This window comes from Girardinichthys multiradiatus, chromosome Y (assembly GCF_021462225.1).
Source record: "Girardinichthys multiradiatus isolate DD_20200921_A chromosome Y, DD_fGirMul_XY1, whole genome shotgun sequence".
NCBI classification, from domain to species: Eukaryota; Metazoa; Chordata; class Actinopteri; order Cyprinodontiformes; family Goodeidae; genus Girardinichthys; species Girardinichthys multiradiatus.
In genome coordinates, this window is record NC_061818.1 from 6920880 (window position 1) to 7063729 (window position 142850).

Here is a 142850-nt window from a genome sequence, read left to right on the forward strand (position 1 = left end):
ATCAAATCTCTGGGTTCCAAGGCCAAACCCAAACAACGCAAAGTCCCATCTCATATTTTCCAAAAAACATTTTCTTGATCCCAAAGACCTTTAGAAAAGTATTCTGTGGACTGGAGAGACAAAAGTTTAACTCTTTGGACAGCTGTAACGGACTAAACCATAAATTCTGCTCTCTGCCAGAAAAACCTGATGAAGAATGTCTGCCCATCAGTTTAAGTGGGTTATTGAGCAGGTCAGTGATCTAAAGCACACCAGCAGGTCCACCTCTAAATGGCTCTAAAAACTAACTGAAAGGTGGAATGTCCCAGTCAAAGTTTGTATTGAAGTCTGATTGAGAGGTTGAGGTGACACATTGCGTTCATACTTGAAAACCCTCCGAAGTAGTTGAATTTAAACAATTCTGCAAAGAAGAGTGGGCCAAAATTCTTCCACAGCAAAGTAAAAGACCTATTCATGTTATTGCAAAGCCTGGCACAACCATTTATAATGTTAGGGGGGGCAATTGGTTTCTCATATGGCATCAGTTTGGTTTGGATAGCTTTTTTTGTCATTTCTGAGGTTATCTTTGTCTGATGTTAAAATTTATTTGATGATCTGAAACATTTAACTGCATCTAAAAGGCTAAAATGGAGAACATTTGTAAGGGAGCAGAGAGTTTTAGAGCAAAGCATGGTTGTCCTTGTCTCTGGAGCTCTTCCAGAGTTACCATAAGCTACATTTACAATATATTTTACTAGATTTGGCTATTCTTGGGGGGAAAAACACTATAAACACATACCATATTTAAAATACAAGCTTTAAGTTGTTGGGCTGTTAAATATCTTAGAAGAAGCCTCAGGTATTTGTTCCCTATCTAATTTTTGCCTTCGGTCTGGAGGCGGTTATAGATGACATATTTATGCCTCTTTGTAGGTTTAACACAAAATTAGATCCCACATCTCTCCTTAATTTAATTGTGACAATTACATTTCCCACTTGAGGGATGAATAAAGTCTGATCTTATTTTATCTCATCTTAATTCACATTTGAAAAAGATCTATAACTAAATGAGTAGCTCAGACTATTTGGGTAGAAATCCATCCATGAATACCAATGCAACAGTTTGGCTCTTTGTCTGCTTAGAAATACCCTCAGGATGGGACCCCCACCGTCTCCAGGGTAACAGGACCCAGGCTCAGGCATGTCGTGTGTTAACCTATAGTCTGGATGCCATTAATTAAACCGGTGGAGGAAGCAGTTCAGTAACTAGCTGTTTTACAAGCCCTCTTTGCAATCTTATGTGCACACAGAGACCAAGTGAAACAAATCTAACGCTATGATCTCTGAGTCATACGTCTGATGGGGCAGTGCGTAAAGGCAGCCTTGTTTTTTTTCTGGCACGCAGCCTGGCGGAGGGCGTCAGTCAGCGCGCCTCTACGCGCTCCTTAACGCTGCAGCGTGTTTACCGGGCGAGGAGAGTTTGGGATCCCGACTTCCAGAGCGCATGTGTTCCTTGCGGAGAAGGCAATCAAGATGAAGCGCTTCTGAACTGAAGTTCCTTTATTCCTTTTCCTGAGGTGTAAGATGAGAGTCCTTGCACTGAGGCTGGAGAGCTCGGGAAGATTTGTAAAAGCAACTTTAACCTTTCAGGCAGAGGAAATGTCCACATTTGCGAGTCCGACCATTCCCTCCTCACAGCTGACCTCGGATCAGCTCACAGTGCTCGCTGCGTGCTGTAAGTAAATCATTAAAATTCTCATTAACTATCCAGGTCAATATTTACTTTTAATAACTTAATTACTTCCAAGGACAAGAAAACATCTTGATGTTGCTTCATAGGAAGCATCATCAGATCAGGTATGTTTGTAAACTCAAGTTTTTCCATGTTTCAGATCTTGTTTCAGGTGCTGCCAGTGGGACTTTATTTTTTATATTTTACTATGACACATTGCCATATATCATTGTGTTTAATTGTTATTAAAAACAATTGTTTCAAAAAAGAAAACCTGATCAGATGCACCAATCAAGATTTTCCAGGCCGACACCAATTTCAGTTTGAATTTGAGGTGTAACATTTCTCTATCTAAGGACAACAACATTTAAAGTTTAAAGAAATGTCCTGCAGGCTGTTTGACAAAGACAGTAGTTTTGAATCTGATGTAACATAAAGGAATTACTAGATTATTTTCTTTTATGCATCAAAGCACATGTGATGTTTGGTACTTCTACATAATAAATCTATTCCTATCCAAGGAATTTAGAGGGAAACTATAAACAGAATTGTCCTTAAGGGATTAAAAAAAAGGTTTTTGATTCTGATTTCGCTGCTTTGGTGGACCTGGGAAATTCTTAGAAGTATCTGGTAATATTCTGGTAAGTTTAGGGAAAGTTCTGAGAAATAACTGATGAAGCTTCCGAAAAGTACTAAATAGGTTTTACGAAAGTAATTAGTAGATTCCATTAAACTTTCAGTAAAACTACTACAGGTTTTGGAAAACCACTGGTGAGTTACCAAAAATATCTGGTAGATTCCAGGAAAGATTTAGAAAAATATCTGATAAGTTCCAGAAAGTAGCCTCTAAGTTTCAGGAAATGTAACCACTTAGTTCTGAAGCTTTTAATAAACAGGCAAAGAAAACGTAGGAGTCATTGACCTGCAGATCTCTGATCAGATCCAGCTGACGGAAAATTGGCCAAATCCAATTTATTGCGGATTGTTAGCTGCATCTCTATCTGAAAGTGTTCCAATAGTAAAATTATTTTTATTTTTGTTCTTCATTTTCTGAACTTTAATATCTAGTCCACAACGTGCTTCCATAAACAAGCAATAATTGCTGATTAAAGGCTTTCCTTTCTCTCTTTGGAAACAGTTTCTTCTCTGGTGTTCTTTTTTGTTGTCATCGTGCTGCTTTCCATTATTTACCGCAAAGATCCCCAGTGCTGCAAACATGGCTGCTATCAGGACCCACATGGAGATATGGTGAGTCGTTCAGCGAGGGGAAAAAAAGCAATGAGGTAAAAACTTTCCTTTGTGCTGAGCTTTCTTTTGAAGGTGATCTGCACGTTCAGTTGTGCAGGACACGCTGACAGAGAGAAGTGTGTGTGCACCACCATTAACAAGTGTCAGATTAAGTTTTGCCTGGCTGTGGCGAAAGGACTGAATAAGCTTGATATGATCGTTGTGCAGCAATGGATTCGCCTCAGTTTTGAATTAGCTGCCCTCCAGAAATATCTCAGGGAGTCACAGTGATTCTAATGGAATTGGACAGAATTAGCACTTACCATGCATACTGATGAAACTTCCACACCAATGTAATTAAATCAGAGCAAATCGCATTTTTTGCTCTGACACTGGCACTGCATGTGAAATAACAGAAACTAATCTTTTAGATATATAAAGTGTTTCCATGTGTGTAGATGTGACACTGTCAATGACATTTTAAATAAATTTTACATTTTCCGGGAGTTGTGAAGCAAGTTTAGGATATGAAACAATATCCCAAGCATTCAATATCTCAAGGATCTCTGATAAATCCCTTACCTAAACATGGAAAGATTATGGCACAACTGCAACCCTTCAATAAGAAATGATGGTTGCAGTTTGCCACAAGCCAGGTAGAGGAGACAATAATGTGGAAGAAGGTGCTCTGGTCAGATGAGACCAAAATTGACAAAACACCATAAGTGACAATACAACTAGCACTGCACTTTACCCTGAACAAACAAATCCTACTCTGAAACATATAAGTGGCAACATTATGCTGAGGGGGTGCTTTTCTTCAGCAGAGACAGAGAAACGGGTCAGACTTGGTGTGAAGATGTGTGGAGCTAAATATAGGGGAATTCATTAAGAAACCTGTTAGAGGATGCAAGGTACCTTCCATCAAGACAGTAAACATACAAGCAGAGGTGCAATAGAATGTTATGGATTAAAGTATATTCATGTGTCAGAATGACCCAGTCAATGTCCAAACCTAAATCAAATTGAGAACCTGTGGCAAAGCTGAAATTTGACATTCACTATGGATTCACCTTAATCTGACTGAGCTGGAGCTATTTTACATGAAATAATTTAGAAACATTTCAGTCTCTAGATGTGCAAAGCTGGTAGTGACATACCAGAAGACCTGCAGCTGTAGTTGCAGCGATCGGTGGCCCTACAAAGTAGTCATGGAAGCTCAGATTTTGTTTTTTGTTCATTTTGCATTTTCCTTTCCCTTTAAGTATGGCTGGTTTATCATGTAAAATCTCAAATGAATGCTGAAGATGAAGGATTCTAATGTAAAAATTTATGAAAAATATCAACATGTATGAACTGTTTTACAAGCAGATAACAGCCTTGATCATCTGTGAATATTGGTGCAGGATGAGGTTTATGGGAAGAAATATAAACAGTTTAAAGATGGTAACCCCTTACTGGTTCTCCATTCTCTCTACTTCCCTTTTCCTGACTTGGTTCTCATCTCCATTAGTCCCAGGGGTGAGGTCTGAGTGTTATCTTTGAACTGCAGGAACAAAACCACGTATCTCCCTCCTTCAACTGACAGGAAGTTGTGCTTAGCTGTGGTTTGGGTTGGACCAAATTTCGTCAAACTGGCCTCCAGTTACATTAATACACACAGTGCTACTTATAAAATGAGACAGGCTTCATTTACTTGCTGAAGTGTAGTCAAAAGATAATTAATGTTTATGTTTTTCTTCTAAAAATAATTCCTCTAGTTAAGATCCAGAAACAGACAATGCAGGTATTGTTTGAATTATAACTAAGAAAAAGTTCAGGAAGGTTAGCGAACAAACAGAAGCTCCCTTTCATTGTGTTAGAGAGGGATATTTCACATCTTCAACTTCATTGTCACATACCTTTCCCTGCTTCATTTTGCCCCCATGAATAGGGGACAGACCTCACTGTGGGTGTTGGGAACACAACAGAGACAATGGATTTCCTTTAGTTTGAACCAATGGAAAAAAAAAAAAACACTCAGCTGCTGGGATCCTCCCCCGACTTCAACACCGATTTTACACGGTTGTGCTTTTTCACACTGGCTGAATCAATGGCAGGCGACAAAAAGACAAACCTTCTTTTCTTTTCCTCTTTCCTGAGGACGTTCTTTTTCTTCTTTAAAGTACAAACCGATGGGGGGGAAATGAGACCTCTGCCATCACCTTTTCGAGTGTCCTCTATTTCTTGCCAAAATGCTGCGAGGGGTCGTGGCAAAGGTCGCCGCTGTGATTCACTTTTGAGTGTGAAAAATGTGATAGTTTAATCTGCCCTTAGAAAATGATCAATTTAATTCTATCATACCATACCATAGCATCAAAGTTTCGAGTCAGAAGAATCTTATTGCTCCTAATGTTCAGCTTTGGTCTCATCCAAGCAACAAATATAATTCTGACATAAAGGGTTATAATGTGCACTGGAGTGTGCTTATTAACAGGTACCTCCTGCAGCTAAAAGGAGAACACTGAAAAGACCTCTTGGACACTCGTGACACAGCAGTACATCACATTGTCCTCCTCACAAAGGACACTCATTTAGACGCGAGGCAATTAACTTGGTTTTCTGTCAGCCTTTTTTCTGCATCCCACCACCGCATACAGTGAGACAGTGATGTGTTTTATTGTTTAATAGAGGGGGTGGGAGAAGAAGGAGGTACGGAAATCGGAGGGTGGTCGTGTTGTCGCCTTGTTGATCTAGTAATTTATGGTGCTACTAAACCATTCAGGGCCCACACAGAAGAAAGAAGGCATGAAAATTGGTCAATTGGGCTGAAGTTAGTGGATCTTTGTGTTTTTGTGCTTGCTACATGTGCTCATTCTCAGGTGGTGCTGGAGCTCTCAGGTGTGCTGGGTGACAGGTGCGACTTATTCCACTGATTGCCAGGAGGAGTACTTAAGCAGGAGGCTGCCAGCACTTCAATGTGAGAGTGTTTTGCCACAGTGGTACAAACTCTAGCTACACTCCTAGTTATGCTTTGTACTTCGACCTCGTTTAACTTTGTTTTTTTGCTCCTCTGCAGATTGTGAAAGCCTAAGCTTTGGATCTGTCACTGAGTTTTCTGGATTACGTTTCTGAAAGTTACTCTGGATGATCAAGCCTGTCTTCGTTTTGAGGATTCCTATCCTGTGATCTACCTTCGTTTGGATTCGCATCAAGCTGGCAGCTTCCTGTCCTCTTCGTCTCCTGAGCTAAGCCACAAGCGTACCGTGTCCACCCTCCAACGTAAGCCACCGCACATCGAACTTGTTTACGGTAACCTGAGCAGCACCAAGTGAACTCTCTACGGATATACCTGCTTAAGACCTGGATCCTGAATCTCATTCCCCCTGGCGACCTGACCATCATAACTCAGTAAGCCGATCTCGGTATCAAAATAACTATTTGCTCTTAGTTTCGTTTTTCCCTCCGTTACCCGTATTCATCCATTCTCTTCACTTCTCTCCTTACAGTGAGATATTTCGTCCGTTCCATTCCTGACTATATCTTCAATAAACAATCTTCATTTTACTTCCTCCTCCTGAGTGTTCTCTGTATGTGGGTCCGAGCTATTTCGAACATAATGACACTCTGGCTAATTGCAGATGCGCAAACAACAACATGTATTGTCTGTTAGAATACAGAGCCCCAGAGATTGAGTGATAAACCTGAACAAGGTACAGTTTTGAACAGGTAGAGATTCACATTTTTACTCGTTCTTTGCAAAATAGCTGAATCCGAATGGAGGTGGTGCATCTGTGTACAGCAAATTTCAAGTATTACCACAGATTCTTAATTGGCTTTAATTTTGAATTTTGACTGGGCAAGTGTAACACATGAATATGGTGGATCTAAACCTTTACAATGTAGTGCTGGTTCTATGTTTAGGGTCATGGTCAGGCTGGAAGGTAACTTATCACTGTCTCAATGCTTTTGCAGCCTCTAACAGGTTTCCTAATACAAGGATTGCACTGTATTAGCTCCATTCATCCTCCTTTAAACTCTAATTAGCTTCCCTGTGCATTCTCAAAAAAAGCAACCCCCACAGCATGATGCTGACATAACCATGTTTCATGGTGTGTTCAGAGTGTTCTCTACAAACATATTTTGCATGTAAGCCAAAACGTTTGCATTTTGCTATCATCTGACAAGGGTACTTTTTTTTTTTTTTTTCTCTCACGTTTTATCGTGTTTCTAAACTCAAGTTCTTTAATCGATGCCTTCTCGTCACTTTTCCATACAGGCCAGATTTGTTAAGGGCATGGCTAAAACTGTCCTGTCAACAGATTCACCCTCCTGAACTGTGGTTGTCTACAGCTCCACCAGAGTATTCCTGAGTGTCTTTGTTGCTTTACTACATAATACTTTCCTTGTTCAGTTTGTCAGGTTATGCAAAGGTTGTCATTCTTTACAGAATTAGCCAGGGCAAGACAAGAGAGTTTATTTGTAGAGCACCTTTTCATACAAAGAGCAATTCAACATGTATAGGAAAAATAAAAGAACAGAGATTAAAAAAACATGTGAATCAGAAAGATGAATGAAGTATCATGTAAAAGCAAGAAAACATGCAGCATAATAACATAAAAAAAAAAAAATGTTAAGATGGAAAATCTTTAACATTAGGTGACTTCCAAATTAAGAGGTTAGAATACAAATTCCTGGCACACTATTCAGATATGCATTGGTCTATCACATAAAATCCCACTAAGCAATATTGAAGTTTGTAGTTGTGAAATCACAAAATGTGGAAAGGTTCAAGGGATATGAATACTTGTGAAATGCACTGTATAATCTGCCTTTAAGGATGCATATTAATAACATCTTCTCAACTCACTGCTGTTTGTTTTAGGATGCTCCTCCTCAGTATTACAGCAGCAGACAGACCCTGGTTGGATCTCCCTTTTTGGAGCAGACTCAGATCCCCGATGACAGCAATACCCAGGTCACCCCACTTCTATGCACACATGTATTCTTTATAATTTACACAGAAATTGGCAAGGACGGTGATCCTTTTCTCTAGTCACTGCTTCTGGCAATAACTCAAAATAAAATCATGAATATGTACCAACATGCAGTGTCCTCTGTGTCTCTTAGCTGACAGGTGAGCTGTTCTACGTTGGCCTGCCCTCCAGCTACAGCCTGCCCACCCTGGAGGTCCCCCTGCCGAGGCTCCCCTCCTACGAAAGCGTCCGAAAGAAGGACCGCCAGAGGCAAATCCACATGATGATTGCTGACCGTTTTGGCCTCAATGGACCCATTGTTACTGAGGTAAGGTAAATTAATTTAAGACCTTGTTAACAGCCATTGATACAGTCAGATGCTGTGACAATGAAGACCTTCATCGCTTTCTGTCGATCTGTTTTTGTTTTTTTTTAATGGGATTTGGGGACAGTTATTACTTCTATCAAGCAAACCTGCTTAATATCTGTGGGTTAGCCACACACAAAGATAATTTTAAGTAGGTTTTATCTGTGATTGTTTCACTGGCACACAATTCTGTTGCAAGAGATTAGGCTGCAGTTGGATCGGGATAAACAAGATGCACTATCGGCTCCTCTGAAGCTTGCTGGTGCATTGTGTTGGTGCTTTCAACGTTTTACCTTGTTGATCTTTTGCTGAGCTTAGGGTTCACACACTGCTTGAGCAAACAAGGTAATGAGAAAAAGCCACATCAAACATAATTAGAGGCTTCATCCATGAGTGCAAATAGTGGCCAAGAATGCAGCTCTGTCCTCTTCTCTGACCTTCCGTCGTCTTTCTAAATCAAACACTCCCTAATATGACACACACATGAAAGCACCCTCACACTGGCTGCTTTTTGCCCATCACAGCAATGGTCAATAAATAGCAAGTGTCCCTCCCCCCTTTTTTGGGCTCAATGTGAGAGTGAATTCAGATAGTAATGCCCGCTCATTGTCCCCCATCTGTCCCGCAGCTGGAAGCAGGATAGCATTAAAACACTTGCAGCCTGGTGCATGTGTGTGGTGTGGGTGTAAGACAAGGCACAGGGTGTGGGGTTGCCTGAGGGTCCCCGAGCAATTAAAAGATAAGAGAACTCTGTTAGAAAGCTTGAAGCTGCTTGATTTTTATCAGACAGATAATGAAAGAAGAAGAAAAATGTTCCAACCAGCTGAAGTAGGACCAGATTAATTGGTAATGTAAATACAAACATGTTAATTTTATTCTTTAAAAAAAGAGTTAAAGCCCTGCAGGCTACAGAAGGTTCTGTAAGTAATTAAAAAAAAAAAAAAAACATGAGACACAGAACTTTTTAACATGACTGGGTCCAGCATTGCTTTTATGTTTAAGTTCAGTACAGCTTGATTCTGACAAACCTATGACTGTGATAGAGAAAGCTGTTATTTGTACACAATTTAATCCAAAATCAACCCCAGAGACCACACATAGACATATCAGTTACATAGCAACTCAGATGAGACCTGTGATACAGTGTTTAGTATGAAACACAAATATAGTGGATGGAAGCAGCTGAAAATCCCACTCTACTGACTCAGTTTTTTTAACTTACAAAATCTTAATTGGACTTGACTAAATATAGTCCTGTTCGATGGGCTCAAGTGTAGTAAAAAAAAACAACATATGCACAGCCAAAGCTTACAACATTTGTAATGGAGCTAATTATTTTTGGACACACTAATTATTGAAGGCCAACATTAGCAGTTGCTCTTAGACTGCCTTTAGTGTATATTCTCACTAATCCAGGTCATTACAGCCCCAGTGCATGAGACAAAAACAGTTGGACTTGCTGTCTTTTGTTTTTTTGAACATGTTTAAAAATTTCTTCTTTATTTTTGATTAACAGTTTCAGGAGTATTAACTGTTAATATGCATCCTTAAAGGCTAGTTAGTTTTGATCCACTGATCAATCAGCCAAAAACTGAACTTGATCTGTTTTCTTTTGATTGACTCTGACTGGTGGTCAGTCAGAATCAATCAAAACTCTGACAACCTCAATTCCTACTTTTTCAGGATGTGCTATTAATTTGAGTTTTAAAAAAAAAACTAATAAATGTTGACATATGATACACCTTGACATATAGCTGGACATAAACTTGTAACCCCTTCATTGTCTGATAAATTCAGAACCACTATGTCAAGGAACCTGCACCACAATTTTCTTTTTTGGTCAATGTTTCTCACACACAGATCTTGAAATTAAAACAAACTTACACAAATAAGATACGGGTTTTATAGAACTTTGCCGGAAAAATAGAATTGGCATCTGAACTGAATCAGCAAACAAAACCTGGACCTCAGTAAAAAAGTAAAAGCCTGTTGTAGTCTTTATAATCACGTGAGTTACTGAGCCACTTGCTCATCCTGGTTGTTGTTGTGAATGTTTTTAATTACATGATCTTAACTAGCTCGAACAACATGTGAGATTTTCTAGGTCATGTTTTATGAATGGTTGTGAAACCTCATGGGGAGAAGAATTAAGGCTTTATTGTAGGTGTGAAACCTGAGGATATCCCCTCTGTTGAATGCTGTAATCCATCCGTTTTATGGTGAACTGCTGTTTAGTTTTATTCTTGAGAACCAGTTTGTGTCTGAGGATAAACCGTTTGGTTTTAACCAATTATAATTGACCTGCTATACCCAATTTCTCTGCTTTACTCCGTCCACAACCAGAGCTGAAGAAGTCAATTAAAAAAGAGCTGAAATTTCTTAAAACAAAACTGAAATAGAAGTGCATTTATTTGAAAAGTAACCATTGTTCTGTTCATGGACTCAGAGTATGTTTAGGGTTTTAAAACAAATAAATAAATTTATTGAAAATATTAAGAAAACAAAACTTAAGACAAACACACCTATGAGTGACAGTGTTCACAAATGTGTCATAAATCTGTGTTACTATTGGTGAAGAATGAATCTAAATTTAAGGTCCTGCAAATGAAAATAAGATTTTCTCTTTTTTTCACGTGTCCTGTTGCATATCAGGCAGACCACATGGAGAAGCTGGTTGCCTACATGTGCCAGGGCAGCTTTGCTCTACAGACAGAAGATCTGAATGGTATCCTAATTGTTTGATGTGTTTTATTAAATCAGGGTAGCATCTGGCTCTCACGGTAGACAGGTTTCATTGATATGTGAACCTGTGCTTGTATGCCCTGCAACTTTCTGGATTACTTGTATGGGGGTGTGTGTGTCTGTGTGAGTGTGTGTGCTAGTGTGTCACCTGGAATTGCATAATATGTTACAATAATGAGAGGAGTGGTAACTTCACAGCACTCACACACACAGGCAGTCAGACACGAGGCACCCCACAGCGTCAAGAGCAACATTATGCCTGACATGGAGACAGGTTAGACCGATTGGACAGCGTCAAGGGAGCCCACTGCCTGCATTGAACACCCCCACCCTCCACAACACCACAAGAGCTCTCATGGATTATTAGCTGGATTAGTAGCAAATAAAGGGTGTTTAAAGGACTATAAGTAGCAGGACTGTCATTTTTGTATATATTTCATTGAAATAAATTTCTTACCTCCTTTGTATTGACTGTATGGTCATTGCATTACTGTGTGCCCCTTATGTGACATATACATGTGTCTGTGATAGGTCTAACGTTAGTATGACTACAGGGGTGAATGTCCACAGGGCATTAAAATTAAAAATCTATTGACTAAAAAATGTTATCCTTAAAAACAAGCTCAAGACCTATGTTCTTTGTGATCCATACAGTCTCCTCCATCGTATGAGGAGAGCATTCGTCAGTTTGTGGAGCTGCCGTACAACATCCTGTCATCTAGCCTGGATGTTTCCCCTCCTCAAAGAGATTACACCAACATAAACCCGTGTTACACCACAGATAGCCCTGTTTTATGTCCTGTTTGATGTTGAACATGTCTTGAAGCTCTGCATCAGTTTGCTGCAGAACTTTCTGATCCTGATACCTCAAACTGAGCCAAAACCTATCCAAAGAGGAGCTGCATCCCATCTATGAGAGGCACATCTGATTACTAAAACAAAGACATTTACTTCTCTTATACCAGGCTGGAAAAAAAAATAAGCATTTCATGAGCATAAACTAAGGTGGCGGGACATCTTTCGGAAGAAGGAACGCAACAAGAATGAAACCTGCCAAAAAATAGATGACCCGTATTTACTTTTTGTCGATGGCAGTGGTGTTATTTATGTTCCACTTGTAAATATGTTTTTATTTAGTCCATTTTCAGACTTTTATTATTAGGTAAACACACATCTTATGTTTTAAATTTGTAAATCAGATATTTGTTAGTCAAACAGAGCGAGGGAGAAAAAGGGTGCTAAACATTTCTATTCATGAAGAAAATTGCATACAGTTATTTTGAGTTTTAATTAAGATGAACGTCTGTGATTTGTGTTTTGTTTTCACTTCACTGTGCGTTAATGGCTTGGTTTAATCTTGCATTTGTCCTGTACTGTATTTATTGAAGAACAATCATTTTTTGTCATGTTTCTACTCTGTAGATACACAAGGAATAAACTGTTTTATTATTTTATCGATGGACTAACATAATTTAAATGTTATCTGATTAACAGAAAATAGACAAAACTGTCAGAATGTGCAGTTTTGGAGCTGGACCAAGGTGCAGAATGAAAGCCTGGAGATGAAGGGGAGATGAAGAACTTTAATAAAACATAAAAGGCAAAAAAAAAATCACAACACAGTAAGATATGAGAACATGGAGCGTGAACATACAGGTCCTTCTCAAAATATTAGCATATTGTGATAAAGTTAATTATTTTCCATAATGTCATGATGAAAATTTAACATTCATATATTTTAGATTCATTGCACACTAACTGAAATATTTCAGGTCTTTTATTGTCTTAATACGGATGATTTTGGCATACAGGTCATGAAAACCCAAAATTCCTATCTCACAAAATTAGCATATTTCATCCGACCAATTAATGAAAAGTGTTTTTAATACAAAAAACGTCAACCTTCAAATAATCATGTACAGTTATGCACTCAATACTTGGTCAGGAATCCTTTGGCAGAAATGACTGCTTCCATGCGGCGTGGCATGGAGGCAATCACCCTGTGGCACTGCTGAGGTCTTATGGAGGCCCAGGATGCTTCGATAGCGGCCTTTAGCTCATCCAGAGTGTTGGGTCTTGAGTCTCTCAACGTTCTCTTCACAATATCCCACAGATTCTCTATGGGGTTCAGGTCAGGAGAGTTGCCAGGCCAATTGAGCACAGTGATACCATGGTCAGTAAACCATTTACCAGTGGTTTTGGCAATGTGAGCAGGTGCCAGGTCGTGCTGAAAAATGAAATCTTCATCTCCATAAAGCTTTTCAGCAGATGGAAGCATGAAGTGCTCCAAAATCTCCTGATAGCTAGCTGCATTGACCCTGCCCTTGATAAAACACAGTGGACCAACACCAGCAGCTGACACGGCACCCCAGACCATCGCTGATTGTGGGTACTTGACACTGGACGTCTGGCATTTTGGCATTTCCTTCTCCCCAGTCTTCCTCCAGACTCTGGCACCTTGATTTCCGTACTTTGGACCACTGAGCAACAGTCCAGGCGCTTCTGCCGCTGTTTCTGGTTCAAAAGTAGTTTGACCTGGGGAATGCGGCACCTGTAGCCCATTTCCTGCACACGCCTGTGCACGGTGGCTCTGGATGTTTCTACTCCAGACTCAGTCCACTGCTTCCGCAGGTCCCCCAAGGTCTGGCTTCGGCCCTTCTCCACAATCTTCCTCAGGGTCCGGTCACCTCTTCTCGTTGTGCAGCGTTTTCTGCCACACTTTTTCCTTCCCACAGACTTCCCACTGAGGTGACTTGATACAGCACTCTAGGAACAGCCTATTCGTTCAGAAATTTCTTTCCGTGTCTTACCCTCTTGCTTGAGGGTGTCAATAGTGGCCTTCTGGACAGCAGTCAGGTCGGCAGTCTTACCCATGATTGGGGTTTTGAGTGATGAACCAGGCTGGGAGTTTTAAAGGCCTCAGGAATCTTTTGCAGGTGTTTAGAGTTAACTCGTTGATTCAGATGATTAGGTTCATAGCTCGTTTAGAGACCCTTTTAATGATATGCTAATTTTGTGAGATAGGAATTTTGGGTTTTCATGAGCTGTATGCCAAAATCATCCGTATTAAGACAATAAAAGACCTGAAATATTTCAGTTAGTGTGCAATGAATCTAAAATATATGAATGTTAAATTTTCATCATGACATTATGGAAAATAATGAACTTTATCACAATATGCTAATATTTTGAGAAGGACCAGTAGTTACAGGAGCAACAGACATGGAGACAAGCAAACAGGAGAATACAGTGGAGAACAAAGACCAACAGCAGCTTAAATAGCAGGGCAAACAGGTGAGTGGCATGAGCGTGATGAGCAGGCACAGGTGGGCCGAATGAGCTAGATGAAAAGTCAATAGTAACGGGGAAGCAGACTGACGGATGAAAGCATAGAAGCTGAATAGAGATACAAAGAACCCACAAGGCATGGAGGGAAGACAAACAGAAATCTAAGAGAAATAATTCCAAAAACACAAAAAAGAACAGCTGAAATAAAACGTAAAGGCTAAAGAGAAACAAACTGACAATAATGAGCACATGAAAAATAACATGGCAAGACTAACAGAAAGCAGTGTATAGTTGTTGAAATTATGTATGGTTCTCAAAAATTATTCAAAACAAAAATCTGAAAAGTGAAGCATGCACGAGACCTATATAAAACCCTTGTGCGAACTGATCATATTTAAAGGCCAACTAATAAATAAAACAAGCACTGGTGTGTGTAACTTAATCTAACTGTTCAGTGAAGGCCTGAGAGGTAGGTACAAAACATCAGTGATGATCTAGAAGTGGTAGGACTTTGGCAGCAGACACTCAGCAGACATGGAAGGCCAAAATTGACCTTCTTTGGCCAGAATACCAAATGTTATGTTTGGAAGAAAATCAACAATACATGTTACCCTGAACTCATGTCTATCATGGAACATGGTAGTGGCTTCAGGGATAATTGGGAATAATTTTATTCAATATGGGCAAGATGGTGAGAGGTAATGAGAAGCTAGAAGAGAATTTAAGTGCACCCTTTCATCAAACATTTTGACAGGTGGGCGGGACTTCCGGTGAGGGCGGGACTTCCGGTGGGGGCCATGTGGGCGCCATGTGGTTGCCATGTGGGCAGGAGGTCACGTGGTCAAGCAGGGGGGTGTGTCCAAGGGGGCGTAACAGTGGATGTTGATTGGTTGTCGTCATTAGGGGCGATACCTTAAATGAGTCAATTAAAACACGGGTGTGTTTAAGGGTGTTACGGGGAAGGCCTTAAATGAGCCAATTAAAACACACAGGGGTGTGTTTAAGGGTGTTATTAATAATCTGTATGTTTTTTCAGGCGTTAATACATCTAAAAAAAACAAAAAAAAAAGACATGCATCCTTTTATATTTTAAAGGTATAATCAACTTAATGTTGACCTATCACATTAAATCCTAATAAAGGAACTGTGTAACCTGACAGAATTGTAAGTTAATTTTGCTTTACAGCAGGACCTATTTGTTGAATATATGAGCCAGTCTAAATCTGTTCAAAATAGAAAAGACCTAAAAAAGTAAATAAAAAAATTGTGCTTCACTACATCGATGGAACGAGAAAAACCTTCAGCTTCTGCATCAACATACTGGAAAAGCAGCTGAAATAGGTAATGTCAGGATTGTTAGGGGCGATGTCAGGAAGGGCAGTTACGTCTGTTCATTAGATAACCATATCACCTTTGAACTCAAGAAGGGTTTTGGTCTTAAAAACATAGTCTTTGCAGTTGAGATAACACTGTCATGTTCTGGTATAAATACTGTGTGTAAATGTTGTTCGGGGGCTCTGTTTCATTGGCTAACCTCAGTGTCAGGGTCTTCAAATGCTGAATGTCTTTGAACCATAACACTTGTTACATTGAAAATACCAGTACTGACAAGAAAAAATGTCGGTAAATATTTCAGGAAACCCGGAAATTGTGGCTTCTACTTCTGATAATTCACAAAAGCACAATGACATCTTTAAACGTAAGTAAGTAAGTAAGTATTCATTTTTAAGAAATCATTAAATGCATGTGAATGTCCTCTAATTTTGTTTATATATATTGTTTATATATATATATATATATATATATATATATATATTTGTTTCTTTGTCATAGAACCCACCGCTGATGACCTTGATGATTTCATCTTGACACAATCAGATTATGGTAAGTAAATGTTAAATGCAATAAAATATATATATATATATATATATTATAGTTAACCCTTGACAATGTTTCAATTTATAGATTTGATGAGAGAGGTAAACCCGAATGATCAAGTTGGAGGGTTCAGTGGCTGGAATCGACAGTCAAAATTGAGAAGGCGAATTATTTCCAAACAAGCGAAACCCCCAACAACAACTGAACTTTCTTTTAACACAGAAATTAAAACTGATTCTTTGAATACCCCCCCCCCCCCCCCCCCCGTCAATTATCATCATTTCCCCTGAAGACACACCGGATAAGTTACCAGCACCACCAGAAAGTAAGTACAGGTCCTTCTCAAAAAATTAGCATATTGTGATAAAGTTCATTATTTTCTATAATGTAATGATGAAAATTTAATATTCATATATTTTAGATTCATTGCACACTAACTGAAATATTTCAGGTCTTTTATTGTCTTAATACGGATGATTTTGGCATACAGCTCATGAAAACCCAAAATTCCTATCTCACAAAATTAGCATATTTCGTTCGACCAATAAAAGAAATGTGTTTTTAATACAAAAAACGTCAACCTTCAAATAATCATGTACAGTTATGCACTCAATACTTGGTCAGGAATCCTTTTGCAGAAATTACTGCTTCAGTGTGGCGTGGCATGGAGGCAATCAGCCTGTGGCACTGCTGAGGTCTTATGGAGGCCCAGGATGCTTCGATAGCGGCCTTTAGCTCATCCAGAGTGTTGGGTCTTGAGTCTCTCAACGTTCTCTTCACAATATCCCACAGATTCTCTATGGGTTCAGGTCAGGAGAGTTGGCAGGCCAATTGAGCACAGTGATACCATGGTCAGTAAACCATTTACCAGTGGTTTTGGCACTGTGAGCAGGTGCCAGGTCGTGCTGAAAAATGAAATCTTCATCTCCATAAAGCTTTTCAGCAGATGGAAGCATGAAGTGGTCCAAAATCTCCTGATAGCTAGTTGCATTGACCCTGCCCTTGATAAAACACAGTGGACCAACACCAGCAGCTGACACGGCACCCCAGACCATCACTGACTGTGGGTACTTGACACTGGACTTCTGGCATTTTGGCATTTCCTTCTCCCCAGTCTTCCTCCAGACTCTGGCACCTTGATTTCCGAATGACATGCAGAATTTGCTTTCATCCGAAAAAAGTACTTTGGACCACTGAGCAACAGTCCAGTGCTGCTTCTCTGTAGCCCAGGTCTGGGGAATGCGGCACCTGTAGCCCATTTCCTGCACACGCCTGTGCACGGTGGCTCTGGATGTTTCTACTCCAGACTCAGTCCACTGCTTCCGCAGGTCTCCCAAGGTCTGGAATCGGCCCTTCTCCACAATTTTCCTCAGGGTCCGGTCACCTCTTCTCGTTGTGCAGCGTTTTCTGCCACACTTTTTCCTTCCCACAGACTTCCCACTGAGGTGCCTTGATACAGCACTCTAGGAACAGCCTATTCGTTCAGAAATTTCTTTCTGTGTCTTACCCTCTTGCTTGAGGGTGTCAATAGTGGCCTTCTGGACAGCAGTCAGGTCGGCAGTCTTACCCATGATTGGGGTTTTGAGTGATGAACCAGGCTGGGAGTTTTAAAGGCCTCAGGAATCTTTTGCAGGTGTTTAGAGTTAACTCGTTGATTCAGATGATTAGGTTCATAGCTCATTTAGAGACCCTTTTAATGATATGCTAATTTTGTGAGATAGGAATTTTGGGTTTTCTTGAGCTATATGCCAAAATCATCTGTATTAAGACAATAAAAGACCGGAAATATTTCAGTTAGTGTGCAATGAATCTAAAATATATGAATGTTAAATTTTTATCATGACATTATGGAAAATAATGAACTTTATCACAATATGCTAATTTTTTGAGAAGGACCTGTAAGTCCTAAGAACTATCTATTTTTCTTTGAGAGTGAATGTATTTTAAACCTCAGATAAAAACTGTTTACAGATTCGACTAAGAGCTCTGTGGAAGACACAGTTGTCGAGCAGCAGCAGCAGCAGGGTAGAAAAAATAAATAAAAATTAAATAAAAACAATATATATGTATTTTAAGCATAGTTCAATAAAATGTCATATAAACCTGTTTACAGATACATCCAAAGATGCCACATTGAATCCGCCCACCAGAAGGTCGCTTTTCAAAGATCAAGACAGCTTTCAGCAGAGAGGCACCGTTTCAGTTCAACAAGAAGTGAAATCTGGAGGTTTTACCGCAAAGAATCAGAGTAAGATAAAAAAAAAAAAAAACTTGTGTATTTTAAAAACTATTTTTTCGTTTTATTTATGAACGCTTTGCTGCGCAGCGTAAGATAACTTTTATTGTCTTCTGTTTTTACAGAATATTTAACCCCGGCCAAAAGACAGCGACTCTCTGCGCTACAAAGCAGAGCAACGCTAGTGAGTGGATTAATGAACGGTACGTTTTAATTCATACATACATACTGAATTAATTTGAATTCCTTTGTTTTTTTCCAGCTTTAATGTGATTATTTCAATATATATATATATATATATTTATTTATCTATTTATTTATTTTTTGTTCATTCTCCTTACAGAGGTAACGTTGATGGTAGAACAGATTGGCCACAGAAACGGACAGCGCAGGAAGACAGTCTCTACAGCCTCATGGAATCTTCGTAATAAGGCCTCATCGTTAACGCTTCTGGCAGCATGTCAGATTCTGTTAAAGAAGCATTTTGGTGACATCAAGGTGATTTTAAACTGAACTGATCACTGTGTTTTTTTGTTTTTTTTTTGTTTTTTTTCTGTAGGTTAGTTTTATTTTATTTTGTTTCTTATGTTCATAGAAATGGATAACCGAATCAGACTTGCCCTGGATGAAATAAGAAATTTAGTTAATGAACTTAATGAAATCCCCGTTAATGCAGAAGTAGCAGATAACATCGTTTTAAATGCATCTCCTGCTAACAGTGAAAATGTAATAAATGAACATCAGCACGGTGACGTTTTAAACGTAATCAATCAGGCTCTTTACGATTTAAATAGCGCACCATCTCCACACAGCATTGAGGAAAATGATTCACCTGACAGTCATCAGAATCCTTCTACGTCACACGCCGCAGATCAGCACGGGGGTCATTTCAATACGGACGTAGCAGTTAGTTCTGATCAAATAGGACGAAACCCTCCAGCTGTGGTTGAACGTGAACATTTTAATAACCATGAAATAAGGAGACCTTTTACCATACCGCCGCCCTGTCCAAGTAACGTTCCAGATTTAGCAGCATTCTATACAGACATCATGCGTATTATCATTGAATTAGCCCACGCTGCGAGATCGTTAACCAGACGTAACGACGTTGTGCAGCTGGAAGTAGTGGGTGAAAATCTCAATCGTCACATCACATTTACTGTTACAGATGATGGAAATATGATCCTGCCTGCTTTCGAAAACTTCCTCGACGATTTAGTACAATCGAATGCAAATATACCTGTAGATAATAACATGGAATTTGTTCTTCAGGTTGTTAATGACCCAGCAGGAGGTTCTAAGCGTAAAGCTGCAGGAACGTTAGACTGTGAACTGTTTAATAAGAAAATGCGTCATTTGTATATTATAAACAATACCGGTAATCAGTTATGTTTTGCAATCAGCCTCGCACACGTCTCTGATCCTGAGCTCACGGATCACCGTGCTGTAGAACTGCGGAGGAGATGGCAGGACCAGGCAGACCTCGACGAGCAAACAGCAGTTACTTTTAGTGATATTGGTAAATTTGAAACCATTCTGAAGAGAAAAATTGTAGTGTTTCACAGAACCACGGGCTCTACTGCTCTGTGTAAATTTGAGACCAGTTTCCCTGATCGTTCAAACCCTCTGTTTTTGCTGTTATTTCAAGGTCATTACTATGGGATAAAAAATCTCAAAGGTTTTATGGGGTGCAGATATATTTGTAATTACTGTTACACCAGCTATGATAATGCAAATACACACCATTGTGAAGGTTATTGTCCAGTGTGTCGAACATATACATGTATGCAAGAGATTAGCAATCCTGTAAGCTGTGCAGGCTGTCAAAGAATCTGTCGTAATTCCTCATGTTTCAGTAGACACAGGGAACCGCGCATCAGAAATAGTGCTGAAAGGCCTATGAGTGACTGTGAGTTGGTAAAACTGTGTAAAGTATGCAAACGGATATACGTTATTCCAATCAGTAAACCGAATAAACCACACGTGTGTAATGTAAAATGCAGTATTTGCGGTGAAAATGTACCCCCCAGCCTAGACATTACATGCGATGATCATAAGTGTTACATTCTGCCTTGCAGTGCAATTAATCAGCTTGATGATAAACTGATTTTTTATGATTTTGAATGCCTCGTCAATGAGAGCGGCATGCATACCCCCTTTCTGGTCTGTGCTAAAACGTTGAAAGGTGATGAATGGTACGCTTATGGACTGAATTGCACCCAAAAATTTCTCCTGCATTTCAGGAGGCCGAAGTACAAAGGTTACACCTTAATAGCGCACAATGCGCGGGGGTACGATGGTTACCTGATTCTCACAGCAATGCTGCAGTTAGGCATTAAACCACATATCGTCATGGTAGGAAGTAAAGTTCTCTGTTTAACCGACCCTGATTACAGGTTAAAATACATTGATAGCCTGTCCTTCATGTGCATGAAGCTTAGTGCCATGCCGAAAGCGTTAGGCTTTACCGATCAAAGCAAGGGTTTTTTACCCCACCTATTTTCCTCTGAACAACATCTCCAGTATGTGGGGGCTTTTCCTCCTCCATCCTGCTACGCTGTAGAACGCATGAGTCTTCAAGAACAACAGGTGTTTAACAGCTGGTACAGAGAAGCGAGCAAAGAGGTCTTTGACTTTAAGAAAGAAGCTATTCGTTATTGTAAAAATGACGTTGAAATTCTTTTTCAAGGATGCTTAAAATTCAGAGACGAGTTCTTTAAGGAGACAAGTGTGGATCCGTTTAAAAGTATCACAATAGCATCAGCCTGCATGAAGGTTTTTGTAACCAATTTCCTTCCTCCTCAAACCTTAGCCATTCCATCACCTCTGGACTACAGACGTAGCAGTAAAACGTTCTCTAGCGCGTCCATTCAATGGCTCGGCCGGATTGCAGACAGCAGAGCCATATTTATCGAGCATGCATTAAATAGGGGTGAAAAGAAAATCGGGCCATATTCAGTGGATGGGTATGCAGAGATTAACGGTGTCAAAGTTGCGTTTGAATTTTATGGCTGTTTTTTCCACGGCTGTAAAAAGTGTTACATGCCTCATGACAAGTGTCCGTTGAGAGGGGTCGCATTTGAACAGTTTTACGCAGCCACTGTTGAGAGAAGCAAGGTGTTACAAACTGTGTACGGCCTTCGTCTCGAAGTCATATGGGAGCATGAGTGGATTGAAATGAAAAAATCAGACCCAGGGGTGATCAGCTTTCTTGAGAAAGTTAATGCACCCGAACCGCTATCCCCCCGGGATGCGCTGTATGGTGGACGCACCTGTCCTATGAAGTTGAGGTACACAGCGGAACCGGATGAAACTGTACACTATGTGGATTACACATCTCTGTACCCTTATGTAAACGCCAACTGCGTTTTTCCCCTCGGACACCCCACCATCATTTACAAAGATTTTGATGACCCCAGCAGCTACTTCGGTATAATCAAAGCTGTGGTCTACCCACCACGTAACCTGTTGTTCCCTGTTTTACCTTACAGAACATCCCAAGGTAAACTTGTGTTCACTCTCTGCCACACATGCGCTGAATTAAATTACCAGTCAGGTCCTTGCACGCATAATGATCAAGACAGAGCTCTGACGGGAGTTTGGGCGAGTGTAGAACTCTGTAAAGCGTTGGAGTGTAGTTATCGTCTTGCTAAAATCACAGAGGTGTGGCATTTTGAAAAGAGAAGTGATACAATTTTAAAGGTTACATTCATTGCTTTTTAAAGGGTAAGCAGGAGGCTTCAGGCTATCCGTCTGAAGCAGTGGATCAGGAGATTAAGTCAAAGTATATAAGCGACTACAAACTGCATCAGGGCATCCAATTAGACCCTGAGAAAATCGAGATGAATCCTGCCAAAAGGCAGGTTGCAAAATTGTGTTTAAACAGTTTTTGGGGGAAATTTGCGCAAAGAAGTGATCTGTCTCAGACCACAGTCATCACTAACCCTGAAGACTTTTTCAGCTTCATGTTCTCGAGTAAATACAGGGTTAACTATTTTCATTTTTTCAACCCTGAAATGTGTGTAGTGCAGTGGAACTACAGCAAACGTGTCATATATCCACCAAGTAAGACAAATAATGTGTTTATAGCAGGATTCACCACCGCTTATGCACGTTTAAAACTTCTCAGCAGCATGGAGAAGTTACAGGACAGATTGATTTATATTGACACGGACAGTTTGATTTATGTGACAAAAAGTGGTGAAACTCCTCTGGAATTGGGGAATTATCTGGGTGATCTTACTGACGAGTTAGATGGTGACAGCATTTCGGAGTTTGCATCGACAGGACCCAAGAGTTATGCATACCAAACTAAAAACCGTAAAAAAGTAGTGATACGTGCTAAAGGCATCACTCAGACGCATGAATGCAGCGAGAGGGTCAATTTTGACAGCATCAAAGGGCTGGTCGAGGGCTACTTACAGGGGTCAAGTGAGGGTGTCATTGAAATCCCTCAGCACACGATCAGGAGGGATAAAAAGAGATTCCCTTTGACAAACGCGACATTTCTTAAAAAGTTTCGACTGGTGTATGATAAGAGACGTCTTTTTTCTGACGGGACAACTCTGCCTTTCGGTTATTAGAGTTGAAGAAGAAATAAAATAAAAAGTCACATGGATTTACAGGAGATTGATTTTGATCCTAGATTTAGAGCACCTTTCTCATGTATGATAGTTGGACCCAGCGGCTGCGGGAAAACTTTCTTTGTAAAAAGTATTTTACAAAACTGTAATCATGTCATGGATATTGTTCCAGAAAATATTGTATGGATTTACACATCTTTTCAACCCATGTATGCTGAATTGCAGAAGATGAATAAAAATATTACCTTTGTGGAAGGATTGCCTCATTCTTTTGAAGATGAAAACCTGTTTCCTCCTGATCAAAATCATCTGATTATTCTAGACGATGTTATTGCTCAAGCCTCAGATGATGAAAACGTGATGAAGGTCTTTACCCAGTTTCGTCACCATCGTAATATGAGTGTTATGATGTTGACTCAGAATGTTTTTCATCAGGGAAAGTTCAGTCGCACTATTAGTTTGAACTGTAATTATATGGTGTTGTTTAAGAACTCGAGAGATAAACTCCAGCTGAATATACTGGCCCGCCAAATGTTTCCATCTCAAAAGGGTCTCTTCTTGGAGAGTTTTGAAGACGCAACGAGAGAAGCTCATGGATATTTAATCATCAATTTTACGCCTACCTGCCCAGAACATTTCAGACTGAGAACGGGGATACTTCCTCAGCAGTGGCCTGCTGTGTACGTACCCAGAACAAAGTAAGTCATCATGTCTGCGCGTATAAAAAGGAATTTACCATTATTCAGAGCTTTGTACCAGGCCTGTCCACAGAAACGTAAAGATATTCTCGCACACTGCTCTCCCGACTTTATTCAGGCTCTGTGCGAGATTGCACTGAATATCCTAAAAGGTAACATTAAACTATCACCCTCTCAACACCGACAATTGAAGAAACAAAGAAATATCATCAGATTGTTGGGTGATAAAAGAACCGGGATAAAAACTAAACAGTTGGCTCTCAAAAAGCAACGAGGTGGTTTTATTCTCCCCATCTTAACGGCTCTTGCACCCTTGATCGGTGATCTAGTGGGTGGAATCATCAGGAGATAATGTCTCTCAGAACATCGCAGAAGATGTTTCTCATTTCACCTCATCAATTCAAGCGTCTGACCCAGTCAGACACGTCCATCAGACAGACGGCGGAGGAGAATTTGGATGCTGAAATGAGAGCGATATTAAACGAGCCGGGTTTGACTTCTTATGAAAAAATCAAGAGATACGATGCTCTTCTCCAGAGGTATCTGACTTTACTTAAGCAAGGTGTCAAAGAAGAAAAACAGCGGGTCAGTTTAACGCTGCAGCGTGACACAGAGGTTCCTGAACATGAGCGGTCCCAAGAAAAACAAGGCCCAGGGCAGGACGAGGCCCCTAAGGATCAGGTTCTTACGGAAGTACTGAAAAGCCTTCCTAAACACAATCGTAAAAATGCCGAGTACATTTTGAAGAAATTATCCGAAAGAAGTGAGAGTTGGACTTCGCGAGGTGAATTTGTATTTAACGGAAATGTTATAAAGGGGTCCCACATGATTGATTTGTTGAAAAATCTCATGCTTCCGTTTAAAAAATCTGGAGCATCACAAACCCGAGGATGGTCTGATTTTCTACACTCCATGTCAGAAGTAAACATACCTATATCTTCAGTCATTAACCCTTATGCTCGTGAAGAATATAGACGTTTCAAAACAGAGGGTACATCGATTGAAAATGGGGGTACACCCCCCAGCGTTAAGCAGAGAAGAAAAAGAAGAAGAAGGCAGATAACTCATTCTCCCTACTGGTCGAGATCTGAGCTGGAAGATCCAAAAAATGCTGATGGGAGATCAAAAAGGTCTCTTCGTAAGACGACACTACCACCCCGATGGATTACATTTTCACCATAAACCGTTATAAGAAAATGAAACATGTAGTCTATTTCTTTTATTCAATAAAATATTTATTGATTATATTTTTCAAGTCTAACTTCGTTCTCTACTTCACACACTAACATATGATATCATTACACAAATATTAAATCATAAGAAGAAAAAAAAACAATGAAAAAAAAAAAAAGACATTTTAAATTCCATAACAATCCAGAAACATCTCCAAAGAGCATGTTCCGTGAGTATAAAATGTACAACTTTGATTAATGACACATTTCTGATATTTTTTCACAAAGTTAGATACCATTAAATCATTCTTAATCACATCTCCGGTGTATTTCGACAACACTTGCTGCAGTGATAATCCGCACGCTCTATGACATAGATAAAAAATGCAATGGTGACCGCACACAGTGGACAGAGTGTTTTGAAGCTGATTATTATGATACAATATTTTTGAGGATCTGTCTTCTAAAAATGTTACGATGCTTGACGGGTAGAACTCGAAATCCGGAGAGAATCCATAAGAGTCAAAAAAGCTGGATTGACCATTCTCATCCAATGTCAGAGCTAGCCAGTGTTCCCCCGGCATGTGTGAAGGATGTGTATTCACAATAAAGTAGGCCGGCCCTGGGAATTTGTCAACTAGCAGCGGCAGCTGGTCGCACGGCCACACACCGCAAAACAAATCTCCCAGCAGATGACGCATCAGGCTCTCAATTTCATGATTATTCATGCCTGATTAGATTAATAATAATCCACCAGCACACGCCTCTTTGAATCAATCTCTAAAATAGAATCATAACAAGCGTAGATGATCAGCGTGGTGGTATGAGGCAACGGGTTTCTGAAGCGCATTTCCAATCTTAAATTCCCACTGGAAACTGGAGATAGAGCATCTGTGTCCTCGCCCGGGTTAAGATTAAATGTGAATAGAGAGTATCCTTGATTAAATTCCTGACGTGTTATACTCAGTGGAAGATCTATTAGATGTCGTCCTGTAGCCGTAAACAAGTTGTAATACTCTCTCACTGAATGACCTTGGTTAAAATTTGGCTGGAAGGCTTTAGCAGGAATTTGTCTGCCATCCTTACACAAAGCTAAATATTCCATATCAAAATGATTAAAGTCAAACGGATTGAGATTGCGTGTTCCTGTAAAAGCGTCATGATCCAGTAACGCAATCACCACATACTTGGGAAAGACGCCTAAGAAAAGATTCTCTTGGTTGCATACCCTTGAATTTTCAGGGATGGAATATGTTTTTACATTCACACGTGAAAGTGGATACAGAGCATTTGCTTTCATTAAAGCTGAAGCGTGCCCCAGTCGTACAGCTGGAGAGACAGTAACTTTTTTAATAAAAAGAGATGCTCCTAATATCCTGAGTTTGTAAGTGGAGTCTCTTGCGGCCATGAGACAAAAGGCATCGTTGGCTCTTGTAAGTTTAATTTTAAGGTCAACAGAGTTTAAAAGAAGTCTCTCGCAGAAAAATATGTCTGCATGCAGGGGGCCTAGGAGATGTACCTCCCTGGAATTTGCCGTAAAGCCTGCTCTGCTGTTAAGACCTTGGTTAGGGCCGTTAGTTGTAACAATACAGTTCAGAGCACCTGCAGTGTCTTTATAAAAAAGACCAGAGTTAAACTGGGTTTTTAAAGAATCCTCAGAAAAGTTTAACAATGTCTCAATCATGGCTCTATATGGATGTGTAGCGCTGGATTGTGAAATCATTCGATCTCCGAGAGTGACGTCACACTGACTGAAGATGGTGTTTAACGGGTAGTTGATGAGCCCTACAGGTGCATCATCTGGCAGGTTTGTTCCATTCTCGTTAGTAATTTTCACTCTGAGATGCAACAGCGTATCGTTGAGATCCAGATACTTTTCTCCGTCTCCCGGAATGAAAAACTCGATCGGCCCTCCATCAGTGATTGCTGATAAAGGCTGGATCTCGGTGTAAATTTTATCTTCGATCGATAGCTGTGTCATCAGGGCAGAAAATAAGTCCAACTCTGCCAGCGTGCACTCTGATGATTTGTTATGTAAAAGAGCCATTATTTAAATATATCAAAACTTGCGGATGACTTCCTTCCTCTTTGTTTGTCAGCTGCGACTGATCTCCTTTTTCGCGTTTGTCGTTGTTTTTTAACCGTCCTTAAACGATCACCAGGGGGTCTTGTTCTGGGTCTTTTGGATAAAACCATAATTCCTGAACCTTCTTGACCGTCGGTGTGAGTAGAACCACTAATTTTACTCACGGCTCTACCGATGACATCCGAAGCGATATTTGATGCAGCCGTTTTAAGATGGGGTTTTGCAATTGCAAATCCTTTTTTAACCAGAGGGGATACGAAGCGGAATAATTTTGAAAATAATGATCCAATTCCACGTCCGTACATGACCGGGGCCCCATAAAACGCTGGCAGATTACCGCCTGATTGACTTACATAGTAATTTACAAAGCGATTTGGATCACGTCTCAGACTTAGCTGTGCCATGTTCTCTCTTGCCTGCTTGATGCAGTGTTGAATGACCAGCGTAATATGAATGATAACCAATCAATCTTAGAGGTTATATACATATCTCTGGAATAGTTTATACAAATAAAATTTATCTCAGGCTACGTTGTGATATCACCGGTCTTAAGTGTAGTCTTATGACGGTCTTTCCATAGACGAAATTTACAGGAACGTTTTGGTCCGATTTAATTTCTATATTGATATTTTCAATATGTCTTCTGGAGACTGGAAGGTAGTGGGCGGGGTTAAACGTCTGAGTAATCATATCACTGAATGTGCCTTGTACTTTGACGGTCCGCAGTAAAGGTGCAAAAGTGTCGCCTACTATTTGAGGGCTGACCACGTCGCTGTAACAGTATAGGTGATAGAAACCAGCCTTTATATCCGCCGGAAAAGGAGCCAGTTTTGGTTCAGAAACATGAATCCATTCCCCTGGTTTCACGCCCATCATATAAGCTAGAGTGTTGAAGAAGCGTATTTCATACGGACTGTTTGCTTGAAATGCAAATCTCTTTTGAACTTTGCTGAATTTAATGCGTAAACCCGATTTCAATTTTTTTAAAAACATTTCCATCTCTGTCTCGAGTTGAATAACACTGTTATAGTAGCCACTTCTGATCCTTTGCGTATTGATCTCCACATCACCAACCTTCCTCCATTCAAAGTAGGCATCATAATCCGGTAAATTATGCCATGTATGAGGATATGAAATCTCGGCTAATGCAACCATCCATTGGCCTTCTAAATCAATATGTTGAGCTAAATTTACACGGAAACTTGAACTGGTATTATTTTTAAACACTTCCATGCTAGCATTAGATGGAAGAGTAACGTAAAAGCCATCATCCTCTACCTGACGGTTCATAATGCTGTGTCAACTGTGAGGTTTAGTGCAAACCTTTTTTATACGTTTCGAGGTTCATCAAACTTGATCCAACTGTTGAATTTCTCAGGCCAGTTTTTCCAGCTTACAAAAACCTGTTTGACTCCCTTGACCGTACGTCGTTTTAATATTTTTTCCACTTGATACATCTTGTCGTTAAATATTTTTACTTTTTGAAGTTCCTCAGCGTAAAAGGAACCCTCGATAGGTTCTCCATCCAAATCTTTGAGTTTGTATACAGGAGGAGAACGGGGTATCCGGTCATACACTGTAAACACTTCATCCGTAAAACTCTGTTCGTATTTTTTGTCAAACACTCCACGGACCTTGGATATTCTGACAAGATCCCCTTGTTTAAACGTTGTCACTGAGTCCTTGCAATATCTGTTGGACTTGACATCATACAGATTCTGAAACACTTGAAAGGCATTTTCTGGGGTCACTTCCATAGGGCTCATTTTAATGTTGGAGTGGTAGGAATGGTTGTAGCTTCTAGCTAGGTTTTGCAGTACATCGACGTACTGCCGGGTATTGTTAGCTGTTAAATATCTCCACATCCTTGTTTTTAATGTGCGGTTAAATCTCTCGACCACTGAAGCTTTTGCTTCACTCGCTGTGGCAAAATGTTCAATACCGTGTTTCTCCATTAAAACCTTATATTTCTTGTTAAAAAATTCTTTACCGGCATCAGTCTGAAGTTTTTTGGGGATCTGACTTTCTGTAAAAACTGATTCAAATGCCTTTACCACCTCAGCGGCTGTTTTCCTCTTCAAAACTCGTACATACGCCCTTTTTGAAAAGATGTCAATGACTGTTAATAAATAATTATAACCATCATTTTCCATGGCCAGAGCTTGCATGTCACAGAGATCGGCCTGGAACTGCACTGCCTCAATGGTCTGGTGACAAAAACTCTGTTTCTCGGGAACTTTATTCTTGCAGGTTTATGTAGAGTATAGGTATCTTCTCCTGATAAAAAATCTTTAACTTTTTCAACCGCAACCTTCTTTCCCGTTTCATCTTGCATAACCCTCCTCAGCCTATCTACACCCCCAAAACTTCCCGGATTTGAAGGGCTATAATATACTTTCTTCATCAGCCGTCTTCCTGCCATCTCTGCCTTATGCTCACTCTGCCGATTACTTGTTAAATAATGAGAAAAAACACACAGGAGGGTAGATGTATCCTTATTTTTTTTATTTTATTTTTGTATTTAATATAAACAAAAAACAACCAGAAAACAAAATCAGATAAAATGCAGATGAATTCAAACACTACTAGCTTTTAAACAACACTTTTGGGAAAGGTTACTATGTTCCTACTTTAATTGTATTTAATAGTAAAAAAAAAAGAAGAAAAATCATATAATGCAGATTAACTAAAGTACTGGAATACTAAAAAAAAAATAAAAATGATACAACAAGTCATCAAACATGTGAGATCAGTTTGTCAGTCCATAGCACTCTGAAACAGAGTTAAGTTGTTTGAGATGTTTCTCATCGACCATGCGATCATAAACGTGCGCTATTGCACTGTGGATGCCTTGTACCGATTTCAGTTCATATAAAACCGTCTTGGCAATCGTCTTCACTCTGAAGTCATCCGCTTGTATGCTTCAAAGTACCAGAAGATTCTGAATAGCAGGAATGAGTTTGGGGGTTACGAGTCGTCGTACGATGCGTTGAAAGCTGACTTGGTAATAATCCTCCCCCAGTACCTCCAGGCAATGGTGTTGACGCTGGCTTGGGTGGTTCGTTATACATCCATAGCAGGTTTCTCTGAGATAGTTCAAAGAGGTTATGTTGAATAAATGAAGTATCGCTGTTTTCACCGTATTGATGAGGGTGGTTGAGAACCAACCGTCAATTTCGTCCTCCTGGTTACTCTCATCCTCTGCTGAAGGCTGAGGGTCCTCCATCGGTCCCAGGGTTTGTGTAGGGGCTTCGGTAGAGGGTGAGTAGCCGGTGGCTACCTCCTCCTCCACGACCACCTTCATGTCTTCAGGCAGGACATTCGCGTCTACAGACTCAGCCATGAATAGCGGTGATGGTGAGCAGAGGTCTGGAGAAAGCGGTAGATATTTCATGTTGTATCCTGTAGGTGATGCAGGACTGAAGTGGTTCTCTGAGAATGAGGATGTTGAGGTGGATGGTGAGAAGAGGTCAGGGGAAGGCGGATGATATGGTCCAATGTTGAAGCTTTCATCGTGCTCAGGAGAGAAGTGGATCTCTGCTCGGTGGTTGTAGAGATCCCTGTATGGTGTCGGTCCACTCATTCTCATGATACGATTCTCAGTGTCTGTGAGCTTGCAGTTATCCCCCCGTATATATATCATAGGAAGGGGCGTGTCCTCAGAAGAGGGTTCGTTCTAAACGTAAAACAGGAAACGTCAGCGTTTTTTTCACTGACATGACATCGATCCAACTTCGTGACTTTTGGAAAAGGTCGGAAAGACGATGTCCAATTTCACTCATCTTCTCTGCCCAAGCTTCAAACGGCAGAGCCAGCATTGTCTTGAATACGCCGCAGTCTTGATTGAAAGCCTCCAACACAAACAGATCTGAGGGACTCGTCCGGTTGTTCCTGCGTCTGCTTGCCCGAAAAGACCAGCGGCCATTTGCTGTGGTTTTTGACCTCCACACTGCGCTAAAGAGAGGTTCTCTCTCAGCTATTTCAACATCGGATGGTATATGAAACATTCTCGCCCATTTTACAGGTCGAGGAGACAGTTCATTTTCTTCTTCTTCTTCTTCCTCCCTCTCCTGCCTTGAGACTGTTTCAGGGCTATCATTAAGGTGCAGGATTGCAAGCTTTAACACAGCCCAGTCGCTGTGGGTGAGTGTACACAGAGCCAGTGATCCATTAAATACCTCATCTTGATCCAATTGATACAGGCAAAGCTCTCCTATTTCATACATGAAAATATAACCCCAGCTGCCAACCAGGCCATATGGCTCCAAAGACCATTCTTCCTGCAGAGTGTCGAACGGGGGTCTTTGTACCCTGCAGATGTAGTATGTTGATTTCTTAGGAGCATTCAATTCACGGGATGAATACTGGTAGACGGTCACTGGGGTTTCGCACAGAACTAACATACCTCTTGGCCGAACCGAGGTCTGATTTTCAACCATGGTTGTTGATGTTGATGTTGGATCCTCATCATCGGTAGAGTATGTCACGACGGGAATTCCGATAGGTATCTCCGTTGAGGAAGTATATGATGCAGTTGCTTGTTCATCATCATCATCTTGGCACGCGTTGCGTTTGTCCTCCGCTTGACGATAAACTCTCTTAACTCTAGCCATTGTTGAACGGGTGTTCTTTTTTTCCAACGAATGCTGCATGTAAAGTGCAGAGTTTTATCTCTGTATTTAAAGTAAACACTAAGGCACGCCCTATTGTTTTCATTGGGTTATTCAAGGTTTAACGATGCTTACAAACACACCCCCTCTATTTTTAATTGGTGCTGATGCCAAACAGTTTCCGATAATACCATATTTGTCTTGTTCTATTTATAACAAACACACCCCTGTGTTTTAATTGACTCATTTAAGGTATTGCCCCTAATGACGACAACCAATCAGCATCCACTGTTACGCCCCCTTGGACACACCACCTGCTTGACCACGTGACCTCCTGCCCACATGGCAACCACATGGCGCCCATATGGCGCCCACCGGAAATCCCGCCCTCACCGGAAGTCCCACCCACCTGTCAAAAAGTTTGATGAAAGGGTGTACTTAAATTCTCTGCTAGATGCAGTTAAATACACATACAGCCAGAGCTACAATGGAATAGTTTAGATTAAAGCATATTTATGTGTGTGGCCTAGAATGGCCTAGTCTAGACCAAAATATGACAATCTGCATACAGAAAAGCAGAATGGACACACATTTCAGATCTGCAATACTGGTAGAGAGAGACATTCCCCAGCAGACTTAAACTTCAGCTTTATTTGGAACAAAAAGTGGTTCTGCAAAGTATTTGCTCACAGTTCAAATCAGAGGCTTCATACAAATGCACACCACACCTCTCAGATTTGAATTGGAAAGAAAATTTGAAAACCATGTATCGTTTTCCTTTCACCTTACGCACTAATCAGTGTTGGCCTGTTACATAAAACCCCAATAAAATACATGGATGTTTTTAGCTATTAAAATTTCAAAATGCAGAAAGTGGGTATGAATATTTTTGTAAAGTCATGCTTCTTGATGGTTAATTGTTCACTGTACATTTGAACCTCATTAAATAATAATTTGCACTTGGAACAAACTAAATTATTCATAAAGATGTTGAAGAATAATAACAAAAAGCACTTGTGTTTTTTTCTGTGATGATTAATTATTAACCTCAACACTAATGACTGCAAGAGCAACATGAACATCATGGTCATTTTAATCAGCTGAAGCAGAGTTTGGGAATTCAATAAACAATAAATAAACATCAATTTTTAATTGACTAACAGTGCTTTAAATAACCACCATCAATGTACAGGTTAAGAGGGTTTTCAGCTCCTGCTGCTGAGTGAGCAACAGCGCTTTTACCTCTCCAGTATGACTCAGGCCTGCGCGAATTGACGAGCCGCTTGCGTCACTGCCGGAGAAAGCCGAACTTCCACGAGCAGCCGATTGCCAGTGTGGTATGTAAACAAGGTCAGACTGCAGCACACAGACCAGACTTCTTCACGAACAGACCACTGGTGCTTTTAGCCAGAAGAGACTGAACAAAATCTCTTCAAACTTAAGGTAAACTGCGTGTCAGCGGTGCGTTAAAATTCGCCGTGTTTTTCTGCATGACGCATTGCAGGGGCGAAATTGCGTGACGTTACCGGGAAGGAAAAGCTTTCAATAAGTGTCTCTTTAGCAATAGAAAACATAATAAGTTTGGAGCATGAATGTGGAGTATCGCTGCATCCTTGGTGCAGATCTGTCGCAAAGTCATTTTGCGGCTTTGTCTTTACTTCTTGCGCAGTCATCAGCTGACCTCAAACTGGGTCGGTGCTAGAACTGCGTGGTCATGTTTCTTACAGCATGAATAAGATGATCAGATATTCTGCATTTTTTATAAAAAAAACTATGGCTTCTAAATCCTGGTGAATTTTCTAAAATTAAATACGGAATAGTAGTCAACCATATCAGTTTTCAGGTTTTATGTGCTGCGTCTTAGTTGTGCAAGTTGCTGGATTATGGTGGTTTTCTGACGCACAGTCCGAGCACCTTGTATTGTTCTGCAGTATATAATCGGGGGAAAGTGAGTGTGGCGTAAAAAGAGAAACTGGAAATCAAAAAGAGAGAACCTTACCAAGGACACAGCCAGGGCATGACCAATATATAAGCAAACGTTTTACTGCTCAGGGTTTAATGCTGCTCTCAGGCCCCCAAAGAGAACTTGAATTCGCACAAGACAGATCGACACATTCATTAGTTTTACACATAATTAGAAGAGCTTGAAAGCTTCACGTTAGTCTAATCCAAACTTGACAGATTAATTGACAAACAGTCCAATCTGATCCTAAATATACAAGACAATATAATGCTAGTTGATCAAAAGTTATCTATGTGAGGATCCTCTGCTAATTACATCAAATCATTAACTTTGCAGCCACATGTCCTACAATAAAAAAACACTATGGCAATTAAATATGGAAAAATAAAACCTTTTTACTATGTGATATAACTGATGTAACTGTAAAGTAAAACACATTCTGTCATACAGTCATTTTGTGGGAATGCAGAATGCAAAACTTGTCATGTATGGAAAATATAAAAGCTAAGTCAGTTTCCCTGAGGTTGATGGTGGGCTTTTTTGCAAGTCCTAGTCCTAATTGGCCAAATGACAATTAGATACAACCATGCAGGACCAGACTATATTTTCAGATTCTGCTCTGGTTAATATTCACTTCTGACTTCATTACTTATTTCCAGAAGTAATTCTACTTCCTTAAATTTGCTTACTTTGGAGAGGTGCTCTGAAGCATTGCTGTTATGATGACCCTGGAAATGTATGCTCTCAGAGTAGGAGGGAAAAATTAATGTTTCATGATCTCCATGCTGGTGTACTGGAAGAATTGTGGTATTGATCTTTCCAGGAAGGAGTAGTGTTGCTATGAGGAGAAACACACTAAAATAGTTTATACCTCTTTGAATCTTTAACATGAAATGTGACAGGTTAGCATCCAAAAAGTCTACCTCAGATGGGCCATGCCAATCTGTCTGTAAAGCCAGTTTATCCTTTGTGTTGAGGCAACAGAGGTGGCTTGCAAACAATAAATAAATAAAGGAGGTCATGCTTGTTTATTAGACTCGCCTGGATGTTTTCTTGAAGCAGTATTTATTCGCATCTGTCATTGCAGGACACGGGCACAGACAGCAGCCAAGATGATGCAGTGTTTTCACTTCATAGTTGAGCCGGCCAAAAACCTGACAGCCAAGATTAAGGTCAGCATTGTTTTCTTTCTCCGTGTTTAATGTTTTAACCTTTCTTCAGGTCAGCCTGTTACTGAAGTAAGCAGTTCATATGCAAACTTTATCATGTTCGTCACGACTGCACACCTTAGTTTTACATTGAAGAAAAGAACCAGTGGGGTGTCTCTGCTAAAACCATTAGAACCATGACTTGCATTTTGATCAGGCCAAGGAACCACTTCCTGTTCAGATTGACATTTTTCTTTCTAAAGCACTTCTGGACAAGCACTGATGTCCTCAATATGTCTTTTTGTCTTGAAGCCTCGCTCTCATTACAAAGACTTTTTCACAGAAATTGCTTTGTTTGTGTTTTTCTTCCTGACAGGAGTCAAACAAGAGAGGAAAGAAAGAGAAGAAGGAGCTGCTGGATGAGGATCAGCTGTTTATCGTGGAGCTGGCTAAAGACCTCAGCCGAGTCTGCCAGGTACAGTTTCAACATGAACCAAAGTATGTTTACTCACTGTGCTTTGCAAACATTTTCAGTCCGATTTGGACTTTTTTGCATTTTGTCACATTACAACCATGGAACTTTAAGGTGTTTTATAGTGATTTTATGTAATAGCCATCTCATTGTAGCTCTGGCTGTATGTTTATGGATGTTGTCCAACAGGAAGTTGACACTTTGCAGCCTCTAATCAGTGTCCCTGTCCCTGCAGAAGAAAAGCGTTCCCACTTCATGATGTTGCAACCACCATGCTTTCTGTTGGGGATGGTGTTTTAAAGTATATTAAAGATTTTTTAACACATATATCCTATTGCATGTAAGCCAAAAAGTTCCATTTGGTTCTCATCTGACCAGAGAACCTTCTTCTACCTGCCTTCTGTTCCCCCTACCTGGCTTATAGCAAACTGCAAACCAGCCTTATGCCTATGAACAATGGTCTACATGTTGCCACTCTTTAAAGGCTAGATTCATGGAGTATGTGACTTATAGCTGTCCTGTTAACAGATTCTCCAGCAAGAAGCCAACTGTTTGCTCTGGATTTCATGTAGGGGTATCAAAGTAAGGGGGGCTGAATACATAAGCATGTTTATGACATTTGTTTGTAAAAACATTTAAAAAACATGAACCGTTAACATTTCCCTTTCATTTTATAATGTGCTGCCTTGCTCTGGTCCATCACATTTGTATTTACAGTTGAATACATGTGTGGTTTTAACATGGTTCAAGGAGAGTGAAAACCTTTGCCATACTCTGTAATATTAAAATTACTCTGAACTTCCCGAAACCTCTTTAATTATCTAGGCTGTTTTTTGTGTGCATTTTATTTTTTCCTGTTGGCACTGTCTAACACTTTCTAACCTATTCAGTAACATTAGTCAATATAAAGGCACATTTTAGGAACAATTCATGTTTCTTACCTTATTTTAAAGTACATGGTTAAATGTGCCCATAGTCTTTATGAATTATGAGTCCATAGCTTTCATTATTATAGCCTTCCATTCAAATTATTTAAGGAAGTGTTCCCTCTGATTACCAGCCCCGTTTTAGATATGATTAATTTATCCTTAGTAAATGGATATGTACCACAGGCTTTTAAGGTGGCTGTAATTAAACCTTTACTTAAGAAAACCTTCACTTGATCGAGATGACTTGAAAATTACAGATCTATATCCAATCTTCCATTGTTATCTAAAATTCTTGAGAAAATAGTTGCTAATCAAATGTGTGAGCGTTTACACAGCAATGACCTGTTTGAAGAGTTTCAGTCAGGCTTCAGAGCTCATCATAGCACTGAAACAGCTCTGCTGAAAGTCACTAATGATATTCTTATGGCCTCAGATAATGGACTTATGTCTGTACTTGTCCTCTTAGATCTCAGTGCTGCATTTGATACAGTCGATCACAATATTCTCTTAGAAAGGCTGGAACATGCTGTAAGGATCAGGGGAACAGTGCTAGGCTGATTTAAATCTTATTTGTCTGACAGAATCCAGTTTGTTCAAGTAAATGATAAATCATCTTTAAACTCCAAGTTAATTGTGGAGTACCATAGGGTTCAGTAGTTGGGCCAATTCTCTTTACTATATACTGTATATATGCTTCCAATAGGTAAAATTATCAGGCAGCATAGGATAAATTTTCACTGTTACGCTGATGATACTCAGCTTTACTTATTCATGAATCCTGATGAGCCCAACCAGTTAGATAGACTATAAGCATGTCTTGAAGACATAAAAACTTGGATGACTTAAAATTTTCTGCTTCTAAATTCAGACTAGACAGAAGTTGTCGTCTTTGGATCGGAGTCTTTAAAAAAAGAAACTGCTTAGTCAATCACTTAACCTGGAAGGTATTAAATTGACCTCCGGTCATAAAGTAAAAGACCTTTGTGTTATTTTTGACCAGGACATGACATTTAAATCCCATATTAAACAGGTTTCTAGGATTTCCTTCTTTCACCTCCAGAACATTGCCAAAATTAGAAATATCCTATCCAGGAGTGACGCTGAAAAACTAGTCCATGCATTTGTTTCTTCAAGGTTGGACTATTGTAATTCTTTACTATCAGGATGTCCACAAAATGCAGTTAAAAGCCTTCAGCTGATTCACAATGCTGCAGCATGAGTTCTGATGAAAATTAAAAAGAGAGATCATATTTCTCCTACTTTAGCTTCCCTTCATTGGCTCCCTCTTAAATCCAGAATAGAATTTAAAATTCTCCTCCTCACATCCTTAATGATTTAGCTCCATCATACATCAGAGATCTGATTGTTCCATATGTTCCTAACAGAGCACTTCGCTCTCAGACTGCAAGTTTACTGGTGGTTCCTAGAGTCTCTAGAAGTAGAATGGGAGGCAGATCCTTTAGTTATCAGGCTCCTCTCCTGTGGAACCAGCTCCCAGCTTTAGTCCGTGAGGCAGACACCCTGTCTACTTTTAAGGCTAGGCTTAAAACTTTCCTTTTTGATAAAGCTTATAGTTAGGGTGGCTTAGGTTATCCTGAGCTATCTCTGTAGTTATGCTGCTATAGGCTTAGGCTGCTGGAGGATGTAATGACCACTTTCACCCTCTTCGGTACATTCTCACACTACTCTCCAATTTTGCATTATTTGCAGTTATTTCAGTTTTTAACTTTGTTCTCTCTTTTCTCTTCCTAGAAGCTACACCTGACCTGACTCTGTGTCTACCTGTGACACCTTTCTGGAGAAGGGCATCATCAGAGCTTCTGCAGGCAACAACTTAATCCTCACCTTCTACAGATGATCCATTTGGCCCTGTCTTTCAGTGTTTAACCCTTTCTCTCTCCTAGATATAGCAATTGACTGAGCTTTTACTGTAACTAATTATATGTTCTGTCTTTCAGACTCTAACCTTGAAAACTGGCTCAGAGTTTATCTGTTCTTTCTTTCTAGATGAAACGACTAAAGGAGCTACATCCATTAACATTTACTTTTCCTTCCCATAGAAAGTACTCCTGGATCAGTGCTTCTTTGTTCTCTTTGTGTCTTTGCTCTGTTCTCTCAAACCCCCAGTCGGTCGTGGCAGATGGCCGCTCACACTGAGCCTGGTTCTGCTGGAGGTTTCTTCCTGTTAAAAGGGAGTTTTTCCTCTTCACTGTCGCTACATGCATGCTCAGTATGAGGGATTGCTGCAAAGTCAATGCCAGTGACTGTCCACTGTCTCTACATGCTCATCCAGGAGGAGTGAATGCTGCAAGTCACTGACTTGATGCAATCTGCTGGGTTTCCTTAGATAGAAAAACTTTTTATCCAATATGAATAAATAACTGAATCTGACTGCACTGTTCAATGGTTAGGATTAATTGGAATGTGTGTACCTGACTTTTGTGAAGTGCCTTGAGACAACGTGTTGTGAATTGGCGCTATATAAATAAACTGAACTGAATTTTATTTAATTATTATTATTTTGTCTCTCTTTGCACTTTGTCTCTGTAGAGATCAGAAGTCCTTGAACACATCTGGAATCAAGATGACACTTGGCCGTCTCCTCTCTGCCGTGTTTTCATCCTGCAGTGGGCATCCATGCTGGAGAACAAGGTGCCAGGCCCAGAACAAAAGCATATCACAGATTAGAAGAAAATTATAGGAGTATCAAAGCTAAGTTGTGCTCATTAAGGTAAATTTCTGAGTGCAGAAGAAACTGATGCAGAGTGATGGCTGGCCAGAGATGGATGAGGGCAAGCAGCCTGATCTGATTAACGGACAGGACCTGGAGCAGGCCAAAGCTGTCATCGTTAACTGGATCAAAGACCTGAGGGCTCAGCCTGAGGTGGGAAGTTTAAATATGCAAATAAACCTTTCTGTTATATTGGACTTTCAACATAAAAGCTGTGCTTTCTAAACACATATATATGCAGCAAAGCGTGTGGCCCGGAGAACCAGTGGCCAAAATCCTGGAGGACCTGCAGTCAGCCTGGCGCTGGGGGCGCACGCCCAATCTGCTGGCTGCTATGGAGTTTGTTCTGTGGACTTTAGTGTCACAGCGACCTAATAAGGTAACAGCTTATACAGTAAATTACAGTCTACTGAACATCATCTGGGCCTAAAATTCAACAACAAGCCCCTTTGCTTTTTGCAGGACACCATCCCACAGCAGTGGCTTTTGTGGAAGCAAAGAACCCAGAAGATTGGTTTGTAAATCACTACTGAATTAATTTTGATGCATTTTGTTGCAGCTGTTCACTTCCTCATCACTTTCATCATTTCCTTCTAGGTGCCATATCCTACATTCCCCAGCCAGGTAAATGAAACAAAGTAAATCAATGTACACATTGACATTTGTCCTGCAACTATTTCAAATCTAATAAAACACACAAATCTAAACAGCTTAAATTTACAAATGTAATTTAAAAAATGCTAATTAGTTAATGCAAGCATTTTCCCAGCAACACAGGAGCAGTAGGGATAATGTAGTTTAAAGAAGATAAAACTAAGTTGTTGATACTTTATTTTCTTCCTGAAAATCAGGGGAACCATCTGTGATGTAACCTTACAATGACACTGTCAAATATTGTTACAGCACCCTGTACACTTATTGGCACCCATGATAAAGATGTATGAAAAGCATTAAAACAATTTTATTTTTATTGCAGGAGCATAATCTCACAACAAATAAAATAAATGTTAATTTGAGGACTTCTGGGGAGGAAAGCGAGCCCATGATAGGAAATAATGATTTTAGATAAAGTATCATTTCAAATATCACTGGTGCCACATTTTTTCTCCTTTAAAAATGACAAAAAAAACAGGTAACTGAGACATTTTTTGTTGGCTAAGAATGCCTGAAAGGTGAAATGCTGCAAGCTTTTTCTCATTTTCTACAGAGAAATATTCAATTACACTCTATAAACGATTTTATCTGTTAGAGAAGATCACATCTGCCTTACTTAAAGGGCATGCTCTCTTGTCTTACCTTTTTTGTTGAATGGCCAAGAAAAAATTGCCACTCATGTCATATTTACACATCAAAGAATGTAAACTCCTCAACACTCTTATTCAATTAAGAAAATAAAACAAAATTCAACAAAGTACTTCATTTATAATTATTTTAGAAATAAATGTTAGTGAAATCAGCAACTGTTGCATTAGATTAAAAAAAACAAACAAAAACAAAACACTGATTAAATCTGCTCAAATGAAAGCTTGTATTTTTCTAAAATATTCAGTGTGAGATTATGCCTCTGCAACAAAAGATGAGTTAATTTAAGGCTTTTTACCATGGCTGCCAAAACCATACCTTAAATGTTGTTTCAGGTACTTTTGTATGGGTTATATTCTGAAGCACAAAAGGGTAGAATGAGTTACAACATAGCTTATTTCTGTGCTTTCAAGTTAAACATAGCATGATGGCCCCATTGCTTCGCACTGTATAATAAGGAAGACCAAATACCAGGCTCTTTCTGCATGGTGTTTCCACGTTCTCTCCATGTAGCATGGGTTCTTTCTGGGTATTCCATCTTCCTCCCACAATACAAAAAACATGACTTTTAGGTTAATTGAGTTCTCTAAAAAGGCAGCATGGATGGACGGATGGACGGACAGATGGTGGTAGAGTGCCATTGTGCAAAGGAATCCTTCAGGTCCAACAGGCGGCTGACAGCAAGCCACTCAGATTTTTGTGACCCTCTATGCTGTGCACACAACACAGACCAATAGTGCGCATCCAATATACTATGCAACTTTTGGTGAGAATCTACAATGTAAATAGTCATTAAAATATACACAGTACAGACCAAAAGTTTGGACACACCTTCTCATTCAAAGAGTTGTCTTTATTTTCATGACTATGAATATTGTAGCTTCACACTGAAGGCATCCAAACTATGAATTAACACATGTTGAATTATATACTGAACAAAAAAGTGTGAAACAACTGAAAATATGTCTTATATTCTAGGTTCTTCAAAGTAGCCACCTTTTGCTTTGATTACTGCTCCGCACACTCTTGGCATTCTGTTGATGGCATTCTTCAAGAGGTAGTCACCTGAAATGGTTTTCACTTCACAAGTGTGCCCTGTCAGGTTTAATACGTGGGATTTCAAGCCTTATAAATGGGGTTGGGACCATCAGTTGTGTTGTGCAGGAGGTGGATACAGTACACAGCTGATAATCCTACTGAATAGACTGTCAGAATTTGTATTATGGCAAGAAAAAAGCAGCTAAGTAAAGAAAAATTAGTGGCCATCATTACTTTAAGAAATTAATGTCAATCAGTCCGAACAATTGGGAAAACTTTGAAAGTATCCCCAAGTGCAGTCGCAAAAACCATCAAGCGCTACAAAGAAACTGGCTCACATGAGGACCGCCCCAGGAAAGGAAGACCAATAGTCACCTCTGCTGCGGACGCTAAGTTCTTCCAAGTCACTAGCCTCAGAAATCGCAGGTTAACAGCAGCTCAGATTAGAGAACACGTCAATGCCACACAGAGTTCTAGCAGCAGACACATCTCTAGAACAACCGTTAAGAGGAGACTGTGTGAATCAGGCCTTCATGATAAAATAGCTGCTAGGAAACCACTGCTGAGGACAGGCAACAAGCAGAAGAGACTTGTTTGGGCTAAAGAACACAAGGAATGGACATTAGACCAGTGGAAATCTGTGCTTTGGTCTGATGAGTCCAAGTTTGAGATCTTTGGTTCCAACCACCGTGTCTTTGTGCAGCGCAGAAGAGGTGAACGGATGGACTCTACATGCCTGGTTCCCACCGTGAAGCATGGAGGAGGAGGTGTGATGGTGTGGGGGTGCTTTGCTGGTTACACTGTTGGGGATTTATTCAAAATTGAAGGCATACTGAATCAGCATGGCTACCACAGCATCTTGCAGCGGCATGCTATTCCATCCGGTTTGCGTTTAGTTGGACCATCATTTATTTTTCAACAGGACAATGACCCCAAACACACCTCCAGGCTGTGTAAGGGCTATTTGACCAAGGAGAGTGATGGGGTGCTGCGCCAGATGACCTGGCCTCCACAGTCACTGGACCTGAACCCAATCGAGCTGGACCGCAGAGTGAAGGCAAAAGGTCCAACAGGTGCTAAGCATCTCTGGGAACTCCTTCAAGACTGTTGGAAAACCATTTCAGATGACTACCTCTTGAAGCTCATCAACAGAATGTCAAGAGTGTGCGGAGCAGTAATCAAAGCAAAAGGTGGCTACTTTCAAGAACCTAGAATATAAGACATATTTTCAGTTGTTTCACACTTTTTTGTTCAGTATATAATTCAACATATGTTAATTCATAGTTTTGATGCCTTCAGTGTGAAGCTACAATATTCATAGTCATGAAAATAAAGAAAACTGTTTGAATGAGAAGGTGTGTCCAAACGTTTGGTCTGTACTGTGTATATATATATATACACACAGTACAGACCAAACGTATATATATATGTGATGAGACTTATTTTCTTAATCCTCCCTGGACTTTCAACCACAACAAAAGCACAGAAAACTATGATCTCAAGAGAGCTATTTAGTTTGTTTAAAATAGCTATCTTGTCCATTAGGGCCCTGATACATTTTATTTTGAAGGAGCTAATTCGAAGAATTTTGGTGTATTCATTAATTTTTCCTCACCTACATGGCTTGAGAACAAAAGTTCTGTTTGTGTTATTATTAGTATTAATTATTTTGTTTATTTTGTAGTGTGGGACTGGATTGGAGATGCTGCAGGTACTTGCACACGTTTTCCAGAAGTACTTTGGTGAATTTTATAAGCCATCATGATATTTCAACCTTGTTTCTTTCCCTATAGTGGAGGTAACTCTGGATCTGGACACAGCCAACCCTGATCTGCTCATCTCTGCTGATGAGAAGAAGATGCGCTGTGGCTTTGAGCGAAATGATGTTCCCAACTTCCACCAGCGTTTTGATGGGTGGTGGTGCGCCGTTGGCATGGATGGCCTGGCCTCCGGCCGCCACTACTGGGAGGCAGAGGTTGGTGAGCGTGACTGGCGGCTGGGCGTGGCCAAAGAGTCAGCGCTGAGGAAGGGCTTCAAGTCCCTGAACACTGACACAGGCTACATGACCCTGCGTCTGGAGAGGGGCACTGAGTTTAAGGCCCTTACGGTGCCCTTCACTACCTTGCCACCTGGCCTGATCCCCCGTAAGGTGGGCATCTACCTCGACTATGACAACGGCCAGCTGTCCTTCTATGACGTGGACAAACACTTGCACATTTACACCTACAATGAGACCTTCACCGAGAGGCTCTTCCCATTGTTTGGTACAGTGGAGATCATTAGGGATCTGGTGATCCGGTCTCCAGCACCTAAGACCCACTGTCTCTGCCCTACATCCTGCCTGTGGGTCTAGGTTTTCCCCAGTCAGGATTTCCCATATGAGCCAGTAAACATTTCAATAGAGTTTAGAGAAACCAGAATAGAAGGGCAATCCTAATATAAATGACCATCCATGTGACCACTCTGTATACTGCTTGTGCTTAAATGTGATTGCTGCTACTATTTTCTCAATATAGAGTTAGAGCACCATCCTCTGGTCTTTAGTGTTTCCAAATATTTAAGCAGAAACCTCAATTTTAAATCTTCTGTATTGTGCAATACTAATATAACAAAAATGCACTTCTGTGAATAAAGAATAAACCAAATGCAGTATTACTTGTGCTATTTATTTCTCCTTTAAGCCTTACAAATGCCTTACATAAAAAGGAATCTTTAAATGGGTGAATCTCCTGCTTTACCAAATCCCACAAAGAGATGGACATCATGAGCTATGATACTCAGGTAGGATGTGGTATTTAAATTATGCTCAATTTATTCTAAGGGGTCTAATATTTCCAAACCATTACACTTCCACCACTAGCATGGACCATTGATACAATGAAAGATGGATCGTTGTTTTCATATTTATGACAAATTCTCCTCTGAATGTTGTTGCTTAAATGAGGACTCGTTGAACCAGATGCTGTTTTTTCAACTGGTCTAAGTTAGGTGAGCTTGTGTGGACTGCAGTCTCCTGTTCTCAGCTCACATTAGTGGCACCTGGTGAGATCTTCTTTGGTTGTAGCCCATCTGCCTAAAGGTTCTACATGTTGTCTGTTCAGAGATGGTATTCTGAGTACTTTGGATATACTGTAATGATGAACCATTCTCTTCTGACCGTCTCACATGTTGTAGAAGTCAGCCCTTCAAACAGAACAAAACATGGCGGCTGATTTAACCGAAGATGTGAGTTATTTAGGAAAAAAACGCGCACCATGTTCAAAAAGAATCCAAGTTTATCTATGATTTTACCATTGTTCGATCTCATCAATAATACCAACTTGAAAACTGATGTACTGAGTCACTCTTACAATCGAACACTCTAGAAGAACATGGTAGTGATCTCTTTTTTAGAACATTCTGTGTTTGCCCCAGAGATGGATGTGCATCAACACCTAGTAGATCAGCAGTTTCTGAAATAATCAGACAGGCCCATTTGTTACCAACAACCTTTGTCTTCCCCATTCTAAATGCACTGACTGGTTAAGATTGCTATATTGCTAATTGTGTTAAAAAGCAATTAAACATGTGTACATAATAAAGTGGCTGGTATATGGGCGTGTAAACATTATTTTGGATGACATTTTAGCAATATTTACTTAAACACTTTAATAATTCCAGCCGCTTAATTAGATTAAGACTGCATTGTGGTATTGAAAACTCTTAGGGGTTCCCAGCGCTAGGTGCAGAAAACTCCTTCAGTTGCATCCCCCGTTTACCAAGAAGCTGATATCAATTCTGAGTGTCTTTCCTCCCTCATTTTAAGGCTGAATATATTAACAAATAGTTAAGATACACCAGGATCGTGGTAGGATGGCCAGAAATGCGTCATGAAAACATCTTTTGGGGTCATTGCTGTTTTCATGCAACGGGTCGCTTTGAGCCTGGCACAATCTTGCTGCACCCAAAAAGCAATGGAGGTCCATGAGACTATGGGAGACTGTTACGCGGGCCTTCATTAATAATTTCCATATATAGGATTTTGATTTTCAAGAATTTTAAATTAAATTAATAATCGCATTATTTACTTAAACCAATAAATACGTTCTGATTTCCTGATGGAGATGGCTGACTTCTTTTTTTAAATTAAAGTTGTAGAAAAACATGGAAGTGAATAATTTAATGCTCACAAGAAGAAAAAAGCGCAAGAACAGATAAGTATTAGGCCCTGTCCCAATACTCGCACTTCCACCCTTGTGTCCCTGAATTGCGCGTTCCCGTTTATGGGTTCGAGTGCGTAGTGTCTCCAGAGTGGTCCTTAGCCCCGCCCCGCCCTGCCCCCTTTGTGCCCCCCATCCGCCCTTCGGCGAAGCCCGCATCTAAGCGGACTTCGCCGAAGTATATTACCCACAATTCACTGCTGTAGATGACGTTCTGAGCAAAAACCAATCACAACCGTCAACGTAACCAGCCATCAAATCAGAATAATAAGAACTCCGTAAACTTATAACAAGCCGACAAATATTTTTTTACTGGTTTTCCAGGCTCAACATTGTAAGATACCACTGGGTTCAGAGTGAGTCTGGGCAGTCAGTAGGTCATAACACTGAAGTTACCTTTCAAACAAACACTGGCGTGGCGAGAGGCTGGTGTATAAACCTCCGTCGCTTCCTGCACTTTCTTCTCCTCAAAACAATTACTTGTTGCAGTTTTAAATAGTTTTTTTTTAGCAGCAAGACTGTGAAAACAGCGCTGGTTCCCGCCCTTTTTGATGTTGCAGTTACGGTGCAGAGATGCAAGTCGATGACGTAACCCCTACTGTCCCAATTCTCCAATTTTGCACGCTTGTGACCTGCGCACTTCAACCCCTACATGCACTTGTACAAAGTAAACACTTCATAGAAGGGGGTAGGGTGTAGTATGGGAATTGGGACAGGGCCAAGTTTCGTATTTTTTTTCGCGGACTAATGACGTAATAGGTGTGCGACGGTGAGAGAGTTTGTGTATACACGGACAAAGGATGTCAACAAGTTTAAAACAGGCTTTAAAATCCCACTTTGGATTCGACGGCTTTAGGTCTAAACTTCAGGAAGATGTTGTTAAGGCTGTCATTAGTGGTACGTAACAAACAATCTAGTTATTTTATATTTTCTTCTAATTTTGTGACTTATCTTTACCCTAGTAGCAGAGACGTCAGTACATGTAACATGTGGGACAAACTGCTGAAGGAAGTCAAATTGGTGATTATAGTTGAAAGTGGGACTTTTTTTGTTTTGTTTTAGGTAACACGGACGTGTTTGTGTGCATGCCGACCGGAGCAGGGAAGTCTCTGTGCTATCAGCTGCCTGCAGTGCTGGCTGAGGGTATTACTCTGGTTATATCCCCGTTAATCGCTCTCATTCAGGTCAGACTCTCCCCTCATTCTGCTGCTGCTACTGATCTCAAAAAGTGTTTGTAACTGCTGCTACTGCTACACAAAAAACAATATCACAGATGGTGGTTGCTGATGTACTTTCTGAAATGTTCTGTTTTGATACTGCCACTTAATACAGGGCCTGTCTTGCTGATGACCCTTTTTGAAGAATACTTTATCTACCATATAAGGTCTACTCCAATGTAAAACACCCACCTTTACCCAGTGACAGTGTTAAGGTAGAGATTAATTGTGTTGTTTGTTTAGTCTGGAGTGACTTTGGTAGGTTGATAGTTTTTTCTTTTTATACCTATGGAGTTCTGTTTTCTGGTATTAGATTTTCCATTGCTGCTGCTGGTTTTGTTCAATTTTGGCACAGCTCTTTGGTTCAGTTTTCCTTTGTAAAGGGCTTACATATACATGTACATATGTACATCCCTGTTAAAAGGGCAACGTGTTTAGATGTTGAAAAATATCAGGTCATCATGAATGAATTAGTTTTAAGCCTTTTCAACACCTTTTTGAAACAGTATCACTGTTCAGTTTTCTATAGTAGAAGTCACATTTTTGACTTGACAATACCCAGTCTAGCTGATGGGGTTCTTCAAATTTATCAGACTGTAAGACAATCTCTTGTCCACAGCCCCATTCAGGTAACCACGCAGAGTTTCTTACATTTATTGCTGGACTTTGGCCATTCAAAAATTTTCATTTTCTCCTGGTGAAGACATTTTTTGTTTATCTGGATGCATGCTTGGATCTTGGTTCCACACCTGGTGCTGTTCTGCATTGTTTTGTGCCAGACATACCTTTTGAAATTGTGGCCAAGAGTTTAATTCAATACTATTATTGTCCAACCTTAGTCAGTGTTATGTACAGTTACACCCAGAATTATCCGTACCGGTTGCAGATTTGGGTTTAAACTGATCTTTTAATTTTACCAACATGTTTTCTTTTCTGACTAGAAGTGATATGAATATTTTGAAGTGACCCAACCAGAGTCCCGACATGAATGAAAACTATGACCTTAGCTATAGGTCCAGGTCGTTCTTGTAAATGTTCTTAATAACTTACCTGGTTAAATAAAGGTTTAATTCAAATTTAAAGCTAAAGGATGCAAATGAACAAATTTGAAAGAAAATTGTATTTGAACAGCTGAACTTTATTTCTGTTTTAGATTCATTCTGAATGATGGCAGGTCTGAACCCAAGAAAACAACAAATTATTAGTTTAAGAATATAGAGATTTGTGCAAACTGGTTGTTGCACATTTTTAATTCTCTTTAACAGGTTGGTTTGTTTTTCAGTGAAAATGTTGTGAAAATCTATTAAGTTTGGAATGGTTCTGGATTTTTAACAGCAGTGTGTACACCTTTGAGAGGCACCGTACATTTGATTGACATTAATGATGCAGTGTTGTGTTTTACTTCACACACTCCTGATATTTTATTTGAACTGTACGTGAGTGCAATATCAGCTTATCTGTGAAGTCCTCTAGGACCAAGTGGATCGCCTGAAGGAGCTCAACATCCCCGCCTGCTCCATCAACTCCAAGCTTCCAGTGGGCGAGCGCCGCCTGATCCTGGCTGATCTGGGCAGCAACCAGCCAAAGCTGAAGCTCCTCTACATCACACCAGAGATGGTGGCCTCGGCCTCATTCCAGCCCTGCCTGACGGGTCTGTGTTCCCGCGGCCTGCTGTCCTACCTGGCTGTGGATGAGGCCCACTGTGTCTCCCAGTGGGGCCACGATTTTAGGCCAGACTATCTCAAACTGGGTGAGCTGCGGGCTCGCATACCCGGAGTTCCCTGTTTGGCTTTGACAGCTACAGCTCCCAAGAACGTGCAAGAAGACATTGTTCAGTCTCTAAGGCTGCGCTCGCCGATGTCTTTTGTCACTCCAGTTTTCCGTAGGAACCTTCATTATGATGTGATCTTCAGGGATCTGCTGCCAAACCCTTATGTTCACCTCCATGCCTTTATCAAAAAAGCTCTGGCAATGAGCAGTGGATCTGCTGGACAGGTTTGTAAAATAGACCCTTGAGTGATTGCATGAGCGTACAACACAAACCTGGTGGTATGAATCAGGCTGGAAATGTTTTTGAAGTCCCTTTACAGTCCTTTGGTTCTACTTTGTTCTGATATGTCACTGAGAAAATAGAAATGCTCAGTTTTAAACTCCAAAAGTTTTGATCAGTAAGGGACCAAAAATTCCTTAGAACTCCTTAACTGAAACGGGCAAAATTAATATTTTCCTCCCCCTCACAATGAGAATCTTTAAGCCTTGTCAGTTTTTCTCAGTGTTTCTGATTCATTTGTTACTATTTCAGCAATCGGGAATGAACATTTAGGGCAAACAATAACGTTTATATTCATGTTAAACCAATTAAAATATGAAACATCAAACATAAAGAACACATTGAAAAATTGTTCTGGAAAGAAAGTTGTGACAGCTTCACCCATTCCTCTTAGAAAAGCTTGATCATTTTGCTGCCTTTTTTAATGTTGACAGCTCATTATTTAACATGTTGAATAAAACTTTTAAATCCGTGGCAAATCTTAATTTGGCTCCTCTTTAAGTAGCCTGCTGTATAATTTAAATAGTGTTTAGGATTGTTATGAAAGGTTGTCCATGCAGGTTACTGCAAAGGGATCTGTGTAAATGAGAACTACAAAGAGTTGTTCTCAGTGTTTATGTGTTAGAAGCAGGACAATGGGCAGATTTAGGGATTTGAGTGAGTTTGAGCAAATAGCCAAAACTGCAACAACCTGGTCAGAGCATCTCAGGACTGCAGCTCTTTGGTTTAACTGTTTTTCTTTCCTACACTCGTCCACTAACTCAGCTCCTGCTCAAGTAATTCTTTGCACTTGTGATGTGTTTTCACATACAAAGGACCCGTGTTTTGTGTTAATTCTGTGCTTGCTCTTTGTTTTGTGGGCACGATAGATGACCACAAGTCCTGAGCCTGGTTCTGGCTCGGCTTGATGTCTGTTTCTGTCAAGGAGTTGTTTATTTCTACTGTCAGCACATGCTCGCTTACAGTGTCTTGCAAAAGTATTCACCCCCTTGGCATTTTTCATGTTTTGTTGCGTCACAACCTGCAATTAAACTGGATTGTTTCAGGGTTTGCACCATTTCATTTACAGAGTATGCCTTTAACTTTCAAGATGTATTATTTTTTATTGTGGAGCAAACAACAAATAGGACAAAATAGCAGAACACTTCAGCGTGCACAACTGTCCACCCCCCTAAAGTGAGTACTTTGTAGAGCCTCCTTTTGCAGCAATTACAGCTGCAAGTTGCTTTGAGTCTCTATGAGCTTGCCACACCTAGTCACTGGGATCTGTGCCTATTCCTCAAGGCAAAGCGGCTCCAGCTCCTTCATTTTGGATTGTTTTGGCTTGTGAACAGAGATCTTTAAGTCTAACCACAGATTGCCCGTTGGATTGAGGTCTGGACTTTGACTAGGCCATTCCAAGACATTTAAATGTTTCCCCTTAAACCACTCGAGTGTTGCTTCATGTCCTGCTGGAAGGTGAACCTTCGTCCCAGTCTCAGATCACATGCAGACTGACAGGTTTTGTTAAGAATATCCCTGTATTTAGCACCATCCATCTTTCCCTCGACTTGGAACAGCTTCCCAGTCCCTGCTGCTGAATTACACCCCCACATCATGATGCTGCCACCACGTTTCACTGTGGGGATAAGTGTTCTTGTGGTGATGGGATGTGTTGGGTTTGTAGCAGACATAGAGTTGTCCTTGGTGGCTGAAAAGCTAAATTTTAGTCTCCTTTAACCAGAGCACTTTCCTACATACTTTTGCCCTCATGCCTTTTGCAAACTCAAGACATACATCCTTTTTTTTAAACACAAAGTAATGATTATTTTCTGAGTGGTCGTCTTGCGAAACGCGGGTTGTGGGTTTGATTCCAGCTTCCTCCTGCCACATATCGATGTGCCCCTGGGCAAGGCACTTAACCTCAAATTTCCTGCCAATCTCCGTATCAATGTGTGAATGTGTGCTCATCAGTGAGTGCGTCTGGGTGAATGTGGCTCTAGTGTAAAGCGTTTGAGTGGTCTGTATGACTGGAAAGGCGCTATATAAGGTCAGTCCATTTACCATTTTACCATGTGCTATTCATGGGAAGATAATAAATTTGATGATGCTCCACGTGAACATTAAGGATTTAGATTTTTTTTGTATAACTCCACCCTGTCAACAACTCTGTCCCTGACTTGTTTGGAGAGCTCCTTAATCTTCATTGCGTGATGCTCCTTGCTTAGTGGTGTTGCTGCTTCATGTAACACTTGGATTGCACACAGTTGGACTTTATTTCACTAATTATGTGACTTTTCAAGGTAATTGGTTACACCAGAACATTTTAGGGGCTTCAGAGCAAAATTAAGATTAAAAACATTGAAATTACAGATTGGAATGTAACAAAATAGTTACCCTAAGCCTCAGCTAACCCTACGCAAGGTGCGGAGATGGGGTGGGGTTGAATACTTTTGCAAGGCACTGTACAAGGAGGGATTGCTGCAAAGTCCATGACTGAATTCAGTCAACTGGGCTCCATTACATACATGACCTTTGACCAGTTTGCAATAAGCACATATTACATTTAGAATGCTGCATAAATAAACCAAACTGAGTTGAAGTTAAGGATATGCTGCTAAACCTTTAGGGTTCTAGTGAAGTCCATACAGGTGATCATAATGTTGTCTTATAGGAGTAAACTGAATATAATTCTTCCATACTCTGAAATGGAAATGAGGTCTGGGAGTTGATTCCTTTGTCAACTATTATTTGCAGCAGAACATTTGATAGAATAAAAATACCCTTTATTGTCCCACAGTGGGGAAATTCAGTATGAGGGGTGCCCAAACATTTCCATCCCTAAAAGCTTTATTAATTACATGCACACAGTGTTTTTTTTAGCACCCTCTAATATTTTTACTTTACGATATTAAGATTATTTAGGATATTTCCTTGACAGATAAAGAAGAATCCTCTTGACATTTGATTTGAAATGGGGGCATTTTCTAATATGGAGGATATATCTGAGTCCTTCTCTGAACTAAGGATTATTGAATGTTTAATTTTGTAAATTGTAGAAGAGTTTGAGCCTGAAAATATCTTCAATTTAAATCTCATAGCTAAAGGTGCAGCTTGAAGTCAAGGTATTCCCTGTAATATTACACAGCTTAGAAATAATGCAGACAGTAATTTTTTCTCACATATTCTATATGGTTCTGATACAAATGCATATTAGTCAGTCCATACTCAACAAGGTTTTCTAAACACTCACTATTTGTGATCAGGGCTGTGGGATCGTTTACTGTCGAACCAGAGAAGGCTGTGAAACTGTTGCTTACCAGCTGACCAAGCTCGGAGTCTTAGCTAAGCCTTATCATGCAGGTAGGATGTTTAAATGTGCGTTTGAGATTTTTAAACCCACGTGCATTTTCGAGTTCAAGTGACGAGGTTGAGATTTTTGTAGGTCTGAAGGGAGGAGATCGCACAGAGGTGCAGAATGAGTGGATGCAAGGAAAGGTGCTGGTTATTGTTGCAACCATCAGCTTCGGCATGGGAGTAGACAAAGCCAACGTTAGGTAAGAGACCAAATGTCCAGTTTTTTGTGTTTTCTGTACCCCTAGTTTTATTTTTACACATATGCTGATGTTGTTGCAGATTTGTTGCCCACTGGAATCTTGCAAAGTCTCTGGCCGGTTATTACCAAGAGTCTGGACGAGCAGGTAGAGACGGTCTGCCCTCCTTGTGTCGCACGTACTATAGCCGGAGGGATAAAGAGCAGCTAAACTTCCTGATTCGTCAGGAAATTGACCGAAGAAAGGTCAGATTAACAGCAGAGCAACCTTAGATTGATGAGACATTATCACCAAAAACTTTACATGAAATTTTCTGCAGGCAAAACGAGGCTCTTCAAAGGAGATTGACAAAGCAGCCCTCTCGGACTTTGAAGCCATGGTGTTGTTTTGTGAGCAAGAAGGGTGAGAGAAGTACTCGGTGCACAAATCCTTTGGAAATGACCTCTTTATTGTATAAAAATCAATGCAGTACATTAGGGTACAGTATCAACCTGACATTATTATGTTTGAACTACTTTAATAATTTTAGGTATAAACATAATTCAATTTTTCTCTAAATATCCACTTTTCAATTTCAAAACAGCAGAGGGTGCACTTGCCCCTCTAATTCCCTGCTGTTAAGGAACACTTCAAAGGGCAAAGATATTTTACGGACAAATCTCCTAAAAGTGATGGAAGTATGAAACATAATTAAATTAACAATTGTCCATTTCATTATTTTTCAAAGTAGATAAGTCATTTTAAAATTCATTTTTCTGACACAAAAAGACCATTTGGAGTCCCACCCCTCTAAAACAGAAATGCATAATACCGATTGTTTTTTACTTGAACAAAAAAGGCCTTCCAACAGGAATACATCTGTCAAATGTTGCCAGTTAGCAACACAGAAAAGAATCGAGTGACCATTCTTACTTTCTCCAAATAAACTATACACAGAAAAAGTGGATGAGATATGTGAAAGTAAATAGGTGAGAAGTGCAGATTTCTTGTCATTTCTTGTCACCCACCTGGGACAAAAAGTCCAGATTGTATATCAGGGTTCTAATTTCCCTGCCAACTATCTTATGTGGCATTTACTTTAAGGGACTTTTTTGTTGTTGTGAGAAAATTAACTGTAAACTTACACTTTGAACTACGATTATGTAGCTGCCAATTAAACCATTCTGAGTAAATTGCAAGCCGATTGTTTGTAGAAAAGGGAGACTTTCAGCTGCTTCCGTTCACTGGTGTTATGTTTTACACAACCTTTTCACTGCTCCCTAACTTAAAGCGTTGTTTTGTTGGAAGTAACCGAAGTGATGCACACTAGAGTAACAGCGCTGGTATAAAGTGAAACAATATTTAATTCTACCTGAGTACTGCCAGATTTAACATTTTGGAATTATAGTTTTGCCACACATGTTCCTTTACCACAGAGATCTTATGAATCCCTCTGTAGGGTTCTGGTTTGTTAGGTCTCTAATGTGCTGCCCTCAGACTTCCTCTTCCTCACTGGACAGATCACCACTTAAACCTTCACTCCTTGAACTTAAATTGGAGCAGGAGACTTTGCTATCACTGCTTTCAATCTTCATCAACTTTCGGCTGCTTTCCTGGCTGCCTTGTGCTTCGTTTTTTCTCTCTCGTTTTAATATGTTTCTTAATTTCTGCTCATCTAACACTGTGCGGCTTACTATTTTTAAAGGCACGGAAGCATGTTCAGTTTGGTCTGGGACCGGCCCCATTTCGTCAAGGTAGATGAGCTGTTGTCGCTCTGCAGGTGGCAGGGATGCTCCAGAGGAATGTCGCTTCTCCTGAAAGCCTGGCAGCATTGACAGGTGTTCTTTGTAGCCCAGAACATGATCCCAACAGTTAGCTTAGTTGTTCTGGGGCCCTGCCCTTTTTGTGCACTCTGTATGGTTTATATCCGAAACCCTGGCAGGATTTCTAAACATTGTGCTTTGCAGATCCGCAGGAAAAACCTGTCTGATAGTAAAAACGTTCACTCAAACATTGGGTCCGTCCTGTTTGGGCTTACAACAGGGGCAGCAGCGGCAGCAGCAGCGGTGGCTCACACAGGTGAGCACCGCCATGAGAATGACCGTAACTGTTGGAAACAAAAAAAAATAGTATTTAGAAGCTGCTCTGTTTTGAAGAGAACAATTAATGTGCTTCAAAAAAAGAGGTGTGACTCACAGATGAAGATTAGGAGGATGAAGAAGCCTGCCATCTCCAAAGGGTGGGCGCTGGGCAGACTTTGAAGCTTGAGCCATATTTTGTTCAGGAGGCCCACTGTCTCCTGTCTGGCATCCATCCTGTAGAGGAGACCACAGAGCAGAAAGGTCACGTCTGAGGTTTAGTCTAAACAGAATCACATTAGTGTGTGTTTGCTGTCAAGTGTCTTAACCGGAGGAGGAAAGCCAGGAATTTCACTGCTTGTGTGCATAAAGCTACTAGTAAAATACAGGTCCTTCTCAAAATATTAGCATATTGTGATAAAGTTCATTATTTTCCATAATGTCATGATGAAAATCTAACATTCATATATTTTAGATTCATTGCACACTAACTGAAATACTTCAGGTCTTTCATTGTCTTAATATGGATGATTTTGGCATACAGCTCATGAAAACCCAAAATTCCTATCTCACAAAATTAGCATATCATTAAAAGGGTCTCTAAACGAGCTATGAACCTAATCATCTGAATCAACGAGTTAACTCTAAACACCTGCAAAAGATTCCTGAGGCCTTTAAAACTCCCAGCCTGGTTCATCACTCAAAACCCCAATCATGGGTAAGACTGCCGACCTGACTGCTGTCCAGAAGGCCACTATTGACACCCTCAAGCAAGAGGGTAAGACACAGAAAGACATTTCTGAACGAATAGGCTGTTCCCAGAGTGCTGTATCAAGGCACCTCAGTGGGAAGTCTGTGGGAAGGAAAAAGTGTGGCAGAAAACGCTGCACAACGAGAAGAGGTGACCGGACCCTGAGGAAGATTGTGGAGAAGGGCCGATTCCAGACCTTGGGGGACCTGCGGAAGCAGTGGACTGAGTCTGGAGTAGAAACATCCAGAGCCACCGTGCACAGGCGTGTGCAGGAAATGGGCTACAGGTGCCGCATTCCGCAGGTCAAACTACTTTTGAACCAGAAACAGCAGCAGAAGCGCCTGACCTGGGCTACAGAGAAGCAGCACTGGACTGTTGCTCAGTGGTCCAAAGTACTTTTTTCGGATGAAAGCAAATTCTGCATGTCATTCGGAAATCAAGGTGCCAGAGTCTGGAGGAAGACTGGGGAGAAGGAAATGCCAAAATGCCAGAAGTCCAGTGTCAAGTACCCACAGTCAGTGATGGTCTGGGGTGCCGTGTCAGCTGCTGGTGTTGGTCCACTGTGTTTTATCAAGGGCAGGGTCAATGCAGCTAGCTATCAGGAGATTTTGGAGCACTTCATGCTTCCATCTGCTGAAAAGCTTTATGGAGATGAAGATTTCATTTTTCAGCACGACCTGGCACCTGCTCACAGTGCCAAAACCACTGGTAAATGGTTTACTGACCACGGTATCACTGTGCTCAATTGGCCTGCCAACACTCCTGACCTGAACCCCATAGAGAATCTGTGGGATATTGTGAAGAGAACGTTGAGAGACTCAAGACCCAACCCTCTGGATGAGCTAAAGGCCGCTATCGAAGCATCCTGGGCCTCCATAAGACCTCAGCAGTGTCACAGGCTGATTGCCTCCATGCCACGCCGCATTGAAGCAGTCATTTCTGCAAAAGGATTCCCAACCAAGTATTGAGTACATAACTGTACATGATTATTTGAAGGTTGACGTTTTTTGTATTAAAAACACTTTTCTTTTATTGGTCGGATGAAATATGCTAATTTTGTGAGATAGGAACTTTGGGTTTTCCTGAGCTGTATGCCAAAATTATCCGTATTAAGACAATAAAAGACCTGAAATATTTCAGTTAGTGTGCAATGAATCTAAAATATATGAATGTTAAATTTTCATCATGACATTATGGAAAATAATGAACTTTATCACAATATGCTAATATTTTGAGAAGGACCTGTAATGCTGGGGTTATTTAATCCCATATCTGGCTCTGTTGAAGACATTTTGCAGTGATTTGCAAAACATAATCATACTTCTTAAACTATTTCATGTTTTCTCTGCTTATATCCACAAACTTCAGTGATTTCTTTCTGAATTGTATGTGATAGACCAACACAAACTAGCACGTAATTGTAAATAAGAAGAAGAAGGATAAATGGCTTTCAAATGTTGTTACAAATAAAAACCAGAAGTTTTTGTGCATTTGTTTGTTGCCTGTGCAACCAGTTGCCTTCAGAAGTCACCTAAATAGTAGAGTCCAGCTGTGTGTAGTTTCATCTACCAGCTTTGCACATCAGAGACTGAAGTTTTCGCCCTTTCTTCTTTTCAAAATAGTTCTAGCTCTGTCTGATTGGCTGGGGAGTATCTGGAAATTATACATTCTTAAAAGATTTAGGTCTGGGCTTTAACTGGGCCATTCTAATACATGCACATGCTTTGATCTAAACCACTTCCTTATAGCTTTTCCTGTATGTTTGTTTTGGTGGAAGGTGAACCTCCACCCCATTCTCAAGACTTTTGCAGAATCCAACAGTTTGTTGACAGGATTGCCCTCTATTTGCTTCGTCCATCCTTCGTCAACCTTGACCAGTTTCCTTTTCTTTGGTGAAAGCACCATGATGGAGCCACTATCAAGGGTCACACGGGAAGGCTCTGTACAGCGTGATGCTATAAGGCAATTGCTTGCTTTGGATTTGTTTAGAGTAACACAGATGCATTTCTAACTCTTTTTTTTTTGTGTGTGTGGAACATGTTTCTTTTCCCCTCCCTTTCACAATTGTGCTGTACTTTATGTTGGTGTAAAACACTAATTAGAAAAATACATTCAAGCCTGTGGCTTTAATGTCAGAAAATGGAGATATTCAAGGGCTTTTGATACTTTTGTAAGGTGCTGGAACCACAAGTTTAGCCTCTTCATCTTGTTAATTTCTGCCCCGTAGGCTCACACTGTAATATGCATAATGGGAGGAGGAGCAGTTTTAAGTTGTTTTCTGTTGACGGCGCTGCTGTGTTCTTGCTGAATTGCTCACATGGGTGTGACTCTGACATTTCTGGTTATTAGAACTGGATTATATAACGATACAAAAAGCACATTAAATGACAGAAAACAGAAAGTTTACACATATTAACATGAGCTTCAGCTGATTATTTTCATGGCTAAAGGACACATGATCATTGAAAACCCAGGAAACCTGGTTGCTGAAATGTCTTTAATTACAAACACATGCTCCTCTGAACAGCATGTACTAAGTATAATCAGAAGCAGCTCTGAACAGTTACCCATGTGAGTTTACTGTAAATTTGGTTTTCATACTGTGAGTTATGCTTAGAATAAGAACTAACAAGAGAATATAGAAGGTGGAGGTAGTCAGGTTTGTTCATTTCCCCTGATCTTATATACTGTGAACCTTTTAAACAAATCAGCTTTTTCCTGTTTCAGTGCCTGTCTGTGTTCTGTAGCAATGCTCTGAATTACAGTTCAGTTTATTTTCCTTTTTCCAAGAATAATTGCAGAATGCTTTTATTAATAGGAGAAACATATCGAAGGATCAATCCAATTGTGATGGATTTAATAAACTTAGAAACAACCATTATGTAGAAGATAATGTGGGAAACCAGTTTTTTCATGCAATTTGGTGCATCTCTGTATTATTCTAACTATCCTCTACTACATCTCCATAACAATCTAACATTCTAGCATATGTTTGTGCTTAGATTATCTTTAAGACATTCTTCTCATTCTTTCTCAGCTTTTACTTTTTCTAAGTCATCTTTGCTCTCAGAAACACTGAAGGACACCTACCTGTGAGAGTCTCAGCTGTTTTCCCACACTTAGTCAAGCCCACAGTAAGTGTCAGAAGTTTCCTGTGCCAGCAGAAGAGGAGGAGGACTGGGTGGAGACCATGTAAACACGCTATACTATGTTCCCAGAAGCTGTCTCCTGCAGCGTTTGTTACAGCTAGTTAGTTGGTTTGTTGTTTAGGAGCTGCAGCTCCTAAAGGAAGACAAATAATTGCAATCTGACTGAGACAAAAAAAAAATTAATCTTCTTGTATTTTACTTTTGTCCTTAAGATCTTGCTCTTGTTACCCTGTCCGTCTCAGAGGCTGTAGTTTTTTCTTTTACAGTCCTGTTTGGGAGGGACTGCTGCTTTAGGCTTTGTGCTCCTCTCTGGTTTACTCCTCCTCCGCCTGCTTTACTGAGGCTTCCCTCATTTACACAGCAGAGGATGGCGGTGTTCCCATTTCCAGCATTGTGGTTCGGACTTGGTTGATGGGGCTGATTCTCAAACAGGCTCTATGGCTGCGAGGGCGTGTCAATATTAGCTGTTATATAACAGTGGTTCCAAAATGAGACTTTTTTTTAAAATAAACTTGATAATCTGTATTTTACTGGTAAATTTAGTGAAATAAGGAGATAAACTCTTTTAAAAAAAAATTAAAACAACAAAAACTGCTGACTTATTACAAAAGCATTGAGTCTAATTATAATTAACAGCTGATGGATGGATAAGGCGCTACTGGACTGTTGGATGATACAGTGACATCAGCTGGACCTCTCTCCTATCTTTTATAATCTCACCAGATGTCGCCATGCCATCATCTCCAAGTTTTTCGAGGACAAGACGCCAAACTGCGCGGGCGCCTGCGACTGCTGCAGCAACCCCAAGGCCGTGCGGGCCCAGCTGGAGCAAGCAGCCGCCCTTAGCACCAAGACCGACGAGGGCCACAGCAGCGAGCCCAGAGGGCCGTTCGGGTACCTGCAAGACCAATACGAAGGAGGGAAGAAGGGCTATGGCTTTGAAAGGCAGGTTGAACACTTGTTATGCTTTCTGAAATGTGGTTTGATGTGATTTGGTGTGGAGTAATGAAGGTGCTGTATATCACCTCTGCAGGTATGATGAAGGGGATGAAGGAAGTGCTGAAGAGGAGACCAATAAGAGGAAAAGGGAGTTTTCTGACCTCTTCAAGAAGCAGATGAATCTGCGGAAGGTGATTCCTAATATTAATAATTTTTGATTGTTTGACTGCATATCCTGCTTGCTGGCATTTTTAATATCCCTGATGGTATCTGGCCAGTGCTGCACTTCCAAAAGTATCCGTACCTCATTTTATCAATTTACAGCCACACATTTTAATGTATTTTATGAAACATTTTTGCCTTCAAGCAAAGCTCTACGTGTGGGGTGGAAAACTAACACTACACATCACCCTGAACACGTCCCCCCTATTGTGAAACGCGGTGCTGGCAGCATCATGCTGTGGGGAACATTTTCTTCTACAAAGACAGGGAAGCTGGATGATGTTTATGGATGGAGTTTAATACAGGATATAAACCTGTTAGTGGCTGGAAAAGGGTGGAGACGGGGGACGGAGCTTCACCTCCGAGCAGGGCAACACTAAACATACAGCCAGAGCTACAGTGAAATGATCTAGACCGTCGCACATTTATGTGTTGGAATGGCCCAAAGCTAAATTTAATTGAGACTCTGTGTCAGTACCTGAAAAATTTTACTACAGATGCTCTCTGTTCAGTCTGGCTGATTTATTTTCCATAGAAGAATGAGCAAAAAAATGTCACTCTAAATGTGTGCAAAGCAGGAAGGCACACACCCTAAAGGGCACGCAGCTGTAGAGTTTTATTTATAAAATTTTTGAACACAGTGTAGAATTTTACTTCAGCTTCACAGTTATGCATAACTTTATCAAAATTCTCTGTAGAAATGAAATTTGAGGTTGTAATGTGACAAAGTCAAGCAGTCTATTTGATGGGTTCGAGTGTGTGGATCCTGGGTAGACTAAACTCTGCCTTGATAGGTAGGTAGGGATTGGCAGTTATTGTATTATTTATTGTTGTGAAGAAGAAAATACATCGGGATAAGAATTGTTATTAAATGTAAACTCAAATTTGTGATGTTTGCAAACCCCTAAAACTGATAGCATGGTTGGGATATTTTTACCTCTTTTGTGTTCATGGGAGCAGAAGCAAGATACAGTTTATATGAACATTTGTGCTCCCTAATGTCCGGTATCCAGCTTGGAAGCCAGGAGTAAAGGGAGCTCATTTACTATATAGTCCACTGAGACATCAGCGCTGCGATGCCCCCGTCCTATCAGCCGCGGTGCCTGCTGGGATTTGTAGTAGCGGACTATCCTGGGGTACAAAATGGCCGATGACGCCGGAAGGCATAGTAGCGTCCAGCAACGTACAAATGGTCCAATATTCAGCAAACAAATGGTCCAACATCAAGAAGGCTGTTGAGAACGTTCAAATACTTCATTTATTTATCATTATAACTATAAATACCACAAAATATTGCGCTAACATTTTTACATTTTCTGAAAACTGCAAATCTCTACCTTCAGGCTGTTAACTGTGCTCAGACGGAAATCGCTGAATTAAGCTTGTTTATATTCTTACATTATAATGAAGTATCCTCTGAAACAACTACACTCAGGACTTTCTCTGAAAAATGTTGGATGACCTGAATTTTTTTTTTTCCTCATGTGAAGGTCCGCTTCATTTATTCATCTATCATATCAAATTACCCGTCATGTAAAACATTTAAACAACAAAGGATTTCATTTGAGGTTTTAGTTTTAGTCTAAACAAATTTCCTGAGCATCTGTTGCCTCCATCCACATCTGGGTGCAGCAAAAACTGACCGGGCTGCTGTTTGAGTCAATTTTTGTGAAATCGCTCCCACATGTTGAAAGGAGCTGGCAAAACCTTTGAGTCAAACTGCAGTCCAGCAGCTCCAAGTGGAGGCCAGCCAAACATTTTACAGAACAACAAAGAAACGCAGGAATGTCAAGATAGTGAAAGAAAGTGAACTGAATGAAAACCTATAAATATGTGTTTCTATGCATATTTCACTGTGAAACTTTTCTAGGTGCAATCGTATAGAAAAACAATCATCACAGTATCGCTTTTATAATGTGTGTCTGAAAGACTCTTCAGTGTGAAATTGCTAACTCAAATCGATGCTCGTGTTTCTTTAGGCCTCTGATGGCCCGAGGGAGGACTTTGTTCCACCAGGTAACACCAACACTGGAATAAGACTCTGAGATGAGTCGTAAGGTTCATTCGTGGAGTAACAAGTTCTTCCTGTCGTGCAGATGCTGACTGCCCGCTCAGAGAGGCCAGCAGCCAGAAGATCCCCCGGCTCACTGTGAAGGTACGTGATAAAACTGGAACGGTGAAAACACATTCCTCCTGCATTCGTTAACAGGTGCTCATTAACTCTCATGTGAGTCGTGTGTCATCAGACGTCAGTGTAGCTGTAGTAAAAATCAGTGTGTAGAAAGATTCATTAAAAAGGCTTTACAGGATTGTGCAGCGCAGCATTTTCCTACATCTGTTTACCATTTACTTGCTTTTTTTCTGCTGATACAAGAATGTGATATATAGCATTTTTATTTAGCTGTTACATAGCAACCAGCTTTTATTTCATATGAAGAGATTAAGATATGATGTTTACTTGAGAAAAATAAACGAGGTTCTTGGGCCAAGGAAAGGTCTGGAAACGTTTTGTTTTCCAGGTCCTTCCTTCCTGCTTTCTTTCTTGCTTTATTTCTTTCTTCCTTCCTAGTGAGATCTCTATAGAAATATCTACAGTAAATTAAAGGTAGATTAGTTGTTTTAAAATTTTACAGCCTAAAGACTGAAACATTTCTGGAAACAGAACTTGGGACAATAAAAATGTCAACGTCTCATTTCAGACTAGAGAGCATTGCTTGTACCGCCTGCGAGATGCTCTGTGTGGCCAGCAGGGGGCAGAAGACACATTTAGATATAGGTCAGAGATTTCAGATGTTCTCCATGACTATTCTTCTAAAACCTGATTGAAGGAAATATAACCATCTGGCTTTATTTCCTTTCCATCTCTCTGATGCACCAGCCTGATGTCAGCAGTAGATATAGAGCACGAGGTCTTCAAAGGCAGCAAAACCTCCAACTTGTACAAAGCTGCTATCTTAAAGAAGGTAGATGAAACTGTTTGTGTCATAATCCAAAATAAAACCGGAGATGTTTTATGTTTAACTCATCTGGTGTCCTGAAGGTGTCGGAGATATCAAAATCAACAGGTGGGACAGAAGAGGGCAGCAGCAGTTATTCAAGAGAAGCTGAGGCAAGACTCAAAGCGGATGGAAACTCATCCTCTTTATACCCCGAGGAGCTGCAGGGGTTCACCTCTGCTTCTCAGATCTACTCTGTAAGAGTGTTTGATTACATAAACATCCTTAAAGTTTGAGAGAAGATCGTGTTTTAATTCTCCTCCCTGTTGCTCCAGATGAAGCGAAAACGAGTGGGTGCAGGCCAAAGGGGCTCCTCCAACTGTTTCCTCTCTGCCAAGGATCTCCTGAACCCCTCCACGTCAGACGCAGTTTCTAGCAAAGTGACAGAAAACGGCGGCTTTTTCAGGGACTCCTCAGAGGGGCCGGGCGACAAAAGGATCAGGGTAAAGGAGACGAACACAGAGACTATGTCGGCCTTGACATCATCCATCAGAGCCAGAGCCTCTGCCGTCAGCGCCCACTTAAACAGCCCGACTACAGGAAGCAGAGCCATGAGCAGGAAGCAGCAGAAGCTGGCAGACGCAGCGAAAAGTTCTCGCAACATCTCCCAGTACTTTGTGATAACTAAACCTGTGGAGGAGGAGAGCTGTGAAGAGGCAGAACTCCCCATGGAAGCAGGTGGTTTCCTATCAGAGACTCTCTGTGAGATTCATGAAGAGAACATAAGGCAGGAGCTACATTCTCTGGCTGCTGTGGACGTAACGGCGAGCGACCCTACACTTTTAGAGACTGAGGATCTGGTCCTGATAGAACCTAAAACTGAAGTCATCGTTTTATCGGATGATGAAGAAGCGGACAAAGAAAGAACTTTGACTTTGGTTGAGGACACCCCTCATGAGGATAAGACAACTCTCACAGCGTACTCTAACCTCAGCAAACATTTCTATAAATCTTTACTGGCAAAAGTCTTAACTACATTTTTACCTCTTATACAGACCAGACAGACGTGAAGAAGCAGCAGCAGCTAACCCACCTTTAGTTCAAGAGGTACAGTGTCTCAAAAGTATTTACAACGCTTTAACTATTCCACCCTTTGTGTCATTATAGCCACAGACCTCATTGTGCTTCATTTGACATTGTGTATGGCATTTATCAACACAATTAGTGGTAAGGTGAAAACTTCAGCAACACTTGAAGCACTTGGAACAAACTTTATTAGCAGACCAACGTGTTTCGGCATGTGGCCTTCTTCAGGGTCATCACAAATCACCGCACAAGTTGTATTTATATGAAAAAGCACAATCCAGAAAAAACAACATCCCACACTTACAACAGCACCTCATTCTCAGAGATGCACAGTAAAATTCAAACAAACAAAAGCACCCATAAAAACGCTAAAAATAATAGTTTTATGATAAAGATTTCAACTCGATAACTTGGATGTTATGTCCCCTTTTAAGGCAAAGTGTTTTCAGCCAGAGCCTAATTAGCCACTGGTTTAACCAGTCAGCAAGTACCATCCCCCTGTATGCAGATTGGTCCGTTGGTGTATGTGTGTACATATGATTGGTTTATTTGAATTTTCCAGCATTGTACTTTCTATTTAAATACAACTAGTTTGGTGATTTGTAATGACCCTGAAGAAGGGCAGCAAAACATTTGAGACCGGGACATGAAAATTTGAGAATTTATGAAGGAAAGAACTTCCGTTGTCAAAGGCCAAAAGAATCAAAGCAGAGAAAAGCGATAAAATGTATTGTGAAAAAACAAAAAGCAAAGACAGCAGAGCAGAATTTGATTGAGTTAAATGCATTATTCTGCCCAAACCAATGAGTTTCACTGGAGAAATTAGTTTTAAACCAACACAGACATCTTTTATCTGCAAAAAATCTCCTCAACACCAATGTTTCCGCTCACATTATAGAGATGGGCCAAGCAGAGGCAAACGTTCAGTCTGAACTTTAACTGTACCGCAAAGAAGGATGGGCAAAAATGTCAGTCTCCAGATATGCTGGTAGAGGCATACCCAAAAAGACTTTAACTCCTTTTTGCTGCAATTACAGCAACAGGAGTTTCACTTGTCCTTCTGCTTCTCAGTTATGCACTGCTTTGTGTTGCTCCACCACGCTTTTATATGCAGGCTTTGCATTTGATCCAATTCTTATTGATGGATAATTGTGTCTGTATTTGCAGAATACAGATGAGGTGGAAGCAAAACAAGAGTTGCCTCCTGCAGCAAAGCGCAGCCGGACGTTAGGTGCGAACAAAAGAAGAGTGACCTTCAACCCAGATGTGCAAGCGAGGTCCCTGCCGCTGCCCGGTGAGCTCGTGACGCTGAAGGAAGCAGCCAATATTGTGGTCCATTATCTGGACCCCTTTTATTCTCAGGGAAAGTTTGCCACCAAGGTGAGTAGAAGTTTATGAAAGCAGCTTAAAACGGAATAATATGTTTAATATATGTGTTTAACAGATGAATAAATGCTTTTACAGGCTCTGTTTAAGTCTTTTGCACGGTACTTGTCTCACCTTCTTACAGAGGGTAAAAGTTGTGAAAAAAGCCAAGGTAATTGAACCATTACAGTCATATAACGTCTTGCAGTTGATTCTTCATTAACAATAATCTCTGTGTCTGCAGTTAAAGGGGAAGCTAAAGTTCTCATCAAGAAGTTTTTCGACAGCATACAGCGCTGTGAGAGCGAGGCTGACTGGGAGCACCTTAAGAGACTGCACAACTCTAAAGCCACAGAGAGCAAGGAGTGATGGGACATGTAGTCATTTTTCTTCTATGTCAGTGCCTGTTAGTTCCTCCAGTTGATTTCATTTTTTATGTAAGAAGTTTGAAATTAAGGGCTTTTGTGGGTGCTTGTATGTTGTGTCAATACATAATAAAAAATGCTGACTGCCACAGTCTGGAGTAGCAGAGATGAAATGATCAGTATCATAATGGGCAAGTGCTCTTAATATTTTAGCCCCTTGAGTCAAGCCATTGAATCTGGCTGCAGTAATAAGTCGTCATGTTTGCTTTTCTCTTTGTAGCAAAAAAAGCACTAATGTGAACAGATAAGATCACATGGAACTGTGTTTAATTTACGTTATCTGGCTGAAATGTGAAAATAAAAAAACAAAAGATGAATATGTGGAAAAGCCATTCATACCTCCTGTTAAATATAGTGGAAGATCTGGCATGGTGTGGGCCTGTTTCTCTTCCAGAGGAGCTCGGAACCTTGTTAGGCTGCTTGGTCATTCAAATGCTATAATATTTTAAATAAAAAATTATTTTTTTTGGATAACGATACAAAATATATGGTCAAATCAACACGGAGATGATTCACCAGACCTTCTACTGGGGTTGGACAATGAAACTGAAACAACTGTCATTTTAGTGTGGGAGGTTTCATGGCTAAATTGGACCAGCCTGGTAGCCAGTCTTCATTGATTGCACATTGCACCAGTAAGAGCAGAGTGTGAAGGTTCAATTAGCAGGGTAAGAGCACAGTTTTGCTCCAAATATTGAAATGCACACAACATTATGGGTGGCATACCAGAGTTCAAAAGAGGACAAATTGTTGGTGCACGTCTTGCTGGCGCATCTGTGACCAAGACAGCAAGTCTTTGTGATGTATCAAGTGCCACGGTATCCAGGGTAATGTCAGCATACCACCAAGAAGGACGAACCACATCCAACAGGATTAACTGGGGACGCAAGAGGAAGCTGTCTGAAAGGGATGTTCGGGTGCTAACCCGGATTGTATCCAAAAAACATAAAACCACGGCTGCCCAAATCACGGCAGAATTAAATGTGCACCTCAACTCTCCTGTTTCCACCAGAACTGTCCGTCGGGAGCTCCACAGGGTCAATATACACGGCCGGACTGCTATAGCCAAACCTTTGGTCACTCATGCCAATGCCAAACGTCGGTTTCAATGGTGCAAGGAGCTCAAATCTTGGGCTGTGGACAATGTGAAACATGTATTGTTCTCTGATGAGTCCACCTTTACTGTTTTCCCCACATCCAGGAGAGTTACGGTGTGGAGAAGCCCCAAAGAAGTGTACCACCCAGACTGTTGCATGCCCAGAGTGAAGCATGGGGGTGGATCAGTGATGGTTTGGGCTGCCATATCATGGCATTCCCTTGGTTCAATACTTGTGCTAGATGGGCGCGTCACTGCCAAGGACTACCGAACCATTCTTGAGGACCAATGGTTCAAACATTGTATCTTGAAGGCGGTGCCGTGTATCAGGATGACAATGCACCAATACACACAGCAAGACTGGTGAAAGATTGGTTTGATGAACATGAAAGTGAAGTTGAACATCTCCCATGGCCTGCACAGTCACCAGATCTAAATATTATTGAGCCACGTTGGGGTGTTTTGGAGGAGCGAGTCAGGAAACGTTTTCCTCCACCAGTATCACATAGTGACCTGGCCACTATCCTGCAAGAAGAATGGCTTAAAATCCCTCTGACCACTGTGCAGGACTTGTATATGTCATTCCCAAGACGAATTGACGCTGTATTGGCTTCAAAAGGAGGCCCTACACCATACTAATAAATTATTGTGGTCTAAAACCAGGTGTTTCAGTTTCATTGTCCAACCCCTGTATGTCCATCTCACAAGAGAGGATCCTGGCTCCAACCTTCTGTCCTCTATGAGAAAGGAGGCTGAACAAAATATCAACAGCTGGGTTGCTCACTGTTGGGCTTCAGTAGAATAGTTACACAGTCTACTAACGTGTCAGTTTCTGCTGTGGGAGAAAGATGTCAGCTTGCAAGCATACTTTTAGTTGAGCAGATCTGCTGTTTGACATGCTCACTCTCATCTTCATCATGCATCATATTTGCATTGTAAGGGTTAAAAGTTCTAAGACCAAAGTACCATAGAGCAGCCTGATGGGAAAGCAATTAGGTCCACTGAAGTTGCTATTCAGAGGACCATGTGTTTGGCAAATCACACAGCAGGCTTTAAAATGGACGTGTTTTATTAAAAAGCTTTCAAGTAAAGCCTGTAGAGTTTGTAACATATTTGTATTCCAAACGTCATAAGGGAGCCTGTATATCTGAAGCAGATGGGGATGAAGCCACTGTTTGATTTTAAGGCTCAGTAAAAGCTTCACTTTTCTGTGTTTGGGCTTAAAACACATTTTAGCAGTTGCTTCATGTTGTGGTCTTGCTACTGAAACAACTGAATAAATGTGATTTAATACAACCTATTGTTTCTTTTGTTCTTTAAATTAAACCTTGTTTTACTTTGACCGTTAGCAATGGCAGAATGTATGAAAGAAAATCAAAAAGTTGAACATGGAGATTCTTTAATGTTTATACTAAAGTCTATGCTAAAGATTAAAGCATTGTGGGACTCACAGTGTTAAAACATCTCCTGCTTCCTGATATTTTCATTGAAGCTTGCTTCAATCCAGAAAATGCTGACATTTGGTTCTGTGGTGTGTTCGCATCAGATTTTTATGATTCTTTGTTTAACATTAGACACTCCATAAAATGTCAAATATGGCAGATTTAAAAGGTGTTTTTTAAGCTATAATAAAATGTAGTTATGATCAAAATGTCGTAAACCTGTGAGGACCATTAGAAGATGTTTGTAAACACTTTTTACTTGAATTTGTCAGATTATTTGTTCGACGACGCAGCTCAGTGCAGATTTTGAATGAATAGGGCTAGTTTCAGGAAGTGGTCTGCAGGTTGATGAAGGTGTTCAATGAACTGGAGCTATGTTTAACCCTCCTTCCGCATCATCATACCCCTTCATCTTACTACTCCTCCTCTGTGAAGGTCCAACCTTCCCTCATTTACACCACAGCGAACCAAATGTTTAAGGTGGAGCTTTCTGAACTCCTCTTAAAGCCACACACCCAGCGTTCAGGTCGCCAGAACAGGCTGAAAATTAGGGACATGAGAGCTTTTATTCAGAAATACGTGAAACACTAGTTCTGGGACAACCTTAGCCTGATCGGCATTGAGGTAAGGTAAATGTAAAATTAAACAAAACTAAAAAATTTGTGTTTTTTTACATGTAAGAATAGAATTTTTAAACTTGCTGTTCAATGATTTGTTGTAGAAAGACATATTTGAAGGTAATACACAGACTTTGACGTTTTTACGTTTATCTTACTTGCTGAACCGCTTGGATTTACTGTGGAGAAATATAATATAAAGCCATGTAGTATTTTAAGTAAATAAACCAAGTTTACTTGTAAACCAACATTTTGAAGCAAAAGGTGGAAATTAGGAATAATATTTTGCAGTATTTTGTTCTGTAATTCCAGCATGCTTAGTTCTCTATAGAAAAGTAATTGAGAAGACGTGGTCTCTATAAAGGTAAAGGTTTTTTGGGTTCCCATTTTGAAACTATCAGCAACAAAGAAAGTTATACAGTCCACATCAGGTTAGAAAAGTTGAGTTCAAAGTACAGAGTAGAAAACACACTTCTGCACACTAAACAAGGAATGAGATATATTGAAAAATACCAATCTTATTAGCAGAAGTATGGCTTAGTAGGCATTTATTCCTTTTGCAAAACAAAGCCCACATTAGCTAAATACACAAAATATATAGACATGGTGGAATTAAAAAAGCAAATAAGATGAATCATAAGGGACTGTGCAAAATTATAAATAGGAAAACAATTATAAATAAAAATGCTTATAGAAACTTTACAGATTTCTCATTATCATCAGTCACATTTTCTGATTTGACAAATGTTATTTGTACACAGTCTGTTGAAAAAATTGTTGGAAATTAATAGATGTTAAGACAGAGTAAACTGCTTTATCTTGTTTCCAGCTAAACCTAACCCAAGGTTGGGTTTCATGCAAATAGACCAGGCCAAGGCTGAATTGCTGTTTGATAAAACTGTGTGAGTCTGTTGAGTAAATGAAGAAGAAGTGAAGTCTTTTGAGGAAAACAAGTGTGGGATCCTCTTTTGTGTGCACAGTTTAAGCTCTAAAATAATTAACAGAAAGGCCCAACCAGCTGGTGGCTAGAAGGCCTGCTTTTTCTGTTTACCAAATGTTGTCCCTGAAGACCATAGACATGAATCAATTAAAGAAAACATTAGCTTGCTTCATGTGTGGTTTTTGATGCTGAAGTCAGTATCTGATTTGTAGAATCCGCAGCTCTAAATGAAAGGGCTATTTTATTTTTGAATCCATTTGACCATTTCTAGTTTAAAGTAATACATATTTAAACTGGTCAGACATCAACTGGATTAATCCACACTGAACAGAGATAATTTATAGGTTACATCTGTAAAATCTTTATTTTAGTTTTGAAAACTCACACAACGTCCATATTTAATTGCCATTAATACCAATGTAGATTGAGGTGTGATTAGCAATTTGTTTGGACTGGTCAAACACGGTCCGGCATTCCAGATGCTGTAAACCAGAGTAAAACCTAAACTTCAGATTTTAAGAAAGAGATTCTTTCTTTTTGTTATGTGGGCGGGACCACGGCGCTACTTATTCAAGAACCTCCACTGATTATTGTGCACTGATTTGAACGGAGCTGGTGTTTCCCACGGCTCCTGAATGCAGCAGCAGTCACCGGGCTGCTGTCAGCAGAGCAGGCTGCCAATCTGTGTCTTTAAAGGACGCAGCAGCACAGGCCCCGCTGAAAGAGGCTCCCAGAACAACCAGTCATCCTCCTGCTCCACTTCTCTTGTTTTATCTCTTGGCTGCTGCTCTATGGTGCCTTTAACATCTACTGGTGGTTCAAGAAGAAGCAGGTGCTCTGCCTGGATTGTCAACCTTAAGTTAACTTAACCCACTCTGAGAGGCAGCGTCGCTATTGTTTGTTTGTGTGCTTGCTGTCACTTCCGGACGAGTCTGCTCCTCATCGCCGGAGGAGGAGGAGGAGAATTTCACCGGCATCGATGCTTCGAGCTGGAAGGATGGAGGAGTTTGTAACGGAGGAGGAGGAGCCGTGGTACGACCAGAGGGACCTGGAGCAAGGTGAGGACAGCTGTGTACGTGAAGAGAGAAATATAGTCATGAAGGAGGATCTGGAGATGGGTGGGTTGCAGGGTGTAAAATGAACAAACCTCTCTCTCCTCCTCTGCTAATTATCCCGATTTTGTCAGTGAGACATCCCAGAATAACCCTGCTGTCGGAGTGAGTGAATGCTGCCTCTGTTTCAGCTCCTTCCTACATCCTGGCACATGCAAACTCCATCTACCACATCTATCACACGCTGTATGCTACTGTATATATTATGAAAACAAAGATCTTATTTTAGATTGAGAGACACGTCCTCGGTCCAGACAGGAAATACATTAGATCAGTTTTCCAATAATGTAGAATATGCTGCCAATATATGGTAGGCCACTTTATGATATAATCAGACTACTCTCAAATATCAAATTACCTAGATACTCAAATCAGTTTAAGTCTACTTTCCTGTCCAAATACTAGCACTAATATTGGTTAGAACTGGAGCTGCATGATACTGGGAACACATGACATTAAGGTATTACTGTTGGATATTCTACCAACAGAGTGCCTCCACCAATCTAACTTCGCTTTCTGATATTGGTTGTAAGATCCGCTGTGGGCATAAAGGACAGTAACAGATGATCCAAATTGCCAAATATGCTTTTGGAAATCCTAGTTTTAATGCATGGCACCTGAAATATTACTATAAATATACTACCAAAAATCACATCCAAACAGTCCTGTGCAATTTCAATATTTCACACACTGGATATTGCAATAACAACTGGGACATGATACACGTTGCAGCTCTAGTTAGACTTGAAGATTAAATATATCTAAAGCAACATTGCTCCCCAAGCAAACAGATTAAGATGTTTAAAAATCTATTAAAAGAGAACTTCATATTTTTCATAAACAGCAACACAGGTAGCTAATTATGATTGTTATTTAGGGCGAGATCAAAGTCAGTTTGGAATCGCCTGAACACTCAAGAGTAAGGCTGCATTATGCATTGGATTGTGATATTATTACCTCCAGCTCCCTCCTTGCCTTAAAACAGAGGAATTCCTCCTATCCACTATAAAATGTTAGATATCTAAAATGTCACTTCTTTTTTTTTTTTTTTTTTACATACACGTGTTTGTAAGTTAATAAAGACACTGGTGTTGTAGATCCAGATATCCACAATGTACAGGTCCTTCTCAAAATATTAGCATATTGTGATAAAGTTCATTATTTTCCATAATGTCATGATGAAAATTTAACATTCATATATTTTAGATTCATTGCACACTAACTGAAATATTTCAGGTCTTTTATTGTCTTAATACGGATGATTTTGGCATACAGCTCATGAAAACCCAAAATTCCTATCTCACAAAATTAATAGTGACAAGTAAGCTAGTCACTGTTACAGTTTTGCACTTTTTTGTTTTGTTTGAAAGTTCCAAGGTTTATGCTTTTTTGTGTTTCTGGTTAGTTTAGTTCTACCTTTTTGGTTATAGAAACATGGTTTTGGCGTAGTAAGGCCAGAATAATCATAAAAGACATTGTCTGAAAATAATCCTGAATGTTAATTCTAGATAGGAAAAAAAAGTACTTGATATCTGGAGCTGGGATCTTGATGCCCATGAAAGGTGAAGGTGAACAAGTATGTCCAAGGAAGACTGCATTCAGAGACCTCTGAAATGTTTATTGCTGAAAAGGAAAAAATGCATGATCCTTCAAAGCTGAGCTAATGTGTTTGATGATCTTGTCCAAGTATAATTGGCTCGGCAACTAAGATCAATCCCTCCCTGTAATGACTTAAATGGATTCACTTTAATAGGAGCAGAGCTTCTCAGAGGAGAGATGAAAGCTGTGGTGAATGCGTCCTCCTTTCTGCAACGCTGTCCTCAACATCACCCCGTCTCCTGATCACCTGCTGACCCAGAGAATTAAAGCAGCTTTGCATCTCAGCATTGCATTGCACATCATATTAGAGGAGGAAGGCAGGTGGATTCGACTCTTGTCTGTTTAAATCTGTATTTTAGGTTGGTGTTATTCAGAACTGAGGGTGGAGACATTAAATGTCCCCTGGCTGATCTGATTAGAGCCCCAGACAAAAACCTCCTTAGTCAGGATCAGAGATTTTAGGCTTTGGGGTCAGAGTGGAGGCATACTCATCCTGTTCTGCCTTCATGCACTCAGTGAATTTTACCCCAGAAACGATGCTGTTACACAACATCTGTGCCGCTAGCTCTCCTATTTTAAACCCTGCGTGTGTCAATTATGATCTCACAAACCTCTGAAGTGTGTGCAGATAGCGTTGCATGGTGATGTCATGCTTGTGTTGCAGCAGCTCCAAGAAGGGACTAAGTGTGACTCACGCATCCCAGCAGAGGCACACGAGCAGAAGATGTCTGATGTTTGGCCGTTTTCCTCTTGCTGGTCTCCTCCTTCAGGAGTTGCATAACTCTGCACGTGAGATTGTAGCCCTGCGGTGCATGAGAAGGATGCAGAAGCAGAGATAGGCGCCACATGCATTCAATAACTCTGAAAGGTTTCTGCTGGTTTCAGTAATGATGGTTTCTGATGAGAGTTTCATACCAGAGATCTGTAAGGGTGTTTCTGCCAATGCTCATCATTGTGGTGAGAAAACACCCCCTTCATTACAGCAGTAAATGCCAGTGATTCTTGCTGTCTTTCCTTTCCTGCAGTTCTGTTGTTTTCAGTTCCAGTTTTAATCTTCTAAGGCTGGGAAAATGCTGTCTGTAAGCTGCTGTGGCACTGTCCCCACCAAAGAGAAAACTGTTCTATTTATTTGATATTACTACAGAAGTACAATATGGAACACTCACGAATTATTGGAAATTAATTTTTTTGATTAATCTAAAAAACTGGGCAGCATTTCTCATAAAGATGGAGTGTGTTCATCACCAATCTCTGTTATGTGCGAAACAGTTTCTATTCTGGCTTCGTCTTGAGTCTTTTTAGCCTCTTCTGTTCCTCTGTCTTTGTTTCATGAATGAATGAAAGATTTTCAGCAGGAATAGAGTTCGTTGATCTCCTGGACTCTAATGAACTGCTGTAACATAAGCAGGATATTATTGCCTGTCAAACAGGCAACTTATGTTTGCTTGTATTGTTATAAAACAATGCTATTTTTATTTTTATCTTTAAGTGACACACTTCTTTTCTGAAAATGAGGTTAATTAGTTGAAAAAGACTTGTATCATATAGTCATATTTAATAAAGTAGAATATGTGTTTTATTAAGGCTCCTTTTAAAAACATATTTTTTATCTAGCCCACATTTCTATGTTAAAATGTTTATTGGTCTGATGTAATATTCTAATCTTAAATGTGTTCATTAGCTGTTGGCAGAAAATCATCATAATTCGCAGAAATAAAAACTTAAAAACATCGTCTGTCCATAATAAATCTATATGATGTGTTTTTACTTATAGCATTGAGTTCCTGAAATCAATTAACTTTTCAATAATATTCAAATTTTTTCAGTAGGTTTGTGTATGACTTAATTTTACCTTCCATTAACTAAAATCACTTCTGACCTTCTGTTGCTAAAGTAATCAAGCTCTTCCATCCCATCAGCTGAAAGTCAGCTTATGCATTTATATACAGGTCCTTCTCAAAATATTAGCATATTGTGATAAAGTTCATTATTTTCCATAATGTCATGATGAAAATTTAACATTCATATATTTTAGATTCATTGCACACTAACTGAAATATTTCAGGTCTTTTATTGTCTTAATACGGATGATTTTGGCATACAGCTCATGAAAACCTAAAATTCCTATCTCACAAAATTAGCATATTTCATCTGACCAATAAAAGAAAAGTGTTTTTAATACAAAAAACGTCAACCTTCAAATAATCATGTACATTTATGCACTCAATACTTGGTCGGGAATCCTTTTGCAGAAATGACTGCTTCAATGCGGTGTGGCATGGAGGCAATCAGCCTGTGGCACTGCTGAGGTGTTATGGAGGCCCAGGATGCTTCGATACCTTTAGCTCATCCAGAGTGTTGGGTCTTGAGTCTCTCAACGTTCTCTTCACAATATCCCACAGATTCTCTATGGGGTTCAGGTCAGGAGAGTTGGCAGGCCAATTGAGCACAGTGATACCGTGGTCAGTAAACCATTTACCAGTGGTTTTGGCACTGTGAGCAGGTGCCAGGTCGTGCTGAAAAATGAAATCTTCATCTCCATAAAGCTTTTCAGCAGATGGAAGCATGAAGTGCTCCAAAATCTCCTGATAGCTAGCTGCATTGACCCTGCCCTTGATAAAACACAGTGGACCAACACCAGCAGCTGACACGGCACCCCAGACCATCACTGACTGTGGGTACTTGACACTGGACTTCTGGCATTTTGGCATTTCCTTCTCCCCAGTCGTCCTCCAGACTCTGGCACCTTGATTTCCGAATGACATGCAGAATTTGCTTTCATCCGAAAAAAGTACTTTGGACCACTGAGCAACAGTCCAGTGCTGCTTCTCTGTAGCCCAGGTCTGGGGAATGCGGCACCTGTAGCCCATTTCCTGCACACGCCTGTGCACGGTGGCTCTGGATGTTTCTACTCCAGACTCAGTCCACTGCTTCCGCAGGTCCCCCAAGGTCTGGAATCGGCCCTTCTCCACAATCTTCCTCAGGGTCCGGTCACCTCTTCTTGTTGTGCAGCGTTTTCTGCCACACTTTTTCCTTCCCACAGACTTCCCACTGAGGTGCCTTGATACAGCACTCTGGGAACAGCCTATTCGTTCAGAAATGTCTTTCTGTGTCTTACCCTCTTGCTTGAGGGTGTCAATAGTGGCCTTCTGGACAGCAGTCAGGTCGGCAGTCTTACCCATGATTGGGGTTTTGAGTGATGAACCAGGCTGGGAGTTTTAAAGGCCTCAGGAATCTTTTGCAGGTGTTTAGAGTTAACTCGTTGATTCAGATGATTAGGTTCATAGTTCGTTTAGAGACCCTTTTAATGATATGCTAATTTTGTGAGATAGGAATTTTGGGTTTTCATGAGCTGTATGCCAAAATCATCTGTATTAAGACAATAAAAGACCTGAAATATTTCAGTTAGTGTGCAATGAATCTAAAATATATGAATGTTAAATTTTCATCATTACATTATAGAAAATAATGAACTTTATCACAATATGCTAATTTTTTGAGAAGGACCTGTATAATGTTTTAATAATTATGTCTAGTTTTACCTTCTGTTAACAGATTGTTGTGTTGATACTGGATTGCTGACATGTTCATGTTGAACCAAGAAACTTGCAGGGATCTTCAACCCTATGTTTTTAGCTTCCTGGAAGGCTGCTGTAGTACCCAGTTTATGCCTCAAAGAAACATGATCAGATCTGAGATGTTTCACCAGTTTAATGTTTTCTCCAGTCTTTGTCCTGTTTGTCAGGCAACAAATATTGATCTGTGTCCTTCTGATTAACAATCTGTTGTTTTCCTCCATCTTTAGAGTGTTTGACAGTATTTTGAGGCTTCGCGTTCAGTTCTAACACATTTCACCGAGGTAGATTGTTACTGTTGGCAGCTGCTCTCTGAAAGCTGCAGCATGTTGTTCTTTTCAAAGCACCCGCAGTGTGTTTGTGTTCCTGAGCTCTGCACTCGCCCCTGTGTCTGTCTGCTGTTTATGTCTGTCCTCCTCTCTTGGTTCACGTTTAGATCTGCATTTGGCTGCGGAGCTCGGCAAGACTCTGCTGGAACGCAACAAAGAGCTGGAGGACTCTCTCCAGCAGATGTACATCAACAATGAGGAGCAAGTGCATGAGATAGAGGTACGGTCCAAATATCTCTCTAAGCATTATTGTTTGGTTTTAATTGGTTTGCCCTTTTAACTGTAAAATAAATCAATTCTTAAATCAGTTTCCTTCGTATTTACGTACATTTCTACTTTTTCATATTTAAATTACTGAGAGAAAATATATTTTATAAAATTCTACATGACTAAAGATTTTTATCTCAAACTATCTTTTGTTTTTACTCATTTGCAACAATTATTTTGGTATGATGATTCAAATCCAGTTTGACTTCATATCATTTAGGCTCTATTTATTTTATTTGGACTGAACCAATTCACTTTAATCATTAGGTCAGTTCTAGGTGCAGTTCTGAACCATAATGTGTCACTTAATTTGCATTTAAATATATTATGGTGAATACTTTCCAAACATCCCAATTCCAAATACTTTCCTCTAAAGATTTAAAAGGGACATAAAAACATTAGACGTTGTTTAACAATAGATTAATCCAATATTAGTGTTTTTGTTTTTTTGACAATGAGTAAAATCACTTTATTGTTCTTTAGAATGGACTTGCAAGTTTGCATGTTCTCCTCGTGCATTGTGAGGTTCTCTCCAGGTACTCCAGCGTCCTCCCACAATTCAAAAATATGACTATTGGGTTTTGTGTTTCGATAAATTGTCCTTAGGTATGAAAGTGTGCGTTCATGTTTGCCTTGAGATGGACTGGCAACTTGTCCAGGGTGGACCCGACCTCTTGCCCATTGACGGCTGAAGATAGGTCCCCTAGTGACCCTGCAAGGATCCTGTAAAGACGATGAATGGATGGATTTAACATGTTCTCATGATGAAAATACTAAAATACTGTTCTAAACCTGTGGTACTTATCTATTCTTGAGGGTTTCAGTTATTTATTTACTTATTTAAAGGTGTAGCTCCAGATATGAATTAGCAACACATTGATTTGTGTGGCCAGTAAAATTTGGGGGACAACCAATCAGTAGCCGAGGCTTAACAAGGACATTTTCCTTATTGATTTTTGAAAATTTTCTCTCTGGATGAACATTTCATGTACATTGTTGCCGACCTTCTCTTCATGTTATCAAACATGTTTCACCTCGCAGTACCTGTCCAAGCAGCTGGAAATGCTGAGGGAGATGAATGAGCAGCATGCCAAGGTGTACGAGCAGCTGGACGTGACAGCCCGAGAGCTGGAAATCACTAATGAGAAGCTGGTGCTGGAGAGCAAGGCTTCACAGCAGAAGACAGACAGGTGATCTGTGGCTTCCTAAAGCCCACAATCGGTCACAGAAGTCATTTATTGGCTTATGTTGAGTTTTAACAGGATTTTTGGCAGATATCAGAATGAGGAGAGAATCAGTCTTAGCCTGCCTCTAGCTTTGTGTTCATGTGTTTGTGAAAAAACCTATAGAGATCTGGACAAATTGGGGTTTTATATTATTGGCTGCAGAGAATATTTGCTGTTCTGATCTTTTAATGTTTTGAAGGAGTGTTCATCATTTTTTTCCTACATTCTCTCACCACGAAGTTCAATGTATTTTACCGGAACTTTTTGATAGACTAACACAAAGTAGTACATACTTGTGAAGTGGAAGAAAAATTATACATATTAGTCATTTATTTGTTTTCTTTTTACAAATAAATGTCTAAAAAAAAGTCTGGTAACTCTGGAGGAGCTGTGAAAATGCATAGCTCAGGATCTTCCCAGAGGAAAACTGTTAGTCTACTCGTACTCGTCGTCTCCCGAGGATGGCGTCCAGGAGACATCCAGTATAGATAACCGAGCCACCTTATCTGGCTCCTCTCGATGTGGAGGAGTAGCGGCTCTACTCCGAGCCCATCCTGGATGGCCGAGCTCCTCACCCTATCTCTAAGGGAGTGCCCGGCCACCCTACGGAGGAAGCTCATTTCAGCCGCTTGTATCCGGGATCTCGTTCTTTCGGTCATGACCCAAAGTTCATGGCCATAGGTGAGGGTAGGAACGTAGACCGACCAGTAAATCGAGAGCTTTGCTTTTCGGCTCAGCTCTCTCTTCACCACAACGGACCGGCACAGCGCCCCCATTACTGTGGCAGCCGCACCGATCCGTCTGTTGATCTCCCGCTCCATTCTTCCCTCACTCGTGAACAAGACCCAGAGATACTTGAACTCCTCCACTTGAGGCAGGAACTCCCCTCCAACCAGAAGAGGACAAGCACTCCCCAAATCTAGTCTTTAGGGAAGAGTGGAAAGAGGAAAATAATTATTGTGAAAAATCCATAGGAAGTCCCGTTTGCAGTAAAAATGTGTCCAGAGATGCTCTGGTCAGATAAAAAAAATTGTACCTTTTGGCCAACATGAAAAATGTTATGTTTGGCAAAAACAAAAATAAAAACTGGGGGCACATCACCCCAAACAACTTGATCCCATAAGTAAATCATGGTGTAGGCAGCATCATGCTGTGGGGTGTCTTTTCTTGAGCAGGGACAAGGAAGCTGATGGAAAGAGGGATGGAGCTAAATACAAAATAATATTGAAAGACAACTTGTTAGAGGCTGCAAATGAATTGAGACTGGCATGGAGGTTAACCTTTCATCAGGGCAACTGTAAGCATACATCCAGAGCTACACTAATCAAAACCAGTTCATTATAGAGTGGTCCAGACTTATGTCCAGTTGAGAATCTGTGGCAACATTTGAAAACTGACATTCTGACAATTTCAATAAACCAACTAAGCAGGAGCTATTTTTTTAAAGAAGAATGGGCAGAAATCTTACTCTCTAGATCTGCAAAGCTAGAAGATACATGGCCCTAAAGGCGGCTATAATGTAGAACAGGTAGTTCTACACAGTATTGACTCAGGGGAACTGAATCCAGATAAATGCCACAGTATTCATACTATTATTTGTAAAAACAATTGAAGATACTATTTTTTATTTTTTTTTACATCCACTTCACATTATACACTTCTTTATGACTGGACACCGTACACAATTCTGTGCATAAAACCTGTACAGTATTTACTTTAAAATCATGGAAAAAAGTGGAAACTTGGTTCTCAATGTTGCTGGGATTGAGTAACAAACTATTTGGTTTAGGAAATATTCTAATCTGTTGAAGAAAAACAGGAAACCTAATGAGCAGCCATGATTTCCCTCATGATCATATAACCCTTTAAAGGGATTTCATAGAATAACTGTAAATCTATGCAGGGTTGGTATTTCAGACTTCAGGCAGCTTGTGTTTGTGCTTTTCCTCTTGAGTAACCACACGTAACAGGTTCAGAAATGTCCTTAATCAGAGATTAGATATTTACAAATCATGTTACTGGGGCTGAAGGCTAATTATAACCCTTCAATAGCTAGCTCTGTTGTTTCTAAGCATTTACCTTCACAATGAACAGCGACTTGATTCAGCTGAAGGTCAGTAGACTGAAGTCAGCTCATAAATGACCGAACAAGCAAGATTAATCCAAGTTGTTTGTGCACTCAGGTTGACTGGCACCATGGAGACACTGCAGAGTCAGGTGGACAGTCTCACGGCTCGTGTCGAGGAGTTGCGGACTCTAGAGGAGCTGAAGGTGCACAGAGAGAAGAAGGAGCGACGCAAGACCGTCCACTCATTCCTGTGCCTCAAGGAGCTCTGCACTGCTCCCAGGTCGCAAAATATAACACTCGCTGCAATCTGATGGCAACTCAGATGTTTCAATGGCTTTGTGAAAGGAGGAGATGCAACTAAACACTGAGTCACTAGGCCAGGAGTACTTTCAATTGGAAAGAAAAGCAGTATTTGTTTTCGAAAGTTTCAAGTTTTATTTCTAAAATTGAACTGACATGGGCCTTGGACATTATGTCTAGTCCTCAGTGTCCTGAATTGAAAACAAAAAAGTTAGAGAAAGTAAAATAAAAACATTTATTAACCTTTTGTAAGAGAAAACTACATGAACATCTAAATCTACAGATGATGATGAACATAAACAGGGTTCAAATTTTGTCAGATGCAGAACCAGACTGAGAATGCACTACAGTATGAGCTGGTGGATACGAAATGTGGCTCATAACTGTTATACATTCTTATTTAGAGCCTTTCCATAGGGAATGCTATTCAAGGTGCTTATTAACACTACTATCTATGAAGAAACCTGATTGTGGAGTTAAGATGTACAGTATGCATTTGTTTCTAAGCCATGATGTGATTCTTCGTTTAGATATGAGGATGGTTTCCTTTTGGCCAACCCTGGGAGTCTAGACCTGGTGGAGCAGCAGCCTCTTGATGTGGAAAATGATCGTCTCAGAGACATTGTATCGTCCCTCCACTCAGCCATGGCCTCAGAGCGATCAAGGCGTGAGAGTGTTGAGCGGGAGTGTGCTGCGGTGCTGCAGGAGTTTGAGCAGCTGGAGCAGCGCCTCCTGGGTGCAGAAGGCTGCAAGCTGCGGGTCCAGGAGCTTGAGGCTGAGCTGCTGGAGATGCAGCAGCTCAGGAAGTCCAGAGTGTGTCTCATCGGAGACATGGAGGATGGCTTAGAGACGCTGCTCAGTAATGGCCCTGAGACGGACACCCCAGAGGAGGAAACTGGACAGGAGGATGGAGGTGAAGGAGCTAATGGAGGGGCCGGTGGACCTGGGCAGCAGGGGGGAGGCCCGGTGCGGAAAAGCTGCAGTGACACGGCCCTGAACACCATCTCGGCTGTCTCTGGAAGACGCCAGGGTGGGTACCCCCATCACGGCAACGGTGAGCGCAAACGAGGCATGTCCATCCTGCGGGAGGTGGATGAGCAGTACCACGCTCTGCTGGAGAAGTACGAAGAGCTCCTGGGGAAGTGCCGGCGCCACGAGGAGACTCTGTGCCACGCCGGGGTGCAGACGTCACGACCCGTTTCTAGAGACCCCTCTATGAAGGAGTACAGCCTGATCTCAGCAGAACCTTCCACATCTGGGGCTGGTGTCACACCTCCTCAGACTCCCTCCACTCCAGAGGCACTGGAGGGGATCAGCAGGCAGGTGGAGCAGGTGGACAAGCGGCTGAGTCAGAACACGCCAGAGTATAAAACCCTGTTCAAAGAGATCTTCTCCCGGCTGCAGAAGACCAAGAGGGACATGAACTCCCCGAAGAGCCGAAAGACTCACAAATAAACTCACCACTAAGAAACTAAATGCACTGAGAAAACTACAGCTAACTTACAAAGTATGACCTCACAGTTCAACTGCTGAAGTATAATAGCTACTTATTAATGTAAAACTGCCAAATGTTATTTCACTACACTGAGTGTCTTTGACAGGCCAGAGATCAGAAAAAAAAGGTGGTTTTGTGATGTTTTTGTAACTGAGGTGTAAGAGTGATTATGACCAAATGTACCTAAAGCAGAAAGCGTGAGGGACTTTGGATGCATTTACTGCATGTACTTGTTTATAATATCACTTATTGCTAAGGAAGGAATAAATAAAATCACAAGCTTTAAAATGGAAGCATATCTGATATTCATATTTTGTTTTTCTGGAGATAAGTCCAGAGAAGCAGCAAAAATATTAATGTTTCCACATTTTATACACATCACAGGGCATGAATATTACACATTTTATAGATTTTTTTTTTTTTTAGATCAATTTAAACTGGAATGGTCAAAAGACAATTTAAACAAGAAATAAGTTTGCATTTGTAATTTTCTAATTGATTCAGATTTCACACAGAATAAAAACTGTACATATGTCCCCATAATATCTGGTCAAAACGTGAAACTGTATGCTTTTTGTAGCCTTTCGTAAGCTTCTGGCAAAAGTTTGGACTGGATATTTAACAACTCTTCATGGAGAAAAGACTTCAATTGGGGAATGGACTTCATGGACTTGGCTTTTAAGCCGTCCATAAAGTTTTGAAAAGGCCATTCGAGGTTTTGGGAAGGCCGCTCCAAAACCAGCGTTGACATGCGTTTAGGATCTTTGTAATCGTTTCCAAGTTAAGGCAAGGTAGTCCTTTTCATTGTACTTTTTGCAATGCATTAGTACCACTGGCAATCAAACTGCCTCTCAGCATGATGCTGCCATTACCATACTTGTCAGTTGCTACAGTGTCCTTGGTTTTCACAGCCTTACCTCGACTGCTCTAAAGACACCAATGTGGCAAAATCAACCTGTGACAGTTTTCGAGGGAAGACATTTAGCTTGTCCACGGGGGGAGCTGCAGATTCCCATTTAGGTGCAAGACTCAGGACCTTTCCAGTCCTGGGCAATGATCTTCCATTTCATGTCAGGAAACCAGTCTTGGTGGTTGCAAGGTTGCTTCTCAACATCCTGACCTGTTTGCCAGATTCATCCCAACAACTTGACCACAACTGCTCAACAGCTACAAGACTTTTCCTCCAAATTTGTAAATCTGTAGTCATGCGTAGATCTTCCCCACAACCCCTTGAGCTTTCATATTGTCAGTCCAATGAGAAGTTAATGGCATGAGAAACTACCAGCTAGTCAATCACAATAACAGCAAGTTAATAGACCCTGGTCTCATCCATGAAGACAAACTTCTAGAACCTTCAGCACCACTTATTAAAAGATGGATCATTTCAAACGATTTAGAAAAAAAAAAAATAAGTTCAGAACTTCAGAACAATATAGAACTAAAATATTTTGTACAATAACTTCAGAAAATGGGTTTAATAGAGCATTAAATCAGTAAAATCTCAGAAGAGATTCCTGCCCTTGATTTGTGTATGTGTCTGAGAAGAACTGCACTGTTACAGTAGATCAGATCAAAATAAAAACAACTTTAGTAATTTGGAGATTAACACAGAACAAAAACTAGAGACACATGCGCCCAGTTTGAACACTTTAATTTGAACACAAGAGATCCGTAAACTGTAGGCAATACAGACAGCAAACCGAGTTAAACCCACCTCACTGAGAAGAACCATCAGTCCATGACACAAGCTGAATGAAGCCAAACTGATTTTCATTTGCATATGGAATGCATAAATCAAGAAAACACTTTGTGTCACCAGCTGTGCTAACCATTATCATGTGTTTAAGGGCTGAGGTTTGGATACTGATAGAGAGACGACACGTCTGGAGGCACAGTCAGCAGTAATAATCTCCAAGTAAGAACAGTGAATGGTTTAACGTGTCCGATATTCGATTCAGCGCTGATCTGCTGTGAAAGTTCGAGGACGAGAGGACACAGTGATAGGGACAAACCGGACTCTTAGAGTTCTTCTGATTTTTAAACCACTTACACAGAAATGAATGAAGAGATGTTACCCAACATGTATGTCTAATTAAACCTGAAATAAAGACAAATCAAATCCTTAGCTCTGATTCCAGGCATGTCTATTACAAGTTATGTCTTAAAACAGGCTCACATAGTACTGACTCTGAAGGCAAATGGCTCAACTATTGTTCTACATCTTCAGAACAGCTATTTTTAAGGCCACCCAGATGCTAAAAAAAAGCCAAAATACCTGATCAGGAGAGGACAGGCCGCAGCTAATGCAAAGGGGATTGGTGAGGGGGTTAGAGGTAACAGTTTTCCCTGTTCTCTCAGCAGATTTTAGTCAAGATCCAAACTATTTGAAAGTCCAAATAGTTTAACAAGACCCAAGTATGAGTAATCTGCTCAGAGGCTTTAGCTGGGCTCTGTCCAAGAGTTACATCCAGCAGTGACTGCTAAATGTCTGCTTGCAGGCAGCACCACTACTTTCTGCACGATGCTGTGCAAGGCAGACCATGAAGATTACATAAAACAAAGAAAAATATTAGGCAGAGACAGAATCAGTCACACAGGGCAGAGGAAATCACATACTCATCTTTTTTTTATTGTTTTTCTAAAAATCTGGATTTTGCACATTGTTTGCCTTCTCTTTTTTTGGGATAATTTAGTACTTTATCAGAAAAGGTTGGTGTAAATTAACTGGGGGATGACGATGATTATGATCTGAATAAAAGGTAAAAAATAAGTGCGAGAGCAGAGAGGAGGGGTGGGATGATGGACGGAGAGAGCAAAAGCTTAATACGACATAATGCAGAGAGAAATCATGGAATGACAGCAGGATGAGGAAAGCTGGAAAACACAGAGAGGAAAGTGAGTGACACGGAGTGGGAAAATCAGTCTTTCCACTCCTTCTTGATGGCGAGGCTCCACTCCCAGGACAGATGATCGTACTTGTCATCGTCTGTGAACTTGGACTTGATGTTGTAGGTGCCGCGGGCCAGTATCCCTTTGGGCGCTTCCTCCAGGGTGGTGAGGAACTCGTATTCCTCGTCCGGTCTCGGGCCGTAGCTTCCCACCATGTAGTCCGACTTATCAACTTCACACGAGACAGGTAGAGAATAGAGATGAAACAACATCCAGATACTAGGAAAGGAACATCTTGCTACAGCAGATAACATACTGACTGCTCAGACATAGTCCAAACAGTCCCAATCTGCTTTTATAATGGGCTCTATACAAATTCATCTAAATAAATTAGAGAAATTTTTTTTTTTTTTCAATAAATCAATCCAAAAGTGGACTTCATGATATAGATTCTGTTCATTTTGATGATTGTGGCTTTGAGTAAATTAAGGGTTTTTCTTTTTTAATTGAATCGCTGAAATAAATGACCCTTTCTGAATATAATTTTTTCAGAAGTACCTGCATATAGTTGCCAGATACGTTTCTTTGCATTCATCATGGGGATAAATATATTAAACTATGTATGTAAACTGTTGATTTTCTAGGATGGAAACATCATACTGACTTCAAGGTTTTAACAGGTTAGCTCAAATATATACATACACCACACTGATGTTTGGACAAATTTCCTTAGGGAGTTACACTTTGACCCCGCTCTAGTCACCATTAACAGGTTTCTGGCATGACTCTGGCTGCATATCTGACCACTCTTATTAGAAATGGTAGGGCTGATTTTAATGTGTTGGTTTCCTGGCACTAACCCCAGCTTTTGTTTATGGTCTATACATTTTCAACAGAGTTGAGTTCAGGGCCACTTCAGAAGCTTAATGTTAGCCTGCTTTATTCATTTCATACGTTTCTGTGTGTGTTTCAGATCATTGTCCTGTAGGAAAACCAAGATCTGCCCAGGTTTTAGCCATCTGACCCAAACTGTCATTCAGAGAGGAAGTCAAATGGTTAGAATGATCAGGGTCAAACCAGCAATCATCAAGACAAAAGCCTATCAAAAACCAGAAGACGCCAGAAGACCAGTGTCACTGGCAGGGATTTTAATATCAGCATAGACTTCAGGGGTGCAGGGCAAGACAGAAGCCACTAGAAAGCCCACACCTTTAAATCAACTAAAAGTCAAATAGCTACTGGAGAAAATGTTTCATTGTCCTACCCGACCAGGTTTAGGCCTCTGGCTACAATTTTCCCACCTTCAGGAAATGTAGTGGCAGCATCATGCTGTGGGCTGTTGATGCATTGCACAAACTGGATGAAGGGCACCAAATCTTTGAGCTTCATCTCAAACCAATAGGTAGATGGCTGAAACTTGGACACCAGTGGGTGTTCCAACAAAACGATGCCAAACACACATGAAGAATGATTTTGGAATTGATAAAGCATGTTAACATTGAGGATGAGGAATAGCATCTGTGCCCAGAGCCTTTGTTGTCTAGCTCATTCATGCACGTAAGAAACTGAAGGAAAGATGGGGAAGAGCTTTGTTCCTAAGGCTTTTGTTAAAAACTGTTCAAATAAATGAAGTATAAAAAAAATACACATTATTGTTTTAGGTAAATGTAGTGGCCGGTTTATTAAGTGTAAAATACAAAGAGCAGAAGGGAGTGGATCATAAAAACAAATGACGTCCGTTTTAAAACTCATTGAAACAGGAAGCAGGTTACATAAAGAGATTACTGCTATTGAAGGGATTTTGTCATTTGTCCACTTAGCCAAGCACTGCAACCCGTTTCCAGGTATAAACAAACCTACACTAGGTGTCTGGTGGCGGTAACTATATATTAAATAATAGGACATGATAGGAGCTACACAGCATGGATACCTGAAGAGTTACAACTTGAAGCCAATTTAGAGAAAACCATCTTTACCTTTGACTCCTTTCCTGAATGTTTGCTGCATGTATTTGAGGCCTGATACGATGTCTTTGTTCACCTGCAAACAGCAGCATTCGTTGTGTTTTCAGCTTCAAGGAACATAAAGAAAGTTCACCACAAAGTGCAGAACAACCGCCAAACTGTCCTCACCTTGAAGTTGATCTTTATTCTGTACTCTACTCCCTCTTTCAGCGTAAATGGGTTCTTCTTGAAGTTCTCCAGGTCTCCTGGAATGGAGAAAATAACAGTGGTAAAAGAAACTGAATTCTAGCTAAAGACTATTCTGACCATTTGGAACAAACCTTTAGCTTCATAATATTAAATATTCTGCATTTTCATTCGGTTTTATATCGCTGTGGTAACAGTACTGACCACCAGGTGGCACCGTGAATGCAAACAGGCAGTAGCTTTCCTTCCTTGTTATGCCTCATTCTGACCACAGAGGGGAGACAAGATGTGCCACCAGGAAGCAGCTTATTAACCCACTTCCACGAGAATCTCTTCATTACTAATTAGCAGTCTAATGACTCAGCAGGTCATTGTGTGCCTAAATTTGCATAGAGGGAAAGGACTGCTCCCTGTCTCCAATTATTGGAGTTCCTTTAGTATGTATGACGGCATGAGGGCAGAGAAAATGTCGCTCCTCCTGCTGTTTGCTAGGTGCTCTATAAAACCTGCAGCTGCACAGGACTTACCCTGCAGGTCAAGGACCAGAGGAGCAGGTGCTGTTTCACAAAGCAGGGTCATCCGTGTCACCTGGACATTTGGCGCAGCAGGATCTAGGGAAAGAAAATAGTTCTTGCATCACAAATGATTGAACTTTTCATATCAGGTTACCAGCGATGTAAAAGGAAAAGCTCTCGAGTTTAAAAGAAAAATCTCAAGAATTGTGCCTTTTAATCTGACTTTCTTTCTCTAACAGTACTTATTAGGAAACATCTTTCTACAGCTGATTTCTGTATTTGTCCAGAAGTATAATTTGGACATCACGGTACAGTTCTTCAGACATATCCTAAAGACTGCTTACTTGCCACAAAAAGAAATTCTACTTTTCAGAAAATAATGTATTGATAGGGAAATATGATGATAGACCACAACAAACTAGGTCAGGATTATAATGCTTAAGCATAACAGATGTAGGGTTTTGAATATTATCTACAAATGAAAATCAGGTGTGTAGTCGTTTCCTCTAAGTCAATATTCATTAGAACCACGCTGCGCTGCATTTTATTTCTGGTACGTCTCTGCCACCTCTGCCCATCTAGAGACGGACATTCTGGCACCCGTCAGTTTGTGGCAAATGGTCTTTTTGTCACTCTTCTATAATATTTGTGGAATACATAACAGGTGTCCTGTCAACAGATTATCCTACCTGAGCTGCATCACTGCAGCTCCTCCAGAGTGACCACAGGCCTCTTGACTGCTTTATTGATTAAAGCTCTCCTCGTCTGTCCTGGCAGTTTCGCCATATTCTATCAGTTATCTTAATGGCAGTTTGAACAGAGTTCCAAGATGGGACATCGTTTGTTTGTTAATCTATCTATTACTGGACTTTATTTAGGGGTACCAAAGTGAAGTGGACTGAAAACAACATTTTTAGTAAAACATTTAGAAAACCATGCACTATTTTCCTTCCAATTCACCATTACACACTAATGTGTTGGTCTATCACATAAAATCTAAATGACAGTGCAGCGTGGTTTTAATTTGAAGAGTTTAAAAGGTCTAAATACTTTTCCAGAACACAGTAAAAGCTAAACATATTCAGAAACTCTGATTGCAGCGATGGCGTGCGGAGAGAAATGGAAACTTTTGACACGCGGCATTAGAGTTTATTCTTGTATTATCATCTTTGTTTATATGACGAGGATCATGGAACATGGTAGTTTTATGTTGTGAAGTGGAAGCGAATCTCTGTAAGGCAGGGATTTGTCAGAGCAGAAGGCATAATAATTCACAGGCAGAGAAAGTCAATCTTAGTTGCTCTGTTTTCACAACAAATACCTGACATTTACTGATGGACAGTATTGATGGACCAAACAAGCGGAGCAGTGACTTAGGTCACCACGAACCTGCAACCACGGCGACTTTGCCTAGCAGCGCCTCCTTGTACTTCCGCAGGCTCTCGTCATCTTTGTCCAGCTCCTGGATCTCCTGTAAGCTCTTTTGGGCAGGAGGTTTGTAGTTTATGTCAGATTCCTTCTCTTCGTTGGCCTCTGCGAGCTGTTTCAGCTGCTCCGGTGTGAGGTCCTGCTCTGCCATGATGTGCTAGACTGTGGCAACAGGCAGGGGAGGGGGAGAAGAGAGTCAGAAAACAGGAATATATCATGTAATCGAGCAAAGAGCCACTGCTGCTGAACAATAGTCAGGGATTCTTTATTCTCAGAGAAACCTTTGGGAACTTTGACCTCAGGAGCAGGCAGTTTAAAGCACACGTGTATGTACACACAAAGGCATGCATTATTAGCGCATGCATTACACAGTTAAGACAGAGTTAGGACAATTACTCATAAGATGGGATGGTTAAAACAGGATAATCTGGGTGAATTATTATATCACACACATTAAGCGAGGAAGGAGGGCAGTTATTACGAATCAACAGGTTGCAGATAGAGATCATTTCATCAAAGATCAGAATCTGAAATGTTTCCTCGAAGGCTCTGAACAGAGATAGGCAGGTTTAAAAATAAAATTCAAATCCCTATTCGTTCAATACATCAGAACTGACAACTGCCTTGCCTGCTGATGGAGGTCAGAGGGCTCGGTGGCGCCGACTGTATGGCAGCCTCGCTTCTGTCAGCCTGCCCCAGGGCAGCTGTGGCTACAATGTAGCTCACCACTGTCGGTGTGTGTGTGCATGTTAATGTGTGGGTGGATGACTGATTGTAGTGTTAGGGGCTTTGGGGTCATCTGACTAGATAAAGCTATACACAAATACAGACCATTTACAATAACAAATCTCACCATCTGCATCGACCAACAAGCAGAACGTTCGTTAATGCACTTTTAGAGTTTAATAAAAATCCAACAAAAATTTGATACAGTTTTGAACCATTGATAATACTGTAATTGAAACCTACCGTCTCTATCAGAGAACCCGCAGCACGCCTTTTTTCTTATATGTAACAGTTCTTGGAAAATACAGGGGTCAACCAACATTAGAACTGGCAGTTCAGACCTCACACAAAAGCTGAAATCAGTATTGGCCAGAAAAACCATGATTGGCGCACATCTTTTTACCCTGGTTAAGGTAAAAAAGGAGTGGGAGAACAGCTGGTGCACACATGCAAGGCAAAGCCTTAAGAGAGCCAAGCAACATCTGCAAAAAGCAGCTGGATTACAGAAAAACCATAACTCTGATCTTCACTTATTCTGGTTCAAGTCCTGAAACCGACAGCCTGTCAGATAAGTCGTTACAGAGGCAGTTGCAAAATCGCAGCATAGACTAATTTCTTTCCTAATTTGAAGAAGTGACACTCTATAAAAAACATAATCTGACAGAATAATTATCTGTTGTCTTCCCTTCAACTAACAAGCAGAACGCCCTGGAACGTCTCAACAGGAAGGTTTTCAAGCTTTCAATAGTTGCTACATGAGTCAAGCATCTAAAAAAATGAAGGCTCTTACAGATGTTATCACCAAGAGTGAGAAGCATTTCTGACTATAAATAACTAAAAATGGGAGAAGAACATCAGCGCGGAGTGGAACTGCTCTGAAGCAAAAGAGGAAGGTATCAGAGCAAACAGTTTCATCATCTGTTACAAATGATTCTTCCTATAAAAAGGCATAATAATAATTTCAACCAGTAACTCAATCTGGTTGACAGCCCAGTCGTCCTTTACCAAACACAGACAGGCAAACGCAAACAGACACCTAAACTCTCGGAGGACATAGAGTCCTGACCGATGGGGCTGATGAGGCCGGCCGCACCTGCTCAATGGAGGTGGACACTAAGAAGCTCAAAGCTCGCTCACTGCTGTTCATCTGCACCTAACCCTCCACAGACATCTGGCTATTAGCAGCTCTAAACGCAGCTCAGTTTTCCCAACTCAGGGCCTCAGCGCACCCAGAAAGGGTTCCTTTCAAATTCCTTTGAAAACGACTGCATGTTTGGGCTGGTCAGCTGTGTTAGAAGGTTTCAAGGGAAACCAGGACCAGATATCTCAGCCGTGCTGTGACGTCGTTCTTCAAATGCCAGGGGAGCAAGTTTTTTCCCTCCATTTTCTTGCTTCCTCTGCCTGATCTTCTTGCAGCAACACACTGCAGCATACCAAGCTGTCCCAAAGCAGGAAGTGCTCAGTCAAACAAAACACACAATGCTCTACTGGAAACTACTAAAGAGTTCACTCTTTGGGTTAGGACTTCCCCAATTAAATTTAAATGTTGATGGACTATTGAGCCAAAATTATGTTAAGTGTTTTAAGACATTTTTTGCTTTTTTCTTGTTAAAATAACCACAATCTGACAAGATAGAATATGAAACAGAAACAAATGTATTTAAACCACATTATCGGGCGTTTTAATAAAACGCTGGAGAAAGAGCTGGATTCTGTCAAGCTGCACACAGCTGGTTAGCTGGCTGAAAGAAGACTACAACTGATTATGCAGTTTCATCTTTTTAGGAAACAAAAAGAGCAACACGCTCCACTCGGTTTCAAATGACAGTGATTGAAAAATAAAGTTTGCAAGTTAAAACCAGCATTTCTGTTAAGCAGCCGACTGCAGGCTAGGTACCACAGCAGATAGCTTAACTAATAAACCAACCGTTACCTGGTGATAAATGTGTTACTCTGAAGAGCAGAGCAGGAAAAAAGGCGGCTATAATAATCTGTCAGAATTTTGAAATAAAACTAAATTTAGTAGGTGTCTATTTTCACATACGTTCTTTATCAAAATAACCATAAATTTTCACTAATCAAAATGGTATTTGGCTACAGCATGGTTGCAGTTCTGTTTAAAATAAAAGCCATTAAATAAAGTTATTTGTTCTTGTTTAAATTCTTGTGTAACCTTTTACCCACGGTTATCACTGCTTGGCCTAATAGACAGTTTGTTAAACATTGCACTGATTTATGCTGTATGATGATTATTGCATCTGAACAGGTTGCACAATGATGGCATTATTTAGAGATGCCTTCTTAATCAAATATGACACTGCTGATTTAGTCATTTAAAAAAGGCCCACGTGCTCCACATAACAGTCAAACAATGCTGACATCACTACCCTTATAATGACAGGCATGTTTTTCTCTCTCCAGGCTCACACAAAGCGAGCTGTGGTTAAAGTTGCCAGAAAGAGGCCCTGTCATTGTTCGGCCCGCTGGGAATAAGCCCCTGTGGTCATGGGACTGAATGTTCGGCTGAACCTCGGTGTCTCAGCCATCACCTGCACAGCTCTGCAGGGGGAGAGCAAACTGTTTGCCTGAGGAAGCAGCAGAAACCTCCAAACACGCCAGACTTGGCAGCAGCTAAGGCTGGAGATTAGGCCGGTTCCTTGGGAACACCGCGGAGACTGCTGAAAGGTTGAATTATGGACCGGGAGGCACTTTTAACTTTCTGTTAAAAATAATTGCGCTGATCTGGAGATAATTTATGTAGTGTATGGAACAAGGTTCAGCCCACCACCAAACTTCTCTGACTGTCACCTGAGTCACAGTCTACCCCCTGCGTGGTGGTGTAGTGTCAGTGAAGCTGATGCAAGGACAGTGAGGTGGTGTTCAGTGATACACATACTAATCAAGCACTTCCCTTGGAGAAAGTTCAGGTTTCACAGGGTGAGCAACCACCTTGAATGTTTCATTTCTCTTTAATAAAACCATCAGTCATATAACTTATAGGTTTTGTGACCAGCTCCCATTTTTTTATTGTGCCTTCTGATTTATTGTAAATATACGACAGGCATCTAGTTAAATGAATGATGATCCCGTCTTCCTTATTCAGACATTTATGAGATTTCAAGTAAATCTTAAATACAGCAACCTTTCATGCAGGACTGGGAAGGGGGGCAGGGGAAGGTGTTAATGTTCAGGCTTTTCAATAAAATGTCAGCAACAAACAGCATACAGCAATACGCAGAGGAAGTTGAAATACTGAATCTGGTCAGACGAGTTTGGATATAATAAGTGGAAATGCACCAAACAACAGAAAAATATGATTACTGTCACACTAAAGGTGACCGGGGAACCTCTATGCTATGATATTTACTGGCGCCCTGCAGCGGCTTTGATCCTTTCATATCTCTTGGCGCTCCGGTCTCTTCATCTAGTTATGTTTCTGTAATACTGCTCAAAGCAGCACAACCTGTTTTCATGGCTGCAATCATATCTAAGATTCTGCGTTTGATTAGTTAGTGCTAAAACAGCGGGACAAAAAATTTAAGAAAGAGAGCCATGCATGTCAGGCTGCACCGCAGCCATTTTCTGCAGTCAAGAAGCAACTGCAAACTTCCTTTTTCATGCGAGGAGAAGCGCAATGATTCACATCCTTTAGGTTGCTAAACCGCAGCAGTGCAGAGATGAAGCACAGCTCATCGTCTTCATACTTCTATCAAACACTGAACTAACTAAACCTAACTTTTTTTTATTGCAACTGCAGAGACGGTTATACAAGTAAATAAAAGTCTGCTGGTAAGGTAGGGTTATGGACCAAAAATTACCCAAAGCTTTCCCGAAGTGTTGCAGCAAGAGCTCAGAACTGATGCAATATAACAGACCAGGAGGTGAAGAAAAAAAGGGACAGGGTATTTATGAACAACTAAGAGAAGGTCAAAGTGACTTGATAACTGCATTGCATCTGTAGCAAAGAGACCAATTGCAGAAAAAATAAATAAATCAACATAGAAAGAGTTGTGGGAGCTGAAGATGCAAAACATCTTAAGAACACATAGAAAGGCCCAGAACTAATAGCTGCTGAATATCTCCTGCATACAGCTGCAGAAAACATGGAGAAGATGGGAGAGCTCAGGTGCAAACTAGAAGACCCGCAACAACTTTAAATTCATGTGAAAAACAAATGAAAAATATAAAAACCATGCTACAAATTATTTCATCTTAAAATATTGACATAATACCCCCAGAACTACAAGAGTTTTATTACAGATTGTAACTGCTTATCAAAGCTGCAGAACACAACGAACAACAGCCCTTTTTCTAGCTGTCGAGCTGGTCTAACATAAGGAGGACAGACGCTTCACTTTACTTACGAGAGGGAGTTCATCATACCTGCATTCTTTCCCCTGCGAGACTGAGCAGAAACAGGTCATTGACATGGCTGTTTAGAGAGGCAACTAAAGAGAAGAGAGCTGTTCTGACAGGCGAGGATGAGGGAGGAAATGTTTGCTGCAGCAAGCCCAGAGAAGCAAGAGCAACATGCTTTTAAATAGAGAAGCACTAATTCATTGGCCTGTTTTCCTCGATTCCTGTCAGATTCAAATCTCCAAACTCTACGAAAGAACCTGAAGCACATTTTACTTCTATGTGTGGCAGTTCTTAGAATAATCAGAAACGGCTTTTAATATATATTGGGCAGGAAAAGCTTGATCGGTTCATCGATACTTTTAAACTTTAACTTTTTGGATTTGGTTCTGACCGTAGCATTCCTTACTATGAACCGCTGGGAAGTTTAGACCTTTTTGTTATAAATAAAAAGCTTTTTTCCCTGCTTAAATCAACCTCTTTAGGCTTATCAGCTATCACCAGAGAGGAAAGGAAAGGCTCAGCAAGACATCCGACCTTGCAGATTTTCAAGCTGAGCGGAAGTAAAAAATGAAAAAGTGAATGAACAACAAAAATATGTACAAACAGACTTCCGGACGAGCTAAAAAACAAACAAACAATGTTTCTCCAGACCATTATTCCTCAGCAGGAAGGAAAAGGGAGGATTCACGTTTTGGATGATCTCTTATACAAATCCCTCACAATCCCTCAATCAAACAGACAGACAGACAGAATTTGAGCTGAGTAAGTGTCCACAGCGTGCACTTGACTGGAGAGAACTTAAAAATAAAAAATAAAAAGGCCAAAATGGAGTCTGGTTTAAGGTGTGAACTGAATCAAATTTAAAGAAATCTGAGTTCCAGGAAGTGAATAGAAATGTTCCTGGTACAGCCAACCACATGTTAATGGCGTTACACACGCATTTGTTTCTTAAAGTAAGCTAATTTAGCCACTTTAGCCATACTTTTAATGGCGTACTAGTTGATGCATACGATCCAAGTTTATAGTTATATTCAGAAGGCACACTAACCTAACCGTCTATACCCGGAAATTCACAACTGACAAGCGAGGGTGCACTCCTCATTCAGGGCGGATAACTTAGTAACTCACCGATAAACTTAATTCCAACAGTTTGAAACACCGATGATGACACAATATCGTCTTAAATTGAGATAGAAAACTACAATTCTTTCGATGGAAACTTGCGTTTCGGCAAACAATTAGTTCCGTTCAAAAATATTCGTTAAATTAAAAAAATATATATAGTTCTGTCCCGAACTAAAACATTAGAAATCAAGCAATAAGAAGTTGATAGCGTGTACGTTAAATTAAGTCGATAAAAGTGAATGTAGGATGCTGTTTTGAGTAGTCTTACCGTTTCACTAGTGGTTGGCTGGGCCAGTCTCCTGTGAATGGGAGTGAAACGCCGCGGCGGAGGAAATTCTGAACCAGAGACCACTCACTGCCTCTTCCGCGTCACCTCCTTCAAAATAAAAGCACGGAATAAAACTACGAGAGGGAAAAACTCCCACTGTAAGCAGTTTGTTTAGCAACAAACAATGATTTAAACCTCTAAGGGATCACAGAACATCTGAACTGTTTGTAATAATCATTTTGATCCAAAGGTTTTTAAAGTATATTTAGCATCTTATAATATCCAAAACAGCATTATAGCCCTGCTATGTTTTATTTATTAATTTTTAATTAAACATTTTTACATGCCCAAAGCAGTTTGGTTCTTGAATGGATAGCACCTTTGAGGAGCTCCTACTTTTGCATGCAGTTCCACCAAACGTAAAAACATAAAAATAAGGATAAAAGACTGTACAGTAAGGGCAAATTTACATTGTATGTCTTAAAGAACTGGCTGTATGTTTGACTCTCCATGCTGGCCTAATCAAAGTTAGTCATAAAAAAATGAGAAAGAAGAAAGGTTTCATAAATTTTAGAAATAAAGTGTGTTTTAAAAATCTCTGTGTGTGGGTATGACCAGTTCAGTTTAGATTTTCAACTAGACGATATCAAATGAATGATAAATGGCCTGGACTTGCATTCACAGTGGTAGGCTACATTGTAGCCACAGCTGCCCTAGGGCAGACTGACAGAAGTGGGGCTGCCATAAAATCAATGCCACCGGGACCTCTGACCACCATCAGTGGGCAAGGCACCCACAGACATGTTGACTGAAACAAATGGAGCAGGGGTCTGAACTTGCAACCCACCAGTTACAGGACGAACCCCTACCACCTGACTCACCATTGCCCAAATGGAGTCCAGAACCCCCAAAACAGTGAACCAGTCCTCTAATTTATTGTGTAACTGGGTGCTTTAAATCAGAATCTCTGTGTAGCCGATTGGACATGCAGAGAAGCAATAGAAAACTGGTTGGGAAACTGACAACTGAATTTGTGCTTGTTGTGCATCCTGGGTTATAACGCCCTGGCCAGTCAGCCATATTGCTTATATCCAAAACAGCCATTGCCCCAGATAGATTTTCAATGCGAAACCTAAACTTCAGTTTAACTTAGATGGATGAGGTTAAAGTAACAAAACCTTAACCGCCTGATGATAATTCAAGTGGAATTTTTATTTACCTAAAAATATGCTGTTGTGGGGCGGATTAATTGTACAGCACAACCAGTCAGGCAAGTTCTCACTGGTAACCCCTATACATTCCTGCACACAATACTAATTGTCCCTTAAATTAGGCTTTAGCACACAGATTACTCCGATGCTCTGTTTGTTCAAGTAAAAAAAAACTGAACTATATTAAAAACTGAGGTTTTAAATTATTTGGAAGAATTGCTTTTTAAACTGAATCTGAGCAGTCTGTGACAGTCAACTATTGGAATTATACACTGCTCAAAAAAATAAAGGGAACACTTAAACAACACAATATAACTCCAAGTGAATCAAACTTCTGTGAAATCAAACTGTCCACTTAGGAAGCAACACTGATTGACAATCAATTTCACATGTTGTTGTACAAATGGAATAGACAACAGGGGGAAATCTTTGGTGATTAGCAAGACGCTCAATAAAGGAGTGGTTCTGCAGGTGAGGACCACAGACCACTTCTCAGTACATGGAGGGCCGTGCTCGCCAGAGGTAGCCTGACTGCCATTAGGTACCAAGATGAGATCCTCAGACCCCTTGTGAGACCATATGCTGGTGCGGTTGGCCCTGGGTTCCTCCTAATGGAGGACAATGCTAGACCTCATGTGGCTGGAGTGTGTCAGCAGTTCCTGCAAGATGAAGACATTGAAGCTATGGACTGGCCCGCCCGTTCCCCAGACCTGAATCTGATTGAGCACATCTGGGACATCATGTCTCGCTCCATCCACCAACATCACGTTGCACCACAGATTGTCCAGGAGTTGGCGGATGCTTTAGTCCAGGTCTGGGAGGAGATCCCTCAGGAGACCATCCACCGTCTCATCAGGAGCATGCCCAGGCGTTGTAGGGAGGTCATACAGCCACGTGGAGGTCACACACAATACTGAGCCTCATTTTGACTTGTTTTAAGGACATTACATCACAGTTGGATCAGCCTGTAGTGTTTTTCCACTTTAATTTTGTGTGTGACTCCAAATCCAGGCCTCCATTGGTTAATAAATTTGATTTCCATTGATGATTTTTGTGTTATTTTGTTGTCAGCACATTCAACTTTGTACAGAACAAAGTATTCAATGAGAATATTTCATTCATTCAGATCTAGGATGTGTTATTTGAGTGTTCCCTTTATTTTTCTGAGCAGTGTACAGGTCCTTCTCAAAATATTAGCATATTGTGATAAAGTTCATTATTTTCCATAATGTCATGATGAAAATTTAACATTCATATATTTTAGATTCATTGCACACTAACTGAAATATTTCAGGTCTTTTATTGTCTTAATACGGATGATTTTGGCATACAGCTCATGAAAACCCAAAATTCCTATCTCACAAAATTAGCATATCATTAAAAGGGTCTCTAAATGAGCTATGAACCTAATCATCTGAATCAACGAGTTAACTCTAAACACCTGCAAAGATTCCTGAGACCTTTAAAACTCCCAGCCTGGTTCATCACTCAAAACCCCAATCATGGGTAAGACTGCCGACCTGACTGCTGTCCAGAAGGCCACTATTGACACCCTCAAGCAAGAGGGTAAGACACAGAAAGAAATTTCTGAACAAATAGGCTGTTCCCAGAGTGCTGTATCAAGGCACCTCAGTGGGAAGTCTGTAGGAAGGAAAAAGTGTGGCAGAAAACGCTGCACAACGAGAAGAGGTGACCGGACCCTGAGGAAGATTGTGGAGAAGGGCCGATTCCAGACCTTGGGGGACCTGCGGAAGCAGTGGACTGAGTCTGGAGTAGAAACATCCAGAGCCACCGTGCACAGGCGTGTGCAGGAAATGGGCTACAGGTGCCGCATTCCCCAGGTCAAACTACTTTTGAACCAGAAAGAGCGGCAGAAGTGCCTGACCGGGGCTACAGAGAAGCAGCACTGGACTGTTGCTCAGTGGTCCAAAGTACTTTTTTCGGATGAAAGCAAATTCTGCATGTCATTCGGAAATCAAGGTGCCAGGAAGACTGGGGAGAAGGAAATGCCAAAATGCCAGAAGTCCAGTGTCAAGTACCCACAGTCAGTGATGGTCTGGGGTGCCGTGTCAGCTGCTGGTGTTGGTCCACTGTGTTTTATCAAGGGCAGGGTCAATGCAGCTAGCTATCAGGAGATTTTGGAGCACTTCATGCTTCCATCTGCTGAAAAGCTTTATGGAGATGAAGATTTGTTTTTTCAGCACGACCTGGCACCTGCTCACAGTGTCAAAACCACTGGTAAATGGTTTACTGACCATGGTATCACTGTGCTCAATTGGCCTGCCAACTCTCCTGACCTGAACCCCATAGAGAATCTGTGGGATATTGTGAAGAGAACGTTGAGAGACTCAAGACCCAACAGTCTGGATGAGCTAAAGGCCACTATCGAAGCATCCTGGGCCTCCATAAGACCTCAGCAGTGCCACAGGCTGATTGCCTCCATGCCACGCCGCATTGAAGCAGTCATTTCTGCCAAAGGATTCCCGACCAAGTATTGAGTGCATAACTGTACATGATTATTTGAAGGTTGACGTTTTTTGTATTAAAAACACTTTTCTTTTATTGGTCAGATGAAATATGCTAATTTTGTGAGATAGGAATTTTGGGTTTTCATGAGCTGTATGCCAAAATCATCCGTATTAAGACAATAAAAGACCTGAAATATTTCAGTTAGTGTGCAATGAATCTAAAATATATGAATGTTAAATTTTCATCATGACATTATGGAAAATAATGAACTTTATCACAATATGCTAATATTTTGAGAAGGACCTGTATATACACACACACACACCATATTGCTCTTCTGCCTTTTTAGCATGGACAGATAGTCTGTAGACTTATTGTGATTTAAACACACCAGAATAAAAGTCATTAGCAATTTACTTGAATAGAAACTGATCATGCTCATTTTTAAACAAGTTAATTTAAAGTTTTGTTTTGTAAGATGGTGCCATATACTTGTATTTCTTTTAAGATTTATTTTACCCTGAAAATGTTACCGGAAGTGACTCTTTAAAGGAAATGCTTCCGGAAACTCTACAACCCACACCTTTCTTGAGTTTCAAGTTTTCAGTTTAAACTGTTCATGTCACGATTAAATCAATTTTAACCCAAACACCATCAGAACTAATACGTTTCTTGTACATCGCCTTATTTGGATGCAGAGATCTGGTGCCGATAGACCACACTAGGCCTGATGAACATTGGTACCAGACGACACCTAGTGGCCGTATGGTAGCATAGCAGCCTTTTCAAATCAATTAACTTCAAAGTACTGGCCATCATCCAAATAGCCTTATGAATTAAATTATTCCCACAAGAAACCCAAATACACAATCAAAAACATTCAGCCTTCAGTAGCAAGGAATTATTTTCCCAATTTGTGATTGAACATCAAATGTAACAAACCAGACATTACAAATAGAAATAAATACAATGCACAAAACAAGACTCTTGGTTAATATAGACTGCAGGTTTTTATTACAAGTTTCATTAACTACAGGGCAAAGACGAACTGGGAAAGGCCTGTTCAAAAACCTACAGTCAAAATCCATTTTTCATCAAAAAAAAAAAAAAAAAAAAAAAAAGAAAAAACAGGTAAAAAACACTGGAGTATTTAAAATAAGAGGCTGGAACACTTTCAAATCACATCAGAAGACAAGCATGTGTAAAATGTTCTGAACATTTGTAACAACCATCCCCTTCTGTACAGAAAGGAAGGGATGACAACTAGGAAGAGCTTCAATCTCTTAACTGGTGTCCATCTGGTAAAGGGAAAAAAAAAAAAAAATGTTAGCACAGCAGTAAAACATTTCAATACTACATAAGAGGCACTCTATTTTAAAGAGCCAGACATACCCTGGCATTGTAGGCATCTAACTGTGCATCGAGCTCCTCTGCTGAAAGCTGCTGCTTGCTTCCACCACCTCGACCGCCTCGTCCTCTTCCTCGGGAGCCGCCTGCCCCACGACCACCCCGACCTCTCTGCATGCCGCCAAAGCCACGACTTCTGTTCACACCCCCCCCACCACCTCTGTTCAGCCTGAAAAACAAAAAGATAAAAAGCATTAGCTATGGCATCCAATGCACCATTATTTCTCCAATTGGAGCTGGTCATTTTCCACAAACAGGAAGTTGCTTTGAGTTATTTTAGATCGATCAGGTCCCATAATCAAGTGGCCTAAATGGGGATCAGAGCCATAAAGTGTTGAGAAAATATACCACTAAATATACATTAACTGAAAATACTTTCAAATGAATACATAAAAAATTGATGCATAATGGTGTAAGTACATAAGAACCAAAGGATTTGCTTCAAAGCAAATAAAATGGGTTAAATTCCAACATGGTATGAAATGACCACAAAGCCTTGTTTATCATCAAAGAAGACCACCTGTCACTTACCCCTGCATAGGCCGCCTTTGCGTGTCGATCTGTGATGTGACAAGCTGTATGTTCATTGGTCGCCCTAAAAGGACAAAGAGACCACTTTACATAGGTAAAACATTGTGGAGTTAAAAACCATCATAAGTAACAAGTTTCGGCGATTAATGGACCCCAATTGGAAATTAGCAACATAGTGTTGTTAACATCACATAGCCTTAAAATAAAAGCAAGTTACAAAATAAAAGCATCTTAGACTGATTTTTACAATCACCACCCTATCCACGTTAAAGTCAGTTTCTTTCAGGCTGATCAGGACATCTAGAAAAGGGTCAGATGAGACCCACAGGCTATGAAAGGATACCCGGGCGCACTCTTTAAAGTTGACTGGACCATATGGGGCAAGAACACTGTCAAAAACAATATGTATGTAAAGATGGAAATGTGTGCATATCAGTCAATAGTTGTGCATAAGTAAAATCCAAAAGAGGTATTGTATATTTTCTCTATAAGAATACAAAATAAAATGTTACAGCTTCAATAAATTACAAACACAAAGTTCAAGTTTACACTTGTGGTTTATTCTTTATGAATACAATATGCTATAAGAGTTTGTGAATACGATTTCTTTTCTATGAGAATACGAATTTACATCGGCGACTTGGTGTAAATTCGTATTGTCAGAAAAGAAATCGTATTCACAAACTCTTATAGCATATTGTATTCATAAAGAATAAACCACAAGTGTAAACTTGAACTTTGTGTTTGTAATTTATTGAAGCTGTAACATTTTATTTTGTATTCTTATAGAGAAAATATACAATAACTCTTTTGGATTTTACTTATGCACAACTATTGACTAATATGCACACATTTCCATCTTTACATACATATTGTTTTTGACAGCGTTCCTACCCCATAGGACCATAGTTAGAAAATTAATAAAACTTTCTCTCCATTAATGGACAATTTTGTCACAGAGCTATAATATCAAATTCCCTGTGCTATAAATACAAATCAAAGAGAAATACAATCATTTCCAGAACAAAGTAAAGAAGCAAATGAATGAACACACTCAGATCTAACTATACACCAAAATTGTGGTCATAAATAAGACCAATACTATGACTTTTGTTAACTGAAATTATGAACATAATGTGCTTGAATATGAACCGTACCATCAAGTGGGATGCCATTGTACTGCTTCATGGCCTTAAGTGCATCTGCCCTTCTCTCAAAGTGGACATCAGCTGTTCCCAGGCTTCTTCCTGAGCGGTCATAATGAACAGCAGCTTTTTTCAGAGTCCCAAATTCAGCAAAAAGTTCCTTTAAAAAATCCACAAAACCACAAAAAGTTATTTTCCATCCACATGAGCATTGGCAGCAAAAGCAACCAAATACCACAAGCACAAAAAATTGTAACATACCTGAATGTCTGCATCTGAAACACCAAAGTCCAGATTGGAGACTAAGAGCTTCCCTCCAGTTTCCACACCTGCTCCTCCGCCACCCCCGGCATTACCATTAAAGCCTCCGAAGCCGTTGTCGAACATGTCGTGCTGCCACTTGTCGGGGAGCTGTTTAGGCTGCAACAGATGAAAGAGAACGCACCTGCTGACTTCAGGATCCCCTTGCCTCACTGTCAATCACAGAGTCCACAGGGCTGGGTGTTGGGGCAAGCAGGGGCTCCCCTTCCAACATGGCCAGGGTGGTCAGTTCCCTTAATGGAAGAAAGGGGCTGGTCCCCAAGATGTTCCCTGCCTACCCCATCACTACAAGCAAGTGAATCAGTTCAGGCAGACAAGATTGCTTACAGAAAGCAAGGGGATGTATGTACATTTACAATTCACAAAAATATTTTATAGACTGTTCTTTAGCAAGATACAAAATCTGATCAAATTCTGACAGCTTATTGTCAATAAAGTCAAAACAATGCAAATTGAATTCCAACATCCCACACCCACCCAAAAAGCTAAACCTGAAAAACTCCCCAGACTAGCTACCAGAAGATCCCATTGTTCTCTTGCCATCTGCGCCGCCTTCAGAAGGGCCCTCCAGAAAGGCTCCGGGGAAACACACAGTGGGGCTCCATCTGAAGCAGCCGTTTCCAGCGATGAGCAGCCCGTCCTCGACCACCGGAGAGTTCTTTGGCGTCTCGTAAACGTTGATAATGTCCATATTGTGGAGAAAAAAAGCTATGGGGTCTCATACCCTTCTCTTTACAAGCGTGGCTTTTGTGAGCGTCCATTTTGAGACCACGCCATTTTGGCTGGGGCTTTGTTTGGGTTTTTACTGCACTCTTTAATAACTAAAGACTGAAACATTTTCTTATGGAATTTATCAGGGGGTTAAAGTCCACTTTTACATCCACAAGGAGCAGGCACGGTGGTTGAAAAGCCTAGAAACAGGCCTCGACAAACCCGCCAGCCACTCCTAGAACAAAAGGCCCTCTGGTCGACGAACATGGAGAAACGCTGCGTTCATGTTAGCAGTGATAACTCATCTCTGGGTCAGCTTTCTCGATGACATTGTTTTCTTCCTTCCAACGTGAGATGGGGATCAGTCGTCGCCTTCAACGCATAAAACGCCATAAATTTCGGCGCTCGATTCAAAATGGCGCCGTTAAGGCCCAAGACATCCACTCTTCTTGGAGACTGGTGTAAAACATTTGGCTTGTGGGAGAAGGGACGCGTTATACAAACAACTTCCATTTATGCGTAACCGCAAACTACTGAGCTTTCCCATGAGGGATAACTCGGCGGCTAGTTTTCATTTTTCGCTTGACTTAGCAAGCTAGCAAGAGGATTAGCTAGGAAGCAAACTGAAGGACGTTAACCGGGAATTTTCAGCTGTGTCGAAGGTTTTTTTTTCCTTTGACCGCTTATTCCTCTAACATTCTCATACCCTGCTGTAAGGCGTCGGTCTGCCTCTAGCGCGGCTCAGGTTCTGTCGATTCCTCATGGGGCCAGATCCGCCGCCTCGGCCTCCAAAACCTCCACCGCTGCCGCCGCCTCCTAGCCGCCCGGGGCCTCCTCCCCGGCCGCCGCCTGAGCCTCCGCGGCCTCGGCCTCTTCCTCCCCGGCCTCCACCTCTCTGCTGCCTGTTCTGCTTGATAATGTCATCTAGAGACATATCCATTTTATCGGTCATTATGCTGCCCCAATAATACTAAATGCTATGGAAAATTTAAAATGTACACCTAGACTGTGCTGGTCCCTCTGCCTAGCCTTTTACAGCACTGCACCGACGACTGAACACACAATAAGCTAACAGCCACACAAGATAAACAGGCTCATTACGTAACCGTCGTACTCTGACGTCAAGACGTACCACATCAACTGAAAGGGAAAACGCGCCCTTCTTCTTCTTCTTGTTGGTTTTATTGGCGGTTGGCAACAAACGTTTAGTAGCATTACCGCCACTTACTGGTATGGAGTGTGGTTCGTGTCGGTCTATCTATTTATATATATATATGTTTAATTCTACAAATTAAATAAATAAATATATCTTACCTATATGTATATATACAAATAGACATACTTACACATTACATTGTATTCTACCCTTCTATATCCTCCATACTTTCACAATTTTATCTACTATAATCAAATTCTATGAAATAATTTTGTTTTCTTTAAAAAACGAATCACTATTTGTACATGTTTACTCCCTAAATTCTTCCTCAAAATATCTAATAAATTAACCTTTTCCTTAATACCTTCAAACTCTCTTCTCATATATCTTCTTTCTCTTTCATATTTATGACATTCTAATATAACATGTTCTATTGTTTCATATTTTCCACAGTAGTCACATTTACCAGTATCATGCTTTTGAATTTTAAAAAGTGTATAATTAAGTCCTGTATGTCCAAATCTCAACCTTGTTATCACTCTTTCCTCCTTTCTATTTCATCTTCCATTTCTTCTTTCTCCTACTATCTTCTGAATTTTATAAAACCATCTTCCTGTTTTTCCTTCATCCCACCTTTTTTGCCATTTTTCCATCAGCTTTCCTTTAACAAAACTCTTTCCCTCAGATTTACTTGTTTTAACTATAAAACTAATAGGATTTTGAATTATCCTCTTTGCTATTTTATCTGCCCTCTCGTTTCCTTCTACTCCTATATGTGCTGGAACCCACACAAATATAACTATCAAGCCCATTTTTTGTATTCTGTATAATGTATGAAATATTTCTAATAAAATATCCATCCTACTATCTGATGGATTATATTTTAAACTTAATAATGCAGAGCTTGAATCTGAGCAAATGACTGTTTTTAATGGTTTTATGTCTTCTACCCATTGTAAAGCTAATAATATAGCCAATATTTCTCCTGTGTATACTGATAAGCCGTCTGTAATTCGTTTTCCTATTTTTAGATTGAATTCTGGTACTACAAAAGCTATTCCTACTTTTCCATGTATTTTTGATGCATCTGTATATATTTGAATATATCTATAATAATTATTTAAATGTATCTGTACTGAATAACTATCTACTATGGAAGATTTATCTTGCTTCTTTTCCATTATTGACATATCTACTGTTGCTTCTGGTAGAATCCATGGTGGTATAATTGATATTGGTGATGTTTGACTAATTTCTAAATCAATCATTTTAAATTCTTTTACTTTATTTTCAATTGTCCATCCAAAACTCTTCATTTCTTTCTTTTCTTTTTCCCAACATGGATTTAAAATTTCCCAAATTGGATGATCCAAGTTATTACCTTGTAAATTTAACCAATAATTTATTTCTAGTTTTATTCTTCTTAACTCTAACGGCATTTCTTCCATTTCTATTTCTATTGCTGCTGTTGGTGTAGTTTTAAATGCTCCAGTACATAATCTTAATGCCTGATGTTGGATAATGTCTAATTTAACCAGATGTGTTTTAGCTGCTGAACCGTAAACTATACAACCAAAGTCTATGTTAGATCTTATCATTCCTGTGTAAATCTGTTTTAGTGATTTCCTATCTGCTCCCCAATCACTGCCAGCCAAGCATCTCATAATATTTAAAATTTTCTTACATTTATCAACAACTTTTTGAATATGTATATTCCATTTTAGTTTTTCATCAAACCATAATCCTAAAAAGTTTAGATACTTTACTTGCTCTAATTCTTGGTTATATAATTTTAATTTTATTTCCTTGTTTATTTTTTTCTGATTAAATATCATTACTTTGGTTTTTTCAACTGAAAATTTAAATCCCCATTGTAACGCCCATTTCTCTATTTCAATAATAACCTCTTGTAATTTCTTTACAATGAAATCTACATTTTTTCCTCTTTTCCAAACAGCTCCATCATCTGCAAAAAGTGAACATCCCATTACTTTTCCAATATCTTTAAATACATCATTTATCATAATTGAAAACAATAATGGACTTATAATACTCCCCTGTGGAGTTCCATTTTCTACTATATATTTTCCTGAGATCACTTCCCCAATTCTAACTTGTATTTTCCTATTTGTTAAAAAGTCTTTGATCCATTTAAATATTTTCCCTTTAATGCCCAGTATTTGTAATTTAATTAATAATCCTTCCACCCACATCATATCATATGCTTTTTCTATATCAAAAAATACTGCCACTACACTTTCTTTATTTACCTGTGCTCTTCTAATTTCATGCTCTAAGCATAGCATTGGATCATTAGTACTCCTCCCTTTTCTAAAACCACTTTGATACTTTGACATATATCCTTTATTATTTAAATAATATACTAGTCTACTATTAATCATTTTTTCCATTATTTTACATAGATTTGATGTTAAGGCTATTGGTCTATAATTTCCTGGATTTGATTCATCTTTTCCTGGTTTAGCTATTGGTACTATAATTGATTCCTTCCAGCTCAGTGGTAATTTTCCCTCCTCCCATATTTTATTATATAATTGTAATATTATATCTTTCGATTTTCCACCAAGTTGCCTTATCATTCTGTACCAAATTTGATCTTTACCTGGTGCTGTATTTTTTGTCTTCCTAAGTGCATAATTTAATTCAGCTTTTGTAAATTCAACATTTAACAAATTATTTGTTTCTTCAACACTCTGTAATACATCTTTATATATAAGTTTTGTATTTTCTCTTCCTTTTCTTCCCTCTTCACTAATATTATTTGAACTGTTAATTTTACTAAATATTCTTGCCAATATTTCAACTTTATCTTCATCTTTTACTATATTTATATTATTTATTTTTAATATAGGATATTCAAACTCTCTCTTTATGCCATTCATTCTTTTAATTATTTTCCAAATTTTTTCTATTTTGTTTCTTTCCTTATTGTGCTACAGAAATTTCTCCAATATTCTCTTTTTACCTTCTTAATAGTTCTCCTTACTATTGCTTGCTTTCTTTTATAATCAATTAAATTCTTATAAATTGGATTTCCTTTTAGTACCTTAAATGCTTTATTTCTTAACTTTATTGCTTCTTTACATTCATTTGTCCACCATGGTACCATTTTCTTATTACTTTTACACCCTGCTTTCTTTATAGAATTATCTGCTGCTTCCATGATTACCTTACAAATTTTTTAATTTTCATCATTTATATCCATTCTCATATCTACTTTCTCTAAGTTTATTTGACTCAAGTATCTAAATTTAGTCCAGTCTGCCTTATTAAAATTTAGTTTTTTATTGACATTTATATTCCTATTATTTAAAGTTAATCCTACTCTTATTGTAAGTGGAATAATGATCACTACCTATTGTTGATTTTTTATCAATGCCCCACTCACAACGACCAGCTAAACCATTTGAAACCATTGTTAAATCAATAACTGATTCCATCCCTGTTCTTACATTGATTCTTGTTCCCCTCCCATCATTAATACATACTAGATTTTTTATTTCCATTAATTCTTCTATAACTTGCCCATTTTTATCATTACAATTACCCCACAATGTACTATTTGCATTAAAATCTCCACACCAAATTACTTTCCCTTCCAAATATTCATTTAACTCCTCCATTATTTCAATTGACAATGTTTTACATGGATTATAAAAATTTATTATTTTAAATTTACCTTCTTGTTCCCATATCTCAATTACTATATATTCAAGTTCTTTCCCTTTCCCCAATACCTGATATTGTATCCCTTGCTTAATAAATATTCCACATCCTCCTGTCGATCTCTTCTTACACCATCATATCCTTTTATCACAAAATCCAATGTTGTTTTTAACCATGTTTCCTGAACACAAATAATTTCTGGTTGTTCTTCAAGACTATCAATATAACCTTTAAGTTCTTGTCCGTTAGCGATTAAACTTCTTGCATTCCATTGTAATATTAACATGTACTTTCACCAGATGTTCCTTGTCTCCCATCTACCTCCAACTTTTTATTTATGTTCTCCCACGATCCCTCCTTAAACCCCAAAAACTTTTCAGCTCCTCTCACTATTATTTTAATCTTCTCAGTTTTATGCTTTGCTTGGTCAGTACAGTTGATAACATATGCTACAAATAATATTAGTTTTTCTACTGATATTGTAACATTTTCTTCTGACTGTACTTTGCTTTGCTGTGGAATTTGATTCGCTATTTGTTCAATCTTTCTTGTTTTCTGTTCCTTCACATTTTTAACTGCTTCTGCAGAGCTTATGTTTTTAGTCATTTTAATCTGTATGATTTCTTTTGCCTTCTTCCTTACTTCACATCCTCCATACGTAACTCTATGTTGCCCTCCACAGTTACATTTTTCTTGTACTTCTTCTTTACATTCTTCAAACTTGTGATCTTCACCACATTTTGGACATCTCTGCTTCCCTTTACAAACTGCTGCTATGTGTTCATACCTTTGACATTTGAAACAACGAAGTGGTGGAGGGATATAAGGTCTAACCTGAAAGCTGAGATAACCTATTTTAATGTTTTGTGGCAACTCTTTTTCGTCAAATTCAATGAAGATTGACATACTTCCTACTTTTTCTCCATTTATTGTTTTTGACAATCTCTTCAAGTTATTCACTTTTGCACCAATAATACTTCTCTTAATTTTATCAAGATCTTCATCTAGAGGGATTCCATAAATCACTCCTCTAATTTTTTTATTTTCTCCCATGATTTTTTTCTCCAACACCGTTTTCTTGCAGATATTATCCACCTTTAAATCCTTGTTCTTTTGTTCTTCATTTTTACAAACTACCAATAAGTTTCCATCTCTCAAAATCTTTACCATTTCAAAATCTCCAATTTTCTTTTTAATCTCTATTGACACCACAATGGGGCTGATGTTATCCTTTTCTTCCTCGTTCTTAAGTTTCAATATTATTTTAAATTCCTCCCTCATAACTTTTCTCCTAACTATCCTTTCTTCTTCTGAACTGCTTCCTTCCAATTCTCGCTTGCTACCTTGGATATCACCAATTCCCTTTCCTTCATCTATTTTATTTCTTCCACGTCCTTTCCCTCTTCCTCTCCCAGCTGGCGTCCACCCTTCAAAATCCATGTCTTCCTCATTTCCTGTCTCCATTTCCAACCGAACCATTCACATACCAGTTTATGCCCAAATCCACCTTTTCCGAATCCGATATATTTCTATTTTTGTTTTTCCCGCGCCGCACCAAAACCGTTCTTCTTCGACGTAGTCTCACCACCGACAACCACCGTCTCCCATCAGTTTCGCTTCCAACCGAGGCCGAAAACGCGCCCTCTTCTTCTTCTTCTTCTTCTATGTTATTTTTTGGCGGTTGGCAAATAACTTGAAGATGTGCATTACCGCCACTGACTGGTATGTAGTGTGGTTCTTCATGGTTTTAAATCTTATTTACTATTACAACAATCAAATTCTATTTATTAATTTAGTGCTATTGAAAAATCTAATTATAATTTGAATATGTTTGCTACCTAAACTTTTTTGCAAAGTATCTCTCAAAATAAAATGTTCTTTAATACCTACAAATTCTCTCCTCAAAATTGTTCTTTCTTGTTCATATTTCTGACACTTCAATATTACATGTTCTATTGTTTCCTCCTCTCCACAATGATCACATTTTCCTGTATTATGTTTCTTTATTTTAAACAATGTAGAATTAAGTCCTGTATGTCCAAATCTTAATCTTGTAATTAACCTTTCCTCTTTTCTGCTCCTTCTTCCAGTTCTTACTTCTCCTACTATCTTGTTGATTCTGTAAAACCATCTTCTTTTCTTTTCTTCATCCCACCTTTTTTGCCACTCTTTCCTGATTCTCTGTTTAAGTATGTTTCTTGCCTCTGACCTACTAATATTAATTATAAAACTAATGTTGTTTTGTGTTGCCTTCTTTGCCATCCTGTCCGCCATCTCATTCCCTCCAACTCCTACATGTGCTGATACCCATAAAAACACTAATATTAATCCCATCCTTTGTATTCTAAATAAAGTATGTTTTATTTCCAACAAAATGTCTGGTCTACCCTCTGAATGATTATGTTTTAAACTTAATAATGCTGAACTTGAGTCTGAACAAATGATTGTTTTTAATGGTTTTATATCCTCCACCCACTGCACTGCTAACAATATGGCTAATAATTCTCCTGAATATATCGATAATCCATCTGTAATTCTTTTTCCTACTTTTATTTTAAATTCTGGTATTATAAATGCTGCTCCTATTTTTTCATCTGTTTTTGATGCGTCTGTGTAAATCTGGACATAATGATAGTAATTGTTTATATATTATTGTATTATACTTGAATCTAAACTACATTTCGTATCCTTTTTCTTTTTCATCAATGCCATATCCACCACTGCTTCTGGTAACAGCCACGGTGGCACTACTGGCAAAGGTAACATTAAACTTATTTCTTTTTCATATATTTGAAATTCTTCTACTATATTATTGATAATCCAACCAAAACTCTTAACTTGTTTTTTTTCTTTTTCCCAGCATGGTTTTAAAATATCACATGTAGGATGATCTGGATTATTGCTTTGTAAGTTTATCCAGTAATTTATTGCTAACTGTTTCCTTCTTAGATCTAATGGCATCTCTCCCATCTCTACCTGAAGTGCTGCTATTGGACTGGTTCTGATTGCTCCTGTACAAATTCTTAAAGCTTCATGTTGTATATTGTCTAATTTTATAAGATGTGTGTTTGCTGCTGATCTATAAATTATACTTCCATAATCAATATTTGATCTAATTAATCCTGTATAAATTATTTTTAATGATGTTTGGTGTGCTCCCCAATCAATACCAGCCATACATCTCATAATGTTTAATATTTTTTGCATTTATCTGATTTTTTCTATACGTACTTTCCATATAATTTTTTCATCAAACCATATACCTAAAAAGTTTATATTTTTTACTTGTTCTAAAACTTGATTGTATAATTTTAGTTTGATATTTTCTCTTTTCCTTTTCTGTGTAAACACCATTACTTTTGTTTTTTCCACTGAGAATTTAAATCCCCATTGATTTGCCCATTGTTCTATTCTAATAATCTCATCCTGTATTTTCTTTTCAATAAGTTTGATATTACGACCCCTTTTCCATATAGCTCCATCATCTGCAAATAGTGAACAACCGACTTCCTTACCAATATTTTTAAATACATCATTTATCATTATAGAAAACAATAACGGACTTATAATACTTCCTTGAGGAGTACCATTATCTACTATATATTCTACTATATATTTACCTGACAATTCTTGACCAATTCTTACTTGTATTTTTCTATTTGATAAAAATCTTTAATCCAGTTAAACATTTTTCCAGTAATACCCATTTTATTTTATTTAATTAATAATCCTTCAATCCACATCATGTCATAAGCTTTTTCTATATCATAAAATACAGCTACTACATTTTCTTTGTTTATTTGTGTTCTCCTAATTTCATATTCTAAACTTATTGCAGAGTCATTTGTGCTTCTCCCTTTTCAAAAACCATTTTGATACCTAGATATATACCCATTAATATTTAAATAATATGTTAATCTATTATTAATCATTTTTTCCATTATTTTACAAATATTTGATGTTAATGCGATCGGTCTAATTTTCTGGTTTTGTGTTGTCCTTTCCTGGTTTAACTATTGGAATAATTATTGCTTCCTTCCAGCTCTGTGGCAGATCTTCCTCCTCCCAGACTTTATTGTATAATTCTAATATTTTTTCTTTTGCTTTGTCATTAAGATGTTCTATCATCATATAGTAAATTTGATCTTTTCCAGGTGATGTTTTTTTTTGTTTTCCTAGTTACAGAGTTCAACTCTCCTTTTGTAAATGGCTCATTTATAAAATGTATATCTACGTTATTTCGCATTAAGTCTTCTTTTCTAATACCCTTCATTCTTTTAATTGTTTTCCAAATTTGGTCAATTTTTGTTTCTCTCCCTGCGGTATTACAAACGTTTCTCCAATATTCTCTTTTTGTATTCTTAATGATCTTTCTCACTTTTGCTTGCTTTCTTTTGTACTCAATTAGATTTTGATAAATTGGGTTACTTTTTAATGTTTTAAATGCTTTATTTCTTAGGTTTATTACTTCACTACAATCTTTTGTCCACCATGGCACAATTTTTTTATCGTTCTTTCTTCCTCCTTTTTTCATTGATTCTTCTCCAGCCTGTAAGATTTTTTTACAGATATTTATATTTAAACTATTTATATCAATTGACTCATCTATTTCTTCCAATTTCTTTTGACTTAAATATTTCAATTTTTCCCAATCAGCCTTATTAAAATTCCATCTTTTATATAACCCTGTATTCCTTTTATTTCTTAATATTCCGGTTATGATTTTAATGGGGTAATGATCACTGCCTACTGTTGTATCTTTGTCAATGTCCCACTCACAGTTATTGGTTAAACAATTTGATACTATTGTTAAATCAATCACAGACTCTGTACCTGTTTTTACATTAATTCTTGTTCCTCTTTCATCATTTATACATACCAAATTTTTCATTTCCATTATTTCTTCAATAACTTGTCCATTTTTATTATTACATTTTCCCCATAATGTGTGGTAATTAAAATCTCCACACCAGATTACTTTTCCTTCTAAATACACCATTAATTCATCCATCAACTCGAATATTTTACATGGATTATAAAAATGTATTATCTCACATTTTTCTTTTTTATTGTAAATTTCAACTACTATGTATTCCAAATTTTTACCTTTTCCTAATATCTGATATTGTATTCCTTCATTTATAAATATTCCACATCCTCCTCCACTTCCCTCTTGTCTATCCCTTCTGATACTATTGTCTCCTGTATACATATAATTTCTGGTTTTTCTTCAATTCCATCTATATACCATTTAAATTCCTGTCCATTAGCTATTAACCCTTCTTTCATTCCACTGTAATATTATCATATGTTTCTATCAGCTGGGGTTCCTCCTTGCCTCCCGTCTGTTTCCAACTTTTTATTAATGTTTTCCCAAGATCCTTCTTTAAACCCTAAGAACTTTTCTGCTCCTCTGACTATTATTTTAATCTGTTCTGTTTTGTGTTTAGCCTGTTCAGTGCAGTTAATGACATAAGCTATGAATAATATCAGTTTTTCCACAGACATTGTGACATTTTCCTCTGATTCTACTTTTCTTTGTTGATAATCTGGAATCCTAATTTGACCTGCATCCTTTGTTCTTTCATTCTGGACATTTTTGACTGCTTCAGCATAGTTTATGTTTTTAATCATTTTAATTTGTTGAATTTCTTTTGCTTTCTTCCTTACCTCACATCCCCTGAGTGTGACTATGTTGCCCTCCACAATTACAACATTTTTCGTGCACTTCTTCCCCACAATCTTCAATTCTGTGATCTTCTCCACACTTTGAACATCTTTGTTTTCCTTTGCAGACAGCTGCTATATGACCATATCTCTGATATTTAAAACATCTTAGTGGTGGAGGAATGAAAGACCTCACAGAAAAACTCAGACATCCTATTTTAACATTTTGTGGCAACACTGTTTCTTCAAAGTCTATTAAAATTGACAGGCTTCCTACTCTTTCTCCATTTACATTTTTAGTCAGTCTTTTGAGATTTTTTATCTTTGCACCAACAATGCTTTTTTTTAATTTGTCTATATCTTCCTCCAGAGGAATGCCATAAATTACCCCCGGGACGATTTTATCTTCTCCTATAATTTTCCTCTCTGTCACCGTTTTCTTGCAAATGTTTTCAACTTGTAAAGCCTTTCTTCTTTGGTTTTACACACCACCAGTATATTTCCATCTCTCAATACATTCACCATTTCAACATCTCCTATCTTTTCTTTATTTCTCTAGATAGTGAAATAGGACTCAGGTTCTCTTTTTCTTCTTCATTTTTTATCTTTAATATTATTTTACATTCTTCCATTCCAATTTTCCTCCTAACTACTCTCTCTTCTTCAGAACTATTTTCTTCCAGCTCTCTTTTACTCCTTTGGCTGTCTAACATTTTTCCTTCTTCTGCTTTACCTCTTCCGCATCCTCTCCTTCTACTTACTGGCATCCATTCATCAAAGTCCATATTGTCCTCCTGTGTGTCCATTCTGAACCATTCACATACCAGTTTATACCTTTTGCATAAACTATTTAAAGTAAATAATCTCTGACACTGTGGGGTTCTAAGGAGACCGGCGTTTTCAGACCGACTTCAGCCTCTCCAGGTCCCTCCCCCCTGTAGTTTACTCAATTTAAGACCTATCTAATAAAATAAAATTATTTAACATCATTTGAAAGAATCCCGGCCGGGGGTCTTTCTTAATTGAGTTTGTATGTTCTCCCCGTGCATGCGTGGGTTCTCTCCAGGCACTCCAGTTTACCCCCACAGTCCAAAAACATTACTTGGGTCAACTGGTCTCTCTAAATTGCCCTTAGGTATGAATGTGTGTATGGTTTTTAGTCCTGTCTGTGTTGTCCTGTGATGAACTAGCGACCTGTCCAGAGTGTATCCCACCTATTGACCGCTGGAGATAGACACCAGCTCCCCCAATGACCCAGCACTGTCAAGCAGGTATAGACAATGGATAGATGAATGAAAGGATAATTCATTTAAAAGGTTAACCCCCTATCTAATCATTTAGATTGTAATTGAATACCAACCAAAAATAAATGCTGACATAGCTGCAATCTAATGGCAAATTTGATTAGCAAGCAATCACTTTTTTATAAGTGATAAATGAATCAAATTGGATCAAATCTTGTTTTGCTCTATATAGCAATCTCTGTATGAGCTGCTTTACATGAAAAAGATGACTGCAAAGCACTTTTGCAATTTGAAAGTTCACAACCCCCAATGCAATACTAAAAACTCTAGCAGGCATGATTTGCTTTTATTTAATGCAAATATCTAGTGGGGGTTCACATAAATCCTTCAGTTATGATTGTGACTTGTAGTTGGCTTGGCTCTCCCTGTTTGGACAACTGATCAGACATCATTTACAGTGTCTTGAGAAATTATTTTTACCCCTTGAACTTCAAAATGTTTTGTTACATTACAGTCACAAACTTCAATGCATTTAGTTGGGATTTTATGTCAAAGACCAAAACAAAATAGCTCATAATTGTGTAGTGGAAGGAATAGCATGTTGGTTATTTATATCTTTCTAGAAATTAAAAACTAAAACACGTGGAAAGCATTTGTATTCACCCTCTTTACTTTAATACCTCTAAATCAAACTCAGTGTATAGTCTTCAGAAGTCAGCTAATTAGTAGATACATATATATGCAATTTAATCTCTGTATAAATACAACAGTTCTGTAAAGGCCTCAAATGTTAGGCATAAAGTTCACCATTATGGACCATGTTTGTCCATCGTGTAAAATCCCAATAAAATACTTTGATATTTGTGGTTGTTACATGACAAATTAAGTGAATATTTTTGCATTAGACCTTTTTCATTCATGTACAATTTTGAAGCCTCAGTAAAGAAAGTTTTATTTCTTAATAATTCAAACCTCGTTCCTTTTTTACATCTTTATAAATTATTTTGTGAATGTAATATTACACCCAAGTACTTCTAGCCCCAATAGCTTCCTATCTACTATAGTCTCTGGATCCATATGTCTGTATAAAGAATTCAAACAGAAACGCAAAATCTTGCTGAGCTAAATCACCAATTAGACTTGAAATTCGAGATTTATTACTAATATAATGAAATTGAATTTCAAATGTTTTTTCACCTTGTGATTGATTTCACATTACCCAAATTTAAATTTTAAAAAGTGAAAAAAGGCCACCTGTGCAATACTGAGAAATGTAGCACAGTATTTGTTTTATCGTTGGGTAGAAGTATTACAATTCATGCAGTTCGGTGATGTGGAACTACATCTGATCAGTATTCCTGTAGGATACATACATGCAGGAGTACTGTAAAAGTCTTTTATTCAACATGTTTGTTTCAAGGCTTTGAGTAGAGGTGTTAACCAAGGCCTGTATACGCTGCAAAATAAAAGGGCAAGAAATAGTTTAATAAAAAGGTCGGCCTTCTATACTGGCTTCCAATTCTTGCCCATTAAAGTGTGTCTGTTTCACAATTTATCAATCTATTTTCCAGAATGAAACAGAAAAGAAGTCAGCCTCTTTACAATTTCTTCCAAAGTTATCTAAGTAGTTGTACTGTTGTTTAAGACTTCAGTCTTTGTTTCCTGCTGGGCTTCAGTTGTATTTTGTTGAACCCTTGATGCAGTCTCATTCACACCAAGAGCATCAATATGAAGACTTTGTTACCTGAAAACATGAGAAGAAAGAATCTGTTCCCCTCAAAACCCCCAAGTTTTGTTTTTAGTCAGTGGTCAAGGGGAAAAAGAAAAACAGAAACAGGTTGATATGGTCCATTGTATACAAATGAGATTGTATTGTGTGTTAGACCTGCCAACAGGGTCAAGTTTCTGGCTGTCAGAGAGCAGAGAAATGAAAAGTTCTTGAGGATAATGGATGAAAAAAAAAAGTAACAGGAACATGACAGAAAAAACTAAGATTTCTTGGAGTCCTGTGTGTTGCGCTTTTTTACATCACTCAGGTCCACTGGTGTGAAAGCTGGTAAAGCAGACAGGGAAGACAAGGTTGTAACTGGACTACAGTTGCCTAATTCAACTAATTAAAAAAAGACGTAAATAAAAAAACACTAATATTAAATTTACACTGGGTACTTACAATGTAGGTTAGGATTTGGGTTCTTCTCCACATACTCCTGAGGTCCACGGTCATTGCGTTCACTATTTTGTGTTGATCTGATATCTCGGAGCACACACTGCCAGGCTAGGAGAAAATAAAGATGACGGGGTGATATTATAGTTGTCACACAGTACGATGATCAAAAACAAGTTCATCTTTATAAGACACATGCCACATTTGTCCGCACCTTTGGCAGAAATGTGTAAAAAACCTTGCAATTAACTGGCCTTTTATTATAACTGAATTTATTCAGAAGAGAAAACAAACATATACATATAGAATAATATGTATAAAAACATAATTTCAATGAAATCACCAGTGGCATAATTTAAAATTTAAAATAAATGCCCGTTTATTAGGCAGATCAGACACAATCTTCTTTTTCCCTGTGGCATAAACATGAAATAACACAGAGGCCCATTTGCCACCAGGTTGAACAGGGGCCCACCGTGCACAATGAGCAGGATGGCTAAGGGAGGTTAAAACAAATCTCAAATGGTCATTGACATAACGAGGACACACACTAAACACATCCATGATTTTCATTTGGGAAAAGTCTGCACCAGTCTGCAATACTTGGGGTGAGTTGGTTGGCAATAAAATTTGCTGCTGTGTGTGGGTTAAAGATGAAAATCTGCAATTGTGCGAAGGAAAAAGACCGGACCAGATATCAGTCGAAGTATGGGTTTGAATTTTCTTATTCCCAATCTGGACAGAGTCTTTCCCATTCGCCATTGACAAAATTTACTTGAATTACAGGGTGGATTTTTTCAAAATTTTCACTGTGGAGTCATGCCTCTGTCATAAACCATTCATTTTTTTTTTTTTTTACACGCATTTAGTAGGCGTGTCAGTGGAGGCGGCCAACCTTGTAGTGGTGAGGCAAAGATGTGAGTCTTACTGCATCTGAAACAAGTCTGATTGCATTAGGCGAGTTCTCGGAACAATAATGAATTCCTAAACGACTGTTTGTGACTAAAAGCAAGTCATCTGATACAGACTTCCACCCTTTTCTGATGCCAGGAATTGTATTTGTAGTAATCTGAAGCTGGATTATCTCTTGCATTGTGAAAAACCAAAAAAGCTACTGACTGATTTTCAAAACTGTAAACCCAAGGAGTAAAATTCAATTCAATTCAATTCAGTTTTATTTATATAGCACCAATTCACAGCACAGGTTGTCTCAAGGCACTTCACAACAGTCAGGTACATACATTCCAATTAATCCTAACCATTGAACAGTGCAGTCAGATTCAGTTATTTATTCAAATTGGATAAAACGTTTTTCTATCTAAGGAAACCCAGCAGATTGCATCCAGTCAGTGACTTGCAGCATTCCCTCCTCCTGGATGAGCATGTAGAGACAGTGGACAGTCACTGGCGTTGACTTTGCAGCAATCCCTCATACTGAGCATGCATGTAGCGACAGTGGAGAGGAAAAACTCCCTTTTAACAGGAAGAAACCTCCAGCAGAACCAGGCTCAGTGTGAGCGGCCATCTGCCACGACCGATGATTTACAGAACTTTGAAAATATTCAAAATACCTGGACTGAGTAATCATGTGGGACATTTTTGCTAGTATTGTCAAAAGTATAGCACATTCTTAACCAACTCTTAATTACAAAAGCAATCATAATCTAAGAACCAAACCACGATCGCCTAACAATGGGTAAGGATCTTTGTGGCTGACTCAGTCTCAGTGATGGTTCAGCATTTTTGACAAAACTTAGAAAAGATTAGGGCTGAAATAATTAATCAGATTAAATAATTATTAACTGGAGTATACAGACTCTAAAACAGGACATTTGCTGAAAAAAACAAACTACTCAGAGTAGTAATTCAGCCAAAACTGTACAAATAAATATACACATTTTGTATTTAAGATGAAAATCCTTCTTTGTCTGCAAATATGCTCTCAGTAGTCCTCAAGTGGCATAGTTTTAGCTTCACCTGGTTCAAATTCTGTAAAAAAATCTCCTATTAAGCACTTTTTGCTATCCAAGTATTAATCAATTAATCAATAGATTAATCGATTAGCAAAATAATCCTTAGCTGCAGCCCCAGAAAAGACATTTAGGTATGGACAATGGAGCAACCACTTCTTAGCCAGAACAACAGGTTCCAAAGAGATATAAACCATCAAATAAATTCGAACAAAGATATGGGAGCAGCAGCTAAAAGCTTGTGAATGTTTGATAATTCACCGAACAGTAAATTTACACAACCAGTTGGTTAGTAGTTGATAGTTGATATTAGTTAACAGCTGGTTAAACATGTGTGAAATGTCGACAATGAGCGATTGAAAGAAAACTACCCTGCAACACATCAGCCTGCAAAAAACATGATGCCGAAAGGAAAAAGAAATTTGAAACATTTAAACTCAACAGGGGGGGATTTATTTTTTGTCGACAACACAATTCAGTTTTAGCCTTAAACAGCAGAGAATAAAAAAAAACCCAAACTATTTGTTATTTACACATGAATTTTGATACATACATTTTAGAATAATGTACTTACTATCATGTATAAAGCGCACATTCTCCTCGTGTGCTGGAGTAAACAGCTCCCCACTGTTAGTCGGGGATCTGGGGCTTGAGGTCCTCTTGTAACTATTCACCATCCTGGGAGCAGATGAGCTTCACACATATACACAGAACAAAGTCAGCAATTAAGCAGCAAACTATTCTTTTAGTAAAATTGACTATAAACCACTTGAGTACCATAACTTTTTGCAGACCTGGTCATTCTGTTTGCAGTCTGTACTCGCTCCTTGCTCCTCTGTGGTGAGTGAATTTAAAGGGATGCAAAAATTCGAAATCCTAAACTTAAAACCCAACAAAAAATATCACAAGTATTTTAAAATCACACTGGAAATCCTTTTTCGTTTTACATACAATTTAAGGCGATTTACCTTGATCTAATCCGATAGGCTATACCAGTTTACAGCCAGAGTTAATGCTTGCTTGTTAGCGTACGACTAATCATTTCAAAATAAATTAGATTATATAATTAACCACACTTAAGGGTGGCCACAGTACTAGTATTTAGTGGCTGTCAGAGCGGAATATTTTATTTGAAGCTACACAGGCCAAAACCTCTGTATCAATAAGCAACGTTTGGGTTTATCCAAAAAATAAGCTTTTGTTTACGTTTTGACTGAAGTAATTTCCCTGCTGTTAGCAGTTGGTAACAGAGACGTAATCACAAATTCTTGTTAAAACTAAACTTAACCAAAATTGCTCTCTGGTATGTGCATCACCAAACAGCAATTCTATTGGGTCCCACCAACAAAATCCAAGAACATAGCCATTTTACCAAGCTAACTGTAGCATTTCAGCTAGCTAGCTGGCGATTTACATTGTCTTGTAGCGTTAGCTTGGTGCAGCTAATAACAGAAATTTTACTGGTAACTCGTTTACTAGAGCAAGGTCACCATAATAATGGTACGTACACGCTGTCCTGTAAATAAGCGTTACGATAAACAACAAACCTTTTGTAAATTTCTCTCCTTTATTCTTTCATTGAAAGACTAAGTGCGCCGAAAGATGCAGCTACAAAAAATCGTTGCCAATGCCAACCAATCACTTCCGGGAAGAGACGCGGAAGAGATATATAAAACTTTGAAAACAACCAATAAAAATCACACAAAAAATAAAATGCAACGATAGCGACAAACATCGCCATCAAAACAAAAATAATAATGATAATTATTATTATTAGTGTTATTATTTCTTTGCAAAGTCACAGCTAAATTTCCAGAGAAACACATTAAACACCTTAACTTCTTTTTTTAAACAATTGTAAAACACGTGATGTGTTTTCTTCTCCTTTCTGCTAATACTGATGTACAGTAACGGACACATTCACACAGTTGTGCACACATTCATATAATGCTGTTTTATACTCTGATCACATATCCAAACCAGACAGACAGTCTCAGGTTGCTAAAGGGCACTGAGGTTTAATGTCCTCCTCAAGGACTTTAAGAGCTAGGATTTGATAGCTTCATTTGTTGACACTCAATTTTGCTTTTCATAGTAAAACTGCTACAGCATTTTATTTGTAAAAAGTCTTTTATTTATAAAAATGTACAAAAATAATAATTGTACTGAAAATTGTAAGACTTCACTTTTCTTTTAACAGCAGAAAACAGTGTAATACATTTGTCAAAATGCTGCACAAGCTCTCACAACACAAAGCCTACATTTTTAAGCTTTTTGAACAACAAAATGAGGTTGTACCGATCTTATTGATCCTCTTTCTGCCCAGCAGTGAGGATGCACAACATTGTACAAAATACTTGGATATCAGTCCCGATTCTTGAGTAGATTTAGCTATTATTTGAAAACATAGTTGCAGCATGCTTTCAGCTACATAAGAAAATGACAAATGATACACGATTTCAACATAAACACTCAAAATCTCTCCAGAAATAAATAAATGATTAGTCCTGAACTAGAATTTACCGGGATAGACATTTAGGTTCAGGGATATGTAGTCACACAGTGTTATTTACAGCTCTGAAATGGCAGTTATTACAAATATGAAGTAAAACAAAATACTCAACTGCAAAACATTTGTTTTGTATAAAGCAATAATTTAAAAGATGAATATCCTTCTGAGATGAGTTGCACTTCTGAAAATCAGAACCAGAACTTTGCTTTCCAGGATTAGTGACATTGCACAAGCTGCAGCAAAATACTTGATTCGTGTTGCCACTCATTGTATTTGTCTTATTCCTCACTGAGGTCCACGTGCGCTCACACGCAGCCTGTCTCTAACAGTTTAGCCAGCTCTTTACAGTCTGGGTCAATGAGGTCTGCAGGCTTTTCTCCGCTTTCATTCTGCGCTTCGGTGCTTGCTCCCATTGACAGGAGGTACCTGGGATCAGAGGCAAAAAAATAGTTTTACTGAATTGAGCAGAAATGAGGAGTGAATATCTCTTTGGGGAGGAATTTTAATTCCAGCAAGATGCAGCTGTTGTATATCCAAGTAGTTGTGGTTTCAGGGGTTTGTCTGTGATGTAGGATTGCTACCTGGCAATTTCTGGGTAGCCATCACTGCAGGCCATATGCAGAGGCGTCCACCCGTCCTCGTCCCTCTGGTGGACGTCGGCGCCATATTTAATCAGGAGCTTCACCACCTCCAGGTTCCCAGTCAGAACGGCTTCATGCAGAGCAGCCATACCTGCACATATGCGAAAATCAGTCCCATGCATTTGGATATGCACATTGCGCTTCTGTTATTAAATATCGTTTTCGAGATTATGGCAGTGGAGGCATACCTGAAGTAGATAAAGACTTTGCTCACCTGAGTGGAAGAGTGTGTCCACACGGACTTTCCTTGCTCTCATGAAGCGTCCAATTTGCTCCAGATCCCCTCTTCTGACGATGTCCTGGAAGATGATGTCATTGGGGAAGTGCACAGTCCTCTTTGCAGGGGCAACAGGTATTACAGGTGCAGAGTTTTCCTGGGCTTGAGTGCGACGTGTTGAGGTGTACCTTGTAGCTTTGCTGTAAGAAGGGATGTATGTCGATGCAGCTTTGTAAGTGGACGTGTAAAGTGATGGGGTGTAATAAGTGCTGCTCTGTGCAGTTGGGGTGTACTTTGATACAGTGGCATAGGTGGATGTTGGCGTGTAATGTGAGGGGCTGTAGTAGACCGGAGTGTACTGTGAACTTCGTGTGTAGGTGGACACTGGTGCCAGGTAGTTGTACTTCATTTTTGCAGCTGTCGCAGCTCTGTCACCTCCTTTTTAGATCAAAAGGAGGGAAATGAGAAATCCAAAGAGGTAGAACAATCCAAGGAATGAGCAGTATCCTTCACGCTTTGTCCATACAAGTCTTCAAAGTCTTGATTCTCCTTGTTTTTTAGCAGTCTATGTCCTCTTGTCGAATGGTAATTTTCTCCGCCCTGAATCAGAATTAGTCCAACAGTATGTCTGCTATTGCACTGAATTGTAGTCTAAGGGGGCAACTGGGAATGCATCCCTATATACTCTCTGTAGTGCTATTTTAGGGCCTAATATCCAGTGACTTCAGCATAGAAATGAGTGACCCTCATCAGACTCCACCCACTTTGGTCATATGTCCTCTGACACTGTAACCACCCCTAGATCATAAAAATGTTGACAACCACAAAGTTGACTTAGAGTCTTGCCTGGGACAAACACACTAAGTGTGCCCACATACACATCAAATCAACTGTGATTAATATCTGCTATAATATAAATTTCATAGCAGATAGGAGTCATATGTATTGAAGTATTTTGTTTATATATCCCAAACACAGAAATGCAGAACAGCTAAACAGAAGTAAAAAACAACACATGACTTAAGTGCGACATGTTTTTCGATTGGGTTGCATGCAGTGACCTGAAGTGAAGAAACATGACACATGTCTTACATCCATGGTTCTCAAACTGTGGTTTAAGTATCACTACTTAGACTGCTTGTAGCTGTACTCTGAGGACATCTTTTGTATGAAATATTTGAAAGGCAAATTAGCCAAAAATGAACACAAATAGCAAATCAGCCAATTTCATAGTAGCACTACAGTGCATTGAGAAAGTTAGATATAATGAAAACATGAAGTTTAAACCTGGCATCAAAATAGGAAAGAAAGAGGATTTAAGTGATTTTGAATGTAGCATGGCTGTTGGAGCCAGATGGGTTGACTGAATATTTCAGAAACTAATGTTAGAGACCAGAAGACAATAGGAAGACTAGACCATGGTGATATAAAACATGATAGAAATGCAACAGTATCCCAGATAACCAAAGTATGCAGAACGCCATCTCTGAATGCACAACACATCGAAGACTACACTGCCAATCCTGTCAGCTAACAACAGAAAACGAAGACTGCAATTCACACAGGCTCACTGTAGTGGACAAGAACAGATTGTTGCTGGTATAATGGTGTGGGATATATTGTCATGGCCCACTTTGGACCCCTTAGTACAAATTGAACATTATTTAAATGCTACAGCCTACCAGTGTATTGTTGTTCACCATGTATCCATCTTTGGGTGACCACTTCCAGCAATGAAATCTGCAGAAACTGCATATAGTCATTATGTCAATATGGACCAAACTCTCTGATGAGTGTTTCTGACACCATGTTGAATCTATGCCACACAGATACTACTCAAAAGGCAAGTGGAGTGAAAAACATTTCAAGACACTCTCCCCAGTAGAAGTTAATAGTGAAAGGCTGTTTTATGAGAGAGTGCATACTTGAACCAATGACCTGAACCAATGAGTGGGAAATAATACTAGATGTACCCTCTCCCCCTCCAGATGCTCCTGAAAAGTCACATGGTTGCTATAAACGCAGACATTTACAACCCTGAACTTTCTCCTGTCTCAAGTACTGACACAGTGATAAAGTGTTATACAGGTTTTGTAAAAAAAATCTTATTAGTCTTCTCGACTGTAAATATACTATATATATATGGTTTTAAATATGAATGAGTATGTAATGTAGTTACATTACAGGGTACATTTTCTGACTGATACCTCATTGCAATAAGATTATTTTGATCCTTTCTAACATTTGAATGAATGCAAATGAGCAAATGTCAAGAACATCCTGCTTGGAAAGTGGAACTTTATTTAGAGTTAGTCAGATGCTCTGTAACTGATGGCTGCAATGTATATATACCAGAAGACTGAATACTGGAATTGAATCAAAAGGTGTATTGACAAAGTATTAGTTTAAGGGTGTACACACATGCATTCAGGTCATTGGAACTTTTCAAGCTTTGCAATTCTCTCTACATCAGGTTTGTTGTTTTTCTTTGCTGGTAATTACAGGATATATGTCACATTAAAGACAGAGAAACCCCTTAAGCCATTTATGTGAGTCTCTTATTTTAGATGACAAAAATCTGGCATTTTAGTAGGGGTGTGCAGACTTTTTCTATCCATTGTGTCTTTTTAGTATTTATTGTTTTTAAGAGTTTTTTTGAGTATTGTCTTCTTTTGCAAAATGTTAGGGAGAAATTATGATTTTATGTAATCTATTTGACAATAAAGGATCTTATCTTTGTGTAGCTGGAGCCTAAATGTCATTGTCAGTGGCTGGCACTGGACTGTTTAGAGGGGGAGTTCTTCAAGCAGCTGTTCTGTTTTACAGTTTCTTATTTGGCATTGCAAGTGTATTCCTGACACACCTTTCAACGTCTCCAGTGGCACTCCGCAGACATGTCCTCACCAAAAAAGAAACATGAACTTTTGTTTGTTTGTTGCATATCAGTGTGAAAGTCTCACACGTTACCTCTGACTATACATAGAGTCAGACTACACCCTGTCTGACCAAGTTTCCCTTTAAAGTCCATGTTATGATTTGCCAAATAGCCAAAATGAAAAGTTAAAACCATGCAAAGTGGCTGAAATTCTAATTTTAAACATATTAACTTCATATGCTGGCAGCAGGGGTGTCATGTACCCTATAGGTCCAGGGTTGGCTTTTATTGTCTAGATTAATCTTTGTTATTGTCACTGAGCACTTTTTATAGGCTGTATTATTAGAAGCAGCCATTTTGGCTTCTTGCTTTCAACTGGGTCGTTGTACAAACAGCATTTCAAATATAGGGGCAGGAAACCCAATCTTATGCAGGTGCACACATACCACTGTGCACACTTGATATGGATATTTCATATCTTCTTTATCTAACTTATTTGTTGTAAGTTTTATGATTACTCTAAGGAAGCCCTCATGTCATTTCTTCTCTTTGACAGATACACTTGTTGTCTGTGCATCCTGACTCAGTAGACAATGTTGGTAAAATGTGCTCTGATCCTCTATAATATTTGCTAGCCTTACGTAAGAAATGAAAAGGCATTCTGATGCAGAAGGTAAAACACAAATCTAATAATGCGATTAGTAAAGTGATGGCTGATTTGAATGGCAACTCCTAAAATACCTCCTGATCCTAAAAAATGTAATATTCAAGGTCAAATTTTATATTTTAGAGCCAGAACATTAAAAATGTAGAAAGTATGAAACATGAATAGTTGACAATATGCATTTACATAATTTTTAAAGCAGATAAGTATTTTTAAAGTGAACCTTTTTAAAACTAAGTGCCTTATGAGTCATGCCCAGAAAACAAGAAAGCACTACCATATATGGATGATATATGGATTCATGAAGTCTTAAAGACTGAGTTTCAATGGCTGTAAAAAAACACATTGTTTTCTTGACATAAACACAATATCCTTTATGCCACATTAAAGGTGACCAAGAAAAATTTTGAATGCATGTGTGGCTAGTCCTAAAGCAAAAAACTTAAAAAAGATGAAACCAAAACCTTTTTTATGAAGATTATTTCTGCAGTCTCCTGGGTTGTGTGACAATTGTAATCTTTTATTTAAGGCAAACATCAGCTTAAAGCTGAAGGATGAGGGTACAATGCAGTTTATGCAATGGCTAGAAAAGATAACTCAAGCAATTAATTACTGCCAGACCAGCTAGCTGGTTGCAGGTGTTGTTTGTTAGCCTAAAGTTACCATGTAAGAAAATAGTTGGCAACAGCAGCATTGTTTTTTCTCTGTGTCTGAGCTAAAAGAAAGAAAGAAGTAGGACAGCAGGTGAATGTGTTACTTTATTTTGATATAACTTTTTAGGGTAAAACAAAATGTTGTTTTGAAGTCAGTTTGCGACATGATAAATTGTATACTTAGAATAACTATTTAACAGCTACTGTACATTACACTAGTTTAGTTAAACCCTTAAGTAAAACAAGGATGATTTATGTGGAGAAAAGTGAGAGTTCAGGATGGTCATGACTTTATGATCTGTGACAAATCCAGCCTGGGCTTGTAAAGGTCAGTGTTGCTGAATGTTTTTTTTGTTTATATTTTCCACCAACGTGGTTTGGAGCCTATTCAGGTTATGATTTCGAACCACGCTACACTACGCTTTTCCCCAGAGTTTTGTTTGGCTCCCTGTTGATGACTCATGCTTAGTTTGCAAGACTGGTGGAAATGCGTGTCAGTGCTCAACAAAACACCAAAGTTCAAAGGCACCCAAACTGAGAGAGTTCTTTCAGTGGAAAAACACTCCTATTGTATTGACCATCATGAACTATAGAAAGGCACAACGAGTTTCATATTCTATCACCTGCTGGAAGAGATCTTGAAAAAACTGCCTTCCACTTCCAGTGAATGCTTTACCATCATTTTCTCCGAACCCTCCCTGCTTTTCCAGCCAAATGCAATGTCAGGAGCAGTGCTGTGTCTCCAATCATTCAACACACAAGCAAACCTGGATCACTGGGTAAAAAAAACACAGTGGAGAGCAGTCTGAGTCTGGATCTGAATGGCTCACTGGGGACACTCGCTCAGGCAGACGGGTTTCTGGTTACGGCACGCGCAGAGGGCAGAAATAAGGGAGTTGGAATCTAAATCGGGAAGCAGTAATCCTCTGTGGTTTAATGAGAAAGAGGGACATCGTGAGGCATGCTGTAATAAAGGTGATTCCATCTTGGGAAACTCAAAGCGAAACGCAACAGCCTCCTTTTAATATCTGGCTACTTCTTTGTTGGTGGTCTCAGCATTACAACATATCAAATATTTAAAGGAAAATTGATGCAATCAATTTTGCTTTGGGAAATTAAAGTCAAAGGAGCCTGAATACTAACCCTAACAGATTTTGTTTGTAAAAGTCTGAAACCTATCCTTTCATTATTCTCCACATTTTTGTGCGATGTCTATATCTATAAATGCTTTTTTGTGTGTAATTTCATGTTTATTTGCTACTAAGATACTTAATTTTGATAGTGGTTGGTTTTCTCCATGTTGCTTTGTGCGTTTTGTCTGTTAAAGGTGCTTAACAAATACATTTTACTTAGTTTAGTTGCTTTTGCAAAGCATTTTATATAATGTCCAAAGCATAATCTTTCTTTTCTTAAGGATTTCTGAAATCAATTAAGTCAAAAAGAAACATTCATTCATCTTCTATACCACATATTCCATAGTGGGTCACGGGGGAGAGTGTACGGGCGAGAGGCGGGTACACCCTGGACAGGTCGCCAACACAGAGACATATAAGACAAACAACCATGCACACACTCATTCACACCTAAGGGCAATTTAGAGAGACCAATTAACCTAACAGTCATGTTTTTGGACTGTGGGATGTAGCCAGAGTACCCGGTGAGAACCCACGCATGTGCAGGGAGAACATGCAAACTCCATGCAGAAAGACCCCCGGTCTGGAGTCGAACCCAGGACCTTCTTGCTGCAAGGCAACAGTGGTATACTGAAATATTTTTTTTGTATCATATCATTTGAAAAGGCACTGTGACAAAACATTACATTGGGAGTTATCCTTTTTTATAACATTTACAAAGTTATAAAAACAAAATTTTTCTACATGTTACTGTTTGATCCCAGTTCACTATAGAGAAAGTTTTAGAAACGGCTTTCAACAACAATCTTTTCTTGAAATACTTGAGATCGGGGCAGAATGTGTTGCTTTTAGCCTACCACATGTTGTCAGATAGGTTCTATTTTTTCCCAAAAATTTGGTTAATCACAGAAAATTCATAATTTAACAACGGGGGTCACCACAGGTTGGTTAGGATAGTTTTTTTTTCTTCCCATTAATAGATAAAATTATATTTGAAAGCTGCTTTTTGTATTTACTCATTGTCTGATGTTAAATTATACTTTGTCTGTTATTAATTGACACCTTTTCATGGCGGCTGCACGGTGGTGCAGTTGGTAGCACTGTTGCCTTGCAGCAAGAAAGTCCTGGATTCCATTCCCGGCTGGGGGTCTTTCTGCATGAAGTTTGCATGTTCTCCCTGTGCATGTGTGGGTTCTCACCGGGTACTCAGGCTTCCTCCCACAGTCCAAAGACATGCCTGTAGGGTTAATTGGTCTCTCTAAATTGCCCTTAGGTATATGAATGAGTGTGTGCATGGTTGTTTGTGTTTTGCCCTGCGATGGGCTGGCGACCTGTCCAGGGTGTACCCTGCCTCTCACCCATAGACTGCTGGAGATAGGCACCAGCTCCCCCGCGACCAACTATTGAAGAAATGGTAGAAAATGACTGACTGACCTTTTCATGGCTTTATAACCTTGGTCCGTTCATCTGCTTGTTGTCATAAATCATTACAGATTTTTTTAACCAGTTGGAGAGTAGTATAGCCTTTGTTTAAACTTGTTGATCATCTTGCAGACGTTTGTGCAGAGGCTAACAGCTGAATTTTGCATTCGGCACACCGCTATTTTCCATTGATCCGTGTCTTCTAAAATAAATCGTTTGAAGTACATCTGTGAATAAATTGTCCCATGAGAGAGGTGCAAAGTACTTCATACACAAAGCTGCAGCTGTCCAGAGAACAATGAGAGCAGCAGCACCGGATTGCATGAGGATAGGGTTACTTTAGCTGGAGTCCATATCCTTGGAAAAGGAGGCAGGAGGTTAAAAGTTTGCATGTTCCTAATTTCTTAATCCGTTATTGCACAATGAGTGTTTCAGTAAAAATGTTGGCATGTGTACATTGTACTTCCTTCTCCTACTCCAACCAGGTCAACCAAGGTTACAAGAATTAAATTTCAGGATTCATCAAGACTTAAATAATTAAAATTGAGGACATCAAACAGGTGGACTGACATAATGTATCCTTTACCGAGCATGTGAAGGACAATTCAGTATCACACAACTGAATGACCTGGACTGATTTGTAGCCTGCAGCATTTTAGCAGAATATAATACTAAATGTTATCTGTTACATGAACATGGATTATGCATCTGCTTCAAATCACAGACCTTAAACTCTAAAAGAAACTCACTCATAAGTGCAGATTGTATGAAAAACTATTATACCTTAAATTTCACTTAAATTTCCACCTCACTAAATCCTTTCAAGAAAACATCTGGCTTTGTTTTTGCAACTTATTACAATTTTGAGTCTCAATTTCAGGGACCTACTGTATAAGAAGAGAATAGTAGAACTTAAAAATTAACTTTAAGTTTTATTATATATATATATTATTAAATATATGCACTTATTATATATACATGGACTACACTCGTGGTGTAATACCAAGTGTGTAGTCCAGACTTTATTTTGTTAATGTCAATTTTATTTATATACCACATCACAAAGTTGACCAAAGTACTTTACATAAAGGTAAATACAAACACAATAAATTCAAAAACGGCCATAAAACCAACAATTACAAGAAAAATAGCGTAAAAAAGAAAGCCAAGCAATGTTCAATTGGAATACAATATCTCATCTGCAAGTAGAAAGTCTTTCTGGAACAATAAGTAACAAAAATCTTCCCAAAATTTTATCTATTGTTCCGACTACTGCTGCATTTCTTGACATTTGCAGATATATCAATTAAATAAGCATATTATCTGAAATTATTAACCACTTAACTTTATCAATGTTTTATTGATACTAGTGTCACGATGTTGTATGTATTACAAAGACACATAGATTTAGGCAAGTAATTTTCCAGCAGAACCATTCTATGTATCCGTGTCCAATACCAAATTATTCACAATCTGATCACCACAGATGGTTCTGGACATAATGAGAGATTCTAAGGCTTGAGCTTCACTTTGAGTAGAACCCAATACCCAGTAAGTTTAGTCCATTTTTTGAGGCAACAGATTTTTTGACCACTTGGGGGCACTCAGACTGTGTCTAGAGCTGTTATCTTTCAGATGGTCAGGCAATTATTAAGTATGGCAAAAGAAAAAGAGATGTGTCACTTTTGCAAAAATGTATTTACTCCATCCCTCTGCTGCAGCAACCTGTAAATGTTACACTCTCTATCCCAATACAGATGCAGTATATGTGGATTACTGTATAAATGAGACATATACCTCATACACAAGACATTACTTGATGTTTCACAAAATGCGCTTCATTTCCTCATGTTTAGAACCTGCATAAAACCTGCTTATTGATACACCAACTTACTTGGGAAGATAAGACACTGTGTGACTACAGCTTTAAGTTGAAGAAACAAAGAAACAAACAAAAAAGCTTTAAATCGTTTATCTCTAGAAATCCTTCTTTTCATTCATTGTGTTTTTAGGGTTATGAAACAAAGGATTTGTCAATGGGTTTCTTGTAACAAAGATTTGATCCATCAGATGACCCCCCAAAGAGTTGTAAGCGAAACATGTGCTCAATCACGTTGTGTGACGTAACCATGTGGCTATGATTTATGATCACAGCTGCAGTATATGCAATTCATTATAAGAAAGGTATTAGTCCAATAAAAATAGAAGAGACTTGGTAATGATTAAATATAATAATTGTAATTATTGCCCCCAAAAAAACACATTAAGGTAGGAGGATTTGACTGTAGTTATTTAGAAATGGTTGTAAATATACAGTTCCTGAAGCAAGATATGATGACCTCACTGCTGCACCTCGTAATCAGAAAAAACACCAGCTCTATTATGCCAAAGCTGAAGGCAACATATACCCAGAATGCATTTCCCAGGGGCCAATCTGCTAATTTTAGCTCAACAGGCAAATGACAGTTGAAGAGTGGTGCTCCAGATCCAGAACGGACTGGATCTGATTACATGGTTGTGACAGGAACAGAGTACGTGCCGCAGTGAAGGAAGGTGAACAGAAACCTTCACTCTGACTCTTAGACAAATTTATCTAACCCTGACATATGTAAGCAAAGTCAAGCTCCTCTGCTTTTAAATAAAACTTTATGACATGATACACTTTGTTGATCAAGTGAAACGTATTGCTTGGCTGTGGGTGATGCCTTGAATAGAAACTCCTGTCACGACACTTGACTTCACACATTATAACTTCAAAAACAGTACCAGATCTATCATCTCTAGACCATCTCTAGACTAGATCCTTAGGACAGAGTGTACAGTGTCTGGAATGACCCTGAGGAATGCACCATGCACTTCTGAGTCCACTTGTAGCTCCAAAGGAAGCTTTACAACAAGCAGGTTGAACTATGTGTTTTGCACTTATTGGTTTTGCATCTTCATTACATTAATCCACTAATGCAACCAATGTAAGCTCTCTTCCCAAGGTATAATTTCTCTCCAGCAGCTTTCTAATGATACTGTACCACTCGGGCACCTGATATTTTTACGTAACAGTATCAGTTCCTGTGCGCTTGAAGTTCAGGATATGTTGTTCCCAGCTGTCAAGTCTGGTCTCCTGGCTCAGTAATGTGATAAATTAAATAAGAGTCAACTGAGCCACGGTTATATCTTCAGCACAGGAGTATGTTTTCATTTTGGCATCTTTGGGGTTTGAGGGGATGGTGCAAATTCTAGAAATATTGTACAACACTCCTTTGGCACATATGCATGAATTCATTGAGCACAGCCAGCAAATAAAGCTCTGAGATTAGGGAAGAGTGCAGACCTGATACTTCTGTGAACTGGTGTAATAAGAACACACATTCAAACAGAAAGATAAACAACCTTTCATACAAATCATAACACCAACTGATGTACAAGTAAAAGGGACAGCAGCTTGTGACTTAGTGGCAGCGTCCATGTGTTTACACTGGTGTAGGGTGTTACAGATTTCCACATAGACATGATCTGTTGTTCAGGCTTTGTAAGACCTTACTGTCAAATTGGAGATTCCCATAATCCAGCTTTTTTACAGCAGTTAGTGAGAACTAAGTTAGGTCTTAAAGCTTGTTTGAAAAGTCAAAAATGCTTGCTAGAGATACAAAAACTACTCGGAAAAGACACAAGTCTTAAAAAGTTTTATTATGGAAAAAAGGTACTTGCTTCCTTACAGATTTAAATTCAATTGAATTCAGTTTTATTTATATAGTGCCAATTCACAACACATGTCGTCTCAAGGCACTTCACAAAGGGTTTAGAATGGTGTAGGGTTGTTGGGGAGGTTAGATTAAACTACTGAGTGTTAGAGTTTGTACATTTTAGAATGGGCTATGTGTAGGGGTACTAAGTAAAATTATAACCTGATAAAGTTTGTTCTTGTAGAGCCCACTGGTGGCCATTGTTATACTAAAAACCACAAGGATTGGGGGTACCTCTCTCTGTCAGACTGATTATAACAATTGAAAAAGAGAAGAGGTCATACAGGTAGCAGAAATGGAGGGTGTGTTTGCGCCTCAACCATAACTGAGCCGGTTTAGTTGTAACTAATGTAACTGATGTTGCCCTATCTGACTACTTTTCTGTTATTTTGAAAGCATCATCTGCAATCATTCAGTTTGCCAAAGAGACATGATAAGAAAACGCATATTTAAGGACGGTGCTGCTGAAATCTTTAACCAGATTTACTCTTCTACCTCCACTTTGCCCTGTAACACTGTAGATGAGCTGATAGATAACTTTCATTCTAAAATCTCGGACATCATTGATTCAATTGCTCCAATTAAAGTGAAAGTTGTGTCTGGGAAGAAAATGTCTCCGTGGAGAAGTGCTCCACCAGTCAGAAGTGAAAAAAAGGAGTGTCGAAAAGCTGAATGCAGGTGGAGAAAGACTGGACTCCAGGTTCACTATATTATCTATAAAGAAAGACTATACAGATATAACCTACAACTGAAAAATGCAAGGGAATCTTTCTTTTCTGAGATCATCAGCAAAAACATTAACAATGCTCGTGCATTATTTGCCACGGTCGACAGGTTAACAAACCCTCCTGTAACTGTAGCATCTGAACTCCACTCTACCAGGGCCTGCAATGAATTTGCTAAATTCTTTACTGAAAAAACCCAAAAGATCAGAGGGGCAGTCAGCACATCCACATCAACTCCAGTACCAATGTTGTCTCCAACTAGAACTAAGCAACTAAGCTCTTCTTCCTGCTGTCTCGATCTTTTACCCACAGCTTTCCTTAAGAAAGCTTTGCCTGTAATAACATCTGATTTAACACAAAAAATAAACACGTCCCTTTTGTCAGGTGTTTTCCCCCAGGCCCTAAAAACAGCAATTATCAAACCTCTATTAAAAAAGAGCAACTTGGACAAGCTGCTACTACAGAACTACAGGCCTATATCAAACCTCCCCTTCATCAGTAAGATTATTGAAAAAGCTGTGTTTCAGCAGTTAAACAACTTCCTAACAACGACCAACCGCTTCGATGTCTTCCAGTCAGGCTTCCTGCTCACCACAGTACAGAGACTGCTCTTGTCAAGGTGTTCAATGACATCTGTATAAATACAGACTGTGGAAGAACCACAGTGCTGGTATTATTGGACCATAGTGCAGCATTCGACACTGTTGATCACTCCATTTTATTAGAGCGCCTGGAAAACTGGGTCGGCCTTTCTGGTACAGCACTCAACTGGTTTAAATTCTACTTGAAGGACAGGGACTTTTTTGTGTCAGTAGGTAACTTTACATCAGAGAACACAAAAATCACATGTGGCATTTCCCAAGGGTCCATCTTAGGGCCCCTCCTATTCAATATCTACATGCTCCCCCTAACTCAGATTTTAATAAACAATAACGTAAGTTATCATAACTATGCAGACGACACACAGCTATACGTTACGATGTCACCAGGTGACTATGAACCCATTCAAGTGCTGGGTAAATGCTTAGAAGAAATCAATGCATGGATGTACCAAAATTTTCTTCAGCTGAATCAGAACAAAACTGAAGTAATAATCTTTGGACCAAAGGAAGAGCGTTTAAAAGTTAGCACACAGCTTCAGTTAATACAGCTAGAAACCACCAGTCAGGCTCGAAACCTGGGTGTAGTGATGGACTCAGACCTGAACCTTCAGAGGCACATAAAGGTAGTAACAAGGTCAGCCTTCTATCACCTAAAGAACATCTCTAGGATTAAAGGACTAATGTCTCAGCAGGACCTTGAAAAACTAATTCATGCGTACATCTTTAGCAGAATTGATTACTGCAACGGTGTCTTCACAGGTCTGCCTAAACAGTCGATCAGACAGCTGCAGTTGATCCAGAATGCTGCTGCCCGCGTCCTCACTAGAACTAAGAAAGTGGAGCACATCACCCCGGTTCTAAAGTCCTTACACTGGCTCCCTGTAGCTCAGAGAATAGACTTTAAAATACTTCTGTCTATAAATCACTGAATGGCTTAGCACCAAAATACATTACAGACTTGTTGTCAGTGTATCAAACACCCAGACCTCTCAGGTCTTCTGGCTCAAATCTACTCTGCATACCCAGAACCAGAACCAGACATGGAGAAGCAACTTTTAGTTCTTATGCTCCACTAATCTGGAATAAACTCAGAAAACTGTAAAAGCGCTGAAACCCTAAATTACTTTAAATCAAGATTAAAAACTTATTTGTTTAGAGTGCCGTTTGACTGGGCCATCTAGGCATGATTAGTTCTGTTTTCAGTCCAATTTTCCTTTCATTTTCTTGTCCATCATTCTATTCTCTTTATTTTATTTGATTTTTTTTTTAATTATCTCTATTGTTTGATTTTATAATTTGATTTGTTTTTCTGTGTCTGTATCTATGTTTATTTGCTTTGTGATTGTATTGTAATTGTATGTACAGCGCTTTGAGTGTCTCGTTGCTGAAAAGCGCTATATAAATAAACTTACCTTCCCTTTAGGCTAAACCTGACTCCCCCTTACTCCGTCCAACAGGGAGGGAGGAAGGCAGAGGTAAAAATAATTGTAGTGTTGTTTCCTGTTGCATTGTGTGACAGGTGGGTAACTTTAAAATGAGTCAATTCAATCGAATAATATAGATTTCAAGTCAGGTTTATACATTCCAATTAATCCTAACCATTGAACAGTGCAGTCAGATTCAGTTATTTATTCAAATTGGATAAAAAGTTTTTCTATCTAAGGAAACCCAGCAGATTGCATCAAGTCGGTGACTTGTAGCATTCACTCCTCCTGGATGGGCATGTACAGGTCCTTCTCAAAATATTAGCATATTGTGATAAAGTTCATTATTTTCCATAATGTCATGATGAAAATTTAACATTCATATATTTTAGATTCATTGCACACTAACTGAAATATTTCAGGTCTTTTATTGTCTTAATACGGATGATTTTGGCATACAGCTCATGAAAACCCAAAATTCCTATCTCACAAAATTAGCATATTTCATCCGACCAATAAAAGAAAAGTGTTTTTAATACAAAAAACATCAACCTTCAAATAATCATGTACAGTTATGCACTCAATACTTGGTCGGGAATCCTTTGGCAGAAATGACTGCTTCAATGCGGCGTGGCATGGAGGCAATCAGTCTGTGGCACTGCTGAGGTCTTATGTAGGCCCAGGATGCTTCGATACCTTTAGCTCATCCAGAGTGTTGGGTCTTGAGTCTCTCAACGTTCTCTTCACAATATCCCACAGATTCTCTATGGGGTTCAGGTCAGGAGAGTTGGCAGGCCAATTGAGCACAGTGATACTATGGTCAGTAAACCATTTACCAGTGGTTTTGGCACTGTGAGCAGGTGCCAGGTCGTGCTGAAAAATGAAATCTTCATCTCCATAAAGCTTTTCAGCAGATGGAAGCATGAAGTGCTCCAAAATCTCCTGATAGCTAGCTGCATTGACCCTGCCCTTGATAAAACACAGTGGACCAACACCAGCAGCTGACACGGCACCCCAGACCATCACTGACTGTGGGTACTTGACACTGGACTTCTGGCATTTTGGCATTTCCTTCTCCCCAGTCTTCCTCCAGACTCTGGCACCTTGATTTCCGAATGACATGCAGAATTTGCTTTCGTCCAAAAAAAGTACTTTGGACCACTGAGCAACAGTCCAGTGCTGCTTCTCTGTAGCCCAGGTCAGGCGCTTCTGCTGCTGTTTCTGGTTCAAAAGTGGCTTGACCTGGGGAATGCGGCACCTGTAGCCCATTTCCTGCACACACCTGTGCACGGTGGCTCTGGATGTTTCTACTCCAGACTCAGTCCACTGCTTCCGCAGGTCCCCCAAGGTCTGGAATCGGCCCTTCTCCACAATCTTCCTCAGGGTCCGGTCACCTCTTTTCGTTGTGCAGCGTTTTCTGCCACACTTTTTCCTTCCCACAGACTTCCCACTGAGGTGCCTTGATACAGCACTCTGGGAACAGCCTATTTGTTCAGAAATGTCTTTCTGTGTCTTACCCTCTTGCTTAAGGGTGTCAATAGTGGCCTTCTGGACAGCAGTCAGGTCGGCAGTCTTACCCATGATTGGGGTTTTGAGTGATGAACCAGGCTGGGAGTTTTAAAGGCCTCAGGAATCTTTTGCAGGTGTTTAGAGTTAACTCGTTGATTCAGATGATTAGGTTCATAGCTCGTTTAGAGACCCTTTTAATGATATGCTAATTTTGTGAGATAGGAATTTTGGGTTTTCATGAGCTGTATGCCAAAATCATCCGTATTAGGACAATAAAAGACCTGAAATATTTCAGTTAGTGTGCAATGAATCTAAAATATATGAATGTTAAATTTTCATCATGACATTATGGAAAATAATGAACTTTATCACAATATGCTAATATTTTGAGAAGGACCTGTATATCAGAATAAAATACAATAGAATACAATAGAATTATCTTTTATTCTGCCACAGTGCAGAAATTCAGGTGTTTCTGCAGCAAAGTGAAAGGCAAATGGAAGCATACACACATGAACAAATGTAAAAAAATATAAAAAAACAAAAAAATAAAAAATAAGAGTAAGAGACAGAACACAATGAGTTTTACTTAGATTACCTCCAATTTACATAGTTATATACAGCTTGATATGTATGGCTGGTTAATTTGTTTGGAAGTTTTGTTTTAGATCTTCTTAAATCCAAACACCAAACACTTAAATCCAAAGTATTCTTCAGCTTATTTTACACATACATTTGGTGAAGGAAGTTAGAAACCTCTACTGAGCTAATATACATCGCAGTGAGTCAAATGAAGTGTGCATATTCTTTGCTAGTCCATGCACAGTCAGTCTTGTGATTTTCCTTTAGCTGTATTGCATTTAAAAATGACCAAGATGGCAGTAAATTAGGAAACAGAAAGACACAAAAAACTTGAAATAGAACTGAGTCACAAAGAAGTGAAAAATACCATAGATTAAAGTTGGAACTTGATTCTAAAATTGACACAAAGGTACATTCTGTTAGTGCTTTGATGTCTGTCTACAGTCTTCATAAATTGGGTTTTAAGGTCAGACAAAACAGTCATTTTTGATTTTTATTTTCTTGAGGAAATAGTTTTGTAGGTTATTTAGTAACCAGAGTCCTCATGAATGCATCAGTACATTATAGTACCTCAAAACCTTTGGGATATACTTTATCTTTCTAGGCTGACAAGATTACTTTTCCACCTATCTCCATTAAGCCTTTAAATTATGCATACAGTCCTCATAGAATCTGATCCAATAGGATTGACTTGAATCTTGTTGACTTTGACATGAAACATATCTTTGTATGGGGACCTTGAATAGGCTTATGTTATGTCATCTAAAATGAAACTGATATTTTCTGACAGAGAGGCTGGAGTGACAGTCTTCATCATATTAAATGTCATTACAGCCAGATGGTGCGTTGTTTCCACTGCACAACTGCCTCTAGTACGCCCTCTAGTGGTGTAAATGAATGCTGCAGATTCTTAATAAGATCTCTGGTGTTTTTTTTGTTTTTTTTGTCCCTTAAAGGTTCTTCTTCTGTTTTCCTGTTTTTCTGTGTTTCAAGTCATCAAATAAATTTTATTGTAAGGCAGGTCAAAGGACATGGATCAGGTAGAAGCATGGTATTTTCCAGGAGGAACCAGTGGGGAACAATGACAAGAAGGGAGGTAGGTTGAGAATGGACCAATGAACACAGGGAGTTAATCTGAGGGGAATCAGGATCAGCTTGTGGGAGAGAGACTAAAGGCAACTGAGGGAGAGTGACTAATTAACACTAATGAGCAGGGAGTGCAGGGAGGTAACAGGAAATACCTAAGTGAACTGAAATAACTAAGCAATGAGACTGCCGAAAGAACATAAACAGGGAGGAACCAGATGCATATGGAAATACACACTAAAACATCTAACATAGGAATCCAGGGAAGTAACAAAAACCTAAACACCAGAATGAATCTAATAAACCTGAATAAAGTGAAATAAAGCAAGTGAAGAACATCGCAGTGCAGAGAAAACAGAACACAAACCCAAAACCCCAAACACAGGCAAATTATGACAGCAACTCAAAGTAGCTAAATGTAAAAACACAATTGACCCTTTGGTAAAACAAAGATTAACTGTAACCAACCATATTTTTTTATTCAGTTTAATCGGCCACACCCAAGCCTGATACCTGCCTGAACTAAAGAATCAAGAAATCTTTTAAATAAAACCTGAATGACAACTTGAAGTAGGGTAAAGGATCTCTTACATGCATCATGTCCACATCTATAGAAATTCAAGAACAGGTGAGAAATAAATTCACTGAAGGTTTAAAAAGCCATTTCAAAGGTTATAAAACCACAGTAAGAGCAATTATGGACAAATAGAGCTGAAACTGAAGTGCCCTTGGGTTTTGCAGCAGGACAACAATCCAAAGCACATCAGCAAGTCCACCTCCGATTGCCTCAAACACCAAAAATGTTTTGAATTGGCCTAGTCAAAGTGCAGACTTAAATCTGGTGAGATGCTGTGGTATGACCTTAAACAGGTGATTCATGCTTGTAAACTGTCTAATGTGGCTGAAATAAAACAATTCTTCAAAGAAGAAAACCAAAGCTGTTCAGCAGTGATGTATATTGCCAGTTATTGCAAAAACAATTGATGGCAATTGTTGCTGTGAAGGCCGACACAACTATTTAACAGGTTTAAGGGGCAATTACTTTTTTCATATGGGCAAGTTAGTCTGGATAGCTTTTCTAGTTAATAAATCAAATTACCATAAAAAAACAGCATTTTGTATTTACGAGCAAGTTTTCTATTGTTGAAATAAGCGTTTTGGATGATCTGAAACATTTTCTTGTGACAGAATCTCTAAAACAGTATGAGTAACAAATAATTTTTTCAAATCACTGTAGATATTGGTCGGACTTGAGCTGTTTCGGTTTAAAAAAAACCAAAAAACTTTTTATGCCTTGTCAGGCTCCTTAGTAAGAAGAGGAAATGACACTTATTAGCAAAACATTTTATTCATGTGATTAAGAAGAGGGAATTTAAAGAGGAAGCTTTAAACAACATTTAACAATAATAAAATAATATAATTGCGCAATGTTGAAGGGTTCAGCTTCTTTCAGCTCCAAAACATCAGCTGCAATAACATGATGGGTAAAAAGAGGAACAAATAAATGTTCATCAACAGTCAGGCGCAGGGTCACAGGTTCCTCCTGCCTGGTCATCTGTGTGAACATCAGTGATGCTTTCAGTCTCAGTCATGTTTTCACTGTTCAAGCACTGATCTCCAGCCTGACCTTTGTCAGGTTGGGGATTGTTGTCATGATTTAGCTGTGCATATTCCACTGGTTTCTGTTGAAACACAACACTCAGATTAAGAAAACAAATATCTGAGTTAAAGTTTCTAAAAAAAATCATATTTTACAGTTTTGTATTAGCAGTGATCAATAACAACATGTCAACATACACAAATTAAATATTGAATTATATTGAGGATAGAGAAGAAAATGGTAAAAAAGTTGAATCAAGGTCTATAACAGGCTCCATTATAGCTTCAGGCAGGTTTTACAGGACAGATTGGGAAATGTTTGTGCAGCAACAGCAATTAAAAGATGAACGTTGTGGAAATGTGAAAATAAAAAAACTGCATTAAAAACAAAGTTTGCACTGTTTTGTGTCCTGTAAGTCTTGTAGACTCTTTTAGCCCAGAAAAAAAGAGTTTAAAAAAAGGAAAGTAAAAATCAATTTAGAGGAAACAAATTTGCAAAAATGTGAGTAACAACACATCTTCCGGTGTTAAACACAGCTGCAGATTGGTCACACTTTGGCCTTTGTGGCTATCACAGGTTGAAATTACATATCACTATTACTGAGGTAGAAGATATTCAATTAAATATCAGAAAACTCAAAGACAAAGACATAAATTATGAAGACAGGCAGTGGCCTTTAAATGTCTACAAACCCTTGCTAAAATTTCAGATTTTTGGGATGTAAAAACATAATCCTTATTTAAACTGACATTTGTATTTCTTGTATTATTCAACTGAAAAACAAAACAATTAGTTGATGGGAAACATTTTTTGAAATAAAAAAAATGCAATAATCTTGCTGCATAAGTGTGTGCACCCTTTAACTAATCATTCGAAGAACCTCATTTGGATCAAATTTGAACATCCAGCCTTCTTGTGTACAAGGTGTAAAGTTTACCTGACATTTGCTCATTTGCAACCTTTAACAGTTCTGAAACTAGACATTTCTGATAAAAAGATGAGACAGAAAGCTCTAGGAGGCTGCTGAGAGCCTGATTCCCACACTGAATAACACCATGACTACAAGAAAACATGGTGGTGGCAGGACAATGCTCTGGGTCATCAGATGGAACTAGGCTATTTGTTAAGGTTGATGAAATCTGACAGTTCCAGTTAGTTTGGGCTATACACATTCAGGGGTCAACTAGGAATGTAAAGGTGGGATTTTTCAATATCACTGTGAGTCTAAGCATCTGTAAACACATGGCTTTCTCAGAGGAAACGTAATGTTTTGGATTGCCATAACCAGAGTGTAAAACTAAAGATTTTGAGAATTTTTCAAGACAAAGCAGGGAAATATTGACCACATCAAGTTGTGGGTAGTTAATAGACTCCTACCAAAAAGACTGAACACAAAAATTAAATCAAGGGAACAAATACTTATACGACCAAGTTATTGGTCAAGCAGCTTTATTTGAGATTTTATTCCTCTAACACTTGTTTCCTTTTCAGTTGATTTGCAAAGGATATATGGTCACATAGAAAGTGGGAAACATTTGGACATGATGTATCATGATCTAATTTTTCTACATCACATAAACCTGGAATTTCAAAAAGAGTGTGTACAGTTCTTAAGGCCCACAGCTTTCTTATCTTGAAAATTTATAGTTTTATAACTTATTTTTCTCTCGAATTCTCAAACATAGCTGAAAATTAGTGCATAGACTTTAAAAAAACTTCATGCATGTGTTTGGGTGTGCATGCAAGCGGGCACATATTCTCACTTACACAATCAGCCACCTCTGGGACACCTGCAAAACAAAGCCAAAGGACACTCTCAGGAAACAAAAGGAGTGGGATATGGAGGATGACTTGCATAGTAATCATAACCTCCACAAGCAGCGCAGTGATTCAAGGAAACAGGGAGCTTCTTGTGATGATTTAAAACCCATTGTACCCGCTAATACGGCTTTCAAATGCAGGTTTTATAGTGTACAGAAATAGTGTTTCCGCTTTACTTTCAGCAAAAGACACTGCAAAGCAATCCCATGACTAAACAATGGGCAGGAGTAATCTCTTTAGTACTGAACAATTAAACGGTTGGTCACTTATTTTGAATAACGCCACAAACTGTTGGTCTGCGTTGTTTGAACAGGAAGTTCTCTCTGACGAAAGCAGGAAGTGGCCACCTGGAGATTGGACCTACTATTTTAATGGGTCATTCTTTCACTAACAATGAAATGTTCACAGGCAGTTGATCCTGTTTCCTGTTTTTTTTTCTCCATCTCCCAAATGTCAACAATGTTTTTGTCAGCTGTGTTGCCTAAAAGGATTGAAAAAAAGAGCGCGATGATAGTCGTACCTTGCTGGACGTTGCGCACTTCAGTGTAGACAGTATCTGTGCCCTGCTTCACTGGGGCTAACATGAAACAAATAAAATATGAATTTTATAGGGATTTTGTTATATAAGGTTTTGTGAATTTTATTTAAAATTCAGAAGCAATCTCACCATTGGTTGGATCTGCATCTCTTATTTGAACCTCAGTGTATTGAGGTTCAGACTTTTCTGGTAAGATGCTGCTGTTCTGGTCATCCGACTCTGCACAACAGTTTGGTTAAAGTTAACAGAAACTCCTTTTTTTTTCAAACAAAACTGTTTTAAAAAAAATCTAAATTAAATTCATAAAGTACACACTCACTGGCCACTTTACTAGTTAGAGCAATTTGATTGTTTGTTGGAACAAAAAGCTAATAAGCCACATGTCAGTAACTCAATGTACTTAGGTATTTAGATTTGTTAAAGATGAGTTGCTAAAGTTCAGTTGAACATTCGAACAGGGAATAAAGGGGATTTAAGTAACCTTGACCATGAAATAGGTGTTGATGCCAGAAGGGTTGGTCTGTATATTTTACAAACTGCTGATCAACTGGGATTTTCACACACAGCGGTCATCTGGTTTTCAAAGAATGGGGTAAAAAAGAGCAGGCAGGCTGGTAGGAGATGAAAGAAAGGCAAGAATATCTTAAAACACCACTTGATACAACCGAGATACACAGAACACCATCTCTGTATTCACAACATGTTAAACCTACAATTCTCATAAACTCACAATTTGTAGGCAGTAAGAGATGGGAAAAATGTTACCTAGTTAGATCAGTTTCAATCTCAACTGTGACATTTTGATTGCAGTGTCAATGTTTGGCATAAACAA

At 39.3% G+C, this 142850-nt stretch overlaps 9 protein-coding genes and 1 long non-coding RNA gene across 16 annotated transcripts in view; 4 read left to right on the forward strand and 6 right to left on the reverse strand.

Moving 5' to 3' along the window:
• The first annotated feature begins 1285 nt into the window (after nt 1-1285).
• On the forward strand, nt 1286-12456 carry LOC124863846. 2 transcript variants are annotated; one of them, XM_047358366.1, is made up of 5 exons: nt 1286-1714; nt 2910-2959; nt 7803-7895; nt 8048-8221; nt 11657-12456. In XM_047358366.1, exons 1-5 carry the CDS (start codon nt 1564-1566, stop codon nt 11807-11809), a joined length of 621 nt encoding a protein of 206 aa, XP_047214322.1. In that variant the 5' UTR covers nt 1286-1563; the 3' UTR covers nt 11810-12456. The 2 variants fall into 2 exon arrangements, with proteins under 2 accessions (XP_047214322.1, XP_047214321.1); XM_047358365.1 differs by having other exon boundaries at nt 1291-1714; nt 2850-2959.
• A 20382-nt stretch (nt 12457-32838) lies between these two features.
• On the forward strand, nt 32839-43785 carry LOC124863892 (butyrophilin subfamily 3 member A3-like). The gene is made up of 10 exons (XM_047358428.1): nt 32839-32996; nt 34604-34688; nt 35041-35139; nt 38616-38717; nt 38815-38949; nt 39038-39175; nt 39259-39310; nt 39394-39420; nt 42821-42847; nt 42930-43785. Exons 2-10 carry the CDS (start codon nt 34629-34631, stop codon nt 43487-43489), a joined length of 1200 nt encoding a protein of 399 aa, XP_047214384.1. The 5' UTR covers nt 32839-32996; nt 34604-34628; the 3' UTR covers nt 43490-43785.
• A 2284-nt stretch (nt 43786-46069) lies between these two features.
• recql5 (RecQ helicase-like 5) lies at nt 46070-65159 on the forward strand. 4 transcript variants are annotated; one of them, XM_047359441.1, is made up of 19 exons: nt 46081-46232; nt 46398-46519; nt 48026-48547; nt 51848-51944; nt 52027-52138; nt 52218-52380; nt 52455-52537; nt 58816-59037; nt 59126-59222; nt 61233-61269; nt 61350-61408; nt 61953-62029; nt 62132-62216; nt 62294-62446; nt 62525-63168; nt 63245-63296; nt 64443-64655; nt 64740-64812; nt 64885-65159. In XM_047359441.1, exons 1-19 carry the CDS (start codon nt 46136-46138, stop codon nt 65007-65009), a joined length of 3033 nt encoding a protein of 1010 aa, XP_047215397.1. In that variant the 5' UTR covers nt 46081-46135; the 3' UTR covers nt 65010-65159. The 4 variants fall into 4 exon arrangements, 3 of the variants coding, with proteins under 3 accessions (XP_047215397.1, XP_047215399.1, XP_047215398.1); XM_047359443.1 differs by lacking the exon at nt 48026-48547; XM_047359442.1 differs by lacking the exon at nt 46081-46232 and having other exon boundaries at nt 46406-46519; nt 48018-48547.
• LOC124864598 lies at nt 52563-58792 on the reverse strand. Its single transcript, XR_007037324.1, has 3 exons — nt 58034-58792; nt 54311-54429; nt 52563-54221 (listed from the first exon to the last, which is right to left on the reverse strand). It is a non-coding gene; the product is annotated as an uncharacterized LOC124864598 (long non-coding RNA).
• A 4573-nt stretch (nt 65160-69732) lies between the features above and the next one.
• LOC124864231 (cerebellar degeneration-related protein 2-like) lies at nt 69733-81424 on the forward strand. The gene is made up of 5 exons (XM_047358916.1): nt 69733-70218; nt 75883-75995; nt 77084-77232; nt 79452-79616; nt 80167-81424. Exons 1-5 carry the CDS (start codon nt 70140-70142, stop codon nt 81089-81091), a joined length of 1431 nt encoding a protein of 476 aa, XP_047214872.1. The 5' UTR covers nt 69733-70139; the 3' UTR covers nt 81092-81424.
• Nucleotides 81425-82765: 1341 nt separating this feature from the next.
• LOC124864232 (rho GDP-dissociation inhibitor 1-like) lies at nt 82766-94725 on the reverse strand. The gene is made up of 6 exons (XM_047358917.1): nt 94592-94725; nt 88075-88275; nt 86698-86781; nt 86153-86229; nt 85997-86060; nt 82766-84252 (listed from the first exon to the last, which is right to left on the reverse strand). The coding sequence occupies exons 2-6, from the start codon at nt 88262-88264 to the stop codon at nt 84050-84052; spliced, it is 618 nt and encodes a 205-aa protein (XP_047214873.1). The 5' UTR covers nt 88265-88275; nt 94592-94725; the 3' UTR covers nt 82766-84049.
• A 4531-nt stretch (nt 94726-99256) lies between these two features.
• Nucleotides 99257-103499, reverse strand: LOC124864837 (THO complex subunit 4-like). Its single transcript, XM_047359773.1, has 6 exons — nt 103093-103499; nt 101616-101774; nt 101367-101514; nt 100210-100273; nt 99664-99847; nt 99257-99569 (listed from the first exon to the last, which is right to left on the reverse strand). The coding sequence occupies exons 1-6, from the start codon at nt 103336-103338 to the stop codon at nt 99555-99557; spliced, it is 816 nt and encodes a 271-aa protein (XP_047215729.1). The 5' UTR covers nt 103339-103499; the 3' UTR covers nt 99257-99554.
• Nucleotides 103500-115522: 12023 nt separating this feature from the next.
• Nucleotides 115523-119970, reverse strand: LOC124865068 (mapk-regulated corepressor-interacting protein 1). Of its 3 annotated transcripts, none has more exons than XM_047360077.1 (5): nt 119822-119970; nt 119069-119155; nt 118849-118967; nt 116311-116415; nt 115523-116193 (listed from the first exon to the last, which is right to left on the reverse strand). In XM_047360077.1, the coding sequence occupies exons 2-5, from the start codon at nt 119074-119076 to the stop codon at nt 116129-116131; spliced, it is 297 nt and encodes a 98-aa protein (XP_047216033.1). In that variant the 5' UTR covers nt 119077-119155; nt 119822-119970; the 3' UTR covers nt 115523-116128. The 3 variants fall into 3 exon arrangements, with proteins under 3 accessions (XP_047216033.1, XP_047216036.1, XP_047216034.1); XM_047360080.1 differs by having other exon boundaries at nt 119052-119155; XM_047360078.1 differs by having other exon boundaries at nt 119069-119109; nt 119822-119929.
• Nucleotides 119971-120385: 415 nt separating this feature from the next.
• Nucleotides 120386-122296, reverse strand: LOC124865067 (protein phosphatase 1 regulatory subunit 27-like). The gene is made up of 3 exons (XM_047360076.1): nt 121642-122296; nt 121368-121518; nt 120386-121212 (listed from the first exon to the last, which is right to left on the reverse strand). Exons 1-3 carry the CDS (start codon nt 122051-122053, stop codon nt 121092-121094), a joined length of 684 nt encoding a protein of 227 aa, XP_047216032.1. The 5' UTR covers nt 122054-122296; the 3' UTR covers nt 120386-121091.
• A 17092-nt stretch (nt 122297-139388) lies between these two features.
• The window catches only part of LOC124864538 (platelet endothelial cell adhesion molecule-like), an 11315-nt gene continuing 7853 nt past the window's right edge, over nt 139389-142850 (reverse strand). Inside the window, exons 12-15 of the mRNA XM_047359352.1 lie at nt 142148-142237; nt 142001-142057; nt 141427-141449; nt 139389-139741 (exon numbers count right to left, since the gene is read on the reverse strand). Of these exons, the coding sequence (XP_047215308.1) occupies nt 139571-139741; nt 141427-141449; nt 142001-142057; nt 142148-142237 (341 nt within the window). The 3' untranslated portion in view covers nt 139389-139570. The remainder of the gene's footprint in view (nt 139742-141426; nt 141450-142000; nt 142058-142147; nt 142238-142850) is intronic.

Coding starts and splice junctions, on each gene's coding strand:
- LOC124865067 (XM_047360076.1), bottom strand. CDS start 122,053: ATGAAGTACAACTACCTGGCACCAGTGTCCACCTACACACGAAGTTCA. Junction 121,519..121,641: donor GGACACACTCTTCCACTCAG/GTGAGCAAAGTC, acceptor GCATATGTGCAG/GTATGGCTGCTCTGCATGAA. Junction 121,213..121,367: donor GGCTACCCAGAAATTGCCAG/GTAGCAATCCTA, acceptor CTCTGATCCCAG/GTACCTCCTGTCAATGGGAG.
- LOC124864837 (XM_047359773.1), bottom strand. CDS start 103,338: ATGACCGATAAAATGGATATGTCTCTAGATGACATTATCAAGCAGAAC. Junction 100,274..101,366: donor CAATGGCATCCCACTTGATG/GTACGGTTCATA, acceptor TTGTCCTTTTAG/GGCGACCAATGAACATACAG. Junction 99,848..100,209: donor CAAAGGCGGCCTATGCAGGG/GTAAGTGACAGG, acceptor TTTGTTTTTCAG/GCTGAACAGAGGTGGTGGGG.
- LOC124863846 (XM_047358365.1), top strand. CDS start 1,564: ATGAGAGTCCTTGCACTGAGGCTGGAGAGCTCGGGAAGATTTGTAAAA. Junction 2,960..7,802: donor AGGACCCACATGGAGATATG/GTGAGTCGTTCA, acceptor TGTTTGTTTTAG/GATGCTCCTCCTCAGTATTA. Junction 8,222..11,656: donor ATGGACCCATTGTTACTGAG/GTAAGGTAAATT, acceptor TGATCCATACAG/TCTCCTCCATCGTATGAGGA.
- recql5 (XM_047359441.1), top strand. CDS start 46,136: ATGTCAACAAGTTTAAAACAGGCTTTAAAATCCCACTTTGGATTCGAC. Junction 52,538..58,815: donor TTGTTTTGTGAGCAAGAAGG/GTGAGAGAAGTA, acceptor TAATCTCACCAG/ATGTCGCCATGCCATCATCT. Junction 62,030..62,131: donor GAAGACACATTTAGATATAG/GTCAGAGATTTC, acceptor CTGATGCACCAG/CCTGATGTCAGCAGTAGATA.
- LOC124864231 (XM_047358916.1), top strand. CDS start 70,140: ATGCTTCGAGCTGGAAGGATGGAGGAGTTTGTAACGGAGGAGGAGGAG. Junction 75,996..77,083: donor AGCAAGTGCATGAGATAGAG/GTACGGTCCAAA, acceptor TTCACCTCGCAG/TACCTGTCCAAGCAGCTGGA. Junction 77,233..79,451: donor TCACAGCAGAAGACAGACAG/GTGATCTGTGGC, acceptor TTGTGCACTCAG/GTTGACTGGCACCATGGAGA.
- LOC124864232 (XM_047358917.1), bottom strand. CDS start 88,264: ATGGCAGAGCAGGACCTCACACCGGAGCAGCTGAAACAGCTCGCAGAG. Junction 86,230..86,697: donor TCTGGTCCTTGACCTGCAGG/GTAAGTCCTGTG, acceptor TCTCCATTCCAG/GAGACCTGGAGAACTTCAAG. Junction 84,253..85,996: donor ATTCAGGAAAGGAGTCAAAG/GTAAAGATGGTT, acceptor TCTCGTGTGAAG/TTGATAAGTCGGACTACATG.
- LOC124865068 (XM_047360077.1), bottom strand. Junction 116,416..118,848: donor TGTGCGCTTTATACATGATA/GTAAGTACATTA, acceptor ATTTTCTCCTAG/CCTGGCAGTGTGTGCTCCGA. Junction 116,194..116,310: donor CCCAAATCCTAACCTACATT/GTAAGTACCCAG, acceptor CTGCTTTACCAG/CTTTCACACCAGTGGACCTG.
- LOC124863892 (XM_047358428.1), top strand. CDS start 34,629: ATGATGCAGTGTTTTCACTTCATAGTTGAGCCGGCCAAAAACCTGACA. Junction 39,421..42,820: donor ATCCTACATTCCCCAGCCAG/GTAAATGAAACA, acceptor TTTATTTTGTAG/TGTGGGACTGGATTGGAGAT. Junction 42,848..42,929: donor CTGGATTGGAGATGCTGCAG/GTACTTGCACAC, acceptor CTTTCCCTATAG/TGGAGGTAACTCTGGATCTG.